We start from the raw sequence: 144,179 nt of genomic DNA, 5'->3' as shown, positions 1-144,179 counted from the left end.
AAACAGACAAACTCCTAAGCAGACAGGGATGGGTCCCCAGTGAAACCTGATCTTCAAGCCAAAGACAGCCTGAAGCCTGAAAACCAAGCTGCATCTGCTTCCAGATGCAGTTTGTGGCCCAAGTGAGAACTTCCTCGATGCCTCTTAAACAATTGAATGGTGCTTTTTCCAAGACCACCCATGGGCCAATCAGCACACACTCCCTCATTCTGAGCCCATAAAAACCCCAGACTGAGTCACACAGGCAGCTACCCACTTTCAGTTCCCCTCTCTGCTGAGAGCTTCACTTCACTCAATAAAATTATTCTCTGCCCTACTTAATCTCCTGTGTCCACATCCTTTATTCCTTTGGTACAAGAACCCAGAACTCACTGAGCTGCATGTGGCAGAAACAAATGAGCTTTGACCTGCCCCTGTTCACTGAGCTGTGGGCAGCAAAAATAAGAGAGAGAGCTGTAACATTTCCTGGGGACTGAGACCTTGGGACTCCCCAGGCAAAAGCTGTAACACCCCTTGGGGCCCCACAGTTGTTGACATCTCTAAGTTTTCAGGCACCACTGCATGCACCTCATCTAGATGCCAGCACACAAAGTGGAAGCTGCTTGTGGCACACCCAGTCCAGCTGCAGGCTAAATGTGCAGCTGTGGCAGGCACAAGATCTGTCCCAGCAGTGCAAGCTAAGTGCAGCCTGGCAGGCTGAGTTGTTGGAGCAAGCCTGGTAGGCCTGAGCAAGGTCCTGGGTAGAGGTCAGGGTGGCTGCAGAGATTTCCAGCTGTGGAAGCAGCACTGAAAGAATCCTGAAACACTGTAACTCTCCCTCCTGCTCATCCAGCAATAGGGGAGAAAAAGTCACTGGGAGCTATTTCTTCCAGCTCACTGAACTACAAAAGCTGCAACATTTTGGGGTCATTCATCAAGAATTGTCAGAAGGGTAAGTAAGTGCTGACCCAAGACTTGGATAGCATGACTGCAGAGAACATAATTGCTGAGGAGGACTTTGTCAATTCCCCATCACACTCACTTGTTGAGAATGTTGGCTTTTTTCCAATCCAGTTTATTTTCATGAAGGTCTAACCATAACATGGGATTGGAAGGAGGTCCTGGGGCAGTTGAGGGTCTCTGGCTGAGGCTGCACATTGGTCTTATCCAAAGGCCACTTGACTGACGCCAGTCCCCAACAGCCCATTAGGGTGTCAGCACTAGGACCTCCAGCATTTTCTGTCTCATTTACTTTTTTCTTTCGTGGCTGTCATGGCTCATATATGCCAAGGCCAGCTCTGTCATGGAGACCCTAACCCAGCGACACTAGAGGAATTAAAGACACACACACAGAAATATAGAGTGTAGAGTGGGAAATCAGGGGTCTCACAGCCTTCAGATCTGAGAGCCTTGAACAGAGATTTACCCACATATTTATTCACAGCAAGCCAGTCTTAAGATTTACTAAAAGTATTCCTTACGAGAAATAAAGGGATGGGCCCTGGCTAGTTATCTGCAGCATGAACATGTCCTTAAGGCACAGATCACTCATGCTATTGTTTGTGGTTTAAGAATGCCTTAAGTGGTTTTCCGCCCTGGGTGGGTCAGGTGTTCCTTGCCCTCATTCCGGTAAACCGACAACCTTCCAGCTGGACATCAAGGCCATCATGAGCATGTCAGAGTACTACAGAGATTTTGTTTATGGCCAGATTTTGGGGCCTATTCCCAACACACACACACACACACACACACACACACACACACACACACACATATATATGAGATGTTAAGGGTGTTGTTGCAAACCACAGAGATAATATAACTGGGTAGAAAGTGCACTTGGCTCAGTCATCAGGAGTGTAATTCAGAACAATGTGGTTTCTGTCTATTCTTAGAAGCAAGGAGGATATTATGATTGTGAGTCTTCATTCCCCTGTTGAAGAAGTTCATTAGCATAGGGCAAGAGGCTACTTCCCCCAAGCACCTTTCCTCCCTTGCATTTAGGTTTGTTGCCCACCCCCCACCATGAAAAGAGTCAACATACTCCCATGAATACAGGGAACTTTTCTAAGCAAGGGATTATTTTTTGCCTCTTGGAAGACATCTTATTAGGCCAGGTCCCCAGTTTCTGAGACTTCCTTTCTTTCTCTTGTTTGAGGAGAATCTGTTTCCATACTTTCACTTTACTCCAATGTATCTTCCAAATACTCCAATGTATTTTCCAAACTTCAGTTTGAAGCTCTAAAAGAATGCTAGATCTGAGGGACCCAGAGACAGTTGACAGCAAAGGGCTAGGCCACAGCACCGGTAAGCAAGAATCTCCCTGCTGACTAGACCTTTCTGCTTCATGGATGAATAACTTGCTTACATCCATGGCATGGATAAGGTCTAGGGAACCCAAAGCTTACTGATGGTGAAAGACCAGTGCATAGCATAGGTAAGTGCTATTATTTCTACTGAAAAGGCCTTTCTGTTTCATGGGTGGAGGTTGCACTCACATCCATGGATGGTACCTATAGTAGCCATTAGGACTTAGGAAGGAAAGGAGGAAAGAAAGAATGGGACACATTTCTTTCTTTCTCTAACATATCCTGGGTTTTAGCTGGAAGAGAGAAAGAAACTAAGGGATGCATTTCTTTTTCTCTTTCATGTAGGTAACAAATCCTCTTCAGCCTGCATTCCTTTTGAGTGTATCCTGAATCACTGGGCCTCCTTTGACTCTCAGACGCTGTAGAAAAAAAAGTGCCTCATATTTATTTGCACAGGGATTTGTCTGGATTATAAATTGCAGGTAGGACAAGCTTGGCCTCAGGAGGAAACCATTGATTTTGAAACTATACTGCAGCTGGAACTCTTCTGTAAATGCAAGGGCAAATTGTTTGAGGTCCTATATGTGCAGGCTTTCTTTGCCTTGTAGGATAATCTGGACCTCTGCCAATGTTGTAGTATGAATTCTGTCCTCCTAGTGGCCATCTCAGGAGAGGCTGCAAAGAGCACTCCCAAGGGACTAGGGAAGCAAACCCCAGAGTTGCCTCAAGTGGGGGAGTCAGCTCCCTCCAGTCTTGCTCCTCTTGGTGCACCCCATACTCTCTATTCAGATTTCCTCTCAAGCCTGTCCCACCCTAGAAATCCTCATTTTAAGCAGGTTGCAGCCTCAGTCTTGCCTCTATAAGAGATTCCTTGTGAATATGGCCCCACGAAGGTCCAGGTACCCTTTTTTCTACAGGACTTAATACAGGCTTCCCAGAATTTAATCCAAGTATTTGAACTATCCTGGAAGAATGTTATGTTAGTTTTGAATCAAACCCTATCACTGAGTAGAATGAGCCTTATCCAGTCAGAAGAATAGCAGAACCTTGGAGAACCCTAAATGGGACCTCAATGATAAAATGGGAGAATAGAGGAGGAAGTACTTTCAGCTGTGCATTTTGGAGGGCTTACAAAGTACTAGAACGAAGCCTCTCAATTACTCTGAGCTATTTATAATAGACCAAAAATCAGATGAGAATCACACTTCCTTCCTAGAAAGGCTAAGATAGGCCCTGGTGAAGCACACGTCTCTATCTCCTGATTCAGTCAAAGGACAACTAATGCTAAAGGATAAGTTTGTTACTCAGGCAGCCCCTGATATCAAGAAGAAGCTGCAGAAACAGCCCATGGTACCAGACAGTACTTTGGAGAACCTCCTGAAAGTGGCCACCTTGGTCTTTTACAATAGGGATCATGAGGAAGCCTGAGAGAGAGAGAAAGGAGACACAAGAAAAAGGCAGAGGCTGTAATGGCTGCTTTGCAGACTCTCAAACCCTAGAATACCCAAGATACACCTGTTAACTGTTAAAAATATGGCAAGCCAGAACACTTTAAGAAGGACTGCTCAGGCAGCATGAGGAAGCCACCTCTACCCTGTCCAATCTGCCATGGGGACCACCAGAGGATGGACTGTCCCTGGAGACACAGGTCACTAGGTCCAGAGCCAGTATCCCAAGTGGTCTAGCAGGACTGACAGGTCCTAGGGTTCCTCTCCTTAGCTTTGATGGTTCAGACCACCATTACAATCCAGGAGCCCTGGGTGATTCTGAAATTTAAAGGAGGAAAGTGGACCTCTTCCTGGACACTGGAGCAGCAATTTCTGTTCTCCTTTTCATTCGAGGCCTCCCCTGCTGTCTTACCATGACCATAAGAGACATCTCAGAAAAGCCTTTAACCCAGTATCTTCTCCAACTCCTTAGTTGTAGTTGAGGAGACCTCTTGTTTATCCATGCCTTTTTAATCTTGCCTGAAAGCCCAACTACTCTGTTGAACATGGATCTCTCAGCTCATATGGTGAACCACTATCCTTTTGACTCCAAGACAGACTCTGTCTCCCACTGGTGAAGACAGATATCAATCAAGAAGTTTGGGCCGGGCGCGGTGGCTCACGCCTGTAATCCCAGCACTTTGGGAGGCCGAGGCGGGTGGATCACGAGGTCAGGAGATCGAGACCATCCTGGCTAACAAGGTGAAACCCCGTCTCTACTAAAAATACAAAAAATTAGCCGGGCGCGGTGGCGGGCGCCTGTAGTCCCAGCTACTCGGGAGGCTGAGGCAGGAGAATGGCGTGAACCCAGGAAGCGGAGCTTGCAGTGAGCCGAGATTGCGCCATTGCAGTCCGCAGTCCGGCCTGGGCAACAGAGCGAGACTCCGTCTCAAAAAAAAAAAAAAAAAAAAAAAAAAAAAAAAAAAAAAAAAAGAAGTTTGGGCAACTCAAAGGAAAATTGGCTCAGCTACAACCACCATACTGCTCCAGATCCATCTTAGAGATCCCACCTTCTTCCCTTACCAGAGACAATATCCTCTAAAGATAGAAGTTAGAAAGGGCCTAGAAGCCATCTTTAAGATAACTTGAAAATCCAGGGCATCCTCAAACCCTGCAACAGCATTTGTAATATCGTGGTATTGGGAGTATAAAAACCCAATGGGTAATGGAGTCTAGTACAGAACTTCTGCCTCACTAATGAAGCTGTGGTTCCAATTCATCTGGTGGTTCCCAATTCTTATACCCTGCTAATTCAAATACCTGAGGAACTAAATGGTTCACAGTCCTGGACTTAAAGGATGCCTTTTTCTGCATATCACTGTACCCGAACTCCCAATATTTGTTTGTGTTCAAGGATCCTTCCAACCAGACCACCTGGCTAACCTGCATGGTGTTACTTCAGGGATTCCAAGACAGCCCCCACCTGTTTGGGCAGGCATTATTGAAAGATCTCTCTGAGTTTCTCTATCCTCAGGTTAAAGTTTTAAGATGTGTATATGACATTCTCCTCTGTGCCCCAACTGAGGAAATCTCCCCTGAGGAAGACAGTAAGGCTCTTCTTAATTTTCTGGCTAACAGATGATATAAGGTCTTAAAATCTAAGACTCGGCTCTGTCAGAATTCATTGAAGTGCCTATGTCTAGTCTTTACAGAGAGGACCAGGGTACTAGGTGAAGAAAGGATTAAGCCTATCTCCTCCTTTTGTCTCTCAAAACCCTCAAACAGCTGAGAGCATTCTTGGGCATTACAGGATTCTGCAGATTATGGATACCTGGGTACAGTGAGATAGCTTGTCCCTTATATCACCTAATAAAGAAAACTCAGGCAGCTAAGACTCACTTCCTAATTTGGAAATCAGAGGCTAAATGGGTCTTTGACTAATTGAAACAAGCCATGTTTGAGGCACCAACCCTTAGTCTTCCCATAGAGAAGACATTCAATGTTTAGGTGTCAGAAAGAAAGGGAATGGCCCTGGGAGTTCTAACCCAGGCTCAAGGCCCAGCTCAGCATCCTGTAGGCTATCTAAGCAAGGAGTCTGATTTGGTAGCTAATAGATGGCTGGCCTATCTCCAGGCAGTTGCAGCAGTAGCCTTGTTGGTAACAGATTACTAAATTAGCCATGAGGAATAACTTAACCGTTTATACCCCACATAAGGTAGTAGGACTGCCATCTTTTAAAGGGAGTCTCTGGCTAACGAATAACTACCTGCTCAAATATCAAGCTTTGCTATTGGAGAGATCTACAGTCCAGTGAAGAACTTGTCTCTCCCTAAACCCAGCCACCTTTCACCCAGAGAAAGCTGGAGAGCTTGAACATGATTGCAAACAGAGAGTAGTGCAAACCAGTGTGGCCAGAGAAGACCTAAAAGAAACCCACTTAGAGAACCCAGACTAGACTCCCTTTATGAATGGAAGTTCATTTGTATTAGTTTGGTGCAAAAGTAATTGTGTTTTTTGCCATACTTTCAAGAGAACAAGGGGTCCATAAAGCAGGGTTTCCAGTAATGCTCCTGAATGACACTACTAAAGGCATGCCTCTCTTCTTGAGCACAAGTGCTCAACTATCTGAGCTAACTGCCCTCATGAGGGCACTTGAATTAAGTAAAGGGGAAGCAGTTAACATTTATACTGATTCTAAGTATGCTTTCCTATTCCTCCATGTCCATGCCAATATCTGGAGAGTAACTTCCTCACAGCTAATGGGTCTCCCATTAAATACCTTCAGGAAATTAACAGACTATTATCCTTGGTTTTCCTTCCCCTGGAGGTGGCAGTAATGCATTGTAAGGGCCACCAAAAGGGGACAGATAAAATAGCTGAGGGAAATAAGTTAGCAAAACAAGCAGCTAAATAGGCTGTGATAGGATCCCAGATTTCTGATCCACGTGAGGCCCCTCTAATCTTGTAGTGCTCTGTAAAAGAAATAAAACCCCAATATTCTCCTGTGGAAATAGAATTGGCTGCCTCTCAGGGATACACCTTTCAACTCTCAGGATGGCTGCAATCAAAGGATGGCAAACTTCATCTAACAGCTTCCAGCCAATGGAAAGTTCTTAAAATCCTTCACCAAACTTCCACCTAGGTAATTATATAACCTATCAATTGGTTCAATGTTTGCTCTAAGGTAAAAATCCGCTAAATATGGTCAAACAGGTCATTAAATAATCCCCTCAAGTGACAGCTTCTCCTCCCTGGAACACAATGAATGGGAGGCTACTTGGGGGAAGACTATGAGATGAATTTCACCCATATGCCAAAGACAAGGGACGTCCATTACCTCCTACTATGGATAAATACCTTCACTAACTGGATAGAATCATTTCCATCTTGGGCAGAGGGAGCCTCTGAGAAGATAAAGCACTATTTAATGGGATAATTCCTTGCTTTGGACTCCCTAAGTACCTCCCAAGTAGTAATGGCCCCTCATTCAAGGTAGCTGTCACTCAGAGGGTCTCAAAAGCACTGGGCATACCATACCATCTTCATTGAACTTGGAGGCCACAATCCTCAGGAAAGGTAGAAAAGACAGGATATTATCAAAATGCACCTCAAAAAACTCTCAAAAGACTCATCTCCATAGATTACTCTTCTTTCCATAGCCTTATGACGTGATAGAAACACCCCTTCAAAGCTGGGTTTAAGCAAGCCCCTTTGAAATAATGGATTGATTGCCTTTTCTCACCAATGATTTATTGCTATACCAAGAAACCTCAGATTTGATTAAACATGTAACTTATTTGACCCATTTCCAACAAGAACTGGAGCAACTGTCAGAGGCCCAACCCTTTGAACTAGGACACCTCTATTCAAACCATGAAACTTAGTACTGGTAAAGGCAGTACTACTTTTTTTTGTTGTTTTTTTTTCTTCTTTTTTTTTTCTTTCTCCCTCTCTAGACTCAGATTGGGAGGGACATTACACCGTACATCTTTCTACTCCTTAGGCAGTGAAGATCACTAGAATAGATTCTTTGATTAATTATACTCAAGTAAAGTACTAGGAAACTAACGGAATTACCTCTGTTGACCCAGAGAAGCACCCAAATTACCGGTGTGAAAACATTGGAGACTTCAAGCTAAAAATGACAAAAGAGTCAATTATCAACCTTCCCTGGATATCCTATTTATAGTCTCATCTTTGCTTGCTGTTTTCACCTTTGTTCTGTTTCTCCCCATATGGAGACTTTGCAAAGGACCCCTTATTCTGGAATGTCCATGGGATTGTCTATTCCCTAAACAGCTATATCTTTCTTAAAGGTTAACTGCCTTCCCACATACAAGATTTAATTTATTTTACCAGGGTGAAACAACTCTGGCTACAACATTGTTTTCAGAATGATTAGTTTATTTTACTTCTTATTTCTCTTATCTTTGAAACTAGATTTTGTCCTTTTAACTCCTTTATATATAATAATCATATTTGGTCCAGGCATACATAACCTCTGTATTAGTCAACGTTCTTTAGTTGGACAGAACTAATAAGATAGATGTATATATAAAGGGGAGTTGATTAAGGAGCATTCACTCACACAATCACAAGCTGAAGTCCCAATAGGTAAACTGTAAGCTGAAGAGAAAGACAGCCAGTTTATACCAAAAACCTCCAAAGAAGGGAAGCCCACAGTACAGTCTTCAGTCTGTGGCTGAAGGCCTGGAAGCCCTGACAAACCACTGGTGTAAGTCCAAGAGTCCAAAAGCTGAAGAACTTAGAGTCCAATGTTTGAGGGCAGGAAGCATCCAGCACACAAGAAAAATGAATGGAAGACTGAGCAAGTCTGCTCTTTCCATTTTCTTCTCCCTGCTTTATTTTAGTAGGGATTGTTGGCAGCTGATTAGATGGTTCCTACCCAGATTGAGAGTGGGTCTGCCTCTCCCAGGCCACTGACTCAAATGTTAATTTATTTTGCCAACACCCTCACAGACACACCCAGAAACAATAATTTGCATCCTTCAGTCCAATCAAGTTGACTCTCAGTATTAGCAATCACAAGTCCACACATTGTCAACTTGAACCCATACACATCTCCTGAAATTATACATAATCTTCAAAAAAAGAAAATGATAAGGTAATAAATACACCTAATCTAAAACACTTATCCTTTACACTGTTGGAAGCACACTCATTCTTAACGTAAATGCTATTACATAAAGTTGACAACACACAAAATTGATAGACCGCTAGCAAGACTAATAAAGAAGAAAAGAGAGAAGAATCAAATACACACAATAAAAAATGATGAAATGGATATCACCACCGATCCCACAGAAATACAAAGTACCATCAGAGAATACTATAAACACCTCTATGCAAATAAACTAGAAAATCTAGAAGAAATAGATAAATTCCTCGACACATACATCCTCCCAATACTAAACCAGGAAGAAGTTGAATCTCTGAATAGACCAATAACAGGCTCTGAAATTGAGGCAATAATCAATAGCTTACCAACCAAAAAAAGTCCAGGACCAGACGGATTCACAGCCGAATTCTACCAGAGGTACAAAGAGGAGCTGGTACCAATCCTTCAGAAAAACTATTCCAATCAATAGAAAAAGAGGGAATCCTCCCTAACTCATTTTATGAGGCCAGCATCATCCTGACACCAAGCCTGGCAGAGACACAACCAAAAAAGAGAATTTTAGACCAATATCCTTGATGAACATTGATGCAAAAATCCTCAATAAAATACTGGCAAACCGAATCCAGCAGCACATCAAAAAGCTTATCCACCATGATCAAGTGGGCTTTATCCCTGGGATGCAAGGCTGGTTCAACATACACAAATCAATAAATGTAATCCAGCATATAAACAGAACCAAAGACAAAAACCACATGATTATCTCAATAGATGCAGAAAAGGCATTTGAAAAAAATTCAACAACCCTTCATGCTAAAAACTCTTAATAAATTAGGTATTGATGGGACGTATCTCAAAATAATAAGAGCTATTTATGACAAACCCACAGCCAATATCATACTGAATGGGCAAAAACTGGAAGCATTCCCTTTGAAAATGGGCACAAGACAGGGATGCCCTCTCTCACCACTCCTATTCAACATAGTGTTGGAAGTTCTGGCCAGGGCAATCAGGCAGGAGAAGGAAATAAAGGGTATTCAATTAGGAAAAGAGGAAGTGAAATTGTCCCTGTTTGCAGATGACATGATTGTATATCTAGAAAACCCCATCATCTCAGCCCAAAATCTCCTCAAGCTGATAAGCAACTTCAGCAAAGTCTCAGGATACAAAATCAATGTACAAAAATCACAGGCATTCTTATACACCAATGACAGACAAACAGAGAGCCAAATCATGAGTGAACTACCATTCACAATTGCTTCAAAGAGAATAAAATACCTAGGAATCCAACTTACAAGGGATGTGAAGGACCTGTTCAAGGAGAACTACAAACCACTGCTCAATGAAATAAAAGAGGATACAAACAAATGGAAGAACATTCCATGCTCATGGATAGGAAGAATCAATATCGTGAAAACGGCCATACTGCCCAAGGTCATTTATAGATTCAATGTCATCCCCATCAAGCTACCAATGACTTTCTTCACAGAATTGGAAAAAACTACTTTAAAGTTCATATGGAACCAAAAAAAGCCCGCATCACCAAGTCAATCCTAAGTCAAAAGAACAAAGCTGGAGGCCTCATGCTACCTGACTTCAAACTATACTACAAGGCTACAGAAACCAAAACAACATGGTACTGGTACCAAAACAGACATATAGACCAATGGAACAGAACAGAGCCCTCAGAAATAATGCCACATATCTACAACCATCTGATCTTTGACAAACCTGACAAAAACAAGCAATGGGGAAATTTAATAAATGGTGCTGGGAAAACTGGCTAGCCATAGGTAGAAAGCTGAAGCTGGATCCCTTCCTTACACCTTATACAAAAATTAATTCAAGATGGATTAAAGACTTAAATGTTAGACCTAAAACCATAAAAACCCTAGAAGAAAACCTAGGAAATACCATTCAGGACATAGGCATGGGTAAGGACTTCATGTCTAAAACACCAAAAGCAATGGCAACAAAAGCCAAAATGGACAAATGGGATCTAAGTAAACTAAAGAGCTTCTGCACAGCAAAAGAAACTACCATCAGAGTGAACAGGCAACCTACAGAATGGGAGAAAATTTTTGCAACCTACTCATCTGACAAAACATGCAAGTTTGTTACACGTTGTGCACATATGCCCTAAATCTTAAAGTATAATAATAAAAAAAAAATTAACAACACTTAAATGCTGATATGAAGTCAATAACTCGTGTGTCATGTGATAGAGAAAAAATAAAGGAAATAAAATGAAGATATTTTTAATACAAGTGTGTACATGCACAAACATGTTCTTAACAAAATAAGGAGAAAATACTAATGAATAATTACAGTTCTTCATTTCAGCAACTGGTCACATGGTCGTAGCTGGTATTGATGGCTACCTTCTTTTATTACCCATTCTGTATTCCCTTTGCTTCAGCAAGCACCTTAGCAGGTCATGGGTTTTTTTACCAGGTGGAGTAACCCAAACCTTCATTGCTGAATGGTCTTGGTCATTTGTAGTCCTACGTGGATTAGGTTGTTGTAGTTTCTCATTGACCTTAATCACAGGGCATGGTAATACTAAGGGACACCCTAATGAATCTTCTGTATTCCATACATATTTTTCCTTACCTCGGTTGCGGAGTAGTAGACTGATTTCATCTTGATAGTCCAGGTCAATCACCCCAGCCAACACTGTAATTCCCTTCTTTGTCTGTTCACTTGAGGTAGGAGAAGCCAAAAGTGGCCACGTGGTGGTCTTAACTTCCAGTTTAACAGAATTATGTTTTGCCTTCTAGTGGCAGCATTCCTCCCTCTGGAACTAAGAAGTCTAGGCCAACAGGATATAATGTCATGGGGACAGGAAGCAAAAATTTTGTAAGTTGGTCACTAGGGGTGATAGTGGTGCTACTTCCACTTCCACCCCTTAGTTTCTGGACCAGTGAATCCTGGCAGTGGGAGAAACAGTAACATATATTGGATGCTGATTCAGAGCATACATAGCCTTCTGGAGAACTTTGTCCTAGCCCTACAAAGTATTGTCACCTAGTTGGCATTGTAATTGTGACTTCAAAAGGCTATTCCACCATTCTATCAATGAAGCTTCTTCAGAATGATGGGAAACATGGTAAGACCAGTGAATTCCATGAGGGTGAGCACATTGCTACACTCCTATAGCCGTAAAATGAGTGCCTTGGTCAGAGGCAATGCTATGTGGTTTACTGTGATGGTGGATGAGGAATTCCATGAGTCCGTGGATGGTAGTCTTGGCAGAAGCATTGCATGCCAGATAGGCAAACTCATATCCGGAGTAAATGTCTATTCCAGTGAAGAAAAACCACTGCCCTTTCCATGATGGAAGAGGTCTGATATAATCAACCTACCATCAAGTAGTTGGTTGATCATCCCAAGGAATGGTGCCATATCAAGTGTTCAGTCTGGGTCTCTGCTACTTGCAGATTGGTCCCTCAGCAGTGGCTGTAGCCTGGTCAGCCTTGGTGAGTGGAAGTCCACGTTTCTGAGCCCATGCATAACCTCCATCCCTGCCACCATGTCCACTTTGTTCATGGGCCCATTGGACAATGACAGGGGTTGCTGTGGAAAGAGGCTGAGTGGTGTCTACAGAACGAGTCATTCTATCCACTTAATTATTAAAATCATGCTCTGCTGATGTCACCCTTTGGTGAGCACTCACATGAGATACAAATATCTTCACAGTTTTTGACCACTCAGAGAGGTCCATCCACATACCTCTTTCCCAAATCTTTTTGTCACCAATTTTGCAATCATGTTTCTTCCAAGTCCCTAACCATCTGGCCAAACAATTGGCTACAGTCCATGAATTAGTACATAATCACACATCTAGCAATATCTCCTTCCAAGCAAAGTTCACAGTGAGGTGCACTGATTGAAGTTCTGCCCACCGGGGAGATTTCCCTTTGCCACTGTCCTTCAGAGATGTCCGAGAAAAGGGCTGTAGTGCTGCAGTTGTCTGCTTTTGGGTGGTACCTGCATGTCAGGCAGAGCCATCTGTAAACCAGGCCCCAGTCTTCTCTTCCCTTGTCAACTGATCATAAGGAACTCCCCATGAGGTTATCGGTGCAGGCTGGGGGAGAGAAGGCAGGGTGGTAGGAGTGGAGACCATGGCATTGGAGCCACTTTGTCACATAAACTACTTGTGCCCAGGAACTGCTTGAGCCCTATCATGTATATACCACTTCTATTTGATTACGGAATACTGCTGTACATGCCCCTCTTTTGGGCTAGATGGGTCAGAAGACACCCAGTTAATGATAAAGAGTTCAGTTCAATTGGTGACTTGATGACCCATAGTCAAACATTCAGTTTCTACCAAAGCCCAGGCACAGGCAACAGCTCTCTCACAAAAGGAGAGTAGTTATCTCCAGAAGATGGCAGGTTCTTGCTCCAAAATCCTAGAGGCCTCTGCTGTGATTCATCTATGGGCCCTGCCAAAGGCTCCAAACATCAGCCCTATCTGCCAGTGCCACTTCAAGCACCATTGGATCTGCTGGGTCATATGGTCCAAGCGGAAGAGCAGTTTGCACAACAGCTTGGAACTATGGCAGAGCCTTCTCCTCTTGTGGACCCCACTCAAAACTGGCAGCATTTCAGGTCACTCAATAAGTGGGCTGGAGGAACACACCCAAATGTGGAATGTGTTGCCCCCAAAATCTAAGTAGGCACACTAGGCATTATACCTCTTTCTTGGTTGTAGGAAGGGACAAATGCAGCAACTTATCCTTCACCTTAGAAGAAATACCTCGACAGGCTTCACACCATTGGACCCCTAGAAATTTTATTGAGGTAGAAGGTCACCGTATTTTAGTCAGATTTATTTCCCATCCCCTGGCACATAAATGTCTCAGCAGTAAGTACAGTGTGTTAGCTACTTCTCACTCACTGGATCCAATCAGCATAATGTCATCAATGTAATGAATCAGTGGGATATCTTGTGGAAGGGAAAAGCAATCAAGATCCCTTTGAAAAAGATTATGACACAAAGCCAGATAATTGATATATCCCTGAGGTGGGACAGTGAAGGTATATTGCTGGCCTTGAAGGCTAAAGGCGAATTGCTTCTGGTGGGACATATGGACATGAATTTTTTTTTAAAAAAAAGATGTTTGCAAAATCAATGGCTGCATACCAGGTACCAGAAGATATTTTAATTTTTTCAAGGAATAAAACCACATCTGGTACAGTAGCTGCAATTGGAGTTGCCACTTGGTTAAGCTTATGATAATCCACTGTCATTCTCCAAGATTCATCTGTCTTCTGAACAGGCCAAATAGGATAGTTGAACAGGGTATAGTGAGACACGCCACCCCTGCCTTGATAGTGGCACTAATCTCTGCAATACTCCCAGGGCTGCAATATTGTTTTGATTTACTATTTTTCTAGATAGAGGCATCTTTAATGGCTTCCATTTGGCCTTTCCCACAATAGAGGCCCTCACCCTACCAGCCAGGGAGCCAATGTGGAGGTTCTTCCAGGTGCTAAGTAGGTCTTTGCCAATTATGCAGTCTGGGACTGGGGAAATGACCACAGGCAACCCACTGGACCCACTCTAAGTAAAACCTAAGCTAAAACTCCATTAATTACCTGACCTTCATAAGCCCCTACTTTAACTGGAGGACGACAATGATGTTTTGGGTCCCCTGGAATCAACATCAGCTTATAGCCAGTGTCCAGTTGTCCCCAAAAGGTCTAATCATTCACATTTCTCTAATGCATAGATACTCTGGCAAAAGACCAGTGGTGTCCTTGGGAAAGGATGGGAGAAGGATTAACAGCATAAATTGTTGGTAGTGTAGTGGGTTCCTTCCTCAAGGGGGCACAGCCTCTCTTTCATTCAAACGGGTTCTGGGTCTGTAAACTGGTTCAAGCCTGGAAAATGATTGAGGCACTGTGGTTCTCAATTTTTATAATTCAGTTTAGTTTTTTTCCACTTGATCAGGAAGTTTTCTTCTTCTACAAATTAAGTAAGGAAATATTAGTCTTTCTATTAATTCCACTTCTAGGAACACTGTGATATATTTGCCAATGCCAGAGCTTGACACAGTTCAGACTTTTCTGATTGCTGCTTTGCTTTTGCTGTCCTTTACAGTAACTACACCCACCTTGCCTTTGATGGTTGAAAGCTGCCACTTGACCCCTGCCACCTTGAGATCCAATTATTCCCATTGAATTTAAGTTTTCCAATTGAGTGACTACAGTTTCCACTGTAAGATCCAGCATATAGAGAAGAGCAATCACAGAGCTCTTCAAGAATGCTGCTGCTCCCCTCACAAATCTGTTTAATGAGGTATTGGTAAAGGGTATATCTTTATATCTTTTGGATCCTCCCAGTTGGATGAGTAGGTTTAAAGTGACTAATCCACTCTAGCATTCTCATCTCCCTAAGCCTTTGGATCCCTTCCTCTACATTAAACCAAGGGAGACCAGGCATTTCCAGCTCACTCATAGTGGGCCATCTTTTGATCCATGTTTAGCTAAAAAATGTTTTAGAACATTTTTTTCACTCCCTGAGTTGCAACATTAAATGAAGAATCCCTGCTTAGTGAACCCAAATCAATAAACTCAGCCTGATACAACTTTATGTTCCCTCTACCATCATCCCATACCTTTAATATTCATTCCCATGCCTGTTCTCCAGATTTCTGCTTATATAAATTAGAAAACTCAAGCAGTTATTTTGGAGAATAAGGCACCTCCTCGTGGGGTACACTCTGAACCTCACCTCTAGGGGCCTGCCAGGAATTGAGTCTAGTTATAGATCTAGAGGCAAAAGGGGTGTTGAGGGTGGGTCCAGAGGAGAATCAACATTGTCTTGCCTGGCAACTGCCTCAGAGCAGCCCATCACTGTTGCCTCATGCAGTGGATGTTTAATCTCCCCAGGCAAAGGTGGAAAGCTTATAAAAGTATGGGTGGGGAAGGGGATGTTGCCACCACTAGGGATAGAAAGACTGTTTTCTGTGGTTAAAAAAAAAAAAGGCTTATCAGAGTTTAAAAACTCAATGTCCCCAGCATCATCAGAGTCCTCCCACATATCCCCCCATTCCAAGTTGCAGGTCCCATTCTTTTCCAATCAATGCTCTCACTTTTACAGTATACACCTTGCCAGGCTAAGTGTGCACCTTTTATTGGAGGTCAGCCACTCACATGTTATGAGTTTGTGTCTGATTTTCCACAATTTCAGCCCTTTGTCTACAGGAAATAAAATACATATTCAGGGCAATCTTAGAAGATTTGAGACTCACTATGCACTTCTGGATCCAGGAGTTAGAATCCCTGAGCTCATCATTTTCTTTCAACACTTTGTCCAGCGAACTTAGGAACAACCAACCAACCTCATTATATTCCTTGGTTCTCCATGTATGGTTGAAGGTATTATGTATAGAGTCACTAAACTTCTTGCCTCTGAAGAGTAGTGAATCAGGAGTATCAAATGCATTTATTTTGCATATGTTCATGCCAAGGACTATCAGTGTTTTCCATAGTATTAGAAGTAAAGTCCTTAGCATTTTTGTGTCTAATCAGATTAATCAGCCAACTCCAGAAACCCCAAAACCAACTAAAGAAATCCATTGTTAAAATTCTATTACTCTAGAACCACTCCCAGTACCAAAATCTGTATTAATCAGTGTTCCTTATAGGAATAGAAATGACAGTATATATATATATATATATATATATATATATATATATATATATATATATATATACATATATATGAGTTTATTAAGGAGCATTGATTCACGCAATCACAATCTGAAGTCCCACAATAGGCCATCTACAAGCTGAGGGGAAAGGAAGACCGTGTGAATCCCAAAACCTCAAAAGTAGGGAAGCTTACATTACAGTGCAGTCTTCAGTCTTTGACTGAAGGCCCAAGAGCCCCTGACAAACCACTGGTGTAAGTCCAAGAGTCCAAAAGCTGAAGAACTTGGATTCTGATGTTTGAGGGCAGGAAACATCCAGTGTGTGAGAAAGATGAAGAATGGAAGACTCAGCAAGTCTGCTCTTTCTATCTTATTCTGCCTGCTTTATTCTATTCATACTGGCAGGTAATTAGATAGTGCCCATCCAAAATGAGGGTGGGACTATCTCTCCCAGTCCATTAACTCAAATGTTAATCTACTTTGGCAACACCCTCACAGACACACCTAGGAACTTTGCAAACACTAGGAATACTTTGCATCCTTCAATCCAATTAAGTTGACACTCAATATTAACCGTCACAACTTCCTTGTATAATTGTTTCTTCTCACTTAAAGACCATCAAACTGGAAATGGTCATGTAAATGGAACCTCAGATGATGGCTTCTTTTTACTGGGGACCATTAGATAGCCCTCTGAGAGAGATCTCACTCCCATTTTCCCAAAACTATGCCCCCTGTCTGCATGAACCACTTATAGCAGTCACCATTCCTATTTTAATGACAGTTTAGATGTAACTCTTCAGAGAGGAAATTGATGACAGGAGAAAGACAAATTCCTAGGTAGACAGGGACAGATCCCCAGTGAATCCCAACCTTCAAGCTAAAACTGTCTGAAGCCTGAAAACCAAGCTGCTGGTTCTGGATAAAGCCTATGACCCAGAGTGAGAACTTCCTTGATGTCTTTTAAATGGTGCTTTTTCTGTGAGCAGTCATGGATCAATCAGCACACACTCCACCATTCTGAGCCCATAAAAACCCTAGACTCACATATACTTGCTCTTGGGTCTCCTCTCCAATGACAGCTTTATTCTGTTACTCAATAAAATTCTTTTCCACCCTATTTACTCTCTGGTGTCCATGTACCTTATTCTTCTTGGTCGAAGGAAAAGAAACCAGAGCTCACAGAGCTGCAGGTGGCAGCAAAGAACAAGCTATAACATGCCACCATTCACCAAGCTGTGGGCAGCAGGAACAAATGAGCTATAACACCCTTGTTCAACGAGCTGCAGGTGGTGGGAACAAGAGAGATTTGTAACATTCCCTGGGGGATCAGATCTTGGGACTCCCTGAGCAAAAGCTGTAACACCCCTTGAGACTTCAAAGTTTCTGGCATTTCTGAATTTTAGAGTGCGACTCTGTCCCCTTCATCTACATGCCAGCACCCAACATGGAAGCTGCTGAGGTACACCTGCTCCAGCTGCGGGTTGAGCACAGAGCTGCAGCAGGCACAGGTTTCTGGCCAGTAGCATGAGCAAAGTGCAGCCTGCCAGGTTGAGTGGGTGGAGTGAGCCCTGCAGGACCATGTGAGGCCCCAGGCAGAGGACATGGTAGCTGCAGAGATTTCCAGCTGGTGAGGCAGCACAAGATAATTCTGTAACACTGTAACCCTACCTTCCACTCACTGAGCAACAGGGGAGAAAAAGCTGCTGAAAAGCATTTTCTCCCACTTGCCAAACTACAAAAGCCACAAAAACTTGAGGTCGGGAGTTTGAGAATAGCCTGTCCAAAAGGGCAAAGCCCTGTCTCTACTAAAAATGTAATAATTAGCAAGACATGGTTGCAGGTGCCTGTAATTCCAGCTACTTGGAAGGATGAAGCATTAGAATTGCTTGAAACTGGAAGGTGGTGGTTGCAGTGAGCTGAGATTATGCCACTGAACTCCAGCCTTGGTGACAGAGTGAGACTCTATCTCAAAAAGAAAAAAAAAGAAATGAGCTATCAATTCATGAAAAGATATGGAGGAATCTTAAAAGCTCTAGAATATTTTGATGACAGATGTTGACATAAGCAGGGAAAAGAAATGAAATTTCTTGTGTTTAACACAATCATGATTGTTCTTGCCATTAATACTGTTGGATAGTTTATTGGCAGGTTATTAAAAGTAAAAATGAAATTGTGGTAGGCTGTGGATGCAGGTAGAGGGACATTGTAATTACCTGAAAACTAAATGTTCATGGGGATAACTCAGTCCCAACAGTAGGTCCTGTCATTTGACAAATACCTATGCTGTACAATGTCATGAGTTTTCAGAATCATACATTGGAATAATCTATAAGTTTAAGCATAAATTAGAATTTTAGTTGTATAATTTTAATATGCCAAATTAGATATTATTGTATACAATTAGTTTAAACTTATGTTTTCTTAAAGATATCTTTGGTACTTCAGACTCTCCTTTGTTCCATCATTTTTTTTCCTTCCTAAAGTGAATTTCTCAGTAAGTACTTCTAAATAAACTCCTTAGAAGAAATTAAAAAAAAAAATCTCTGGATAATTTTAGGGGATAAGTTCTTACATTTTTATTTAACTGAATACAGTTTTATTTTACTGAATACAGTTTTATTTTATTTTTATTCTGAAATAACAAGTCATTCATTAAGTGTGCAATAGCATTATGTCTGAAAAAATAATGTACATACCTTAATTTAAAATAAGTCATTGCTAAAATATTGTAATGATCATCTGAGCCTTCCATAAATCATAATCTTAGACCTCATGAAAAACCCTCTGCTATTTTCAAACTTTTCTTCTGCAGCTCCTTCAAATCTCTCAGCCTTCATAGAGAGTTGCAGCAATTTAGAGCCTCACTCTGGGTTAAGGGAAACTTTAGTTTGAGGAAATATTATGGCTGGTTTGCTTTTCTATTCAGACCACTAAAACATTGTCCACATCAGCAGTAAAGCTCTTTTGCTTTCACATTTATGTGTTCACTTGTGTAGCACTTTTAATTTTCTTCAAGAAATTTTCCATTATATCCACAACTTTACTAACTCTTTGGTGCAAGAGGCCTAGTTTTCAGTGTATCTCAGCTTTTAACATGCCTTCCTCGATAAGCTTAATTATTTCTAGTTTTTTATTTTAAGTGAGAGATATACGTGCAATTCTTCCTTTCACACTTAGAGTGCAGCCTCTATAATGGCCTAATTTCAATATTGTTGTGCCTTAGGAAGTAGAGAGGCCTAATTGGCCTAATTTAGTGAGTGTGTTTCAGGGAGTAAGGAGGCCTGAGGAGGAGAGAGATAAGGTAGTGGTAGTCAGTGGAACACTCAGAAAACACACAGGCAACATTTAGCTAGTTTGCTGTGTTATTTGGGCATGGTTTGTAGAGCATCAGAAAAATTGCACTTGTAATATCAAAAGTCACTAATGATAAATCACCATATTAGATAGGATAATAATAAAACAAAGTTTGAAATATTGAGGGAACTACCAAAATGTGACAGAGGCATGAAGAGAACACATGCTGTTGGGAAAAATGGCACCAAGAGACTTGCTTGATGCAGGGTTGACACAAACCCTCAATTATTAAAAACAAAGAACAAACAAAAAAAACCCTCAAAAAAACAGTATCTTAGGCATGCAATAAACTGAAAGCACAATAAAATGAGGTGTGCCTATATACTCATATTAGAAGAAGATAAAAAATTAGTAACATGTAGAATTATTACTGTAGGCATTTACAATGAAGAAGTTAAAATGGACTTTGTATGAAAACTTAGTCTTAGATGTTTAGAAACTAGTAGTTTAATTGTTGCTTGTTTGTTTTTTGAGTTTTTAGTAGAAATTTTTCACATTTAATTAAAACAATAATTCAAATGTTCTTAAGTATGAAGAGTGAACTCCTTTAAAAAAGTTACTGTCTTGCAGCCGGGTGCGGTGGCTCACACCCATAATCCCAGCACTTTGGGAAGCCCAGGGAGGTGAATCATCTGAGGTCAGGAGTTTGAGACCAGCCTGGTCAACATGGTGAAACCCCGTCTCTACTAAAAATACAAAAATTAGCCTGGTGTGGTGGCACATGCCTGTAATCCCAGATACTAGGGAGGCTGAGGCAGGAGAATCCCTTGAACCTGGGAGGTGGAGGTTGCGGTGAGCCAAGATCATGCCACTGCACTCTAGTCTAGACAACAGAGTGAGACTCTGTCTCAAAATAAAAAAATAAATAAAATTACTGCCTTACTTTCTCCTTGTGTTATGTTTCACTTATGCAAGTTTTTATTTTAATCTTTAGCATTTTCTTATTAAATTGTATTAAATGTTTTAAATGTGTACTGCCCACTGATTTTTTTCTGATCTTTGGTATAAACTATATTTTATATCTTTTTATTTATCTAAAGTAGGGCCAATATAAAATCTGTAAAGTATAATTTATACTTTGCTTCCATAGTAATATTTATAATTTAGTTTGAAATTCTTTTCAAACCTTCATTAGTTAAGTTACTTAAAATAAATATATTATTACTTCAAGATACTTCAAAACATAAAAAAAAAACTAGCATTCTATTTTTCTGAATATTCCCCTGAATATTTTATCTCAGTGTTCAACAAGAATCTAAAATAAATCTTTCTCAATGTATGGTGATAAATATATATTAATATAACTTTTAACATTATTATTCACTAAAATTTGTTTTATCTTGTATAAAGTAATGTGCTTTATAGTTACTGGAAATGTTCTCTAGATTGGATCTCTGTATTTACAAGTATTGAGATGGATAGAAGGATTTTATTACATTTTGTTTTACAGTATCTTGATCTAAGAAGTATCTGGGAATAATGGAAATAGTAAGTGTCCTTTGTTAGGATCTTAATTGGTCCCAGATACTATGGTGAAAAATTTACTTATATTACATTATACATTCATAATATCACCTCCACAAATAAAATTTTATGCATCACATTTAAAATTCAAATTTATATAGATTACACAATTTTGGAAAAGTTAGATGGCTACTAAACAAAAGAGTATAGTAATTCAGGTGTTTCGCAAATGCAAAGCCAACTGTTTTCAGTTTTAAGTGATAGTATATTCATAATGCTATTAGTATGAGATAATTCAGAAAAGCAATTCAATATGCAGAAAACTATATTTATAAAGTTGATAGTAGTGTTCTTTATTTAAGTTTTAAAGCCTTCCACTGAGAGATTCTTAAAAAGATAAATATTGATATATTCTAACATATATACTGTTTTACTATCTTGAAATTATTTCATACTGGGCAGCTCATGCTCTTTTCTAATATTTCACTACAAATTCACCACGTGACTACCAGTTTTGTTTAAGTAAAAAAAATCCAGTGATGTGTAAACTTATTCTGGTTTACATTCACTTCAGGCAAAACTGTTTTGTTCTTGGTTGACTATCAAAAGAAAAATTATAAAGTACATATATCTATGTAAATAATATATTTGTGAAAATATAAAAATATTACATAAACATGTGGTTAATTTGGCACATTATGATTTTATTTATTGACATAATCACATTCAAAAATACATATAGTACCCTTAATTCACATAACAATAAACAGAAAGTCTCAACTCACTCATAAGTAAACTTTTGCATTAATCTGCTTAGGATAATAGTCTCCAGCTGCATCCATATTACTACAAAAGACATGATATGATTTGTATTTATGTCCCCACCCAAATCTCAGGTCCAGTTGTAATCCCCAATGTTAGAGGAGTGACCAGATTGAATCATGGGGTGGACTTTCCCCTTGCTGTTCTTGTGATAGTGAGTGAGTTCTCATGAGACCTGGTTGCTTGAAAGTGTGTAGCACTTCCCCCTCTTTGCTCTCTTCTTCCTTCTCTGGCTGTGTAAACTGTTACTGCTTCCCCTTCATCTTCTGCCATGATTGTAAGTGTCCTGAGGCCTTCCCAGCCATGCTTCCTGTACAGCCTGTGGAACTGTGAGTCAACTAAACCTGTTTTCTTTATAAATTACTCAGTCAGGTAGTTCTTTATAGCAATGTGAAAAAAAGACTAATGCAGGACATGATTTCATTACTTTTCATGACTGCATAGTATTCCATGATGTATATGTACCACATTTTCTATATTTAATCCATTGTTGATAAGCATTTAGGTTGACTTCTTGTCTTTGCTATTGTGACTAGTGCTCTGATGAACATACAGGTGCATGTGTTCTTTCAGTAGAATGATTAATTTTCTTGTGGATATACATCCAGTAATGGGATTGCAGGGTTGAATGGCAGTTCTAAGTTTTTTTAGATCAATCTCCAACTCCTTTTCACAGTGGTTGAAATAACTTACATTACTACCAGCAATGTACAAACATGCCCTTTTTTTCTGCAGCCTCACTAGCATCTGTTGTTTTTTACTTGTTACTAATAGCCATTCTGACTGGTATGAGATGGTATTTCATTGTGGTTTTGATTTGTATTTCTCTGATGATAAGCGATACTGAGAATTTTTTCATTTGTTTGTTGGTTGCTTGTATGTCTTCTTTTCAGAAGTGTCTGCTCATGTCCTTTACCCAATTTTTAATGGTGTCATTTGTGTTTTACTTGTTGAATTATTTAAGTTTTTATAGGTGCTAGACATTAGACTTTTACTGGACCCGTAACTTGTAAAAACATTCTTCCATTCTGTAGGTTATCTCTTTACTCTGTAGACAATTTCTTTTGCTATGGTTTTTGTTCTTTGGTTTAATGAGAGCCCATTTGTCCATTATTTTTAGTTGCAATTGCTTTTGAGGAGTTAGTTGTAAATTCTTTCCCAAGAAGGATGTCCAGAGGGTATTTGCTAATGCAGGAACAGAAAACTAAATACCTCATGTTCTCACTTATATGTGGGAGCTAAACATTGGGTACTCGTGGACGTATTTTTGGCAACAATAGACACTGGGCACTCGTAGATAGGGGAGGAAGGATGAGGAGCAAGGATTGAAAAACCATTGGGTATTATTCTCACTACTTCGGTAACAGGGTCATTTGCATCCTAGACCTCAGTATCACACAATATATCCATGAAGAACGCATGTACATGCACCCCCTGAATCTGAAGTAGAAGCTGAAAGTATAAGAATAATAAATAAACTTTTGATTTATATATAGTTAATTATTCAATTGTAGAAACTTTTATTTATGAAGATTAAATGAATTGTATAACGTTTCTAATTTAAAAGACTAGCTCATGTATTAAAACTGACATATTATGAGATTTTCAACTATTCACTTGCACACTCATGCTGAGTAAATTATGGATTGAAGATCATTATGTGATGGCTTCAGGTTTTGTTATCTTTAATTTTTCTACTGGTACATAATCTATTTTAACACTATCCAATTTAAATATAAATACTTTTCTTTTTAGTCCAATTATATGCAGATATTTTACCTGTAGACTTATGCTATATAAGTAATATTTTGTGCGCATTTTGGTTTGGATATTCTCAAAATCAAAATAGCCAAAACTGCATTCAAAACAACTTGGTTTCTCTTCCTAGTATACTATAATTCTTTCTGTTATATGAAACATAGAATTATTATTTGGATTTTTAACTTTTATTTTTATTAAATTAAGTAGTATTAACGTTTTAATCCTTAAATTCAAATAAGAAATTTTCTGTAGGAAAAAGCAGTCCCTAAAATGTCTTTATAATAGAAGATGTCAAAAATATAGAAATCTTCTAAGTTTGTTCATAATAATAACATTAAACATTATTGAAACCTTTAATGTTTGTATGTTATTAAGCATCTTATACATTTTAATTTTCTTTCCTGAATAAATTTTTTAAATTCAGGCCGCTAAAAATCCTGAGGTATTTGAGAAGGAAAGAAGAATTGTGACAGTATTTAAGACTATTGTTTATGTAAGTAGAAAAAAATGAAAAGAAGTAGAGATAAAAAATAAAAATAAATGGACAGAAAATAAAACAAAGTACAACACTAACTTTAGAAAAGGTAAATAAAGTAAAAATAAACTTATAGAAGTGAACATGCAGAATCACCAAAAAACTAACAACAGTTAAAAAGAAACAAAAATGTAAGGTTTAAAGGAAAGGAAACCCCAGAAAAAAAGTAAATATTATTGATATGAAATTATACTGAGTATACTAAAGCTAATTTGAAGGATGACTCACATGTATTAACATAGTTACTTAAAGACTTTTATATTTATGTTTTTCTTCATTTGCTTCTGACTTAGCATATAAGGCCTGATCTCTTCATTCTCTCTGATAAATCTAGAGAATAAGCTTAGATGAAAAAGTGAATAAATTTAGAACATTTCTGAGTTTTTGTTTTTTTGTTTGTTTGTTTTTTGCTACAGAGCCTTGCTGTATTGCACAGGCAGGAGTGCAGTGGTGTGATCTCAGCTCATTACAGCCTCTGCCTCCCAGGTTCAAGTGGATTCTCCTGCCTCAGTCTTCTAGGTAGCTGGGATTACAGGCATGCAGCGCCACACCTGGCTAATTTTGGTATCTTTTAGTAGAGATGGAGTTTCACCATGTTCGCTATGCTGTTCTTGAACTCCTGACCTTAGATGATCCACCCGCCTCAGCCTACCAAAGTGCTGGGATTACAGTTGTGAACCACCTTGCCTGGCCCGTTTCTGTTTTTAAATAACTAAATTATAATTAAAAGAACAAGACTCAGTTTAAACTCTTAAGGAGAAAGGGAAAGGGTAAGATTGCAGAAAACATGTTGGCTGTTATATTTCATGTTCTTCTTATCATATATAATAAATTCTCTAAAAACCCTCCTAAACCCTGGCCCAAGAAAGTGGGGGAGTGCAAGAGGTCATAAACCGTTGTTATATAATAATCTATTTCCAAAAAGCTTTATAAAAGATTGAATAGAAATCCCGCATCCAAAGTAGATAAGCCAACCATGCCCAGGGCTTACTTATACTGCCTATGTAGTTAAATGAGAAGATAAAATGTCTAGGAAGAACTAATTATTAAAATATGATACGAAATTATAGTCAAAATACCAAGTACATGGACATTTGTAAGCAAAAATGAGAAATTAATCTAAAAGGTAAAAGAATTTGAGAAAAAAGAAGTAAACATGTCAGGCATTAAGCTTAGGTAAAGAGTAACATCAAAAAAAAAGCTTCCTTGTTCTTGTTTAAGCAGAAAACACTTTTAGCATAGGTAACCAAGCTCCAACAGCTTATGTTGAGCACTGGACTGAGGTAGAAGGTTGTGAGAAAATTATTCCTGGCATGCAATTCTTCTCATTTCAGTGATTGGTATGGTTTGGTTCTGTGTTCCCACCTAAATCTCATCTTGGATTGTAATTCCCATAATCCTTATGTGTAGAGAGGGAGGTACCAGATGGGAGGTGATTAGATCTTGGGGGCATTTTTCCCCATGCTGTTCTTGTGATAGTGAGTGAGTTCTCACAAGATCTGATAGTTTTATAAGGCAATTTTTTCTGCTCTTGCTCTCTTCTCTCTCTTGCTGCCATGTGACAAAAGTCCTTGCTTCATCTTCATCTTCCACCAAAATTGTAAATGTCCTGAGGCTTTGCCAGCCATGCAGAACTATGAGTCAATAAAATCTCTTTCCTATATATGAGGTTGGTGAAAAAGTAATTGCGAAAACCATAATTACTGTTACACCAACCTAAAACATTACCCAGTCTTGGGTAGTATCTTTATAGCAATGTGAGAATAAACTAATAACAGTGATCCATGAAGCCCTTTTTAGAAGAAAATAATCATGACATTTTCAGGGCTGAAATTATAATTTCTCTATATTTTTTGGAGTACCTGACTTATATGTCTGTGCTAAGCCTACTCAATATTTCAGAAAAGAAAAAACAAGGTGATTCACATTTCAGGTATTAAAATATCATATGGCACTGTAGTAGGCAGAATTCTAAAATGGCCACAAGGTTTCTTCCCCCAGTTGCACATTTCTTTCATAATCCCAGATCCTGCATAGTAGAAGTGGCCCATCAAAATTACTGGATGGGATTACCATAGGTGCTTTATTTTATATAGCAAGATAAATTTTGAAGATGCAATTAAGATTTCTAATTAGCTGATTTGAGTAAATCAAAAGGGGCATGAACCTGGGTGGGACTAACCTAATCAGCTGAGCTCTTAAAAGATATTTAAAAAAACAGCAGATACTCTTCACAAGGGCCTTGAACAAACAAGCTACCATATTCTAAGAGGAGAAAGCCACATGGTAAAAACCTGAGTGTGGTTACTAGCAGCTGAGAGGGATCTTCAGCTGACAGATAGCAAGAAAATGGAGACTTTATTCAAACAACCTCACAGAAGTGAGTTTCTTCAGAAACCTGAATGAGCATAGAAACCAAATCTTCCCTATTCAAGCCTTCAGATAAGACTACATTTGGGCAGCCAACTTGATCTTGGCCCACTGAGACACCAAATTGTACCTGGACTTCTAAATGTACAGAAACTATGAGATAATAAATATTGTTTTAAGCTGCTATGTGGATAATCTTTAAAGCAGCAATCAATAATTAATGAGGCACATATCAAATATCTCACAAATATAACTGATTTAGTACTAAACAATATTTTTAAAATGTCATCATGGCCTCTCTTTTTAAAGAAATTCAATAGAAAATTTGGAAATTTAATTTATACATCTATTGTGCAGAGGCCATAAAATTGGTTTCTACAGTGATATGGTTTGGCTGTGTCTCAACCCAAATCTCAACCTAATTGTAACTCCCACAATTCCTACATGTTGTGGGAGAAACCCAGTAGGAGGTGTTTGAATTATGGGGGCAGGCCTCTTCTGCACTCTTCTCATGATAGCGAATGAATCTCATGAGATCTGCTGGTTTGAAAAAGGAGAGTTCTCCTGCACAAGCTCTCTTCTCTGGTCTGCTGCCATGTGAGATGTGCCTTTCATCTTCCATGATTGTGAGGCCTCCTGAATCATGTCTAACCGTAAATCCAATAAAACTCTTTCTTTTGTAAATTGCCCAGTTTTGGGTATGTCTTTCTCAGCAGTATGAAAATGGACTAGTACAGTCAATTGGTACCATTAGAGTGGGGCATTGCTGAAAAGATACCCAAAAATGTGGATGCAACTTTGAAACTGGGAAACAGGCAGAGGTTGGAACAGTTGGGAGGACTCAGAAAAGGATAGGAAAATGCAGGAAAGTTTGGAACTTCCTAGAGACTTGTTGAATGGCTTGGGGCAAAATGCTGACAGTGATATGAACAATAAGGTCCAGGCTGGGGTTGTCTCAGATGGAGATGAGGAACTTTTTGGGAACTGAAGCAAAGGTTACTCCTGTTATGTTTTAGCAAAGAGACTGGTGGCATTTTGCCCCTGTCATAGAGAATTGCAAAACTTTGAACTTGAGAGAAATGATTTAGGGTATGTGGTGAAAGGAATTTCTAAGCAGCAAAACATTCAAGAGTTGATTTGTGTGCTGTTAAAGGCACGCGGTTTTAGAAGGAAAACCGCTTAAAAGTTTGAAAAAATTGCAGCCTGACAATGTGATATAAAATAAAATCCTATTTTCTGAGGTGAATTTCAAGCCAGCTGCAGAAATTTGCATAAATAATGAGGAGCTAAATGTTAATTCCCAAGACAATGGGGACAGTGTCTCCAGGGTATGTCAGAGGTCTTCACAGCAGCCCCTCCCATGACAGCCCTGGAGGTTTAGGAGGAAAATGCAGACTTGAGGGCTGGGCCTAGGTTCCTTAGTTGTGTGCAGCCTAGGGATTTGGTGTCCTGCCTCTCAGCTGCTCCAGGTATGGCTGAAAGGGGCCAACATACCACTTGGGCCATGGCTTCAGAGGGTGCAAACCCCAAACCTTGGCAGTTTCCACATGGTGTTGAGCCTGCAAAAGCATGGAAGTGAAAAACTGGGGTTTGGGAACCTCCGCCTAGATTTCAGAAGATGTATGAAAACAGCCTGGCTGCCCGGGCAGAAGTTTGCTGCAGGGGCAGGGATCTCATGGAGAACCTCTGTTAGGGGATTGTGGAAGGAAAATCTAGGGTCAGAGCCCTCAAACAGAATTGTTTCTGGGACACCACCTTGTGGAGCCTTGAGAAGAGGGACACTGTCCTCCAGACACCAGAATGGTAGATCCACTGACAGCTTGCACTGTATGCTTGGAAAAGCTGCAGACACTGAACACCAGCCCATGAAAGCAGCCAGGAGGGAGGCTATAACCTGCAGACCCACAAGGGCAGAGCTGCCGAAGACAATGGGAACCCCACCTCTTGCATCAGTGTGACCCAGAGGCGAGACATGAAGTAAAAGGAGATCATTTTGGGGCTTAAGATTTGACTGCCCTGCTGGATTTTAAACTTGCATGGGGCCTGTAGGCCCTTTGTTTTGGCCAATTTCTCCCATTTGGAATTTCTGTATTTACCTGACGCACATATCCCCTTTATATCTAGGAAGTAACTAACTTGCTTTTGATTTTACAGGCTCATAGGTGGAAGGGACTTGCCTTGTCTCAGATGAGACGTTGGACTGTGGACTTTTGAGTTAATGCTGAAATGAGTTAAGTAAGACTTTGGGGGTCTGTTGGGAAGGCATGATTGGATTTGAAATATGAAAACATGAGGTTTGGGAGGAGCCAGGAGTGGAATGATATGGTTTGACTTTGTCCCCACCCAAGTCTCATCTTGAATTGTAACTCCCACAATTCCCATGTATTGTGGGAGGAACTCGGTGAGAAGTGATTAAATTATGGGGGTAGGTCTCTCTTGCACTGTTTTCATGATAGTGAATGAGTCTCATGAGATCTGAGGGTTTTAAAAAGGGGAGTTCTCTGCACAAGCTCTCTTCTCTTGTCTGCCAAATGAGAAGTGGCTTTCACCTTCTGCCATGATTGTGAGGTCTCCCCAGCCATGTGGAACTGTAAGTCCAATAAACCTCTTTCATAAATTTCCCAGCCTCAGGTGTGTCTTAATCAGCAGCATGAAAATAGACTAATACACACAGTATCAAAAAAATTCACAACTTTGTAAATGTTGTAGCATATTAGATGTAGATATGAAAATTAAAGATTCATCACAACAAAGTAAGCCAGGAGACAGTTTTGAAAATGATAAATGCTGTTCTTATTTGAGAAGTACATTTATTAAATTGAATATCAATGAGCCATAATTGCTAGATGCTTTCACATTTCAGCCTAGCAAAATAAAACTATGTAATTTTTTAAATGTTGAAAATGTCAATGTATGCAAATTTGAGAAATAATTGAAAATCATAGAGTGTTAGAAGGTAGGAAAGAAAGGAGATCAAATTCTACAATTAGATTTTTCTGATATAGTTATGAAATGTAAAACATACAAAAGTAGTAACAATTGCTCAATTGCCAATGTCACCATGTTATATAAAATAAATGAAGGTTCTATGTTAAGATGAATAACTTCAAACTTTATTATCTGTAAATAGAATTCAAAATTAATAAATGTGATTTTTTTAAGACATCATTGCCAATGCAAAAAATATAAAGTGCATTCTTTAGAAAATATTAGAGGTCTTTTGTAAACCTATTACCAGTATGGATATTCTTAGTGACAGATCAAGTTATGAGCTCTCTGTATTATAAATATCCAGAAATTAATAACTCATTAAATATAGATATTACACATACTTTCTTTTTTTTATCTCTGAATTAAATATTTTGTTAAATCTATTTTGACAACTACTATACTCCAGAGATAGTTAAAACATAGTTGATTACAGCTTGGTAGACTCAATTTTTTAAAATTATATTTTGGTTATTTCTTAATCGATGATTTAATCACAAGCGAAGAAAACAAAAGGAAAAAATGACATTCAATGAAAGAGAAGCCTTCTTCTTACACACTGCCCCTGCTCTCCTCTTTCCACAACCAGTTTTGGTTGCAGTTGCCCATTTCTTATATATTCTCACAGAGGTATTTTATGTATATTTAAGCAAGTGTGTGTATATACATATTCATACATATCTTGTGTCTGTGTGTTCTTATTAAAAGTAACTTCCACTTGCCCATTGCTAGCATTACTATTAAAAGAAAAAAACTTTGTAACTCTGAAAGTTTATTACTGTTGTTTAACTCAATTTTTATATAACATGTTTATATTTCAGACCGTTTTTAAATTTAATGGAGTATCTATTAACTTTTTGAAGTAGTTGATAAAAATCTAGCTACCTTTACAAATTCACTCCTTCTCTTGGCCTTAACTTATTTATGCTTGGTAACATTAGAAAATGTACCTAATTGTGTTTCTTATTCTACTAACTATTGAAACCTAGTAATTAAGAGTTGAAGCTCCTAAATGCAATTAAGCTCCTAAATGCAATTGAAGCTCCTAAATGCAATTAAAATATGAAACATTAATTAATGAAAGAAATAAAAATAAATGTTCAATGAGATAAATGTTAATGATGTGATCTCATTTAGCTCTTATACATAACCCTTTGTACAACTACAATAGAAAAGATTTTGAATATATCCAGCAAAGCTTATGATGCACATAGTCAGAAATTTCTTGCTGAAAAACTGACAAAAGCACATAAAAATCCTTTAAAGAATGCTTTTTGCAGCAATTAACCAAAAAGGCCTAAACCAGAATAAAATCCACTAGTAAAAGGAAAGATAAATTCTGCTAAATTTTTGCAGATGATACTTTACTACAATGACAATAATTGCAGTGAGATTCCAGTATTTACATTGATGAATTCCACAAAAATCTTTTGACCAAATAAAAATATTGCAAAAATATACATAAATAATGATACAATTTGTATAAAATTCAAAGTAGACAATGCATCCTATATATTTTTGGGAATATATACATATATTGTCTAAGTATAAAGTAATACTTTTATATATACATTTGCATACTTCACATAATGCTCAGTGTTCTTGTCTTTCCCATTTAACACTAGAAAAATCCACATGGGTATATAGATCTACCTGTTTTAGCAGCTCTATTATATTCCTGTGTTTTGGTGTAATATAATATATTAATGTACATACAATCTTTGTCTCTCCTCTTTTCTTAATCTGACTCACACTAACACAGTCATCACTAAAGCCGCATATTGATGGTAAACAGAACTACATGATTAAAGAAATTTGGGCTTTTGGATCAATATTTGAAAGCCATCTGTAAGGAAGATAAACCATTTTGAACTTTGTAAACAAATTCAGAGTATAATGCCACTTGTGGGAAGTTTAAACTAGGTCATTAATCTAATATACCACTTGTATATTGTATGTACACTTGTAATGATAGTATGAAGCTATGCATGGGAATGATAAACATCTAATTTAAGATAGTGGTGATCTCCAAATGTGAAGGAGCATGGAGAGATTCAGCAATATGACACTATATGTGAATTACACAGGACTGGACCACATTGTCTCTGTGTTACTTCTTAAATTATGTATGCATTTATTATATTCTTCATACTTTTTGTATGTTTGATAAATTTCCCTAATTTTTGGGCAGAAGTCAATTCTTTCCCTCATTTATCTCATTACATTAGGGGCACCCAAGTCAGAAAAAAAAGCAACATTTGGGACGATTTTCCATTTTTAAGTTAAATCTTCTAGTTTTTTCAGTGGTTAGCACAATAATTAGCATGTAGTATTAATTTAATATATTTATTTATATAGTTATTTTCATCATGTTTAGTCATGGAATAGTACTCATAATCATATATTTGTAATAACCTAGAAAATAATTGACTACCTTAGTAATTTATATAAATAAATTATTAATTTGTCGGGTTAAAAACAAATAATGTTTAAAAAGTGATTACCTATAACTTCCCATGATACAGGCAGTTTTGATATTAAAAGATGCTGTGGCAAATTCAATTATAAAATGTTATGTCTATTTTTAAGTAAGGAGTAAATATCAAGCCACATTTAGAGAAGAAGTGAAATAATGAAGAAAACAATAGCAAGAAATAAAAAGAGGAAAAAAGTTTTCCTACATGCCTTGAAATCTATAGACTGATTTGACAAAAATAATGGGACTCAGTAATTCTCACAGCAATAATCATTTCCAGCTTTTAATCTCATATTCATAAAAAAATCTCATTGGCTTGAAGGCTTGTTTAAATTAATTGTGTTATGTGCTCAGAAGCTGTGAAAATTAAGCAACACACATTATTGAAGAGTGATTTAAGAAGTAAGATTAGAATTGTTTAAGAAGCTTTTAATTCAAGAGAAGCAATTACACCAATACACAGAACATCAGCTATTTTTCTACATAAACTAACCAGGTCAAACAACTGAAAGAGAGTAAAATTCATTCACTGAGCAATTTAATCCGTTGCAAAGTTTATTAGTGTTTCATTTTGCTGGCATTGTTGGTTATGTGTTTTTATTCTTAAAACTTTGCACTCAAATTTTATACAGTTACTAGGAATTGAGGTCTAACTAGTTTGAAATAGTAAACCCATATATACTAGGAAGAAGCTTACAAATAAACTGTGAAAGGTTGGCATGACTATGTTTTACCATGTGGTACCTATGGATAGCCCACTCTTTACTAGGCAGATGTGATAGCATTGAAAGAGATTCAACCGTTTCTAACTGATATAATTTGTGGTACTAATAGTTGTTCTCCTACAAGCAGTACATGTGAAAACAGAAAAATATATCCAAACATATCATCATTACTATATGGAAAATATCTATATTAAAACCACTATTTTTAAGCTTCAAACCTACACTTAGCACCTCTTTTTTTTAGCTGATTTTTACTTTCCATTACATTATCTATAGTAAGTGGATACAAACATTTTCACACATGTTGTAGTAACTCTTCAGAGGTGGAGTGGACCCGCCACAACAGTGTTGACACTGATGTGCCACACAAGTACCAAGGACTGGCTTGACTTTTATCATGATTAGACAAATGGAGCTGGAGTGAGGCTTCACTCTAGTAAGGACTTGCATGGTTTGATTTCTCCACCAGTGGAAAGACAGGAAGCACCTGGCTGGCTTTCTTATTAGCTTGGCCGTTTATGGGGCAGAAGAGGCAGAGGCAATGGTGGGGCTTGAAAGTTATCTGCAGTCAAATATTAAAAATGGATTCAAATTCATTATTATATCTGAATATGTCAAAAATTGCTAAATAATGACCTTAACTATTTTTCTTTCTGGAAATATTGTCATGTGACATACTTCAGAGTTCCAGGCATTCAGGTATAGTGATGGAATAGATTTATGGCTCTTGCACTTTTAGTGTATCAATAAAATTTTATGAGGCCTCTTCTGCCTCACAACTGGCCAAGCTAATAAGAAAGCCAGCCGGGTGCTCCTTGTCTTGCCACTGGTAAAGAAGTCAAACCATGCATGTCCTTACTAGAGCAGAAGCCTCATTCCCGCTCCATTGTCTAAGGTGTACATTTTAAAATGTAACATGTATTATTCATTATATTTATTGATGTCTTGATTAACAGGAACACAGTCACATTTATCAAGTCTTATTACACGTTAAATCTGTAAGGATTCTACAAGTCATTCATTTCCCAACCAGAACAGCAACCTCAGACTTATTTGACTTCAAAAAAATTTATTTCTGCTTCAAATTATAAGCCTCCTCTGACATGGAATCTGATAGTTTTCATGATCTGCCTTACTCTGGTAGAATTTCTACTCTTAACTAAACCAAGGAGGGCATATGAGAGAAGCCATGAGCTCTAGTGCCACAGACTGCTTCATACCCAAGTGAAATCATTTTCATGAGAAAAAGCTTCAAATTCGTTGTATTCCTTTAATCAATTTACAGATTGCTACAATTTGTGTTTTTCACAATTTTGTCCAGTTTTGTAGTTGCTTTCATAATGTGGTTTTGCCAAATGCCTCAATCACTCATGTCATAATTTCCTTCTTATTTTGGTTTAATTCCATTTTTTCTTTTCTACTTTACATCTTCTATTTTATTTATTACACATTCCTCATTATCCATTCATATATTTGTATGTTGGTGTCTATTTTAATTTTAATCTTTATTTTTGAGTTAATTTTTAATTCCTTTTTTTCTGAGTGTACCTATCCATTTTAAAATTTTTCTTGTCACCTTTCTAATTTAAGCTTATTCTGACTTATTCTCTTATCGCTGCAATTATTTTCATAATTTTATTTTTAGTTGGTGATATAGTTTGTATGTTTGTCCCCTTAATCTCATGTTGAAATGTGATCTCCAATGTTGGAATTCAGGCCTGGTGGAAGGTATTTGAATCATGGAGGTGGATCCCTAATGAATGGCTTGGTGCCTTCCCCCCGAGGTAATAAGTGAGTTCTCATTTTGTTGGTTTACATGAGATTTGAATGTTAAAAAGAGCCTGACACCACCTCCTCTCTTTTTCTTGCTCCTAATCTCACTATGTGACACACTACTGTCCTTCACCTTATGCCATAATTGTAGGCTTCCTGAGGCCCTCACATTAAGCAGATGCCAACACTTTGCTTCTTGTACTGTCTGCAGAACCATGAGCCAAAAATTAATCTCTTTTCTTTATAAATTACTCAGTCTCAGGTACTACTTTATAGAAAGCAAAATGTACTAATACAAGTGGTTTTAATATAGTGAGTTAAATATTTCATCTGTTTGTTGGCATGTAGGTACAACAAGCTTTCATTAATTTTTCACTTTCTTTCTCTTCCTCCATACTATGATGTGTATCCTGCCTTTACCTTGTTGACCATGTCCTACTTCAATTAGATATTTCCAGTAACATCTATTAATTTTAGAGATTTTTCTGGTAGAATGTTTTGGCCAGCTAGTTTAGTAATTTTAGGGTGCAGTATGTACAAATACTCATAACTTTTTATACTTACTAGAACTAAAATATATTTCATTCAGCCCAAGTTGAAAATCAAAAACCCCTTTTGACTTTGACTATTTTTCTAAGGCCTGGCAAACTATTATCCCAAGTGAAGACTCACTAATTAAAGGAAGATTCATTAGAGATTTCTTTTTTTTCTTTTTTTTTTTTTGCTAAAACATTTTAATCAAATTGATTCATCCTGTCATTTCATCCCTAAATATTTCATTATCTTAAAACAAAATTAAAAATGTTTTCTTAAGTAACTACAGTGCATCATTATCACATTTAACAGAATTAACAATAATTCCTTAATATCCTCTAATATTCAGTCCATATGCAAATTTACCTACTTACTAAAATAATTTTTTGTGTTTTTACAGTTAATTTGATCCAGATCTAAAATAGACCCACTTACTATATTTGGTTTTGTTTGTTTGTTTGTTTTGTTTTTATTTTTTTATTATACTTTAAGTTTTAGGGTACATGTGCACAACGTGCAGGTTAGTTACATATGTATATATGTGCCATGTTGGTGTGCTGCACCCATTAACTCATCATTTAACATTAGGTATATCTCCTAATGCTCCCTCCCCACTCCCCCCACCCCACAACAGGCCCCGGTGTGTGATGTTCCCCTTCCTGTGTCCATGTGTTCTCATATAAGTCCCTGTTTAAAAGGAAGCAAGTGGATAATCAAGGAACATGAAATAATCCTGAAAACCACAGAATACAGACACACGACACAGAGATTTCTGTATTCTGTGGTTTTCAGGATTATCTCATGTTCCTTGATTATCCATTTGCTTCCTTTTAAACAGGGACTTATATTGATATTGGATTATTGAATATTTTATTGGATATTTGATATTAAATATATTATTATATGAATATGGATACATTTGGTGATCTCTTCCAGTTTATGGTTTATGAAAATACCTTATTACCTAGTTACTGTTGATCAGTTTGAATAGTGTTGCAATGAACATGCAAGTGTATGTATAATTTTGGTAGAATGATTTGTTTTCTTTTGGATATATACCCAGCAATGAGATTGCTTGGTTTAATGGTAATTCTAAGTTATTTGAGAAATCTTCAAACCGCTTTTCACAGTACCTGAACTAATTTATTTTCCTACCAACAGTGTATAAGCATTCCCTTTTCTCCACAGCCTCACCAGCATCTATTGTTTCGACTCTTTAATAATAACCATTCTGACTAGTGTGAGATGGTGTCTCATTGCGGTTTTGATTGGCATTTCTCTGATGATTAGTGATGTTGAGCATTTTTTTATTTCTTTGTTGGTCAGTTTTATGTCTTCTTTTCAGAAATGTCTGTTCATGCATTTTGCTCATTTTTTCATGGGATTGTTCATAGTTTTGCTTGTTAAGTTGTATTAGTTCCTTATAGATTCCTTATATTAAACCCTTGTTAGATGTATAGTTTGTGAATATTTTCTCCAATTCTGTAGGTTGTGTGTTTACTCTGTTGATAGTTTCTTTTGCTGTACAGAAGCTTCTTAGTTTAATTAGGTCCCACTTGCCAATTTTTGTTGCAGTTACTTTTGAGGATTTAGTCATAATTTTTTTGCCAAGACTGATGTTCAGAAAAGTGTTGGCTAGATTTTCGTCTAGGATTCTTATAGTCTGAGGTCTTACTTTAAATATTTAATTTATCTTAAGTTAATTTTTATATATGGTGAAAGTTGGGGGTCCAGTTTCATTTTTCTGTACATAACTAGCCAGCTATACTAGCACCAATTATTTAATAGGGAGTCCTTTCCTCATTGCTTATTTTTTCAACTTTATTAAAAACCTGATATCCATGGACTTATTTCTGTGATCTCTATTCTGTACCATTGGTCTATGTGTCTGTTTTCATACCAATACCAAGCTGTTTTGTTTACTGTAGCTTTATAGTATAGCTTGAAGTCAGGTAATGTGATTCCTCCAGCTTTGTTCTTTTTGCTTGGCTTTTTTTTTTTTTTTTTTTTTTTGGCTATTCAGGCTCTTTTTCTGTTCCATGTACATCTTAAAACAGTTCTGTAAAAAATGTCATTGGTACTTTGATAAGAAAAACACTTTATCTGTAGATTGTTTTTGTAATGTGGCTATTTTAGTGTTCTGATTCTTCCAATCCATGAGCTATAGAATGTTTTGTTTTGTTTTTCCATTAGTTTGTGTCATCTGTTTTACTTTAGCATGGTTTTGTAGTTCTCTTTATAGAGATGATTCACCTCTTTGGTTAAAGGTATCCCTAGTCAGAGTGTGTGTGTGTGTGTGTGTGTGTGTGTGTGTGTGTGTGTGCGCGTCTATTTTAAATGGGATTCGGTTCTTAATTTGGCTTTCAGCTTGAATGTTATCAGAGCATAGCAATGCTGTTGATTTTTGTATATTGTTTTTGTATTCTGAAACTTAACTGAAGTTATGTCTCAGTTCTAGAAGCCTTTTGGCAGGGTCTCTAGGGTTTTCCAGGTATGTAATTATATTGTCAGTGAAGAGAGATAAGTTGATTTCCTCTTTTCCTTTTTGAATGCTGTGTATTTCTTGCTCTTGCCTGATTGCACTGGCTAGCACGTCCAGTACTCTGTTAAATAAGAATGATGAGAGTGGGCATTTTGTCTTCTTCCAGTTCTTAAGTGGAATGCTTCCAGTTTTTGTCCATTCAGTATAATGTTGATTGTGGATTTGTCATAGATGGCTCTTATTATTTTGAGGTATGTTCCTTCAATGCCTATTATCTTGGATGTTTTTATTATGAATGAATGTTGAATTTCATTGAAAGCTTTTACTACATCTATTAAGATGATTTTATATATATATATATATATATATATACTACATCTATTAAGATGATTATATATATATGATATATATATTATCTATATATAAATATATATATATATTTAAATTCTATTTATGTAGTGAATCACAATTATTGATTTGCATATGTTGAACCAACCTTGAATCCCAGGTATAAAGCCTAGATGATTATGGTGAATTTACTTTTTGATGTGCTGTTGAATTTGTTTTGCTAGTATTTTGTTGAAAATTTTGCATCTACGTTCATTAATGATATTGGCCTATAGTCTCCTCTTTTTGTTGTGTTTGCCTGGTTTTCATATCTGAGTGTTTCTGGCTTTATAGAATGAGTTAGGAAGGAGTCCTTTCTCCAAATAGTTTCCCGATAAGTGATCCTAGCTCTTCTTTGCATTTCCTGTAGAATTTGGGTATGAATTTATCTGGCCTAGGGCTTTTTTGATTGGTAGATTTTTAGTTACTGATTCTTTTTGAATTTATTGAGACTTGCTTTATGGTCAAGAACGTGCTGAATCCTAGAGTATGTTCCATGTGCAGATGAGAAGAATATGTATTCAGTAGTTGCCGGGTGGAGTATTCTGTAAATTTCAATTAGGTCCAATTGGTCAGGTGTCAAGTTTAAGTTCAGAATTTCTGTTAGTTTTCTGACTCAATGACTTTTTTAATGTTGTCAGTGGGATGTTTTAGTTCTCCACTATTATTATGTGGCTGTATACATCTTTTCATAGGTCAAGAAAGATTTCATTGAGCTTCCTTGTAATTAATGATTTGAATTCTTTATCTGTCATTTCTGAATGTGTGTTTTATTTAGGGACCATGGCAGAATAGCTAGTGTGGTTCTTTGGTTGTGTCGCTACATCCAGATTTTTCATGGTGCCAGAATTCTCTCATTCTTCTCATCTGGAAATGCTGGTACTTCTAATTTTTACAATCATTTTCATGCAGGTAGAATTTTATTTTTCTTTATTTTCCTTGAATATTATTTTTTATTTCCCTCTTTTTTTCTCACCCTCCTGAGGGTGTATGGCTATAGAGAGTGCTTGATAGGGTCTTTTAGCTTTGCTTCTATAGTCCTATGCACTTCTTTGGCAGGTTTTATATTTGGCTATGAAGCTTGACCTATAAGCCAGTAAATGGCACTTACAGATAAGGGCTGGCTGTGGTCAACATGGCTATATACTTGATACTTGTTTACTGGCAGAAGCTCTTTGTTGTCTCAGGCAATGGGCTGATTCATGAAATTCACAGTGGCCTTAGCTACTTACTCAGCCCTGAGCAGGCAGGGGCCACAAAAGGCAGGGGAAGACCTGGCAGGCCCTGAGCAGGCCCATGCCCTAATGACAGGAACAAGCACAGTGCCAAGGGAGAATCCGGTGGGCAGCCACAAAGCACCCAGTCATATGCCTAGGCATGGCATGGAGCTGGGAAACATCCTCAGCTCCGTGTTCTCTGCAAGGGGCTGGGGGTCAGTCAAAACTCCTAATCCAGGAGAGCAGGTGTTTCAGATGCCTAGATAGCTGTCTAGGCATGAATTGGAGAGGATTCTTCTGCACATGAGAAATGGGGTGACTCAGGCTGCTAAACCAGGCAGGCAGGTGCTCTGAATACATGAACATCTGCCTGAATGTGTAGCAGATAGCCCTCTCAATCCCCTGTACCCAAATGTCTGCACTGGAGTGTCAGGCAGCTCAGACTCTGTACCACGTGGGTGCTTTGAATGCCTGATGATATGCCTGTGCATAAAGCAGAGAAGGCATCCCTGTACCAGGATCTCTGCACAGAAAGGGTGGGACAGGTCAGGTTGCTGATCCAGGTGAGAGGGTGCCCCAAACACCTGGAGATATGCCTGATCCTGTAGTGCAGAGGATCCCCCTGCACCAGGATGTCTGCATAGGAAAGGCAGGACAGCTCAGGCTTCAAATTTAGGCAAGCTGATGTTCCAAATGCCTGCAAATCCATCTGAGCTTGGAACAGAGAGAGGCTCACTGCAACATGATCTATGTCCTGGAAGGACAAGGCTCACGGTGCTGAACCTAGGTAAGCTGGTGCTCCAAATGCCTGCCTGGAGTTCTGCTTGGGTGTGGAGCAGAGAAGGCCCCTGTGCAGCACAATCTGTGACCATTAAGAGGAGGGCAGCTCTGATGGCTGGTCCCAGCAAGCAGATGCTCCAAATGCCTGTGTTTCTGCTTGGACGTGAAGCACAGTAGGACCTGCTGCACTACAATTTCAGAGGAACAGGCTGGGGCACCCAGAAATGGTATATGCAGATCAGTTCCAGGTTGCCAAGCTGGCCCTAGCTGTGTCTTACCACCCAGAAGAAACTGCCGCTGTAGCAACTCTCTTCCCACCCCAGGCTTGCAGTTGGGGAGAGCACAATTCCAGCACCTACTACTGAAGTTCCTTCCACAGTTCTGGCTTAGGAGGTTCCTATGTGACTTATCAGCAGGTGCCTTACACTCTGGCCTGGGAATAAAATGCCTCATGGCCATGCTGCCGGTTCACTAGAGAATGGCTACATTTTTATGTATGGATTAAAAGTATGTATTAAAAATGATACCCTGCTCTTGGTCCTAGGTCTGAGACTATGTCTGCAGATTTTCCTACTGTCTTTCCCTTACAAGATCTCCAAGCCTCTTCCCAGGTTAGCTTCAGGGCTTGGGAGAAACATAGTGCTCCCCATTGGCCTGAGTTGCTCAGTTCCTCTGTGAAAATGTAAGTCACCAAGGGAGACTCTCTGCCCTTCTCATATACTGAGGCTATCCTCACTTCTGCCACTCAGACACCATCATGGAGCCTGTTTGTTTGTGTTCTCCTCCCTGGAATATGGGATGTCCTTCACAATTCTGGAGGATTCCCATTTTCTGTCTTAAAGCTCACAGAGTTGATCTTTATATGCTATCTTGGTATTTTCAAGTGGCTGAGGCATGCTAAAAGCCTTTGCTATGTCATTTTGGAAAAATGTGTGCATGCTTATTTATAGATGATCTATATAATATCGAATTGACCTATAAACAAATGAGTACTAATAAATAACTATCTCAAATGTTTTCCAAGTTCATATATTTTAGTAATCTATGATTAATAAGCATAATTTTAAGCTTGATGGTAAATTAAAAGAAAAATGTCTTCAAAATTGAATGTGGACATTTTTGCCTAGGTGCATTGGTCAGATACTTTTATACTGTCAGGAAAATAATTTTTAAGATTATAAAACTCTTGCTTTTATGATTTCATTTTTGATAATTACTTAATTTGTCTGTGAGCTTATATATTTGGAGTTGAGCATTCAGATTATGAGGTTTAGAGAAGTAATCAAAGTGAGGCGTAAGGACAACACTTGAGTCTTGTTTCCTGGACCAGCTGTGACTTTTGGCCATACTAAGAGAAATTGGATTTTCCAGGCACTGTCTTCACAGCTGTCATTTGGCCGGGCTCTGCATTTGGTACATAGTACAATTTCTTACTATAAGAAAAGTAGGATGTGTTTCTTGTTAAAAAAAAAAAAAAGGTAATGTGTAATGTGACTTTTGTTCAACGAAAAGTAATTTTGTCCAGTTTAGAGGTTTTTAAGAGTTGTTTAAAATTGAAAAACTAAAGATAATAGATATAAACATTTTATAAAAGAAAGAGGGTAGAAAATATGTAAGAGGCCATAAAAGGTTTAGGGAAAACATACTTTGTGGTCCGATTTTTTTATAAGATTTTATTAAAACTACCTTTAGCATTAATAGCACATGGATGCAAAGGTTGGATTTGGTTTTCTTGTTTTAATAAGATTTTTGTGTATATTAATACAATATAGTAAAATATTTTTGTTTACCTTTGGAATGAACAGCAAAAATAATAATAGCAATGAAAGAGAAGGAGAGATATTCAGACTCATCATGGTGTCTTTGTTAGATCTTATGTTTGCTTGGGAAACTAAATCTCTTCTCTAACAAAAGGTAAAAGTTTTAGCTTTCTGAAATTTTTATCACTTTGGCTAAATAAATGAGTGATTTTGCAGTGATCTGTGATCCTATTTAGAACAAGTGTTTTCAACCTATAACATCTGACAATCTTCTCAAAATCAAAATCTCAAATTTTAAATTCAGTCTTTTTTACCTCAAACTAACCTTTTAGATATTAGGACTTTTAAAAGTTTAAGAGAGACACCTCATAAATATTTGGTATGTTAAAATCTTACAGCAAGTAGTGATAAATAAGAAACTGTGTTTAACTTTCTTTGGATTATATTCACATAAATTCATTATTAATATGTGTTCCAAAATTGTAGAAGAGTACTAAAACTCTGATATCAGTAAGAATTAAGATTATTAAGTTAAATTGTTTTATGACAGAAATAATCATTCACAGAGAATTATTGTTTTATTTGGTTCTCCTCAAAAAGCAGTTTATAAACACCTACGGTTCAAAATTTGCTGTTTCTTTAAGAAAATTATGAAAAAGACTGACAAGTACTCTTGAATACAGGATACTAATAACTTTGAAAATCATGCCATTGGAATAAGTAGCACACAATTCAAGACACTGGTTATTTTACCAAGGCTTTGACTGGAATGGCAAACATTTTACATATGAGCAGACTGCTATGAGGAATTAAAATTGACTTTATAGAACTGATAAAAAAAACCCTTGAAATATTGGCCTGGTATCTTGTCTATGTGGTTCCTTTACAAGGTTCCTGACCTGTGGTAAGTAAATAATGCAACTTTCCAACGGGTCCACAAACCTCAACTTGTTTTGGGACCTTTGAAAAATAGAAACCCACCCAATTCAAACAGGTATTGCAAGCACAATCTGATGGCAAACTTTTGCTTGGCTTCTTTTTTTTTTATTATACTTTAAGTTTTAGGGTACATGTGCACATTGTGCAGGTTAGTTACATATGTATACATGTGCCATGCTGGTGCACTGCACCCACTAACTCGTCATCTAGCATTAGGTATATCTCCCAATGCTATCCCTCCCCCCTCCCCCCACCCCACAACAGTCCCCAGAGTGTGATATTCCCCTTCCTGTGTCCATTTGTTCTCATTGTTCAATTCCCACCTATGAGTGAGAATATGCGGTGTTTGGTTTTTTGTTCTTGCGATAGTTTACTGAGAATGATGACTTTCAGTTTCATCCATGTCCCCACAAAGGACATGAACTCATCATTTTTTATGGCTGCATAGTATTCCATGGTGTATATGTGCCACAATTTCTTAATCCAGTCTATCATTGTTGGACATTTGGGTTGGTTCCAAGTCTCTACTATTGTGAATAATGCCGCAATAAACATACGTGTGCATGTGTCTTTATAGCAGCATGATTTATAGTCCTTTGGGTATATACCCAGTAATGGGATGGCTGGGTCAAATGGTATTTCCAGTTCTAGATCCCTGAGGAATCGCCACACTGACTTCCACAATGGTTGAACTAGTTTACAGTCCCATCAACAGTGTAAAAGTGTTCCTATTTCTCCACATCCTCTCCAGCAGCTGTTGTTTCCTGACTTTTTAATGATTGCCATTCTAACTGGTGTGAGATGGTATCTCATTGTGGTTTTGATTTGCATTTCTCTGATGGCCAGTGATGATGAGCATTTTTTCATGTGTTTTTTGGCTGCATAAATGTCTTCTTTTGAGAAGTGTCTGTTCATGTCCTTCACCCACTTTTTGATGGGGTTGTTTGTTTTTTTCTTGTAAATTTGTTTGAGTTCATTGTAGCTTCTGGATATTAGCCCTTTGTCAGATGAGTAGGTTGTGAAAATTTTCTCCCATTCTGTAGGTTGCCTGTTCACTCTGATGGTAGTTTCTTTTGCTGTGCAGAAGCTCTTTAGTTTAATTAGATCCCATTTGTCAATTTTGGCTTTTGTTGCCATTGCTTTTGGTGTTTTAGACATGAAGTCCTTGCCCGTGACTATGTCCTGAATGGTAATGCCTAGGGTTTCTTCTAGGGTTTTTATGGTTTTAGATCTAACGTTTAAGTCTTTAATCCATCTTGAATTGATTTTTGTATAATGTGTAAGGAAGGGATCCAGTTTCAGCTTTCTACATATGGCTAGCCAGTTTTCCCAGCACCATTTATTAAATAGGGAATCCTTTCCCCATTGCTTGTTTTTCTCAGGTTTGTCAAAGATCAGATAGTTGTAGATATGCGGCGTTATTTCTGAGGGCTCTGTTCTGTTCCATTGATCTATATCTCTGTTTTGGTACCAGTACCATGCTGTTTTGGTTACTGTAGCCTTGTAGTATAGTTTGAAGTCAGGTAGTGTGATGCCTCCTGCTTTGTTCTTTTGGCTTAGGATTGACTTGGCGATGCGTGCTCTTTTTTGGTTCCATATGAACTTTAAAGTAGTTTTTTCCAATTCTGTGAAGAAAGTCATTGGTAGCCTGATGGGGATGGCATTGAATCTGTAAATTACCTTGGGCAGTTGGCCATTTTCACGATATTGATTCTTCCTACCCATGAGCATGGAATGTTCTTCCATTTGTTTGTATCCTCTTTTCTTTCCTTGAGCAGTGGTTTGTAGTTCTCCTTGAAGAGGTCCTTCACATCCCTTGTAAGTTGGATTCCTAGGTATTTTATTCTCTTTGAAGCAATTGTGAATGGGAGTTCACTCATGATTTGGCTCTCTGTTTGTCTGTTATTGGTGTATAAGAATGCTTGTGATTTTTGTACATTGATTTTGTATCCTGAGACTTTGCTGAAGTTGCTTATCAGCTTAAGGAGATTTTGGGCTGAGACAGTGGGGTTTTCTAGATATACAATCATGTCGTCTGCAAACAGGGACAATTTGACTTCCTCTTTTCCTAATTGAATACCCTTTATTTCCTTCTCCTGCCTGATTGCCCTGGCCAGAACTTCCAACACTATGTTGAATAGGAGTGGTGAGAGAGGGCATCCCTGTCTTGTGCCAGTTTTCAAAGGGAATGCTTCCAGTTTTTGCCCATTCAGTATGATATCGGCTGTGGGTTTGTCATAGATAGCCCTTATTATTTTGAAATACGTCCCATCAATACCTGATTTATTGAGAGTTCTTAGCATGAAGGGTTGTTGAAATTTGTCAAAGGCTTTTTCTGCATCTATTGAGATAATCACGTGGTTTTTGTCTTTGGCTCTGTTTATATGCTGGATTACATTTATTGATTTGCGTGTATTGAACCAACCTTGCATCCCAGGGATGAAGCCCACTTGATCATGGTGGATAAGCTTTTTGATGTGCTGCTGGATTCGTTTTGCCAGTATTTTATTGAGGATTTTTGCATCGATGTTCATCAAGGATATTGATCTAAAATTCTCTTTTTTTGTTGTGTCTCTGCCTGGCTTTGGTATCAGAATGTTGCTGGCCTCATAAAATGAGTTAGGGAGGATTCTCTCTTTTTCTATTGATTGGAATAGTTTCAGAAGGAATGGTACCAGTTCTTCCTTGTACCTCTGGTAGAATTCGGCTGTGAATCCATCTGGTCCTGGACTCTTTTTGGTTGGTAAGCTATGGATTTTTGCCACAATTTCAGCTCCTGTTATTGGTCTATTCAGAGATTCAACTTCTTCCTGGTTTAGTCTTGGGAGAGTGTATGTGTCCAGGAATTTATCCATTTCTTCTCGATTTTCTAGTTTATTTGCGTAGAGGTGTTTGTAGTATTCTCTGATGGTAGTTTGTATTTCTGTGGGATCAGTGGTGATATCCCCTTTATCATTTTTTATTGCGTCTATTTGATTCTTCTCTCTTTTTTTCTTTATTAGTCTTGCTAGCGGTCTATCAATTTCGTTGATCCTTTCAAAAAACCAGCTCCTGGATTCATTAATTTTTTGAAGGGTTTTTTGTGTCTCTATTTCCTTCAGTTCTGCTCTGATTTTAGTTATTTCTTGCCTTATGCTAGCTTTTGAATGTGTTTGCTCTTGCTTTTCTAGTTCTTTTAATTGTGATGTCAGGGTGTCAATTTTGGATCTTTCCTGCTTTCTCTTGTGGGCATTTAGTGCTATAAATTTCCCTCTAGACACTGCTTTGAATGCATCCCAGAGATTCTGGTATGTTGTGTCTTTGTTCTCATTGGTTTCAAAGAACATCTTTATTTCTGCCTTCATTTCGTTATGTACCCAGTAGTCATTCAGGAGCAGGTTGTTCAGTTTCCATGTAGTTGAGCGGTTTTAAGTGAGATTCTTAATCCTGAGTTCTAGTTTGATTGCACTGTGGTCTGAGAGATAGTTTGTTATAATTTCTGTTCTTTTACATTTGCTGAGGAGAGCTTTACTTCCCAGTATGTGGTCAATTTTGGAATAGGTGTGGTGTGGTGCTGAAAAAAATGTATTTTCTGTTGATTTGGGGTGGAGAGTTCTGTAGATGTCTATTAGGTCTGCTTGGTGCAGAGCTGAGTTCAATTCCTGGGTATCCTTGTTGACTTTCTGTCTCCTTGATCTGTCTAATGTTGACAGTGGGGTGTTAAAGTCTCCCATTATTAATATGTGGGAGTCTAAGTCTCTTTGTAGGTCACTCAGGACTTGCTTTATGAATCTGGGTGCTCCTGTATTGGGTGCATATATATTTAGGATAGTTACCTCTTCTTGTTGAATTGATCCCTTTACCATTATGTAATGGCCTTCTTTGTCTCTTTTGATCTTTGTTGGTTTAAAGTCTGTTTTATCAGAGACTAGGATTGCAACCCCTGCCTTTTTTTGTTTTCCATTTGCTTGGTAGATCTTCCTCCATCCTTTTATTTTGAGCCTATGTGTGTCTCTGCACGTGAGATGGGTTTCCTGAATACAGCACACTGATGGGTCTTGACTCTTTATCCGATTTGCCAGTCTGTGTCTTTTAATTGGAGCATTTAGTCCATTTACATTTAAAGTTAATATTGTTATGTGTGAATTTGATCCTGTCATGATGATGTTAGCTGGTTATTTTGCTCGTTAGTTGGTGCAGTTTATTCCTAGTCTCGATGGTCTTTACATTTTGGCATGATTTTGCAGCTGCTGGTACCAGTTGTTCCTTTCCATGTTTAGTGCTTCCTTCAGGAGGTCTTGTAAGGCAGGCCTGGTGGTGACAAAATCTCTCAGCATTTGCTTGTCTGTAAAGGATTTTATTTCTCCTTCACTTATGAAGCTTAGTTTGGCTGGATATGAAATTCTGGGTTGAAAATTCTTTTCTTTAAGAATGTTGAATATTTGCCCCCACTCTCTTCTGGCTTGTAGGGTTTCTGCCGAGAGATCCACTGTTAGTCTGATGGGCTTCCCTTTGTGGGTAACCCGACCTTTCTCTCTGGCTGCCCTTAACATTTTTTCCTTCATTTCAACTTCGGTGAATCTGACAATTATGTGTCTTGGAGTTGCTCTTCTCGAGGAGTATCTTTGTGGCGTTCTCTGTATTTCCTGAATCTGAACGTTGGCCTGCCTTGCTAGATTGGGGAAGTTCTCCTGGATAATATCCTGCAGCGTGTTTTCCAACTTGGTTCCATTCTCCCCATCACTTTCAGGTACACCAGTCAGACGTAGATTTGGTCTTTTCACATAGTCCCATATTTCTTGGAGGCTTTGCTCATTTCTTTTTATTCATTTTTCTCTAAACTTCCCTTCTCGTTTCATTTCATTCATTTCATCTTCCATTGCTGATACCCTTTCTTCCAGTTGATTGCATCGGCTCCTGAGGCTTCTGCATTCTTCACGTAGTTCTCAAGCCTTGGTTTTCAGCTCCATCAGCTCCTTTAAGCACTGCTCTGTATTGGTTATTCTAGTTATACATTCTTCTAAATTTTTTTCAAAGTTTTCAACTTCTTTGCCTTTGGTTTGAATGTCCTCCCGTAGCTCAGAGTAATTTGATCGTCTGAAGCCTTCTTCTCTCAGCTCGTCAAAGTCATTCTCCATCCTGCTTTGTTCCCTTGCTGTTGAGGAACTGCGTTCCTTTGGAGGAGGAGAGGCACTCTGCTTTTTAGAGTTTCCAGTTTTTCTGTTCTGTTTTTTCCCCATCTTTGTGGTTTTATCTACTTTTGGTCTTTGATGATGGTGATGTACAGATGGGTTTTTGGTGTGGATGTCCTTTCTGTTTGTTAGTTTTCCTTCTAACAGACAGGACCCTCAGCTGCAGGTCTGTTGGAATACACTGCCGTGTGAGGTGTCAGTGTGCCCCTGCTGGGGGATGCCTCCCAGTTAGGCTGCTCGGGGGTCAGGGGTCAGGGACCCACTTGAGGAGGCAGTCTGCCTGTTCTCAGATCTCCAGCTGCGTGCTGGGAGAACCACTGCTCTCTTCAAAGCTGTCAGACAGGGACATTTAAGTCTTCAGAGGTTACTGCTGTCTTTTTGTTTGTCTGTGCCCTGCCCCCAGAGGTGGAGCCTACAGAGGCAGGCAGGCCTCCTTGAGCTGTGGTGGGCTCCACCCAGTTCGAGATTCCCGGCTGCTTTTTTTACCTAATCAAGCCTGGGCAATGGCGGGCGCCCCTCCCCCAGCCTCACTGCTGCCTTGCAGTTTGATCTCAGACTGCTGTGCTAGCAATCAGCGAGACTCCGTGGGCATAGGACCCTCTGAGCCAGGTGCGGGATATAATCTCGTGGTGCGCCGTTTTTTAAGCCAGTCAGAAAAGCGCAGTATTCAGGTGGGAGTGACCCGATTTTCCAGGTGCTGTCCGTCACCCCTTTCTTTGACTCAGAAAGGGAATTCCCTGACCACTTGTGCTTCCCAAGTGAGGCAATCCCTCGCCCTGCTTCGGCTGGCGCACGGTGCACACACCCACTGACCTGCGCCCACTGTCTGGCACTCCCTAGGGAGATGAACCCAGTACCTCAGATGGAAATGCAGAAATCACCCGTCTTCTGCGTTGCTCACGCTGGGAGCTGTAGACTGGAGCTGTTCCTATTCGGCCATCTTGGCTCCTCCCCCTTGCTTGGCTTCTTATCCTTGAGGATTTTAAAAGTCTAATATTAGTCTCCCTATAAAAAAGTTATAGTAAAGATAATTTAAAGAGAAACTGCATAGACAACTACTATTCTTTCTGAACTTTATGCAAATAATCAGGTTACTTCTTTTGTAGAACTCATTTTGCTAATACATTGGTCCTATTATGGTTGTATTATTTTCATACAATTTAAATTGTATTTTGAATTTTTTCTGAGCTACAAGTCCAAAAACTAACATTTTCAACTTTTTTATTCCATTTTTCTGACTTGAAAGCACTAGAAATAGAAACTATGCTTTTTGTAAAGCCCTGCAAACTGAAGTTACACAAATTAAATAAACTTCGGAAGAAATCACAGCAACTTCTACATAAACAGTCTTCATGTCTGCTGATGTATGGTCTAGTCAGAATGTTCATGTGTACTCCTAATACTAATTGTAATACAGAAAAATCTATCAGATTGCCACTGCAATCCGAAGATGCTTCAGAGACTCCAGAAAAGCTAGTTTATAGACCACTACAGACTTTAACCTTTGTTTTACTTCTGTTTCCATAGAAATGACTTTTATTAATGATCTGTTTGCCTATATCATTTATGGAGGTCTACCCCGTTGGAAGTGTCATCTCTTGAAATGAGATACAGCTGTTTAACTGAACTGATCTATTCTTTGGGCTAAGAGACTGGCTCAAAAAGATATGGGGTGAAATCTTTAAATTTATTCTTTCACCTATTCCAACTTGTTTTTTCACTCCTTTGTCTGTCTCTATCTTACAACATTTAGCCTTCTCCAAATCTATTAACTTGGTTTTTAATATGTGAAACTTTTTATAGTTTCAGAGTGGGTTTCTTAAAATATAAAAATATTTTACCCCAATATATATTTTTTTGACATATTTTGAGATGGCTCTTAGAGAGGCAACAAACAGGAGTAGCCTGACAAAGCTACCTTTCATGGGAGAAATTTTCATCTATAGAGAATGTGCACTGATGTAGCCAGGGCTTCCCTCACCTAGATCTAGGAAAGATTAAAGGAGATGAAAGAAACATATATTATATATTATTTCTGAAGGTTGCCACCTGTGAGATTTCATTTATATAACAAGACCCCTTTTGCTAGCCAGGCCTAATACCCCCTGTCTGCCATTACCTGTTTTGCTGCCATAACATATTATGCCATAATCCAAGTCCCTAATTATTTTTGTTATCCCAAGATGGTATATAAGGTTCTGCACCTTACTGAGGGTTAAGTAATCTCACGTTGAGGTTACCTGTGTACATGTTAATAAATTTTATATTGTTTTTCTTTAATTAATTTGCCTTGTGTGAATTGATTTTTCAACAAACCTTTAGAGAACAAAGAGGTGTTTTTTTTTCTTTTTTTTGACTCCTACAGTTTCTATGTGTCTTTTAGTAGAATACAAAAAAAAGTAAACAAATATTCATTTTTTATAAATATATTTTACTTCACTGTTCTTTACATAGCAGTTAGTTGCATTTTAAAAGAAATTGTGAGTATTGCTATTTATTTAATAATACAGTTAACAGAGCTAAGGAGGAAATTAGAGCAATAATAAATGTGTTATCAGTGAAATAATTGCTCCATTGTGGCTTCCTCATTAAAGACCATAAGTCAATGAGCTGTGAAAAAAAAAAAAAAAAAAAAAAAAAAGAATCACTATGCATTCTTTTTTGTTTTCAGTTACCTGAAGCACCTTTTTTAAAAAAACACTTTCTATGTACCTTTTCTTTTTTCTTTGTTTTTAGTGAGTCTTTTATATGCCATATAATTATGTCTTCTTTGTGAGTCAAAATAAAAATCTTTTTTTTTAAACAGGTGAGTTAAGCTCATTCTAACTTATTATTATGAATCATAAGTTTTTTTCTCAACTCTGTAATAATATGTTATCATTTTAAAACTTTTATTTGCTACATTTAATTTTCTAAAAATGTGTATTTTTTCTTTATTTGTGTATTTGCTTGTTGTATTTAGAAAGTTTTGTATTTCTTCAAGTTCTTTACTTTTTACTTATGTTTTAATGTCTTTAAATGTTTAATGACTTACTTTATCAGTTTATTGTGATATCCTATAATACACATTTGCTTATATAAAAATAAACTTTTCCATTTTCTTTTTTCTATTGCCAAAATATATTTATTTTAAAATGCTTACCAGCTTTTTAAGTCATTACTTAGTTGAATAATACTTATCCTGTAACAGATTCTTCAAGAAAGCCAAAGGGGAAAGACTTTCCTAAGTCTGAAATGTGCTGAAAACATTTTTTTCTCAAAGATTAATATTTAAAAGACAGATGAGGTACATGTAACATCTGTGGTTCACATTTTCTTTCATTTATTCATACTCTTTTAATACTGCCTCATTGCTACCTCCGTTTGCCTCCTGGTTTTAAAAAGTCTCATGCGTGTCGGCTACTTTTGCTTTTGTAAGTTATTTTATTTTCTTTGTTCCCTGGATGTCATCATACATTTTTTCTATTTGAAATGTAATATTTTTACTATAATATGATTTGAAGTTAATTTTTCTTGGTTAATTTTTTCAGGTATCTAGTAACCACTTTCAAATCAACAGAATTATGTGATTGTTGCTGTTGTTTCTATTTCTGGAAAGTTTCTTGGAATATACTCACATAGTTTCACTCTGTGCCTCCACCCAAATCTCATCTGCAATTGTAATGCCCACGTGTCAGGGGAGGGACCTGGTGGAAGGTCATTGAATCATAGGGACAGTTTTATCCCATGCGGTTTCTCCATAGTGAGTGTGTTCTCATGAGATATGACAGTTTAAAAGTGTGTGGCAGTTCCCCCATCTTGCTCTCTCTCCCGTCACCAGGTAAGATATGTCTTGCTTCCCTTTGCCTTCCACCATTATTTTAAGTTTCTTGAGGTCTCCGTAGCCATGCAGAATTTCAAGTCAATCAAACCTCTTTTCTCAGGTAGTTCTTTAGAGCAGTGTGAAAATGGACTAATTATATATATATATATATAAATATATTCCGTAACCATGCAGAATTTCAAGTCAATCAAACCTCTTTTCTCAGGTAGTTCTTTAGAGCAGTGTGAAAATGGACTAATTATATATATATATATATTTATATATACATATATGTATATATATATATATATACACACACACACATACTGTAATTTGTTTATATTTTTGCATTTAAAAAATCTTTATCTTTAGTAACTGATAATTTAGACACTTTTGCGTCTTTGCCAATTTTCCATTTATACTAAACCTAACCACTTAAAAAAATTTTGGGGGGGGTCCTTTTTCTTCTCTTGGTTGCTTTTCTGCATTTTAATGTCCCTTATTTAATTTTATATGAATCTATTCCTTTTGGGGACTTATACAATTTACTATGATTTCTAACTTTATGTTTTCTTTTACTTTTCTGATGTCAATAAATTATCTTCAATACTCATTTTTGTCTACTTTTTATTTTTAGTTTTTGAATTTCGAATTCAACATGTTTTTACATCCTCGAAAATTGATTATGTATAACTGTTCTGTTGACTTACATTTTCTTCTTCTTTAGGGTTGTTTTTAGTGAATACTTTTTCTCCCTTTATATGTTTGGGATGTTATTTCCTGATGTTCTGCAATTGCTGTGTAAGGACTTTACTTTTTTCTTACTGATTTTTATAATGATAGAATTTTTCAAAAATTATTAGTTTAATGGTGCCCTCTTGTGTCAGAAGCACAAAGCCCAATTACTTTAACACATATATTGTTTAAGTTTGTTTGGGGGATATGGGAGGTTTTGTGAGAATGCCCAATTTATGGCTTTCTTTTGTCTCTCAATATCTTATTTTTTTTTCTTCCACAATTGCTAAATGGTGTTTTTTTTGTTTTATTTTTGTCTATTTTTCCCGCACACATAATTTATGTGTTTCAACAACTAACCTTTAAATCATAAAACTCTTTACAATTGAGCTGACTTCTTTAAATAGCACTTGTAGCTTTAAAGTGTGCTTTTTCAAGTGGCTAATTTGAAATCTCTGTCCTGTCGACCATACTCTAATTTGCCTAGACAGTTTTCCCGTGTTTTTGGGTTTAGAGTGAATTTAATCTTCTCGGTGGTTATTAAATATCCTGCTCAGATTCCTTTAGTAGTCTACTCTTCTACAGATTTTCTGTCTACATTTGCTTTTCATGAATTCCTGAAGCTGTGCTGCTGTGGAGTGGTAGCCCAAGATGCTGCAAACAGTAATTTGTTGGTATTTCAGTTTTACTCACTGTTATTTTGTAGTTTAATATGCTCTGTCTTTCAGTTATGCCAAGTGTACACCTTAATATTGAAACTCTTTTTCCTATCTTGTTCTTTCCTATTAAGTGGCAAAAATATTGGGAGACATGTTTTGTTATGCATCCAACTTTGTCCTTCCATACATATCTTATAATCTTTTAAGAGTGACACTTCAAAAAGGAATTAGCCTTAAAAAAAATTTGTCCCTAGAGCAAAAAATAAGATTAGAAAATCAAACAATGTGGCCTTAGGAAAGTTATTCATCATTTTAGTGCACCGGTGTCCTCATCTATAAAATGTAAATAATAATAGTGCCTAACTCATAGGGATTATTACAAAAACTACATAAAATAACAAGTCTTTATAATATTACCAAATACATTTGTTGGTAACACATTAAATTTTATCTTCTCATAATCTTTAGTATTATGTTAATTTTTACTTCAGTGAAAAGAACTGCAGTTATTAAAATTAATTAATATTATGATACATGTATATATATATACATTAAAATAGTATGCCATCAAATAATATTGAAATACATCAAACTAGGATTTTTTAACATAGGTTTTTAAAAATTAATATAATACTATGTCTTTTAATTTACAATTGAAAGTGCATAAAATTCATTACACTACTTGCATCTTTAAGAAAATACATTAGAAATGTTCAAAAAATATATGTGTATATATATATAAAGGCAAAGCTCAATGAATTTTTTTGGCAAAATATTCCTATTTATTTTATTTTTTGAAAATAAATAAAAGTGTTTAAATTGCAATAAGTTCACAAAATATTCTTTTGAAACAACAGCTTCAAATATCATATTCTAAAAGAAAATTATGAATAGCTCTGTTTTTACAGTGGTTTCTTCTTAGATATTTGGTTTTATTCATGTGTTTTATTCACTGATTTGTTTCCATGCTTTAGGTATTCAAATTTCGATCAGTATATATAGTTAAACATTAAAAGTAAATAAATAAACAACTGACTTTGACTCCCATTCACCTTCCATTTGCTATTTTTAAGAAATCAAAGTCTATTTTTACTATCTTAAATAAAAATATATATTTTTACATATTTATATATCATACTGTAAAATATTCATAAATATATAAGATTTTATAAGATACAGATAATAGATTTATATGTGTATAGTTCCTGCTTAATAAATAACAGAAATAACATTTGAAAAACATAAATATTCAGTGACAGATTATATTCATAACATGAATGAAATTAATCTCTGCTAAAGATTTTAGTGTACCAAATGTTAACATATTAGTTTGACAAAATTAAGTTGAATAAATAATGTGAACTTTCTTCTTTTTTCAATCGAATAAATTTTTTAGACACTACTTTGTAGATAACTATTTATTTACTTTAGATTCTATTAAAAGAATTTATTATGAATGTCTGTTATAATTGCAAGTTTAAAATTGTATATATTTATGGTAGAAAATGGTATATGTATACATATGTTTTAAGTATATATTGTAAAATGACTACCACGGTTAGCTAATAAACATGTCTGTCACCTCACATATTTATGTTTGTGTGTGTTAAGAACATTTAAGATCTGCTCTTTAACTATTTTCAACTATACAATACAGTATTATCAATTATAGCCATCATGCTTAACAATAGATCTCAAGAATTTATTCACCCTATCTAACTGAAACTTGTATGCTTTGGCTAACAACTTCTCATCCCCCTTTCTTTCCAAGGCCCTGGTGCCCACAATTATATTGTCAGCCTCTGTAAGCTTCACTATTTTATATTTCGCAAATGAGATTGTGCAATAATTTTCTTTCTGTGTCTGACCCATTTCACTTATCATAATGCTCTCCAGGTTAATCCATATTGTCACAAATGGCAAGATTTAATTCTTTTTTTAAGGCTAAATATAATTTGATTGTGTATATACACCAAATTTTTAAACCATTCATCTGTTGATGAACACTTAGATTTGTCTCAAATCTTAACTTTTGTGAATAATGGTACAAAAAGCATGAGAGTGCCAATATCTTTCTAACATATAGATTTCAGTTTTTTAATCTATACCCAGAGGTAAGATTGCTGAATCATAAGGTCGATCAATTTTTAATTTTTTGAGGAGACTTACACTGTTTTCCTTAAAGGCTATACTAATTACATTCCAACCCATCATGTACCAGGGTTGCTTTTTCTCCACAACTTCACGATTTGTTCTTTTATATTTTATACATATTTTAAAGTACACAGAATTCAATTTCAAAATTGTAATAACATATACCACAAGACTGAATAAAATCAACAGGAAACACGATTTGTATAAAACATATTTTCTGAATGTGCAATAAAACAAAAGTCTCTTCAATTGTGAAATTAGTCCCTGCATCATTTTTGTTGTGCTTCACTGATAAAGGAATAATTTCCAAAATTATGTATTTTGCCAAAACCATTGTAATATTTTTATATAAATTAACAAAAACCACAGAGCTATGCACATAACAATCTTAATATTGTACTTCTGAGCCCATCTCAGAGATGACTAACAGTGAAAGAAACAACAATTCTTACAATCTTAACCATATTATTCTACTTACTTTATAAAAACGGTCTAATGATTACAACTTACAAACTTTCACTCAATTGACAACTTGCTAATAAATGGTAAAACTGCAACCAGTACACATAATATTTTTATTATAAAACTGTCAGACTGTAAACAATATTCTATACACATTTTTGAGCAAAAATCCAATTCAAGTTTTATTTTGTTTTCTGAAAATGACCTTAGTTTTCTTCCTTCTAATCAAATGCATAAGTATAAATTACTTTTGTAAAGAAATATAGATATGCAAACCTAATATTGGAAAAATGTCAACCTTAATAGTTTTGTTCATTGTTTTAATATGTATTTGTAAAGCATTATTTGTTGCGTATGTTTTTAGATAATGTAAATTGATATTTACTTTGGAAATTCTTTTAAAGCATGCATGATAACATAAGTAATTTCACTAGTGGTTTATTTATAAATGCATTATGTATATATGTATAAATGTGGACTATCTCCTGATTCATTAAAGAGAGAGCTGATGTTCTATATTTTTGCTCAAACTATCTTTTAGCAGGGAACTTGTAATACATAATGCATTTTAAAATTTCAGAAGGAGTATGAATATTAAAAAGTACTCATTCCACTGAGGAAATAATGACCTTGAATTTGATGGCTGGTTATTACAATTTTGTTCTGTTTATGGTATCATATAATTTTATAGATTTTGAAATATGCACTGTAAGCATTACTCTATACTATTTGAATTATTTCTTATAAATGTCCTGTTAACTTCATATAAATTCAAATGTATTCTCAGTTATAATTTTTTTCTTGTAAAGTAAGACCAGTCAACTCACTTTTCCCATAGACGTTAAGAGGAAAAAGAAATTAATTTCCTAAACAACAAGACATAATTTTCTTTGTGATATAGAGTTAGCCATAATTATTTTTTCTATTTATATTATCTAAACATTAACAAAATACTATTTTTCTTTGATATACAATAAGCTAACAAAATTGCAATTAAATTTCCCTTTGAGTAGGAGTTGTTCAATAAAAATTAGTTATTAATTTGGGGTTTTTAAACATGCCATATAATGTATGAAATAATGTATAGAACCATTAGCTGATGGGCTTATAAGAAACCTTCCAATATAGCTGTCTTCTAGGGGAAAGTGATTATTTCAGATTGCTCCTAAAGAAATGGAACTCAATTGTTCACTTAACATCAGTCAAGTTAAGAGAAGCTCATTCTTTCCTAAGGAAGATTACACCCAATAAAAGACACTCGTTCTCTGGAGAGCTGTTCTCTGTGTTTAAACATTTTAAAATTTCCATTCATTCGTTTATCCTGAATCATTTGGCACCATGACTTTTTTTATGGAGCTACGTGGTAAATAGCTGAAGAGAGCCCTCAACACTGTTTTATTTCCAAAGTAAGCTTGCCCAGCAACTTATATTTTTTCATAATGATGGTGATGTTTTCATTGTTCTTATGAGGAATATTACTAAATCAATGTCCCTATTAACGTTTGGAATTAATAACCCAAAGCAAATGATGCTGGAATTTGATGTCCTATGTAGTTCTGCAGCTTAAAATTGCTTCTTTTTTTTTTTTTTTTAAAAAAAAGCCAAACTACCTTTTTAAGTATAAAACAGTCAATATTTAACATTTTAATTTTCATTTGGTTATTTATATTTTCAAATTATATACAATTCTTCCTTATGTGCTTTATAGAATTGGTTCTTTCAGCTTCAATGTATAATTTGATTCTATAGAGAATATAAACCATAAACAAGATTCATACCTAAAAATTTCAACATATTCATTTGAACAAAGAGAATCCAAAGGTAAACAATGATAATTACAATATATATTTTACCAAAGCAGCAAATAAAATACCATGAAAATGCTGAGAAAATAACAACTAATCTGGTATTATTTACACTATCAGCCTTGAAAATTCACACTAATATGGCAATCTTCTTCATGTAGTGATAATTTGCACACCTGGTTCATTGTGTTACTCAACATCTATATTTTTAAAAATTATTCAGAGTGACTTCAGTGTCCATATGGATGACTCTTCCTTAATCCTGTTTTTACACTTATTTAATAATTCATTTCTCATGACTGATTTCACCTCATCTCTAACAGCAAAAGAAAAGTCATAGCTTTTTATTAGCATTGTCTGATATTGCTTAATCTCTCAATAAAATACAAACTCATTTCTCTGCAAATATAAACTCATATTTTACTTGTTCAATTATCCCCATTACAACTATTATTCAATTAATAAATAAGTTAATATTCTTCTTAACTTTACCTGCAATTTGTTTTGCAGTGTTCTTATTTATTCTAGGTATCTTTTGTTGTTGAGTAAAGTATACAATTTTTAAATGTAGCCTCATAAATAGAAAAAAATTTGAAACCTAAATAATTAAAAATTTTGGTAGATGTGAAGATGAAATACTGAAGCTTCAGAGGTTATTGTCTTCAATTCTCTCTCATTACCATTATAGAAAGAGATTTTCTAATGCAATAATAACAAATAAAAGTTATTTTATTCAACTGAGTATCTTGTTAATATACAAGATGACGATCATGCTAAAATGGATAAGGACAAAGTTGGAAATATTTAAAATGTAAAAATTACCTATTTCATTATTCTTGTTTTCTTACTCAAAATGCTTAACCAAAAATGAGACTTTAATTTTCATCACTATTCTGATAAATTTTAAGTTATAAATTTGGCCACAACAGTCAAACTGTCTTTCAAAAGTATAGGAACCAAGTTGCTAGTATATTATTGTTCCCAAAGAACACCACTGTATTAGAAACTAGAGTCAAATGTGCTTTACTTCTTAGTTCTAAGTTTACTTTCAAATATTATATATATATATATAATTATATATATGAACACTGTCAAGAGATATGATTCCAGCATATTACCTTCTATATCTTCCTGGAAATAGTGGTGGTAGTGTGAAAAGAAATCAATGTTGTGTAGAGATTTGGAAGCAGACACAGTTTAGCTGAGGGGTCCTTTGACTCTTCACAATTATGTCCACTACATTTTACCCAAATTTCTATAAGTTGTTTTTAATTTTGCATACCCAAATATTTATTTATTATTTTCTGCCCTATATCTTGGAAATCTTTTTTAATCCTTGCAAATATTATTTTTTCCTAAAATTTGCTTTGCTATTAATACAGCTATAACAGCCTTCCTTTGTATAATGTTAACATTGTATATAACTTTTTCTATCTATGCATTTAAAGGTTTGCTTTTTTATGGATTTCCAAGTTTTCTTTTATTGTTTTTTTGTTTTGTTTTGTTGTATTTATTTGTAGGCAGGATATAAGTAGGTGCTGCTTTTTAAATACAATCTCACAAGCCCTATTTTTATTTGCAATATTTAAACAAAGTACATAGAAACAGATTTTATTGAAACAGATTTCAGTATATCATTCTGCTATTTTCTTTTCCTCTTTTTCTGTGTTGTTTTGTAGTAATTGAGCATTATTTTACTAAAGACAGTTTTCTGGACTTGAAAGGTCAATGTCTGGATTATTTTTATTTTTTGCATTTGGATGCCTAGTTGTTTCAGCATCATTTGTTGAAAATACTATATTACTTCCATTATATTACCTTTGCTTCTTTTTCAAAGATCAGCTAACTGTATTTATGTGGGTCAATTTCTTGGCTCTCTATTCTGTTCCATTAATCTATATGTGTATTATTTTGCCTGTATTACACAGTCCTCCTTAGTGTAGCTCTATAGGGAGTATTAACATCAAGAGTGTTAGCCCTCAAATTTTTTCTTCTCCTTCAGTATCGTGTTAGCTATTTTGCATCTTTCCCTCTGCAACATACACTTTAGAATCAGTTTGTCAATGTCCACAAAAAAAACTGGAATTTTAATTGGGATTGCATTGAAACAATAGGTCAAATTGGGAAGAATTGACAGACATCTTGACAATATTGAGTCTTTGTTGGGTTGATCAGACCTAACACCAGGCTGTGGGGGCTGGTGGAGTCAAAGGAATGAGACGACAAGAGTGCATAAAGTGGGACCAGGGGGCCAACGCTAGCATGGAGGCTGCAAAGTCCCCTGACTCTGGAAGCCCAAACTATTTATTAGTGATCAAACAAAGAATCAGGTGGTGAGGATGTGAAGGTTGAAAGAAAGCAGTGTATCAAGTGCATGATCTACAGCTGTGATGGTTTAGCATTTTCTCTGAAGCATATGGAACATGTTCTGCTACTTGAGGTAATGGGAAACATGTTCTAGTTTAAGATACAATTGATCTATGAACCTGGGAGTGCTAGGAGCAAGGAGCCAGCAAGTCTAGACACATTCCAGAGGCCACAGGGGGTTTTATGCCCTGAGCCCTGGATTCCATCCAAGCCATGAGGCTTTTTATGCCCTGGGCTTAGATTGTGGTGTGGCGGGGCACCCTTCCACCCTTTTGCACAGAGCTTGGTGTTCCAAAGGCCACAAGGGGTTTTAGACCCTGGACCCCAGACATGTTCCAAGACTCTTTTACATTATGTCAGACATGCAAGCCCTACCTCAGCATTTTTCCCAACACTCAGCTTTTCCCCAACAAGTCTTCCTATTTATAAACATAAAATGTATTTCCACTTGTATAGTTATTTGATTTTATTAATCAGTTTTATATTTTTTCATATAGATCTTGTATACCATTTTTACATTTATACCTAAGTATTTCATTATTTAGGATGTTAATATAAATGTTTTATTAGTTTATTTTTAAATTATTTTTTAAATTTCAAACTGCACTTGTTTGTTTCTTATATTTACAAAGAAACTTTTTACAGAAAGCTATGAATTTTTTGTACTGACTTTGTATGCTAAATCCTTGCTATAATCACTTATTAGTTCCTAGAGTATTTTGTCAATTCTTTCAAACTTTCTAAAGGGATGATCATGTCATCTGTGAATTAAAAAATATATTTATTCCTTCCCAATCTGTGCTCCTTTTACTTCCCTTTCTCATCTTATTTCATTAGCTTGAACTTACAGTATGAGATTGAAGAAGTGGTAAGAGGGGATAGTCTTGCCTTAACTTAATGAGAAATCTTCTACTTTCTCATCATTAAGTATGAAGTTACTTATAATATTGTTTTGTACATACACTTTATTAAGTTGTGGACATTTTCCCATATTTCTAGTTTACTGAGAGATTTTTTTTAACATGAATGGTTGTTAAATTTTGTTAAAAGCTTTTTTGCATATATTGACATGATCATGTGATTTTTTTTAGCTTATTGATATAGTAAATTACATCAATGAATTTTCAAATGTTCAAATTGCTTTGCCTAAATGAGATAAATCCCTCTTGGTTGTTGTGTGTAATTCTTATACACTATTGAATTTGTCTTCATAGTATTTTTTTGAGGATTTTTGCATCTATGTTCATGAGAGACATTGGTTATAGTTTAGTTTTTTTGAAATTTCCTTGTCTTATTTTGTTATCAAAGTAATGCTGGTCTCATAGAATGAGTCAGAAAGTCTGCTTCTGTCCTCTGAAAGAAATTGTAAAAACAATTGGAGTAACTTCTTTCTTAAATGTTTCGTAGAATTCTTCAGGGAATCCATCTGGGCCTCATGCTTCCCATTCAGAAAGATTATTAGTTATTTTTTCAGTTTCTTCAATTAAATTGTCTATTTCTTCTTGTGTGAGTTTGGTAGATTGTGTCTTTCAAGGAATTAGTCCAGTTCCTACATGTTATCAAGTTTGTGACCATGAAGTTTTCTGTAGTATTCCTTTATTCTCCTTTTATTGTCCATGGGATCTGAAGTGATGTTTACTTTTATGATTTCTGAAAGTAATTTGTCTCTTCTCTTTTTTTATTTAGATAACAAGATAAGAGTTTTATCAATTTTATTGGTATTATCAAAGCATCTGCTTTTGGTTTTGTTGATATTCTCTATTGATTTCCTGTTCTCAATGTCAATAATTTCTCCTATGATATTTATTATTTATTTTCTTTTGCTTACTTTTGATTTAGTTTGCACTTCTTTTCTGGTTCGGACAGGTGGAAACTTATATTATTGGTTTTAGATTTTTGTTTTTTTCTAATATATGCATTCAATTATAAAATGTTCCTTCTAAGCCCTACTGTTACTGTACCTTACAATTTTTATGTTGTTTTGTCTTGTATTTTTATTTTTCTTTAACTTGATATATTTTAAAATGTTTCTTGCTATTTCTTCTTTAGTCTGTGTGTTATTTAGAAGTGTGTTGTTGAATGTCTACATATTTGGAGATTTTAAAATTTATCATTCTGTCATTTATTTCTTGTTTAAATCCAATGTTTTCTGAGATTAAATATTGTGTAATTTTTATTATTTTAAAATTTTAAGTGTGTTTTATGGCCCAGAATATGATCTATCTTAGTGAAACGTTCCACATGAGCTTGATAAGAATGTGTATTCTGCTGTTGTTGGGTAAAGTACAAGCCTACCTCATCAATATTTCTCATATCATTCCAGACGACTGTGATAAAGTGAGTATCACCATAAAATGAGTCAAACAAATTTTTGGTTTTTCAGTATACATAATAGTTATGTTTGTACTATATTGTAGCCTATATGCACAATAGTATTATTTTGAAAAAGGACATATTTTAATTTAAAAATATTTTGTTTTTAAAAAATGCTGACAATAATCTAAGCCTTCAGTGAGTCTTAATCTTTTTGCTGATGAAGGGTCTTGCATAAATGTTGACTGATGACTAGTCAGGGTTGTGGTTGCTGAAGTTTGGGGTCATTGTGGAAATTTAAAACAATAAGATAACAATAAATTTTGCCACAATGACGGACTCGTTCGTGAAGGATTTCTGTGTTGCGGGAAATGCTGTTTGATAGCATTTTACTAACAGAACTTGGATTCAGTCCTCTGAAACCTTATCATTGCTTTACAAACTAAGTTTATGAAATATTCCAAAATTTTTATTGTCATTTCAACCATGTTCACAGTAACTCCATGAAGACTAAATGCCATCCCAAGAAACCACTTTCTTTGCTCATCATCATAAGCCACTCCCTATTCATTTAAGTTTGATAGTGTGATTAGAGCAATTCAGTTACATCCTCAAGCTCCACTTCTCATTCTAGCCCTCTTGCAATTTCCACCACTTTGCAATTACCTCTTCCACTCAAATCTTATATCCCTCAAAGTCATTGACTTTGGGGGTTGAAACTGACTTTTTTCAATCTCATGCTAACATTGACATTTTGACGTACTCCCATAAATCATAAATGGTCTTCATTACATCTAGAATGGTGATTCTTTTTCACAAAGTTGTTAATTTACATTGCCTAAATTTATCAGAAGAATGACTATGGTTGGTATAGCCTTACAAAATATACTGCTTAAATAATAAGACTTGAAATTAGAAATTATTTTTTGATCCATAGATTGTAGAATAGATGTTGTACTGGCAGACATAAAACCAACATTAATCTCCTTGTAAATCTCCATCAGAGATCTTGGGTGACTAGTGTCACTGAACAATAATATTTTATAATAATTGTTTTTTTCTGAGCAGTTGGTCCAAGAATGGGCTTGAAATAGTCAGTAATCTATGCTGTGCATAGAAACGCTGTCATCCAGACTTTGGCAGTTCCATTTATAGAATATAGGCAGATTAGATTTAGCATAATTCTTAAGGTCCTAAGATTTTCGAAATAGCAAATGAGCATTGGCTTCAGTGTAAAGTCACCAGCTGCCTTATTCCCTAACAAGAAAGTCCAACTCTGAAGTTTTAAAGCCAGACATTAACTTTTTCTCTCTAGCTGTAAAAATCCTCAATGCCATTTTCTCCTGTATAAAACTATTTTATCTACACTGAAAATCTGTTCTTTAGTGTAGTCATTTCATCAATTATCTTAGCTTGATTTTTCTGGATCACCTGCTGAAGCTTCTATATTAGCATTTTCTGCATCACCTTGTACTTTTATTTTATGAGGCAGCTTGCTTTCTTAAATCTTAGGAAACAACCTCTGCTTTCAAACTTTTCTTCTGCAGCTTTATTGCCTCTCCTACCCTTCATAGAACTGAAGACAGAGCCTTGCTCTGGATTGGGCTTTAGTATATGTGAATGATGTGGCTGGTTTCATCTATCCAGGCCACTACAACTTTCTTCATATTAGCAATCAAGCTGTTTTGCTTTCTTATCATGGGTGTGTTCATTAGAGTGTCATTTTAATTTCCTTCAAAAACTTTATTTTGCCTTCACAACTTGGCTAATGTTTTCCTGCAAAAATACTAGCTTTGGCCTACTTGGCTTTTGACATGCCAAGCCTAACCATTTCTAGCTTTCGATTTAAGGTGAGAGAAGTATGACTCTTCCTTTCACTTGAACACTTAGAGCCCATTGCAAGGTTATTAATTGGCCTAATTTCAGTATTGTTGTGTCTTCAGGAATAGGGAGGCACAAGAAGAGGGAGAGAGATGAAGAAAAATCTGGTCAATGGAGCATTCTGAACACTAATAACATTTATTTTGCCTTATACAGGTCTACTTCATGGTACTCCCAAATAATTACAAGGGTTATTAAGGTCTCCAATTACAATAGTGAATTCATCTGTTTCTCCTTGCAGATCTGTAAGTTTTTGCCTCATGTTGTTTGATGCTGTATTACGCATACATGTCAAGTATTGCTGTGTGTTCTTGTAGCCTTGTCGCCTTTATTGTTAGTTAATGCCCTTTATCCCTAAAAATGTTTCTTGAAGTCTGCTCTGTCTGAAATTGATATAGCTACTCCCACTTTCTTTGGATTAGTGTTAGCATTATATGTTTTTCTTCCATTGATTTATAATCTTTCTCTAATATAAAACTGTTTTATCTACACTGAAAATCTGTTCTTTAGTGTAATCATTTTCATCAATTATCTTATCTTGATCTTCTAGATTACTTGCTGCAGCTTCTATATTAGCACTTGCTGCATCACCTTGCACTTTTATTTATGGAGGTAGCTTCCTTTCTTAAATCTCATGAACTAGCCTCTATATTTTTATTTAAAGTATGTTTCTTGTCAACAGCATATAACTGGGTCTTGAGTTTTGGTCTGCTGTGACAATTACTGTCTTTTAATTGATGCATTTATACCATTGCTATTCAAAGTGATTATTAGTATATTCTGGTTAATATCTACTATATTTATTATTGCTTTTTATTTTTTTCCTTTGTCTCTTTGTCATCTACCCTTTTTCTTTTGTGGTTTTAATTGAGCACTTTGTATATTTTTTTTCTCTTTCCTTGTCATATAAGTTATATTTCTTTTTATGTATTTTTTAGTGATTGCCTGAGAGTTTGAATATACCTTGAAAACCGGTAAAAGCCCACTTTCAAATAACACTATACCACTACATGGGTAGTATGAGTATATTCTGATAACAAAATAATTCTAATTCCTCCCTCTCATCTTTTATGCCATTACTGTCATTCATTTTACTTATATATAAGGATATATAACATATGTTTATATTTTTTATATATGATACATACATAAGTATATATAATTGAATACATATTGCTATTTTTATTTTGAATAAACCATTATATGTTAGATCAAGGATAAAAGGTTTTTATTTGTTATTCACTTATTCTTTATTTGATGCTCTTCTTTTTTCAATGTAGATTCAATGTCCCACATTAATAGATCCTGTCTAAAGAAATTCTTTTAACCTTTTTTGCAAGGCAAATTTGTCAATAAGTGACTTCAGTTTTTATTTTGTTTAAAAAAGTATTTAGTTCATTTTCTGTTTTCAAGGGTAATTTTTTAGGACACATAATTCTAGGTTAGATGTTTGCTCTCTCACTACTTTTAAATACTTCAGTCTACAGCCTTGGTTACCAGATAGTGCAACTGACTCTGAGGGAAGTTAAATATAATTTTCATTTTTATTTTATAAAAGGTATTTTTTCTCCCTCTAGTTTCATTCAGGATTTTTTCTCTTATCTTTGATTTTCTGTCATTTGAAAATGATATGTCTATATATATATATATTTTGTGTTTATCTTGCTTGATATTCTCTGAACTTCTTGGATTTGTGCTTTGGCGTCTGAAACAAATTGGAAGAAATTACCTGTCACATGTTTTCAAATATTTCTTCTGTTTTTTTCTCTCTTTTTTTTCCTCTAGTATTTCAATTGCACATATATTAAATGTTTTGTAGTTATTCCAAAGCCCTTAGATATTCTCTCTTTTTTTTTCAATCTTCACTCTCTTTGGTTTACAGTTTTGAAAGTTTCTATTCTAAGCTCAGAGATTCTTTTCTGAGCCACACCATAAGTATAAATAAGGCCATTAAAGGCATTATTTATTAATATTTCTGTTACAAAATTTTTTATCTGTAACATTTCTTTTTGGTTCTTTTTTTTAGTATATCCACTTCTTTACTGATTTTCCACATGTATTCTTTCATGCGGTCTACTTTATCCATTTGACCCCTAAGCATATTATTCAGAAATATTTAGAAATATTTTCAATTCCAGGTCTGATAATTCCAGCATTCCTACCTTGTTTGGTTTTGCTGCTTGCTCTGCCTTTTCAAATTGTTCTTACCTTCTAGTATGCCTTGTTTTGTTTTGTTTTGTTTTGTTTTGCATGGCTGAGCATGATGTAGCAGCTAAAATAAACTGCTGTAAATAGGCTTTTAATAACATGACAGTAAAGTATGGAAGGGAGCAGAAAGCCTTCTGTAATCCTATGATCTTCTGATTACATCTCAGTCATTTAGTGGGCCTAAACGTCTGTACTAGAAAATTCACAAGTGTTTCTTATTTTTTCCTTTTATCCTGAGGTGGGGATTGATAGCTAGAGTGGGGTAGAGTTCAGTATTTTCCTTCCTCCACAGGAAAGGCTAGAGCCAACTGGAATTGGGTATTTCCCTTCTCCCAGGTTAGTCTGGCTTTTATAATATCCCGCCAAGATAGGTTCTGGTCAAATAGTCTTTCCTAAGACAGACTTTCCTAGTAAGAACAGAGTGTTCTGGCGTATCTTAAAATGCTTGCTTTTCTCCTCTCCTTGCCGGAAGCGTAAAGAGATCCCCCCACCCCAATACATACCATGATAAGCTGGTCAAGTTCCTGGAGGTAAAACTCACAAAACTGTGGGGCCCCTTGGGGTATATAACTCTACGGCTTGTCCTAAGTGAGCCTCCAAAAATTTGTCAATTGCAGTTTAAGTTTTCCCATCCCAGTGCTGATTTCCTTGGTGATTTCCATTTTTTAGTCTCTGCCCCAGTAAGCCATGATTTCCTATGTTTTTCTGTCTGACTCTCCAGTCTTGGTTGCAGCCATTCTTCCTGTATCCATATCTCTCTTAAAGATCCCAGAAGAGTTGTTGATACTTCAGTCTGTTCATATATTTACTTGTTTTAGTATGGATGGTGACTTGGGTGCTCCTTACATGCAGAGCCAGAAACCCTAATGACTACCATTACTTTTTATAAACTTTCACTTTTTAAAAAATTTCCTTATTAGCCTGAGCACTATAGTGTAATAGGATAAAGCCACAAGTCTAAGGATCTCTTCTTTATTTAAAAAAAAAAATATATATATATATATATTTCATTTGCGGTCTGTTTTATCTTTACTGGTTTTATTTTATAAAGTTTGTTAAACATTTTATTGTCAAACTATAATAGTATCAAATTTTCTGGAAGAGCTATGTGCACTGCAGATGAAAGCATATTCTATATTCTCAGGAAGTAAGGGTTTTGGGGCTTGAGTATCCTTTGCTTTATTTCAAGGTGGCAGTCTCCACTTTTTTATTGTTTGGACTTGTATAATAAACCTTTGTCATTTTCTATTATCATTGCTTATTTAATTTTATTTATCACTTTGCTTTATAGATTTTTCTATCTACAGGACATATCTAGAATTTGTATATCAGAGTTCAGTTAACAAAGTAAAACCGCTAGGACTGATATGAAACAAAGTATTTATTATAGAAATTAGATCTTATGGATTTATGAGATCCAGTGACAATATCTATAGAAAGCTCTTTTATCTTTTTATTATGGTGAGCCTGAAGTCACTGAAGGTCAAGAGTAGCAGTAATTACAAAGAGAAACTATACAGAAAGTAAGAGAGTGTGTGAACCAATTAGATCCAACAAAGAAAACTAGAACTAATGAGGTCAGAGTAGAACTCAGTTATGATTCTCATGAACTCTAATTGTAGCAACACGACCAACTTACATCACAGCCTTTTGCCCTTTGTCATGAAGTTGTACATATAAATGGTTCAAAATCAGAGAAGAAGAATGGAGACATTAAAAGGTCTCTAGAGAAGTTCAGACTCAGCTTCTGCCTTATGCCAACAAAGTAAGTCAGATTCTGGTACTCCACATCAATCTTCAGAGCTTAGGACTAGGGCTCAACTTCCCCTTTCAAAGATAATGAAAATTTCTCTGATAGTAAATCATAATATTTGTAGCTACATGGACATGTACTTTCAGTTTAGCTAAGTATATAAAAAGAAAAAGAAAATAATTAAGTATTTATTTGACTAGATATACATACACACACATTGTGCTGCATGGCAGACATACTGATGTATAAATTATTTTGGCCATTTTAATATATAAAAATCCAAAAATATATTAATGTTATATATATTTAAAATGAAACCGGCTGAGAATCTTAAAAGTCTAGAATCTATTAAAACCAATTTTACATTACTCACATTTATTAACGGAAGCCTAGGATGGAGAGAAAACAGCTATAATCAATATATAAGGCATAATTTAATAATAATGTAAATATTGTTTTTCAGAAAATTATTTACATAAATGTTGACTACAAAGTTAGCACAGATTAAAGTATGTAAATTTGAATCCGTGTGTTTTAAATTAGATAATACCTATCATACAATATATATGGGATGTGAAAAACAAAATATATTATTTTTAATATTTCAATGATTTTGATAGAATTATCAGTATTCCTTTTTATATATTAGTATACTGAATCTCAGAGAGGTTAAGTGTCTTGACCAAGTTTACAGAATAATTGGATGCGCCATGATGCAAATTCAAGACATCTTGGATTCAAAACCATGCCCTTTCCTCTATGCTTCCATGATTAGGTATAAAATAGATGAAGAAATATCATACATAATATTTACCATTTGTTTTGGAAGCTTAACATAATAAATTTTCAGTAAGTAAATGTATCAATAAATTATAAGGAATAGATACATGAAGTAACTCAGGAAATTGAAAATTGAAAAATATTATGAATAATTGTACATAAGCATAGGGATTCTTTTTTCTTCTTTTTTTCTTTTTGGTTTTACTTTAAGTTATGGGATACATGTGCAGAATGTGCAGGTTTGTTACACTGATATACATGTGTCATGGTGGTTTGCTGCAACTATCAACCCATAAGCCTCTAATGAATTAGGTATTTGTCCTAATGCTCTCCTTGCCTTTGGCCTCCACCCACCGACAGGCCAGGTGTGTGATGTTTCCCTCCATGTGTCCATGTGTTCTCATTGTCAACTCCCACTTATTAGTGAGAACATGTGATATTTGCTTTTCTCTTCCTGTGTCAGTTTGCTAAGAATGGTGGTTTCCAGCTTCATCTATGTCCCTGCAAAGGACACAAACTCATTATTTTTTATGGCTCCATAGTATTCCATGGTGTGTATGTGCCACATTTTCTTTATCCAGTCTATCATTGATGGACATTTGGGTTGGTTTGAAGTCTTTGCTATTGTAAATAGTGCTGCAGTAAACATATGTGTGCATATATCTTTATAGTAGAATGCTTTATAAACCTTTGGGTATATATCCAGTAATAGGATTGCTGGGTCAAATGGTATTTCTGGTTCTAAATCCTTGAGGAATCACTACACTGTCTTCCACAATGGTTGAACTAATTTACCTTCCCACCAACAGTGTAAAAACGTTTCTATTTCTCCACAGCCTTGCCACCATATGTTTCCTCCTACTTCATAATAATCACCATTCTAACTGGCATGAGATCATGAGCTTTTTTCATATGTTTGTTGGCCACATAAATGTCCTCTTTTAAGATGTGTCTGTTCACATCCTTAGCCCACTTTTTGATGGGTTGTTTTTTTTCTTGTAAATTTGTTTAAGTTCCTTGTAGATTCTGGATATTGCATCTTTGTCAGATGGGTAGACTGCAAACATTTTCTCCCATTCTGTAGGTTGCCTGTTAACTCTAATGATAGTTCTTTTTTTTTTTTTTTTTTTTTTTTTTTGCTGTGTGGAAGCTCTTTAGTTTAATGAGATTCCATTTGTCAATTTTGGCTTTTGCTGCAATTGCTTTTGGTGTTTTAGTCATGAAGTCTTTGCCCATGCCTATCTCCTGAATGGTATAGCCTAGGTTTTCTTTTAGGGTTTTTATGGTTTTGAGCTTTACATTTAAGTCTGTAATCCATCTTGAGTTAATTTCTCTATAAGGTATAAAGAAGGGTTCCAGTTTCTGTTTTCTGCATATGGCTAACTAGTTTTCCCAGTAGCATTTATTAGATAGCAAATCCTTTCCCCATTACTTTTTTTTGTCAGGTTTGTCAAAGATCAGATGGTTGTAGATGTGTGGTATTATTTCTAATGTCTCTGTTCTGTTCCACTGGTCTATATATATATTGTGGTACCATTACCATGCTGTTGTAGTTACTATAGCCTTGTAGTATATTTTGAAGTCAGTTAGTGTGACGCTTCCAGCTTTGTTCTTTTTGTTTAGGATTTTCTTGCCTATATGGGATATTTTTTGGCTTCATATAATTTTTTTTTTCTTGAGATGGAGTCTCACTCTGTCACCAGGCTGGAGTGCAGTGGCATGATCTCGGCTCACTGCAACCTCCACCTCCCAGGTTCAAGCGATTCTCCTGCCTCAGCCTCCTGAGTAGCTGGGATTACAGGTGTGCTCCACCATGCCTGGTTAATTTTTTTATTTTTATTTTTAGTAGAGACAGGGTTTCACAGTGTTAGTCAGGCTGGTCTTGAACTCCTGACCTTAGGTGATCCACCTGCCTTGGCCTCCCAAAGTGCCAGGATTACAGGCGTGAGCCACTGAGCCTGGCAAAAATTTAAAGTAGTTTTTTTGTTTTTTTGTTTTTCTTATTCTGCAAAGAAAGTCAATGGTAGCTTCATGGGAATAGCATTGAATCTACAAGTTACTTTGGGTAGTAGGGCCATTTTCATGATACTGATTCTTTCTATCCATGAGCATGGAACTTTTTTTTCCATTTATTTGTGTCCTTATTTCCTTGAGCAGTGCTTTGTAGTTCTCCTTGAAGAGGTCCTTCACATCCCTTGTTAGCTGTATTCCTAGGTATTTTATTGTCTTTGTAGCAAATGCAAATGAAAATTCACTCATGATTTGGCTCTCTGCTTGTCTTTTGCTGGCATATAGGAATGCTTGTGATTTTTGCACATTGATTTTGTATCCTGAGACTTTGCTGAAGTTGCTTATCAGCTTAAGGAGTTTTTGGGCTGAGACCATGGGATTTCCTGAATATACAATCATGTCATCTGCAAACAGAGACAATTTGACATCCTCTCTTCCTATTTTAATACCCTTTATTTCTTTCTTTTGCCTGATTGCCCTGGCCAGAAATTCCAATACTATGTTGAATAAGAGTGGTGAGAGAGGGCATCCTTGTCTTGTGCCAGTTTTCAAAGGGAATACTTCCAGCTTTTGCCCATTCCGTATGATATTAGCTATGGGTTTGTCATAAGTAGCTTTTATTATTTTGAGATATGTTCCATGAATACCTAATTTATTGAGAGTTTTTAATGTGAAGGGATGTGGAATTTTATCAAAGGCCTTTTCTGCATCTATTGAGATAATCATGTGGTTTTTGTCATTGTTTCTGTTTATGTGATGGATTATGTTTATTGATTTGTGTATGTTGATCCAGCCTTGCATCCCAGGGATGAAGTCGACTTGATCATGGTGGATAAGCTTTTTGATGTGCTGCTGGATTCAATTTGCCAATATTTTATTGAGGATGTTTACATAGATGTTCAACAGGGATATTGGCCTGAAATTGTCTTTTTTTGTTGTGTCTCTGCCAGGTTTGGGAATCAGGATGATGCTGACCCCCAAAAAAGAGTTTGAGAGGAGTCCCTCTTTTTTTATTGTTTGGTATAGTTTCAGAAGGAATGGTACCAGCTCCTCTTTGTACCTCTGGTAGAATTCAGCTATGAATCTATCTGATCCTGCACTTCTTTTTGTTGGTAGGCTATTACTGCCTCAATTTCAGAACTTCTTATTGGTCTATTCAGGAATTCAACTTCTTCATGGTTTAGTCTTGGGAAGGTGTCTGTGTCCAGGAATTTTTCCTATCTTCTAGATTTTCTAGTTTATTTACGTAGAGGTGTTCATAGTATTCTCTAATGGTAGTTTGTATTTCTGTGGGAACAGTGGTGATATTCTCTTTATCATTTTTTATTGTGTCTATTTGATTCTTCTCTCTTTTCTTCTTTATTAGTCTAGCTAGCAATATATCTATTTTGTTAAGTTTTTCAAAAAAACAGCTCTTGGATTCATTGCTTTTTTGAAGGGTTTTTCATGTGTCTATCTTCCTCAGTTCTTCTCTGATCTTAGTTATTTCTTGTCTTCTGCTAGCTTTTGAATTTGTTTACTCTTACTTCTCTAGTTCTTTTAATTGTGACGTTGGGGTGTCAATTTCAGATCTTTCCCACTTTCTGATGTGGGCATTTAGTGCTATAAATTTCCCTCTTAAACTAGTTAAGCTGTGTCCCAGAGATTCTGGTACGTTGCCTCTTTGTTCTCATTGGTTTCAAAGAACTTTGTTATTTCTGCCTTAATTTTTGTTATTTACCCAGTAGTCTTTCAGGAGCAGGTTGTTCAATGTCTATGTGTTTGTGCAGTTTTGAGTGAATTTCTTAATCCTGCATTCTAATTTGATTGCACTGTGGTCTGAGAGACTGTTTGTTATGATTTCCATTTTATTATTTTTTTTGCATTTGCTGAGGAGTGTTTTACTTCCAATTATGTGGTTGATTTTAGAATAAGTGCCATGTGGCACTGAGAAGACTTAATTTGGGATGTAGAGCTCTGCAGATGTCTATTAGGTCCACTTGATCCAGAGGTGAGTTCAAATCCTGAATATCCTTGTTAATTTTCTGTCTTGTTGACTTGTCTAATACTGACAGGGGTTTTAAAGTCTCCCACTATTATTTTATGGGAGTCTATGTCTCTTTGTAGGTCTCTGATAACTTGTTTTATGAATCTGGGTTCTGCCTCAGCCTCCTGAGTAGCTGGGATTACAGGTGTGTGCCACTATGCCTTCCCTGTCTGTTTTGATCTATGTTGGTTTAAAGTCTGTTTTATCAGAGACTAGGATTGCAACCCCTGCTTTTATTTTCTTTCCATTTTCTTGGTAAATATTCCCCCATTCCTTTATTTTGAGCCTATGTGTGTCCTTGCAAGTGAGATGGGCCTCTTCAATACAGCACAACGTTTGTTCTTGACTCTTTATCCAATTACCAGTCTGTGTCTTTTAATTGGGGTATTTAGCCCATTTACATTGAGTTTAACATTGTTATGTGTGAATTTGATTCTGTCATCATGATGCTAGCTGGTTATTTTGCACATTAGTTGATGAAGTTTCTTCATAGTGTCATTGATCTTTATATTTTGGTGTGTTTTTGCAGTTGCTGGTACCAGTTTTTCCTTTCCATAATTAGTGCCTCCTTCAGGAGCTCTTGTAAGGCTGCCCTGATGGAGACAAGATCCCTCAGCAGTTGCTTGTCTGTAAAAAAATTTTATTTCTCCTTTGCTTATGAAGTTTACTTTGGCTACACATGAAATTCTGGGTTGAAAATTATTTTATTTAAGAATGCTGAATATCGGCCCCACTCTCTTCTGGTTTGTAGGGTTTCTGCAGAGAGATCCACTGTTAGTCTGATGGGCTTCCCTTTGAGGTGACCTGACCTTTCTCTCTGGCTGCCTTTAACATTTTTTCCTTCATTTCAACCTTGGATAATCTGATGATTTTGTGTCTTGGGGTTGATCTTCTCGAGGAGCATCTTTTTGGTATTCTCTGTATTTCCTGAATTGAATGTTGGCCTGTCTTGCTAGGTTGGGGAAGTTCTCCTGATAATATCCGGAAGTGTGTTTTCCAACTTGGTTCCATTCTCCCCGTCACTTTCAGGTACATCAATCAATTGTAGGTATGGTCTTTTCATATAGTCTCATACTTCTTGGAGGCGTTGTTCAATCCTTTTCATTCTTTTATCTCTAATCTTGTCTCACGCCTTCTTTAAGCAAGTGTGATCTTCAAACTCTGATATCCTTTCTTCCACTTGCTTGATTCGGCTCCTGATACTTGTGTATGCTTCACGAAGTTATCATGCTGTGTTTTTCAGCTCCATCAGGTCATATATGTTCCTCTCTAAACTGGTTATTCTAGTTAGCAATTTCTGTAACATTTTATCAAGGTTCTTAGCTCCCTTGCATTGGGTTAAAACATGCTCCTTTAGCTCAGAGGAGTTTGTCATTTCTGACCTTCTGAAGCCTACTTCTGTCAATTCATCAATCTCATTCTCCATTCAGTTTTGTGCTCTGGCTGGAGAGGAGTTGAAATGATTTGGAGGAGAAGAGGCATTCAGGTTTTTTGAATTTTCAGCATTTTTTCACTTTTTTTTTTTTTTTAATCTTCGTGGATTTATCTACCTTTGATCTTTGAGGCTTATGACCTTTGGATGGGGTTTTTGTGTGGGGTCTTTGTTGTTGATGTTGTTGTTGTTGTTTCTGTTTGTTATTTTTTCTTCTAAAAGTCAAGCCCCTCTTCTGCAGGTCTGCTGCAAGTTGCTGGAGGTTCACTCCAGACCCTGTTTTCCTGGATATCACCAGCGGAGGCTGCAGAACAGCAAAGATTACTGCCTGTTCCTTCCTCTGGAAGCTTCATCCCAGGGGGCACTGGGCTGATGCCAGCCAGAGCTCTCCTGTTTGAGGTGTCTGTTGACCCCTGTTGGGAAATCTCTCTCAGTCAGGAGACACGGGGGTCAGGGAAACACTTGAGGAGGCTGTCTGTGCCTTAGCAGAGCTGGTGTGCTGTACTGGGAGAATCCCTCTTGTCAGGATCAGCTGCCCTCTTCAGAGCTGACATTCAGGAAAAATTAAGTCCACTGAAGCTTGACCTACAGCTGCCCCTTCCCCGAAGTGCTCTGTCTCAGGAAGATGAGGGTTTTATCTGTAAGGCCCTGACTGGGGCTGCTGCATTTCCTTCAGAGATGCTGTGCCCAGTGAGGAGGAATTTAGAGAAGCAGTCTGGCCACAGGTGCTTTGTTCTGCTGTGGTGAATTCCGCCCAGTCCAAATGTCTCAGTCTCCTTAGCACTGTCAGGGGAAAACTGCTTGCTACAACCTCAGTAATGCTGGATGCCCCTCCCCCACTGAGCCCTATCATCCCAGTCTGGAGACTGCTGTGCTGGCAGTGAGAATTTCAAGCCAGTGGTTTTCAGCTTGCTGGGCTCCATGGGAGTGAAACCCACTGAGTGAGACCACTTGGTTCCCTGGTTTCAGCCCCCTTTCCAGGGGAGTGAATGGTTCTGTCTTACTGGGGTTTCAGACACCACTGGGGTATGAAAAAAACTCCTTCAGTTAACTCAGTGCCTGCCTAAACAGCTGCCCAGTTTTGTGCTTGAAACCCAGGACCCTGGTGGTGTAAGCTCACAAGGGAATCTCCTGATCTGTGGATTGCGAAAGCCATGAGAAAAATATAGTACTCTGGCTTGGTAGCACAGTCTCTCATGGCTTCCCTTGGGTGGAGGAAGGAGGTCCCCTGGCTTCTTGCACTTCCTGGGTGTAGCAATGCCCCACTCTGCTTCTGCTCACTCTCCTTGGGTTGCACCCACTGACTAACTAGTCCCAGTGAGATGAACTGGAAATCTCAGTTGAAAATGCAGAAATCACCCACCTTCTGCATTGGGAGCTGCAGACTGGAGCTGTTTCTATTTGACCATCTTGGCCCCTCCCTCCCATAGGGATTCTTATTTCAGGCACTGAAGATCATATATTTATATTGATGAAATAATGTTGCTTTGTCTAAGGTAATGATATTTGATTTCCAAAAATCCAGAAAACTCAACAGCCACCAAATAACAGGGATTCATTATGATATATGGAACATTTTATCACAACTTTTAGAAAGACAGAAAATATGAGTAAAATTGAAGAAAAATACTGCATTAAAGAGAGATACAGTAAATTTAAAATTTTAAGAAAGGTAATACTTAAAATCTTTTTTCAATCAAACTTTTCTTAGTATAGTTTGAAGTTGGGTAATGTGATGCCTCCTGTTTTGTTCATTTTGCTTAGTCTTAGCTATTTGGGCTCTCCTTTGGTTTTATATGAGTTTCAGAATAACGCTTCTAATTCTGTGAGGAATGACATTGGTAGTTTGATAGAAATAGCATTGAATCTGTAAATTGAGTTGAGCACTATGGCCATTTTTATGATATTGATTCTTCCAATCCATAAGCATAAAATATTTTTCCATTTATTTGTGTCATCTTTGATTTCCTTCAGCAGTGTTTTGCAGTTCTCCTTGTAGAGACTGTCCACCTCCTTCATTAGCTATATTCATAGATATTTGATTTTCTTTGTGGCTATTGTAAGTGGAATGTGTTCTTGATTTTACTCTCAGCCTGTATCTTGTTGAGTGTATAAAATGCTGCTGATTTTTGTACATTGATTTTATATCCTAAAATTTTACTAAACTAGTTTATCAGTTTTAGAAGCCTTTTGAAAGATTAAGATATTCTAGGTATAGGGTCTTACTGTCAGTGAACAGAGATAGTTTGACTTATTTTCTTATTTGGATACCTTTTATTTATTTCTTTTGCCTGATTGTTTTTGCTAGGTCTTCTAGTGCTATGTTGAATAGGAGTGGTAAGAGTGAGCTTCCTTGTTTCTTTCCAGTTCTTAAGGCAAATGGTTTCTAGCTTTTGCCCATTCAGTATGATATTGGCTGTGGGTTTGACATAGATGGCTTTATTATTTGAGGTATGTTTTTTGATGCCTAATCTGTTGAGAGGTTTTTATGAAGATGTTGGATTTTACTGAAAGCTTTTACTGCATCTATTGAGATGATCATATGGCTTTCACTTTTGATTCTGTTTATGTGGTGAATTACATTTATTGCTTCACATCCCAGGAATAAAGCCACAGTAAGCAAAACACCTTGGGACTGGTTCCAAAACAGACACATAGACAAATAGAACAAAATGGAGAACCCAGAAACAAAGTTGCACATCTACAGCTATCTGATCTTTGACAAGGCTGATAAAAACAAGAAATGGGGAATGGATTCTCTATTTGATAAATTGTGATGGGATAATCGATTAACCATATGCAGAAGATTGAAGTTGGACACCTGATTTTTACCATGTACAAAAATTAACTCAAAGTGAATCAAAGATTTAAATATAAGTCATCAGACTATAAAAATCCTAGAACACAATCTAAGAAATATTCTTCTCAACATCAGTCATGGCAAATAATTTTTGGCTATGTCTCCAAAAGCAATTTCAATAAAAATAAAAATAGACAAATAGGACCTAATTAAACTACAGAGCTTCTGCTCAGGGAAAGGGAAAACAAAAAACAACAAAAACCAAAAATCTATCAACAGAGCAACCGATGACTACAGAATGGAAGAAGATATTCACAAATTATGCATCTGACAAAGGCAACAAATTAAGCAAAAAACAACCCTATTTAAAATAGGCAAAGGATATGAATAGACACTTCTCAAAAGAAGACATACAAGTGGCCAAAAAACATGAAAAAATGCTCAGTGTCACTAATCATCAGAGAAATGCAAATTAAAACCACAATAAGATACCATGTCACACACCAGAATGGCTGTTATTAAAAAGTCAAAAAACATCAGTTGCTGGCAAGGCTGCAGAGAAAAGGGAATGCTCATACGCTGTTAGTGGGAATGTAAATTAGTCTAGCAGTTGTGGAAAGCAGTCTGGAGATTCCTCAAAGAACTTAAAACAGAGCTACCATTTTACTCAACAGATCTCTTATTGGGTAAATACCCCCTTCAAAAAAGTAAATTATTCTATCAAAAAGACTTATGCACTTGTGTGTTAATTGCTGTGCCATTCGCAATAACAGAGACATGGAATCAACCCAGGTGATCATCAGTGGCAGAGTGGATAAAGAAAATGTGGCATATATACATCATGGAGTACTACACAGCCATAAAAAGAATGAAATCATGTCCTTTGCAGCAACATGGATTGAGCTGGAGACCATAATCTTAAACAAATTAATGCAGAAACAGAAATTTAAATGCCACATGTCCTTATTTAGAAGTGGCAGCTAAACATTGATCACACATGGACATAAATGTGGGAACAACAGACACTTGGAATAACAAAGAGCGGAGGGTGAATGGGTTAAAAAACTACCTATTGGGTACTATGATTACTACCTGGATCATGGGATTGTGTAGACTCCAAACCTCAGCATAATGCTATATTCCAATGTAACAAATCTTCACATGTCCCCCCATATGTGAAATAAGCAGTGAAATCATAAAAAGAAAGAAAGATCTGTGCACAGACAGAATAGGTCATTTTCTAAGCTAACAGATTCAAATAATAAAAATTAATAACAACATACAAAAGGCAATAAATATTTTTGCTGAGATTGTATATTTTATAATTTCTACTGTGAAAGGCCTCACCTTACACAAACAAAAACTATTTTAATTATTCTTTAATCTCTCACTTTTATTGAGGTTCATAACTTGCTGAGGATATTGTATTAATGCATAAATGAGTTTTATGGACAAAGTCACTATCTTGAGAGTTTATGAATTAAGTTGCTGGTATGTTATGGTTGCAGAAGCTGGAAAGTAATTTATTAGAAAACTGTGTTAAATGTATTCCTCCTTGGATTATTTTTATATAGAGACATGCCAAATCCTCTTTCAAATACAAAATATATTGGAGAATGGTGCCAAGAAATACAAAGTCAGAGTATTCCCTTCTATTCCTTCCTGGAAATAAGTGGTGTGTCGGGATTTAGAACCAGATACAGTGTTTTCAAGTGGTAGTTTGACCCTTCACAATTAGTGAAATAATTATACCAAACTTCTCTGTCTTTCTCTGTAGATAGGGATGTTAATAAATATATCATGATAATTATTTCAGTCTAACTTAGTAATATTTAATAGTAAATAATACATTCCTAGAACCTTATTTTTCCTGAATTATAATTAAAGAAATGCTCACTATTACTGATTGAAGCAAATTATGGGGAAAGGTTTTACTTAAACTGAAGTTGGATTTTGTTTTTCTTTAATTTGCATAATTGTATTCCCAGCCCTGACAAGTGTCCTTATTAGGAAGATCAGTTCCAAAATCTGCTTTTGGAATTGCCAAATACTGGTTTTCCCTAAGAGTATTTTTCCCTGGAGATTTACATATGGCTACAACTCATCACTGAAATAGCAGATTTAATGCAATCTCTATAGAGGTGGTAGACAAAACTAGTTGTCCCTGGAGTTTTGTTTCATTTTTCGTATGGGTAGTTAATTAGAACTCATCAGTTGGATGGAGTCAGCTGTTGGTGGTAAAAGGCCTTTGCATGAGGTCAGCATTCTTGGTATACATCATGTTCCCAGGATTCTTGGAGTGCAGTTAGTTCTTAGCCCTTGGTATGCATGTTCCTTATTGTTTTCTCTGGGTCTGTATATATGTCTATCCTAGGGAAGCTAGGTAATCCTTAAACCTTGTTATGATAACCTGTAAATATTTATTGCAGTGTGGCAGTAGAGTGCATTCTTTCTTATGAGGCATCCTCTTCCCTTTGTCTAGCCTGCCATTTTAGGAAAAGCCATTTCTGCTGGAAATGTGCCCAAGATGCATATCTATGAATATTTATGGAATAATGTCCCATCAGTTAACTGCATGTGTTCTACAATTTCTCTTCCTGTTAATTTTCCCCTAACTAATCCTATGTCATATCTGAACAATGTGAAAATAATTTTGTGTTTCTGTGTTCGGCTTGAATTAGAGAGGCTTTACCTCAGTATCTTAGCTAAAGTGATCCCAGACACTCTCATATGTTTATTTTTATCGATATAAATAACTACAATTGAAAATATCTGATGTAGCTGTTTTTATGTTTATAGTGACACAATTCTTGTCTCTTTTGCTTGCTTCCATATCTGGACGACCTTGAACTGTTCCCAGAACACACTAAACCTTGAGCAAAGATCATCCAGATTTTGTATTAACAAAAGAATACATGAGATAAACATGGAAAAGTGCTCTGAAAACCCCAAAGCTCTAAACAATTATCTTGGCATCCCTAAAAAATGACTATTAATATATTTAATATCATGATTTATATCATTAGTTCCTGAGACTATGGATTTAATACCATACTAATCAGAACACTATAATGATGCAATATAAAATGAGCTTTTTTTTCTTAGTCCAATACATTAACAGATACAGTTAGTTATCCTCCAACACCATTTTTCCCTTTGAGATTTAGAACCTCTTGAGTTTTAGCTGGATACAGGGCTGCTTTGCTAAAGACAATTATTTTGTGGCATACTTGGAGATATTTGAGGCTATGTGACCACATGTTTGCCAATGCAATATTAAAGAAAGCTATGCATACTTTTATTTTTTAACTTTAACAAAACTGGGAGCACCCTCATTTTCTTCTTTCACTTTGAAACATGGATTTGGGTGTAGATTTAATGACGATAAATGGGGTAGCTATCTTGTATTTAGATATGAATTATAAAGTCATGTGCTGAGAATGATAGAGTAATAAGATAAAACAAAATTAAGCTTCTAACATTGTAAAGATTCTCTTTCAGAATTGAAATTCTTTTATTCAAATCAGAAAATCAAAGAGGAATAAACATCGATATTTTTAGTCATTTTGTTACAGGTTACACCTATGTTTTAACTAAATGTATATGCACTCATATCACTTTAGCCACCAAAAATGTAGTTATGTCCTATACAAGTGATGTTCAACAAAAATTAATGCAGTGGAAAAAAAGTTTTGTATCTGCATTGTCCAGAATAATATCCACTAGCTTCAAATGACTATACAGCATTTGAAATGTGGCTAGTGCAATTGAAAAAATAAATTTTTATTTTATTTTATTTTACTAACTTAAATCTAAATTTAACTACTTATATATGAATAGTTGATACCATATTGAATAGCTTAGTTCTAAACCTTGCCCTTCTTAAGAAATATGTGCCTTAATAACCTCAATTTCAGAAATGCTATTATTCAGACAACAATTTTAATGTTTCCTGTACCCTTTAAAAATATTAATATCATGAAAGAAACAATATAAGAAGGGAAATTATTTCAAAATTATAAATTATTGATAAACTTTTGATTGGCTCTTGAATTAAAAAACAAAATTGTTATAAGGAATATTAAAAATCACACATTCTTTAAATAATTGGAGAAACTTGAATAGAAAGTCTATATTTGATATTAACATTTTATCACTATTATTTTTTAATTTCTAATTCTTATGGGTACATAGTAAGTGCAAGTAAATTTTTTTTTAAGACAGTCTTACTCTGTTGCCCAGGCTGGAGTGCAGTGGCATGATCTCAACTCATTGCAACCTCCACCTCCTGGGTTCAAGTGATTATCATACCTCAGGCTCCTGAGTAGCTGAGATTACAAGCGCACGCCCGGATAATTTTTTGTATTTTTAGTAAAGACGGGATTTCGCCATGTTGGCCAGGCTGCTCTTGACTCCTGGCCTCAAGTGATCTGCCAGCCTTAGCCTCCCAAAATGCTGGGATTACAGGCCTGAGCCACCAAGCCAGGCCAGGTGTATGTATTTAAAGGACGTATGAGATATATTGACACAAGGATACAATGATTAATAAGCACATCAGGGTAAATGCTGTGTCCATTACCTCAAGCATTTATCATTTCTTTCTTAAAAATATTCCAATTTCACCCTTTTAGTTATTTTTAAATGTACAATCAATTATTATTGACTGTAAGTTACTTCATCATGCTATAAAATACTGGATCTTATTCATTCTACCTGACTATATTTTTGTATCCATTAACTTCCTCATTTCCCCTTACCCTCCCCAATGCTCTTCTCAGTCTCTGGTAACCATCATTCTACTCTCTATTTCCATTAGTTCAATTGTTTTAATGTTTAACTCCCACACATGAGTGAGAATATGCAAACTTTGTCTTTTGGCACCTGGTTTATTTCATTTAATATAATATCAACCATTTCTATCCATATTGTTTCAAATGACAGGATCTCATTTCTTATGGCTGAATAGTACTCCATTGCAAATATATATCACATTTTAATTATCCATTCATCTGTTGATAGACGCTTAGGTTGCTTCTAAATATTGGCTATTGTGAATAGTGCTGCAATAAACATTGGAATGCAAATATCTCTTTGATATACTGATTTCCTTTCTTTGGGGTAGATAGCTAGCAGTGGGCTTGCAGCTCTCTTTGTAATTTTTTTGAGAATAGGGTCTCACTCCATTACCCAGGCTGGAGTGCAGTGGTGCAATCACAGCTCACTGAAGCCTTGACCTCTTGTCTCACCCTCCCAAATAGCTGGGACTAAAGGTGTCTGCCACAATTCTTGACTAATTTTTTTTTTTTTTTTTCAGACGGAGTCTTGCTCTGTCACCTGGGCTGGAGTTCAGTAGCGCGATCTGGGCTCACTGCAAGCTCTGCCTCCTGGATTCACACCATTCTCCTGCCTCAGCCTCCCAAGTAGCTGGGACTACAGGTGCCTACCGCCACGCCTGGCTAATTTTTTGTATTTTTTTTTAATAGAGACAGGGTTTCACCGTGTTAGCCAGGATGATCTTGATCTCCTGACCTCGTGATCTGCTGGCCGACTAATTTTTTGTATTTTTTGTAGAGATAAAGTCTCCCCATGTTGCCCAGGCTGGTCTCCTACTCCTGGACTCTAATGATCCACGTGCCACTGCCTCTCAAAGTTCTGGGGTTAAAGGCAAGAGCCACCACACTTGACCTATTGGACATTTTTTGAAAAGCCTCCAAACTGTTCTTCATAATGGTTGTGCTAATTTACATCTCCTTTAACAGTGTATGAGGGTTCCCTTTTGCTCACATCATCATTTGCATTTATTACTGCCTGTCTTTTGGATAAAAGCCATTTTAACTGGGGTGAGATGATATCTCATTGTAGTTTTGGTTTGCATTTATTTAATGATCAATGATGTTGATCACCATTCAATATAACTGTTTGTCATTTTTATGTCTTCTCTTGAGAAATGTCTGTTTAGATATTTTGCCTATGTAATTGAATTCTTATATTTTTTGAGTTATTTGAGCTCTTTATATATTCTGGTTATTAATCTCTTGTTGGATAGTTGGCAAATATTTCTCATTCTGTGGGTTGTCTCTTTGTTTTTTGTTTGTTTGTTTATTTGTTTTGCTGTGCAGAAGCTTTTAAACCTGATGTGATCCCATTTGTCCATTTTTGCTTTGCTTGCCTGTGCTTCTGAGGTATTACTCAAGAAACTTAAGTTCAGATCAATGTCTTAGGGAGCTTCCCCAAGTTTTCTTCTACTAGTTTCATGTTTTGAGGTCTTAGATTTAAGCCTTTAATTCATTTTGATTGATCTTTGTGTATTTAAACTTTTACCAAACATTTAGCAGTAAAGCCTTCAGGTCCTTGGCTTGTCTTTGCTGGATGACTTTTAATCATGGGTTTGATATCATTACTTGTTATTGGTCTATTTAGGTTTTGGATTTCTTCATGATTCAATATTTCTAGGTTGTACGTGTCTAAGAATGTATCCATTTCTTCTAGGTTTTCCAATTTATTGGTATATAGCTATTTATAGTATTCTCCAGCAATCCTTTGAATTTTAACAGTATCAGTTGTTATGTCTCCTTTTCCATCTCTAATTTTATTTGAATATTTTCTTTTTCCTTTTTTATTTTTTGAGACGGAGTCTCACTGTGTCACCCAGGCTGGAGTGCAGTGGGGTGATTTTATTTTAAACTGATGACAACACTGATTGGAAAAACAAACAAATAAACTAACAGACAAACAAAGATAAGAATAAAAACTCTACATTTTAAGTACATTTCTCTACTTTTTAACTTTTTATTTCTATTTATATCATATTATACTATCTGTCTGGAAAAAATATTGCGGTTATTATTTTTGATAGGTTCATCATTTACTTTTTTCTACTCAAGATATGAACAATTTACATGCCACAATTGTAGTGTAATAACATACTGTTTTTCTGTGTATTTACTATTACCAGAGAGTTTTGTACCTTCAAATGTTTTCTTATTTCTTCTTAGTATCTTTTCTTTTAGAATGAAGAACTTCCTTTATCATTTTCTGTAGGATAGGTCTGGTGTTAATAAAATTCCTCAGGTTTTGTTTTTCTGGAAACATCTTCATTTCTTCATGTTTGAAGGATATTTTCACTGGATAGACTATTCTGGGGTAAAAGTATTTTTTTTTTCTATCAGCACTTTAAACATGTGATGTCACTGTCTCCTAGCCTGCAAGGTTTCCACTAAGTCTTCTGCCTGAAGAATTGGAGCTGCATTGTATGTTATCTGTTCCTTTTCTGTTGCTGCTATTAGGATCCTGTCTTTATTATTGATATTCTGGAGTTTGATTATCAAATCCCTTGAGATAGTCCTTTTTTAATAAAATCTGCTTGGTGTTCTATAACTTTCTTATACTTGAATGTTGATATCTTTCTCCAGGTTTGGAAAACACTGTGCTATTATCCTTTTGGATAAACTTTCTACTCCAAGTTCTCTCTCTAGCTCCTCTTTAAGGCCAATATCTCTTAAATTTGCCCTTAGGGGCTGTTTCCTCAATCTTGTGAGTATGCTTAATTAGTTTTTGCACATTTTCTTTTGTCTTCTCTGACTGTATTTTCAAGTAGCGTGTCATCAATCTCATAATTATTTCTTCTGCTTGATCAATTCTGTGGTTGATTCGGATGCATTCTTCATGTCATTTAAATTTTTTTATCTCAGCATTTTTGCTCAATTGTTTTAACTTATTGCAATCGCTTTGTTAAATATGATAAGATTCTGAATTCTTTCTCTGTGTTATATTGAATTTTGTTGAGTTACCTCACAGCAACTATTTTAAATTCTCTGTCTAAAGAGATGATTTTCCTGTCCCTCCAGGATTGGTAGCTGGTGCCTTATATAATTTGTTTAGTGAGGTCATGTTTTCCTAGATGGTAATGATGCTTCCTAGGTAGTACTGATGTTTATCAATGTCTGGGCATTGAAGAGTTCAGTATTTATTGTAGCCTTCACAGTCTAGGCTTGTTTTTATTGGTCCTTCTTGGGAAGTCTTTCCAGTTATTCAAAGAGAATTGAGTGTTGTGATCTAAGTCTTTGGTCATTGTACCCATATGTACATTAGGGTGCACCCAAAGCCCATGATTGCTGTGACTTTATAAGATTTGTAAGTTTATAACTTTATAAGATGGTGATCTAGGGTAAGACTCAAAATAATTCCCTAGATTACCAGGCAAAGACTCCTGCTTTCTTCCCTTACTCCCCTCCAAACAAATGGAGTCTCTCTCTCTGTGCTGAGCAGCCTGGTTGTGGGAAGGGTTAAAACAATCAGTCTTCACTGTGGCCACCACCACTGGGACTGTGCTGGTTCATATGCAAAGCCAAGACCGTACTGCAACTTGCCCAATACCTGCAGTATCACTGCCTGGCTACTACCAATGTTCACTCAAGGCCCAAGGACTCTTCACTAAGCAGGTTGCAAATCATACTAGGCTTTTGTCCTTCCCTTAAGGGCAGTGAACTCTCCCTCTCAGCCCAGGGTGAGTTCAGAAATGCTGCCCAGGAGCCAGGGTCTGGAATCAGGAATCTTAGTAATCTACATGGTGCTCTATTCTACTGTGTCTGAGTCAGCACCCAAGCTGCAAAACAAAGACCTCGCTCTTTCCTCTCCTTTCTTCAAGCAGACAGAAGCTCTCGCCAAGGCCAACACAGCTAAGAATGAGCTGGGTATGACCTGAAGCCAGAACAGCCCTGGGTCCTACCCGATGCTGGTGGCTAATACTGTCTGGGTAACACAAATATTATTCATGGCCTGAGGGCCCCTTAGTTAGTAGGTGATGAATCTTGCAAGGACGTGGTTCTTCCCTTTAAAGCAGCAAGTTCCCTTCTGACCCAGAGTGTGTCCAGCAATATTGTCCAGGAGCTAAGGCCTTGCATGTAGTGCTCAGGACATTGCTGGTAGTCTATCCTACTGTGGCTGAGCTTGTATCTAAGTTGCAAAGTCCTCTTTACTCTTCCCTCTCTTATCCTCCAGCAGAAGGAAGGAGTCTGTCCTGGAGCTGTGAGCTACACTGCCTTGGGTTGGGGGAGGGGTGACACAAACACTTTTTTGGCTGCCCCACTGGTATCTCATAGGTAATATATACCCCAAATCTACTGGCTCTGAATCCAGCACAGCACCCGGACTTCCCTAGAAATTGTAGTCCTCACAGCCACCATTCAAATTCATTTAGGACCCCAGAATACTTTAGCCTGTGGTGGTGGGGCTAGCTAGAACTCAGGTTTCAACCACTAGGATGGAAACTTTCCCTCCTGCTAGGGCTGGTCTAAATGTTGTCCCTATGGGCTCTGGCTGAATTCTGTTCTGCATTTCATTCTGCGGTGACAGGGCAACATTAAGCACTAGTTCCAATGCAAAATCCCACCATTACTGAGATTTCTACCCATCAAGCACACAGATTCTGTCTCTGAGTCACTCGTTTTTGCTGGGAGATGGGAGAGCTGTCTTATCTGCAATTCAAGACTGTCCTTTCTACGCTCTTCAGTTTCTCTTTCCTTGATATGACGTTAAAACCAGATACTGTGATTGCTCACCTGATTTTAGGCTCTTATGAAGGTGCTTCCTTGTATGGATGGCTATTCAATGTGGTGTTCAGGGGGTCACAGGGAGAAGGTGGGTCATTTTGTTCTGCCCTTTAAGGCTCTATTAAATTTCTTAAGTGTGATAATCTGATTGAGATTAGGTAGAAGCACATACTTTTTCTTAGTATATAAAAAAAATGTAAGGCCAATAGTCAAAGGACTGACATTTTTAATGTGCTCGGAGAAGACAAACTATATGTAGAGTTTTATGTGTAACAAAAGATAGTATTCTTCAGACACAAAGATAATTATTTTCTACCCTAGGATCTGGAGAGAAGGAGTAGCTTCTCTCCAATCCTTAGAAGAAATCCACAGTTAATTGTTGACATTTCTTTCAAATTTTTCATAGATTTGAAAAACCTATGGAAAGAGAGAAAACAACTGGCCCAAAATCTAAGGATAGAAAGTATCTCCAGGGAGAAAGGAGATTTGCACCCATGATCATCTGAAGGTAGATACAGGTAAAAAGTGATACTAGTAAAAAAAAATTCATTTAAGACCGGTAACAAATTGGAAAAGGCTGTGTTTGGGCTTATAAGACAGTGGGAAAATCCTTGAAGGTCCAGAAAGAGGGGAGTCTGCACTCCCCCCTTATAGGCCCATTGCCATGGACTCAGCAGGTAGACAGAGAAGAGTTCTCAAAAAGTGAACACAGCTGCAGTGTGGGCAATGAACTCTGTATTAGTTCTGTTCAACAGAAATTTCTGCAGTGAAGAAATTTTTTTCTCTCTCCATTATGGAATAAAAGCCTTAATTGGTGACAAAATGGAACACTGCTGACCTTAAGATATTGATGAATACTTATTACAGTTGGGAGAAGGGAAGAAGAGGGAGAGTGAGCACAATTCAGGAAGGAATTGTGAGTTTAAGTGCTGACCCCAAGTAGGACAGGCAGGGGAGAGACAGGAAAAGGAAGTCTCCACTGTCTAGACTATAGAAGTGGTGATACCATGGGAAGGATAACTTTATTACAACCACAAAGATTCAAACCAAGCCACATACAGGGGCCCCATTAAGCCCCTCAGCCAAAGTAATGAATTTCAAATAACAAGTGCTAAGAGAGGGACAGGAGAGCAATAAGAACTTGCAAAGGTACACATTCTGAGACACAACACAAAGATAAACATAAATATATTTCATAAATATGTTTTTTAAATCATGCTCTGGTAAACCACCTTTCACCCTAGACACAAGCTGTTTCTACAGGATGTGAAAGCCAAGGAGCACTAAAAATAGGTATAGACTTAACAGCAAATCACAAACTAATTCACATGCTAAGTTGATTAGTACAAATGTCTGTATAAAAATCCTAGCAGAAGGAAAGGTGTGACCATTTTCAGTCATAAAAAATGTGTACCTCAGATGCTACTGCCTACATAAATTGCACACATTGCAATGGATGATTTCCTGATGATCAGCAATGTTAACAGACCATTAATATCAGAAAAGAGCACATATACTAAATATAAAATAAGACATACAACAAAGAAGATATATTTTGAAGGTTTTAATTTTTGTGGTCTAGAAAATAGTAATGTCTTTGGGAGTAAAAATGAATAATCCAGTCATTGATACAAATTTAAGGGAGGAAAATACCTTATTTCCATATGTTGAAATTGAGGCTGGATACCTATGTGTGAGTGGCTTTTAAAGAGATGGGAATAAAAGACTAAGTTTAGATGACAAGGCTTTTGTGTGTAAAACTATGAATTCTGAAAGTCTAGGTATTTGATTTGGTTTCATCCTATTTCATTCTTTTTCAATCTTAGCACATCAAAACTGCAGATGTTTTAATTTACACAAATATAACCTCCAAAAATTGCCCTGAGTTTGGAAAAAATCTGAGAGTTTTTTTTATTAATTCCATATGCTTTGGGTTGCATACACTATGTGCCTCTTTCAACTTGTGGGTGATGAAATGCATCATACAAAGTTCTTCCCTGCTGGGGGAAGGAGAGAGGGGGTTGGGCTTCCTTCACTGCTGTCTTTCAGAGGTATCTCTAAGGAAGTGGTAATGCAACTGCAGTCTTTTGTGAGAGGCAGGGCTTGTAGGCATATTTCAGTGGGTCCACTTATTAAAGAAGCCTACATTTTTCTCCATATATTCTAAGAAACACCTGTTTCATCATAGGTCTGAGCAGACAGACAGAAGCCAGCACAACTGCAGGAGAAATGAAATGAGGTTCTAAGCCACCTTACAGCTTATATTGGCCCCACCAGTCTTTTTGTTCATTGGTTACGTGAGTCAAATTTATATCCCTAAATCCGGAATATGCTGCCTCCAGAATCCAAAGAAGCCTGAGAAGCATGGTGATTCCTTCTTAGTGGTGGAAAGAATGAGGTACAACCATTTGTCTTTTACACTTTTGGGCCTATCTGTGTAACCTCAGATTACCAGGACTGCTAACATTCTCATGATGTGATAGATTCCTGAAACTTGATAGGAATTATTTTCTAATTTTGCACAGCATTTGCATTACCAAGACCTCTAAATTATAGTCATTTTTAAAATTATCTGATCTGATTAACACGAAAACAGAGATATCATACAAAAAAGTGATGTTCCACAGAGTTCCCAAATGACATTTTGTTTTATAATATACTGTAACAGAAGCCAGTGGCAAGTTAATATAGCACTGAAATGAGATATAAATATTCATGGCTGTTCACAGTGTCCATTGTGAACTGTTTTTAATTTATTTCCTTGATAGAGGTCGTTAATAATGAATTTTTCAGGGTAATAAATGCATTATGTGTACTTGAGGCTGTAGTTACATGCTTTAGCAAAGAGAGCACATCTGGTACAGCAGCTGCAATTTGGGAACAAATGAATTGTATTTGTGATAATCTACTGTCATACCCAATGATCTCTCAGGTTTTTCATAAAAAACAGACTGGTGAGTTAAGTGTGATATAATAGTATCTCACCATCCCTGTATCCTTTAGGTTGTTAAGAATGGTACAAATCTTTGCTATTCTCCTCGGAAAACAAGAACAATTTTGATTTTCTGCCTTCGTTATGGAGAAGGAGGCACCTTCAAAGCCATTTTCTTGCCATTTCTACAGGAGATATTTCGAAGCTATAGATAAAGGAGGCACTGTGGCAAATATGTTCATTTGTGTGTGTGTGTGTGTTTGTAGTGAAACGTTCAAATTCCTACTTGATTTCCTGTTGTATATGTTACTTACCTATTTTCTTTGTGGTTACAACAGGAATTATATTTAGCATACTGAAGTTAATACACTCATTTAAATTTTTCAAATTTAATTCCAATACTTCCTTTAGTTGCTGATGTCATAAAATTACGTCTTCATACATTGTGTGTCCAAAAATATAAACTAATGATTATTTTAAAGACATTAGTTTCTTAATTTACATAAAAGACAAAATGTGGTGTTACAACAAACCATAGCTACAATAATACTAGCTCTCAGATTGTTTTAAACATGTATTAGTCTCTCAAATTATATAGAAAACAGAAAGTAGAGTTACAAACTATTGTTTCAATAATACTAATCTTTATAATAGCCTGTGTATTTACTTACCTATATTCAAATCTTTATTTATTCACAAAGATTCAAATTACTTTCTGGTGCTATTTATTTTACCATGCATGACTCCCTGGAACATTTATTGAAAGACAGGACTACTGGTAGCATGCTTCCTCTGTTTTCGATTATTCAGAATGTCTTAATCTCTACCTCACTTTTGAGAGAAAGTTTTGTTGAAGATAAGATTTTTGGTTAACAGATTTGTTTAGACCTTTTTTATATGTTAGCTCCCTGCCTTCTGGTCTCTTAAGTTTCTGATCAGAAATCTGTTCATCTTATTGAGGGTCACTTTGATGTAATGATTTGCTTCTCTCTTGCTGCTTTCAAAATTCCCTTTGTTTTTTGAAAGTTTGCTTATAATGTGTCTGGGTGTGGTTTCCTTTGAAGTCATCCTACCTGCGGTTCTTTAAGATTCTTCAGTGTTTATATTCCTGTCTTTTATGAAATTTGGAAGTTTTCAGCCATTAATTATTCAAATTTTTTCTTTGTCCTTGTCTCTGTGTCTTCTCCTTCCAAGAATTCCAGAGTGTGTATTTTGGACCACTCGATTGTGTTCCACAACTTTGTTTAATTTTCTTCAATTTTTTTTCTTCTGCTCATCAGATTAATTATTTCTATTGTTTTATCTTTAAGAATGCTGATTTTTTTTTCTTCTGATTCTTAAATCTGCCATTGAATCCCTTTAGTGATTTCTTAAAATTGTATTTGTACCTTTTATCTTTACAGTTTCTTTTTAATTTTATTGATGTTTATTTTTTGATTGAACAATATTTTCTTAACTTTCTTTAATTATTTGAACATCTTTAAATAGTTATTTTAAATCTTTGTTTAGTAGATCTGCCATCAGGTGTTTTAAAGGGACAGACTTGTTGGTTTATTATTTTTTTTGTTGAATGGGTCATACTTTCCTGCTTATTTGTATGCCTTGTAATTTTGTTGTTGTTGAAAACTATACTTTAATCTAATAATGTGGTAACTTTGGAAATCTAATTCTCCCCATTTCTCAGGATTTGCTATACTCTCTTTGCCCCTGCTGGTGCATGTTGAATGTTTTGTGGCTCTTTCAAAGTTTTGACCTTTTTTAATCATAGAAGATATCAAACTTTCCTGGCTGTATTACATCTTGAAACAGCTCTAGTTTTTAATCTGTTGACCAAGAAAATAAAACAAGTGCCTTTTAAGGTAAATATGTGTTGTTTTGCAAGGTAGAGGTGTCCATATTTTTCTTAGGCAAGGTACTAGCACTATCTTTATCGGGGAGAAATTGACTGATTCAATGGGGTAAAATGATTCAAAGGAATATGTTTGAGTTAATATTTTCATCTGCATTGATCCAGTTATACCGTCTCCAATCTTAGGCTTTCATCTTTTTAACAGGGGCTTGATCAGACATACATGATGGCCTAATTGAGAATAAAACAACACCTTTATAACTGCTTGTCTTATAATTTCTTTCTTTGCCTTCTCCTCATCTATTTCTGCTTTCTGGTGCAGGATACTGGAGTCTCTCTGTATGTGGCCAGAGATATCTTCTGGCTTTCAAACTTAACTTTTAATGGATGACTAATTTTCCTAAGTGTTTCTCTTTCCTGCAAAGCATGGATTTCCCAAGATTTAAGTGTCATATAATTATTATATCTCACTATTTCTCAAGTACATAATATATTTTATACTCAAGATAATTCTCTTGCACTGATAAACTATTGCAGGTCACCATTAATGAAAATTTTAACAAACATATTACTGTTGCATGCTCCACCTATCACAACTCATGAGGACCACATTGCCAGTGAGGCATTGGGTAAACAAGCTACAAAATCACATGTAAAAGTCCACTTTCTAACTACTTTATCCTGACTAAACTTTGGACCAGAAATCATAGGTCTGGTTTCTCTTGAAGCAGCCTCTGGGGTGAAAATTGATATTCAAATAATTGTAAAAGTTAAAGACCAAAAACTTTCAGGAAGTATAGTAAGTGAAGTCAAGCAGAGCAAGAGCTTGAACTACAAGGCAGTTGCCTAAAAGTTCTCAGTTCACCTGATGAGAAAATATGGAGATGGGTTAGAGTTTTAGCCACGTCTGTAATTGGGATGAAGAGCCAGGCTATTTACATGCCCATCAAGAAATCACTGAACTCTTTCACACGGAGACATAAACTTAGGTGAAGTAGCCTCTTCAATCCAGTAAATTTCCCAGCAAGGAACTCCGCTAACAGCTGTCAATATTGCCAATATCGCACCAGCATCTGGGCAAATGAGTGCCTCAGCCCTGGAGGCATGGGATCTGGGTACCTCACCTTGTATTTACTAAACAGTGTGTAGTTGTTCTTACTTTTTATTGTTGCAGAATTTCTTGATAATTATGATGAAAAGTAAAGATTTATTAAGACAGGAAACACAAGGGTTTTGGGGGACATTTAATCTAACACATGTATCATTCAAATATTTGCAAAAAAGTGATGAAATTTGATGGTGAATATATGATAATTGAAAGGATAATTGATCTTGTAGGGTTTAATTGCAAGGTCAGATATAGTATAGAGGTTTGTGTTTTATTATATTATTTCCCTATGATGTTTTTACGTCAGTAATTTATATAACATAAGTCAGCATAGAGTACACACACACACACAGACACAAACACTTTTAATGATTTATCTAACAATTAGCATCAGTCACAACTTGTTACAATTAACTATTTGCCCTTCTTAAACTGCATTATCCATTGTTTTAGTCACTCCCTGGAAAATATAATTCTTTAAGCCCTAGCATTCACTTTTCTCCTGTTCACCTGGATAAATTCAACTATTGACCTTTATTTTGCATGCAATTAAGCATTTGAACACTATTGAGTAAAGTAAAATGAGAAAAGATTGGTTTTACTTACATCTTATTATCATAAACTTAAATACTAATTATTATTGCCATGGAATTCTCATATTTAGCTCTTTTTCCTCTCAGGAATAATTTTTTTCATCTGATCTTTCTTCAGATATCTCTAATCTATTAAGAAAATAGAAGCTATCAGGTATTACACCCAATATTTCTACCACTAAGTATATCACATCTGCTTCTTCACTTTTCTTAAAGTATGAGCATCTGCCTGTTTTGAGATCCACCAACTAAATTAGCATTCCAGTATGAGAGTACCAAGCCCTAATGGAAAATAAAGGGGAGCTGAATGTGACTTTTTACAGTATACCTTTTATGGGATATTTCTTTCAACTAGTGGATGTCTTAATGCCTAGTTGCCCATGACCAGGACATCCCTCACATGAAAAGTTTATTTATCCTGGCAGACACTTTTGCCTGACTCGTGTCCAGTTTATGCCTGCCTGACTATTTCTCTGGAGCTAAGAGTCTGACCTTGTGTTTTCCCCAGCATCCTGGGGAAAAACTGGCCTGGAGCAACCCCTAGTATTTTGATAGAAGGTACAAATTTAATACATTATCACATTTTCTTTTTAAACTTACAGATCCTGGGCAGGGAAGTTGCAATGAGTGGGGAAGACAGCTCTCCATTCTCAAGTAATGCAAGGCAGAAATGAAGAATCAGGCAGCAAGAGAGGGAACATGGCAACTTGCAGTATATATAAAAAAATAGGGTGTGGTCACTTCAAGTTCAAGGACAAATGGGTGAATGATCCCTTTAAAGGAAGCACAGGAAAGGGAGGAGCTCAGTCTACTAGGTGGAAATGCCTCTAAGTCCTTATCTCTGGCCATTTTCTCGAGCTCTTTGGATGTGGTATAGAACTGAAAACTGTCAAAGGTGACTGAGCCCTGCTTCTAGTATGAGAAAGTTAAATCTATATTCAAAATGGATGCCAAGACACATAAAATTATACAAATTTACTACACTGACTTCCCGTAACAGGGCATTTCTTGAATATTTGCTTTCAATTCCAACACTTTTCATCTGTTCAAATATATTTTCCCTTGTGATACTGCCTTTCTGTTCTATATTATTAACTTTAACTTTCCTATTAGATCCTTTCTACTAGAATAAAAATTCTTTATAGATTTTTACTGTCATTAGTAATGAATGAGGATAGAGAGAGTGGGCAGAGAGGAAAAGAAATAAAAATATCACTTTAATTTCATAGGACTTTTTTTTTTAATTTTACCAGTTTTTTTCTTTCTTTACCTGCTCCTTACACTTCAACCAGCCTGATCTAGTTTCCGCCTCCATGCCTGCAATAAAATTGTTCTTGCTAAGGTTAACAACTACTTTCACATTAGCAAAATTGGTATCTCTCTCTTTACTTCTTTAAAGTCTTGGCAGCATTTATGAAAGTTGAGTGTGTGTATATATATATATATATATATATGTATTTGAAACAATCTATTATCATTCTTTGAAAATTGTAAATTAGTATTTAAGTAGATAGTTCAAGTACAAACTATTTAGTTTGAAGCATTGTATAGTTGGTTGCATGCTTTGTTAGTAAAGAGTTGTTGAGATTCAATCATGGAAAGGATTAGGTTAAGAAACGAAGAGGTAAACATAGTGGAGGCAAATCTGTGTTTTTTACTATCTTAATATTCTAGACAAAATGAAGTATCTTAGACATATTAACGGAAATGGTATGGCCCACGGATGTATCTTTACTATGTGAGGTCTCTGGGAAGGAATGATCTTGTAGGCTGACTACATAATAACCTGAAAAGTTGCTGATTATATGAATAATTGACAGCCATGTTTAGTTTTTCTAAGTATCCTTTGATTCTCATGTGGTAAGAACAAAATCAAGAATTTTGTACACTACCCAAATTAGTGCCACAAAGCACTTTACCTGAAAAACAATTGATATTACATGGGGCTGGGCTTGATGAAGGCTAGGATGTATATTTTAGATTGGGAGACAGATGGAGGACATATTCAAGAATTAATGCCCTACTAAAAGAAAAAACAAGCTGGGGACTTGGTATTCAAAAATAATTACTATGACCTGAATATCTGTAAGACCTCCAAAAATTTAAGATATTAAGCAAAATAATGGTGATTTTTAAGTATTTTTGCTTTTCCTATCCTTAAGAAGTTATAGTGTTAACGTTATACTAGTCTTAAATGTTAATCAACATTTAATCAACTTATCAACATTTATTTGTCTCTTCATTACAAGGGTTATTTTTTAAAAGATGATTTGCTTTTTTCTTTAATCTTCTTAATGCCTATATGAAAGTTCTTATTCAGTATTGTGATATTTGTCTCATAAATTTTGCCTTTTCCATTTTGTTATCAGTAATACTTAAACTTTGTTAATAGTGGTATTTTTGGTGTAGCAGCTTTTTTTTAAATGTAATGTTTTCTACATGCCCAGTCATTTACTTTCCATTTCACCGTTTATTTGTTTGTGTTGTTTTACAAGCAACTTTGCTCACAGAGGTACCAGTAATAAACATATACTTCAATATGTTTTATAATATTGGGACTTTTTAATGTCTTTAAAAAATCTAAACGAAGGTGTTTTTTGCATGTTTGTGTTGGTGTGGGAGCTGGATTCTGGATAAATAATGAACCTTCCAAGTTTTAAAATGTTCACTATTTCTAATCCATAAATGACTCTTCAATTACAATTTTTTATAAGATATGGTAATATATTTTATTACTCAATTCATTATTCAATTAGATCCAGTTTTACTACTGTAAATTTAATTAACTTCGTTAAATTACAGACTTTTCTTATGTGTTTAACTCAGAGGAACACTTCTAATCTGAACTTTATTTGGCAGTTATTATGCAAAATAGCTTATGATAGCATTTTGTAAATTGTATCTACATTCAGTACTGTTCCATTGATAATGCTCAGATATGAAGATTGATTAAAATTCTCAGAGACATTTTTGGTTGTGTTGCTACTATGTATTTATATCTTATATTTAAACATACATATATGTATTGAGTGAAAAACTGTCATATACCTTAGCCATGTATCAGTCAGCATTTTATCAGAGAAATGGAAGCAACATAAATTATAAAATAAGTGATTCACTGATGTAGATATTGACATAAAATAAGTTTTTTATTGTAAAGTTTAGACCTTATGCAACTGCAGAAGCTAATGCAGAAATATATGTAAGGCTGTTCTATTAGCAAATGGTAGTAGACCAATGTCTGTTTCATTGACAGTAATATTTAAGCTTTGTTTATAGTGGAATTTTTTCTATAGTGAGCAGCAGTCAGGAAGGAAAGCTAAACATGAAGTGGGGTAGAGCTAGGATGAAGTAGACTATATACTTGAAATTAATAAGCTGTCTGACTTCAGTCAGGAACTGGGATGAAGTGTCATTTATTTGCTTATTGATTTTACTTTGGGTTTACTTGTCTTTCAAGTCTATTATTTTGAAATTATATAATCTTAAACCTTGTTATCCAATATGAAAATAAAGCATACTTTATTAAATTGTAAGTAAATCACATGTAGATTTTGTTTTTGGAGTACTTCAGGCAAGAGTAAACATGAAAATAAAACAAATTAAAATTGATATACTTGTTATCTTAAATTAGGTAATATTGCTTTTTTTGAAAAAATAAAGTGCACCAGTTAAAATGAAAGATGGGTGGGTAACACTCAAAATAATCAATAGTGAAAATTGTTTCTTAATTTGCCTAATTTAATGGTAGCTATAGAACATAGTAAAGTATAATTGCAGTTATTTTACAAAGAGTTGAAAGAAAAATATGACCCATTTCAAAAAACAAATTAGTGAAAATAAAGTAAAAACACAGCATGACACTTATCTTCTTAGCTTGACTAATTTTTTCATCTATAATGAAATCTTTGACCTCACTTTCCAACTGTTTATTTTCTCTTTTAATTTTAGTGAGAAAGTAAAATAAGAACTTTATACAACACATTGCTAAACTGGAAACCAGTAACATTTATTGACTAGATTATAATTAAGATATTATAGAGAGTATCACTTGAAGATACATTGTTATGATCAGTTTCTCTTTTGAATCATACCATAGAGACTTAGAAATTATATTGGCACTAATTTTTCTTTTATAATTTTCACTTACAAATGAGATGCTTAGAGTCTGATAAAAGTTGCAGAAAATTGCTACCATTAGATTACTAGAGAGATGTGAGACATAAGATATTAGAACATATGCTGCAATACAGAGGCTCACAAACAGGAGACAGTAACTGACAGGAATAACTAACAGGAGACAATAATGGCAATATATGACAACAATGAACAGCATACTTGACTTTTAAGCATTTATTTGACAAGAATGTACTGAGTTCTTACTGTGAACCATGCTATGTGAAAGACATCATTTATGTTTTCAAAGAAACTTTGTTCTAGAATAAAATTTAAAAGGTAAACAATTATAAAACTGATTAATAAATACTATGAAACATTAAACAACCTATGCTTTTAATGTAAATAATGGGACCAAATAACGATATTTTGTGTGCATTTGTAACAAAGACTAGAAGTTTGTTAGGAGGTGTGGCTTCTAAACTGTGACATGAATAACGTGTAATTAAATGAAAGCACAAACTGATCATATTAGTTTTAAAACTTTTTTGTGCTTAACACCTTTTCTTTGCTACATGGCTGCTCTTAGAATGAAGAAAAAAACACGTTTACTTAGACTACAAAGTACTTCAAATTTGGTTATTTATTTACATCCCCAGTCAAATCACATCTGATATTACTTCTCCCTTTCTTCTCTGCTTTCTTTGATTAAATATCCCCAGTTTTCTGTTGTTTCCTTTGTGCCTATTTTCTTCCTATAAATGTTCAGTTCTTCGGTTATAGTTGTCTATGCTCAGCTCTATGTTCTTCGAGTCAGAACTCTGAAACATTTCTTGGTTCCCTTGTTACTTTACTTCCTCTTAGGGAAAGCTATTAGAAAGTGTCAAATTCCTTCAGTATTATATATCGTTGAAGTTCAGTATGCAGGTTGTTCAGACCATTAAATACATGAGTATATAATACAAGTATTGTTTCAAATTTAAGCTGTTATTGCAGACTTGCTTTTCAATTGGTTGTCCATACCATCAAATACTTGAAATAAACATTCGTTGTGATTTTTAATAAATCTTGATTTATTTTCTAAGTTATCTATATCAGAAAAAGGATGAAATGAAATTTGAAGTGTGATAATGAATGTTAAGAAGTTTAATTAAGTATTTCAAATTTAAGCTGTTATGGCAGACTTGGTCCTTAATTGGAATAAATCAGTATAGATGCTGCATTAAGGAATGCTTTTACTCAATTTTTTGAAGAGAAAATATTTAAAGGGTGCTTTTATCTAGAAAACATAACAGTGTACTCTTGCTAAAGTATCTTTATCAATATTGATTCTCTTGTTCAGTGCCTCAACTTAATCATATCAACATTGAGAAATTCAGGCTCTCACAAGATGTCATGCTGATACACTATATTAATGAAATTCCTTTGTTAAAACATGCAGGCACCCTGTATTCCTTGCAAATAAACAGATTTAATAAAGAATGGTAGATTATTATGATTAATATGCATGGGCAATCCAGTGTTGTGGAATATGTGTTAAAAGAGCACTGAAAGTGAAGAAAGAAGTGCCACCCTTGATGGCTCATGTGTATGCAGGTAAAGCATGAAAACTTTCACAGACAGCCATTGAGACATCTCCATCCCATTTTCATATGTAAGAACCTCCCCGTCTAGTCTTTACTAGATGAAAAGCAGACAGTATTTTATTGGTGTTATAGTCTCAAGTGAAAGTGGTCCTAAAGGGCACTGGAAAAGTAAAACCCTCTCAGTGGGTAGACTTGAAAGATCCAGTTTGTCTAAGTTTGGTATCTGTTCAGACTTATAGGCACTGACCAGGAACCATAAGGAAGCACATTTGGTATATGGGTGACAGGGAATTTTTGAAAAGCAGTAAGCAAAATAGCCGCACAGAAAGGGCCCAGAGTAAGAGAAAGTTTCACCCAGTACAAATATTACAGAAAAAGTCTTCCTACTCTGAAGATGAGGAAGGCCCATTCACTGGATACCAATTGAACACCTTTCTTAGCCACCATAGAGTTTTCGAATTGGAATTGTAAGCGGTGTCCACAGAGTTACAGATGTCTAGTATCAAAAATGAAAGGAAAATAAACATACACACACACAAAAAAAAAAACTTTATCAAAGATGCTGAGTACTTAATTTGTGAATAAATACAACCACATTTGAGCCCCTGATATCATATCTCCGGGGAACTGGCTAACTCCTAAAGACATTTTGTCTACATTAGAACCCATGCATAGTGGAGTTCATTCATTCATTCTGGAGGTGGTTACCCCAGGATGCTGTTGAGGAGTTTCTATCACTCAATGCCCTAAAATTGATCTATTTTCTTACCATTCCTAAGGCTGATTTCAGACCCTCCTGCCAATTTGAAATATATGCAATATTTAGTGAACAAATATTAATTCCTATTGTCTGCAACCTAATGGTGCTAACATTATACAATTTAAAGAAGAGAACACATTTCAGATATATTAAGAAGAAAATATAAACAATATTTAAAGATTGATTACATGCCACAATAGAACATAAAAAGATTAATGTTCAAGATTTACTTGGCCACTAAATGAAGGATCATTAAACACCCTGACTTCAGAAATAATGAAAGTAAAGTACAGGGAGAAAACGGGGACATAATAAATAATTATATAGCTACTTCTCTTAATAATGATAACAATAAAATGTCAAAAATAATTCACATTGATATAGCATTATGTGCCAGGCACTTAGTGCTTAACATATATTGTCAACTCCCACAAAATTCCTGTATAATAGTAGTAATTTTTCACCTCTTTTACACATAAAGAAATTGTGATATTTAGATTTAAAAAAATAACATATATAAACTTACACAACTAGTAATTGATAGAGCAGGGATACAAACCCAGTATGATATTACAGTCCACTCTGATATTCTGATGAGTCCAGCTTTAACATCTAAGATTTTGGTAGCTACTTTATATTCATTATGAAGCTGTTTTATGGATCTGAAACTCAATAAATAGTTCAGAGTAGATATATATTTTGTAAGTTTGTCAAAATATGAATGATGATTGAGTGAAGGAATAAACCATATAGTTAAGAGTTTGAGCTTTAGGGTAAAACTATCTGACTTCAAATAGTGCTAAATACTGGTTCTTCTTTACTAAATCTGAAGGCACAGGTTAAACAAAATATTCCATATTCGTTGTCTGCTGAACAAGTAAGTAACTCTTTTTAGTAAATATTTTTCTTCAAGTATACTGCAAAAACTCAACATAGATAACTCTTTTTATAACAGAAAGCAAAAAACAGAGAGAGAAAAAATATTTTTATTGTATATATTCTGAAATCAATGAAAAGCAGAAGCAGATATTCACATTAGCATTTGAACAATGGTCAACGTGTGTATCTCTTTTTTCATTTCATACATTTTCATATATATGTATATATGAAATACATATATATTTAGAAATAAATACATATATATACATATATATAGATGGATAGAAGAGAGAAAGAAAGAGAGAGAGATTAACTTGCAGTTGTGAGAAATAATATGGAGAGATTCTATGTATCTTTAACCAGTTTTTCCAGTGGTAACATCTTATAAAACTATAGTACAACATCACAACCTGATAGTGAGGTTGATATGGTCAAATACGGAAAATTTTCATTATCATAAGAATCTCTCATCTTGCCCTTTAAACTACACCCTCTTCTCTCTCACCCACACCACCTTCTAAATCTTTGGTAATCACTATTCTGTAATTCATATCCATAATTTTGCTATTTCAAGAATGGTATATAATTGGAATTATATAGTATATAAACTTTTAGCATTTTTTTTTCCATGGGCATGATTATCTGGAGATAGTTATTGTGCATGTCAATTTTTTTTTTTTTTTGCAGAGTAGTATTTCATGTTATGGATACAATACGGTTTGATCAATCATTCACCTGTTGAAGGACAAACTGGTTGCTTCTAGTTTTGGGCTACTTCAAATAAAGCTGCTACAAAAACGCATGTACAGGTTTTTCTGTGAACTTACATCTTAATTTCTATAGGATAAAGACCCAAGAGTGCAGTAGCTACGCTGTATGGTAATTTCATGGTTTTTGTTGGTTTATATGTTTATTTTTAAGAAACTGCTCAACTTCTTTCCAGAGTGGCTGCACCATTTTACATTCCCATCAGCAATGTCTGAATAATCCAGTTTCTCTGCATTCTTGCTAGCATTTGGTGGTGTCACTATTTTTTATTTTAGCAATTCTAACAGGTTTTAAATTTGGATGTTCCTTATAGCTAACAATTCTGAATACCTTTCATGTACTTATTTGCCATCTACGGATGTACCAAGCATCTTTGGTAAAATGTTTCCTCATGTCTTTTGCTCATTTCCTAATTGTCCTAATTAGTTTTTTTTACTACTGTTTTTTGAGAGTTTTTAAAAATATTTTCCAGATATTTGTCCATTACCAGGTAAGTAACTTGCAATATTTTACTCCAATCTGTAGCTTGTCTTTTCATTATCATGTCAGGGACTTTCAGAGAGAAAAAGTTAGAATGTTAGATTCTTATTGTTATCCTACAGATCTTGAGTCTCTGTTATTATTTATTTCAGTCTAGTTTAAATCTGTTGTTAAGATTAGGTAATTTATATTGTCTTATTTTCCTGTTCATGGATCCTTTCCTCTATCTTCTCCATTCTGCTCTGGATCCCATTCAAAAAGGTTTCTATTTTGTTTATTGCTTTACTCAGTACCAATATTCTTCTTTTAGTTCTTCTTTGTAGCTTCAATTTCTTTGATGTGATTTTCCATTTTATTATTGGGGCTTTTCATTTGTTTCAAGCACGTTATAAAGTGTTTCTTGGAGCTTTCTTATTATAGCTGTCTTAAAATTTCGGTTATATAAAACCAAAATCGGTCATCTTTTGTTGGCACCTATTGATTTTTTCAGTTTGAGGTTTTCTTATTTCTTTATATAAATGATTTTTGATTGAAAATTGACATTTCATATTTTGTTATAAGATTTTATTTTATTTAAGCCTTTACAAACGGGCTTTTTTCTAACACTGTTAACAGCAAGAGAAAGGGGAACTCTACCTTAATACCATCAAACAGATGTAGATTTTTCACTCAGCTTTTATCAGCACCCCGGTGAGGAGGTCCTTGTTGCCACATTGCAGGAGTGGGAGTTTTTAGTCCCCACACGGATTTCTTCCTTTTTCCTTTTTTTTTTTTTTTTTTTTTGACAGAGTCTCGCTCTATTGCCCAGGGTGGAGTGCAGTGATGCGATCGCAGCTCACTGCAAGCTCCGCCTCCTAAGTTCACGCCATTCTCTTGTCTCAGCCTCCCGAGTAGCTGGGACTACAGGCGCCCGCCACCAAACCCGGCTATTTTTTTTTGTTTTTTGTTTGTTTGTTTGTTTGTTTGTTTGTTTAGTAAAGACGGGGTTTCACCATGTTAGCCAGGATGGTCACGATCTCCTGACCTCGTGATCCATCCTCCTTGGCCTCCTAAAGTGCTGGGATTACAGGCGTGAGCCACCGCGCCTGGCCCCCACATGGATTTCTTTGGCACTGCAGTTGAGAGTGGCCTCATTTCTGATGCGCAATTGTGAAAATCTTGACTCTCCACTAAGCAACCTCTTACACTACCCGAGAAGTGAGGGGTAGGAGCACACCTTACTGCCAGTGAAGGTGGGACCCCAGGTTCCTTTTGTGGTCTCCACTGATTTCCAGAAAGGAAGCACTATATTACCTGCAGTCAGGGTGGAAAATTCTGGCACCCTGATAGTCTTCTTTGATAGTAACAGCAGAGTATTGGGCCACCTCTCTACAGCATTGCCAGGGTAGAGATCTAGATCACCATTCAGTCTTTGATTGTTTCATTGGGTCTGACACCCAGTTTTCCATGCAGTATTGGACTAGACTAAAACAATTATCGTACAAAAGTTTACTGTCTTTTCCTGATTGCTTTCTTTGTCCTGGTAGGGCTTTTATTATCTGTGTCCATTGGCTATTCTGATTCACCAGCTGCTTCAACTACACGTTGTAGAAAAATGAAGCAAAAAGAAAACCCAGGAAACTCAGCGCCATAATGATTCCTCAGGTCCTGATTTCCTTAACTGGTCTGCATTTTTCTTTCCACTTTTCAGAGGCTTCTTACGTTTGTTTTACATGTAATGTACAATAATTTTAATTGAACTTAGTAGAAGGAATAGAATATGTGCATCTATTTCATTTTGTCAGAAGCAGAAATTGACAATGGTTGTTTGGAAATGTGACAAAGAGGGTGATCTAAACTTTCATGAGTTGATTAATTAATGGAAGAAGAAACATAATATGCAATATGAAGGGGACTTAAATTGGAAAACCCTGAAATAGAATTGAGATAACTTTTCCTGGGTGTGTCATTTAAAAGATATATTGTTTTAAAGTGAATCTTGGCCTTTTTTAAACTTTGCTTCCCTTGATTATATCATTTTATGACTGCTAATTTCAGCCGAGAAGAACTAATTTTTAAAAAATTATCTAAATCTTGAGAAATATATCTTTAAAAGCATTCAATGCATTTCAGCTTCAATTGCAATTATCTTATTGTCAAATAATAAAGTGATTATGTTTTCCCCTTTCTAGGAACAACTTACATCAGATAAGTGTATTTATTTTTAGATTAATAACAGATAAACGTTATAGAAGGTAATTTATGAACATGACTATGGTCTTGTCTCCAGAATATTGAAAACACTCATATATTTCTTTGTCATAGTATTTGCATATTTCTGGTATATTGGGGCAAATACCTCAAGAAAAATGTTAAGAATGCCAGATATAAACCTTGAGTGAAAACACACATTTTTCTCTCCTGCCTCTGTTGATAATATCCTTAAATGTTAGCATTGATTGTATATTGTACCTAGAACAGAGTTCAAATTAGTAGTAACAGAATACAGTAGTATGTCTATAAAATATTTATGAGGTTTTGTCTTTGACTTTTACTTGTGACATCTTACAGGTGGTCATCTTGTCAACTGTTTTCATAAAGATAAGATTTTCTAAAAGGTGAAGATTTATATTAGTATTTTCCTTCTATTTTTCTTCTTGTAGATAAAGAAGGCCATGCTTATATGGAGGTCCTTAGCATCAGTAGTATAAGATACAACAGGGACACCAATAATAGAAGAAGGGAATTCTCTAAGGAGAGCTCTCCTTAGGAAGTCCTGAGGGGTTTGCAAATGAGCAAAATTAAGTCATCTTACAACTCATCAACAAAGATAATGATATAAATATATAAATAATAACTAAAATAAATTAAAAACCAAATAGGCCTCATAGATGAGAAGTTTGTGGTTTTAATAACCTATTTTAATTCTAAAAAATTATTCAAAAAAGAAACTTTTTGCTGGGCATGGTGGGTCACACTTATAATCCCAGCACTTTGAGAGGCAGAAGCAGGGGGATTGGTTGAGCCCAGAAGTCTGAGACTCTGAGACCAGCTTGGGCAACATAGGGAGACTCTTGTGTCCTCAGCTAATAGGAAGGCTGAGGTGGGAGAAGTGCCTGAGCCATGGAGGTTGACACTATAGTGAGCCTTGATCACACAACTATACTCCAGTCTCGGTGACAGAGTGAAAACTTGTCTCAAAAGAAAAGAAAAAAAGAAAAATTTTTAAAATTTTAAAAGAAAAAAATACACAACTTTCAGAAGAATAATTTTAAGCACCACAATAAAAAGTAACACTAAAGCTTCTGAATTAACCACACACAATTTTTGTAATAAACTTTACAAACCAGAACTGAATTCTGTCAGATTCAAATGTTATGTTAATAACCAGCAGATGTTTCTCTGCTCCATGCAACAAGAACAGTAATTTATATTCTGTATTTTGGGGCCATGAATTAACTGCCAGCAGAGCAAGCTTTATAAATACTAGAAAAATGTACTATCCAGCAAAGAAAAAATGACCTACTTTCAATGAAACCCATTCATAAGAATTTTTTTTCTAAATTGTGCTTTATTACATTTAGGATGTATTTATAGTATATTGATTACAATTATTCAATTGATTCTTACTTGATAGAACCTGAGTACTACTAATGCTGATACAAAGTAAATACAGATAAGTAGAGCAGCAAAAAAAAAAAAAATGGGCAAATAAGAATAGAGACAGTTTGACATTTTAAATTTTTGTTTATGGTCACAGTATGAAACTTAAAAGCTTAACTGAACCATTTAAAATATTTTTTTCTAAAAGGAGAACATCTAAGTAGAAATTTCCATTTTCTGTAGGAAAAAAATTGTTTAGCCAAGATTTAAAAAGCACTGATCCCAATAAAGATAACTCATGGATTCTTTAAATCTATTTATCTCTGAATACCAGACGAATGATTTCAGACTGCATAATGAAATGTAATACTGAAATTTTTGAATTCACCACACAGACAATTTTTATCATAAACTTTACAAACCATGCTAAACTCATGTGACTAAAATGGAGTAATGGGAAACGCATCTCTCTTCCGCTCTAAAAGCAGTAAACAAAATCACAGACAAAGTATGTCAGCCATTTTCAAGATGTAGGCAATAAGGCAATGATCCCTGAGATATGGAAAACAAAACAACCAAATCCTACAATTAACTCATTTTATCTGCTAGAGAAAATTTCCAAGCAGTGATGCAGGAGGGAGAAAGGGGAGCCCAGATTTTTTCCTGAAATGAGCAAATAAAATTGACAGTCTGAAGTCTAAGAGGAAGCTGCATTTCACAGGGGGAAAATATAAAACAGAAAACAGGAGAGAGATGGGAGGGAGAAAAATAAAGAGAGAATAAAAAAGAGGAGGAGAAAATAGGAAAAGAGACAATGAGCCATCCAAAAGATCTGTGGGGAACAATGCACAAAAGAAAATAAATAATTGTTTTTCCCACAAGTAAGCATGAAAGCCCTTATAATTCTTAGGGGTATTGCACAAAGTGTTTAGAATAGGAGCTGAAAATTTAGCCCTAAAATAAATGTTGCTCTGGCCCTACATAATAAAACTCATGAAAAAGACTTCAACACAAGGAAACTTGCTTGCAAGTAATTTCACTGTGGCATAGATCAAAGTTCAAAATGTTTGTAGAATGCAAAAATATCCAGCACACAACAAAGTAAAATTTTCAATATCTGGCATCAAATGAAAAATTACCTGTCAAGCAACAAAGCGCATAAATATGGCATATACTGAGGTGAAAACAAGAAATGATAGTAGACAACACTAATTATCAGCATATATATATGTGTATATATATTATATATATAAAATGACAATATGTTTTATAAGTTAGAGGAGGATTATACATGTTAAATAAAAACTTCAAATATATAGAGACCCAAAATGAATTTCTGTATATAAAATTTACAGTGTTCACGATGAAAAATGTGCTCATATCATCAACAGCTTATTAAACATTGTCAAAGAACAGATATGTGATCTTGAAGTCACAGAATAGAAATTATCTCAAATGAAAGGAAAGAAGAGATCTAAAAGCATTTTAAAGTGACAGCTATAGAACAACATCAAGAGGGCTTGCATATATGTTATTTGTAGTCACACAAAATAGGGGGAACATAAGAAATATTTGAAGAAAGAAAATAATTTGGTGAAAATATGTGCCTTCAGATAGTAAAGGTCAGCCATCCCAAACACATAAAACCTGAAAAAAAAAACTATGCCAGGCACATTATAAACAAATTACATACATCAGTGATAAAGAAAAAAAAATCCTAAAAGCAGAGATGGGACAAAAAAAAAAAAAAGAGACACATTACCCACAGAAAAATAAAGTTAAACTGGAAAATTTCTTGCCTAAAAAAATCGTGAGACAGGAAACAGTACAGCAGTATATTTAGAATAATGAAAGGGTGGGTTAGTGGGTGGAGATGATCAAATTAGAGTTTTATACCCATCACAAGCATCTTTTAAAAATACAATTGAAATAAACATATTTTTTCAGTTATACACAAGATGAATGGATTAACCACTGGAAGACCTGCACTACTACAAATGTTAAAGAAAGTCCTTCCAAGAAAGAAAAAAGGCAACTTAATGGAAACTTGTGTCTACCAAATGGAAAGAAGAGCAATGGGAATCCTAACTACGTGAGTAAATATAACATTTAAAAATTATTTCAATTATTTTGAAAGTTTCCTATTAAAAGCAAAAATAAGGCCAGGCACAGTGGCTCATGCCTGTAATCCCAGCACTTTGGGAGGCTGAGGCAGGCGGATCAGCTGAGGCCAGGAGTTCGAGACTGGCCTGACCAACATGGAGAAACCCTGTCTCTATTAAAAATACAAAATTAGCTGGGCATGGTGGTGCATGCCTGTAATCCCAGCTACTCCGGAGACTGAGGCAGGAGAATTGCTTGAACCTGGGAGGTGGAGGTTGCGGTGAGCCGAGATCGCGCCATTGCACTCCAGCCTGGGCAACAAGAGCGAAACTCCGTCTCAAAAAAAAAAAAAAAAAAGCAAAAATAACAGTAAACTATTTGGTGGCTTATAAAATAAAATATAAGACTTAACTTGTATGACAACAATAAAGACAGGCCAGGTAAATAAAAAGGAAATATACTGTTGTAAGCTTTACAATACACAAACAGAAGGCATCGCAATATTGCTGAATTTAAGATCAGAAAAATTAATTTTTTTCAAAAAGTTTAAGAATTATATATTTTGATAGTCTTTTCTTGGTAAGCTGCATATAACTCATTAAATTATCATATAATTTTAGGATGGTTTAAAATATTTTGTTAAAATTCTAATGCATATATTTAAATATAAAATGCACAAAAATTATATTTAGTAACTCATTTATTCAGTATTTGTGATGACTAGTTTTATGTGTCAATTTAGATATAGCATCTTAAATACTAATCTAGGTATTGTTGTGGGGGTACTTCATAGATGTGGTTATATCTACGATCAATTGACTCCAATTAAAGATTATATAGATAATGTAAGCAAGCCTTATTCAATCAGTGGAAAGGCCTCAAGAGCAAAACTGAGGCTTCCCTAAGGAAGAAGAAATTCTACCCTAAGACTGCAGCAGCCTCTATTAGAGAGTTTACCACCTGCCAGCTTGTCCCACTGATTTAACACTTGCCAACCCCCACAATAGTCAATTATTTCAAATATATCTTATTATAAGTAATATTATAAGTAATATAAGATATATTTATAATATACCATATACCATGATGTATTTACACATATATTTGATAAATATAGTATAATGTAAAAACACAAACTTCATGTCTTAATAATTTTTTTCCAAATCTCCAGTTTTGTCCATAGCTAGATCAGCCTTTGTGACTGAAAGTCCATGTCGCTTAGTCCATAAAAACCTCCATTTCTGCCACTATAACCACTGTGTTCATGATCTCATTGGGCAATAAAAGAAGTGGCTGGGGAAAGAGGATGACCGGTATTGACTAAATGGGTAATTCTATCCACTTGATTATTAAAATATTCCTCTGTTGAGGTCACCTTTTGGTGGGCATTCACATAGGACAAAATTGTCTTCCCATTTTTGCCCATTCAGAGAGTTCTAATTTGCTTATTTGTTCCCATATTACTTTGGCATGAATTTTCTGATTGTATTCCTTCCTAAACTCTAGTTATCCAGCCAAACCATGGGTTACAGCCTATGAATAATATATAATCACACATCTGGCCATTTCTCCTTCCAAGCAAAGTGCACAACAGGTACACCTGTTGAACTTATGCCCACCAGGAGGATTTCTCTTCACCATGATCCTTTAGGGCCTGTCCCACAAAATTGATGTAGTGCTGCAGCTGTTCACTTTCAGGTGGTGTCTGCATATCCTACAGAACCATTTGTAAACCAAGCCCCATTATTCTCTTCATCTGTCAACTGATTGTAGGATAATCCTTGTTAAGGCCATAGGTTCAGACTGGGAGAGAAGGCAATGCAGCAAGAGTGGAAACCATGAATATTTGGGCCCTTTGTTCATGTAACTAACTTGTGCCTTCAGGGCTTGCTCTAGCCTGATCATATATATATATCACTTCTACTTGATAATGGCGTATTTATGCATATGTCCCCAACATGTATGGTTTTGTGGGTCAGATAACACTAAATTTTGATAGGCAGCTCAGATCACACATTGACTTGGTGTCTATGTATTCAATTTCTACTAAGGTCCAGTAGCAGACCAAGAGCTAACTCTCAAAAGGAGAGTCTTATTTACGGATGACGGCATGAGAAACTTGCTCCAAAATTCTAAAGTCCTCAGCAGTGATTTACTTACAGGGGCCTGCCGAAGGCTTCTTACAGCATGCTTATCTGCCACTGAACTTTAAGAAACATTGGATCTTTTGAATCATATGCCCTAGGTGGCAGAGCAGTTTGCACAGAAGCCTTGACATGTTACAGAGCCTTCTCTTACTCTGGGCCCCACTCAAAACTGGCAACTTTTGGGGTCATGTGAAAAATAGGCTAGAGTAACACACCCAAATGAAAAATATGTTGCCTCCACAAGCCATATAAGCTTACCAGGCACTGTGCTTCTTTGTTGGTTGTAGGAGGAGTGGGATGCAACAACTTATCCTTCACCCAAAAAGGCATATCTTGTCATGCCCCACGTCTCTGGAGCCCTAGAAATGTCACTGAGGTTGAAAGTCTCTGAATTTTAATTGGCTTTATTTCCCACCCTCTGACATGCAAATGTCTTACAAATAAGTCTAGAGTGTTTGCCACTTCTTGCTCAGTAGACTCTAGCAGTATAATGTTATCAGTGTAATGGACCATTGTACTGTCTTGTGGAAGAGAAAGGTAATCTCTGCAAACCAAATTATGACAGAGTTGAAGAGTTGATATAACCACTGAAGTAGGACAGTGAAGGTCTATTTCTGACCTTAATGGCTAAAAGCAAATTGCTTGTAAACAAGTATGAAGCCTTATAAACAAGTATGAAGAAAAAGGCATTTGCCAGATCAATAGCTGCATACCAGCTATCAGAGGATGCGCTAATTTGCTCAAGCAATGAAAACAGATCTGGTAGAGCAGCTACAAGTGGAGTCACCACTTAGTTAAACTTATGGTAATTTACTGTCTTTCTCTCTACAGGCCAAATAGGAGAGTAGATTGGGGATGTAGCGAGAATCACCCCGTTTACATCTTGGAAGTTTTTAATGGTGACACTAATCTCTGCAATCCTTCAAGGAATGCTGTATTTTTTTTATTTACTATATTCCTGAGTAGAGGCACTTCTAATTATTTCCATTTAGTCTTTATGAATAGACTATGATACTAGTCAATATAAAGTAGAAAGCAATCCAAGGCAAGTACAACACAAATGCTGCTGAGACAATTTAAGCACATAATTGCCAAAAATATTTTGCTATTTATTGAGCTTACTCATAAGAATGTGCCTTACTAGGCACTCTAAGAACATTATTTTAGCAAGGAATGGTGTTGCCTATCCTGTGTTATCAACTTGGAGGGTAATATAATTCCTTGGATTGATGAAGGTATTAAGAGAGTGTATGTTAATAAAGAAACAACTGTCAAAAGGTTTCTGCTAAATATATTATTATAAACTAATTTAATATGGAAAAGGATATGAAAATTTGAATTTTAAGCATCAAGAGAACAATTCATTTATATACTGAAAGCAGTAACCCCCAAACAGTCGAATGTTATTTAAAAATAATTTTAATCTAATGGTATTAGTGTCTAATATTTATAAGCCTAGAAATTAGATTAACTGACAATACCCAACAAATGGTATAGTTATAGTATTATTGACGTTAGTTTTCTAATTCACATAAAAAGCTATCAAATATAGGCAATTTTCCCATTTGGTTATGCATAAAATTTCTATACATAAAAGTTAAAATGAAGTTGACAATTTTATTATTCAGACCATGCTGATATTTCTTAGAATAACAATTATCAATACCCACCTAGCAATTTTTAGTCTATGTGTCATCTATACATACACAATCATATTCAGTTCTCACTCCTGAGAGGCAATTTTAGTTAGTTTTATAGATGAGGCACTTTGAGTGGCTGTGCAAATAACTATTCAATGGATTCCCTTGGAATTCAAAATATGTTGGCACTTTACATACATAAACTTATTTAATTCTTTCAACATTCAGATATTATATGTAATTCTTTCAACATTTAGATATTATAAATGCACATTTTGTAGAAGAAAAAATACAAAGTAAAAAAATTACAAAATTACATTTATCTACAAATCATGGAGTTAATATTAAATCCAGTTCCAATGACTCTGCTTATTTTCAGTCATGCTAAGATAATTAAGCAAAACAAAACTGCATTCACCCCAAGATTACGTGCAGTAGGTCAATGCTAGAAAAATGGTCCCTAGTCTAAAAAAATGTTCATAACTTATACATTTTAGGACCAGTGGGGGAATTATAGAAGCACTCCAGTGAAATGACATCTTAATTTAACACGGAAGAGGTGAAAACTATAACTTACAAAACAGATCTTTTCATTTGAGTTCAGTTGTTCATGGCAAGATCAGAGCTAACGTGAGACTGCTTTTAGGAGAAAAGAATGTAATAAATGGGAAAAAATGGTCATTTGCTTAATTTCTATTCATTACATATCAGGTATTAATTTCTCATTTTCAAAATAATTACTTCATTTTAGATGCTTTACATCCAATGAATGAATGAACAAACAAATGAATGAACAAACCATACATAAGTAAATAATTTTTAAAAACCAAATAGGGTAGAAGAGGAATCATGAGCTGACATTCAATGTATTGTACAAGGTACATAATTGTTTCAACCAATTTGAGTGTGACTTATAATACTTTATACATTTTAAAGAAAAAATATTTTTATATTCTGGTCACAGTATATGATCATTTTGGGAAAAATAAGTGTGAAAGCACTTTAAAAATACTACTGGATTAAATTTTGTAAAAGTTCACAAAAGGAGCACTGTGTGACATGGAAATTATATCTGCTCAAGGACTTAGAGTGCAAAAGCAACTTGGCTAATGCTGAAAGGAATGATGCTCTGGGGAAAAAAAGAATTCTAATAAAAATGGAAATGATGACCTACTGCATTCCTACGCTTCTTCAGGCTACTGATCATCCTGCCATTGTATGCACCATCACTTTGCCATTTATCATTGTAGGGTACACTGAAGAACACTTTTGCAGCTGACTAACAACTCTTGATATTGAGAAAGTTATCAGAATTATTTGCAAATCTCCTCTCAGATTTGCAAAGGATGCTGGCATTTCTCCATGAGGCAGGTATACAAGCAACATTTTGTGAAATTGTTTGTCTGACAAAATTGTGTGAAATTTTCCAGAATTAAAACAGCATGTAAAATTTAACTTCTATAACTTTCTTTAAAATAAAGGAAAACTGAATGTGATTAGAACAGTTATAATTGATTATTGGTGAATAATAATGGCTTTTGTTTGCAATCTCTTAAAAACTAATGTGAGCAATGAATTGTATCAATTAGGGAAAACAAAATGTAATTAGAAAATTACACAGTAACACTTCAGACCCTTTGTTTTCAGAAGTACAAATATAAGTGAGATTTTAAAATTCTGTCTCATTATTTTTTTCAACATAAAAAAATTTGAGGCTGGACGCAGTGGTTCATGCCTATAATCCAAGCACTTTGGGAGGCTGATACCAGTGGATCACCTGAGGCCAGGAGTTCAAGACCAGTCTGGCCTACATGGCGAAATCCTGTCTCTACCGAAAATACCAAAGAAAAAAAACAAAATTAGCCGGACATGGTGGCAGGTGCCTGTAATCCCAGCTACTCAGGAGGCTGAGGCAGGAGCATTGCTTGAACCTAGGAGGCGGAGGCTGCAGTGAGCTGAGATTGTGCCATTGCACTCCAGCCTGGGCAACAACAAGAGGAAAACTCCATCTCAAAAAATAATTGAGTATAAGTTGCTTAAACTTTTATATTTGGAATTAATTTGGATAAGGATAAGTTGCATATCAATTATTTTGTGCGACCATATAATCCTTTATTGTTTCTTTTAAAAAAAGTGATGTGGTATAAGCACAATTTTGTGACATGATTACATTTAAAAAAAAATTTGTCAATATTTTTGACACGTTTGCCTGGTTCATGTCTGATCTTATATAAGCTGATTTGTTAGTGACATACAGTGAGGAATTTAAGAGGACTCCACAGGGCTCTTCACTGGCCCCTAAATTTCTGTCAATCAATATTAATGTGATATTTCTAGAAACAGAGGACAAAGCAAATTTATAACAATCTTGTTTGGATAATGCTTTAAAATAACTTTTCTCAATGTCTGGAGATGTTTCGAAGTATACTGAAAGTTCCATGGTAGTTGAGAAGTTATAGAATGGATATCAGGTAAGGAAAAGGGGAAGAAGGGTTTGATGGGAGAGTTAAATGGTGGGGAAGTACAAGAAAGAGAAAAAATATGTAGAGTATATTCAACTGTGTGTGTGTGTGTGTGTGTGTGTGTGTGTGTGTGTGTGTGTGTAGATATATACAGTTGAATGTACAGTATATATCAGTTGACCCTTGAATAACTTGGGGTTTCAGGGCACTGACTTCCCTATACACTCAAAACTTTGTGTGTAACTTTTGACTCCCTAATAACATATAATTAAAATTTTCATAGAAAGATTACTAATTGAAAGACTTAAGAGTCTATATATCTTCCTCTGAGCTTCCATTTATTTTTGGGTTTTTTTTTCCCCTAGAGGTGTTTTAATTCCTTGGATAACCTAGTATATTTTGGAGTATGGTAATTAATCCCTTTGATTCAATGACTCAGGAAGGTTCTAAATTTGCATTTTATTATTGATATTAACTAGTCAAATCTATCATTGGAAAAAAGGTAAATTGTGCCAGAAGTTTAAAATTAACAAAATATAATTTGAAGTATACATTTTGTCGCCAAAGCTAAAATAGTTCTCATTGTTTTATTGTGAACATCATCTTTCTTTACTTAAAATGACACGTGCCACAATAAATAGTAAAGACTTGGAACCAAACCAAATGTCCAACAATGATAGACTGGATTAAGAAAATGTGGCACATATACACCATGGAATACTATGCAGCCATTAAAAAGGATGAGTTCATGTCCTTTGTAGGGACATGAGTGAAGCTGGAAACCATCACTCTTAACAAACTATCACAAGGACAAAAAACCAAACACCCCATGTTCTCACTCATAGGTGGGAATTGAACAATGAGAACACTTGGACACAGGAAGGGGAACATCACACACCGGGGCCTGTTGTGGGGTGGGGGGAGTGAGGAGGGATAGCATTAGGAGATATACCTAATGTAAATGACAAGTTAATGGGTGCAGCACACCAACATGGCACATGTATGCATATGTAACAAACCTGCACGTTGTGCACATGTACCCTAGAACTTAAAGTATAATAAAAAATATATATATAATAACAAAAATAAATAAATAAAATGACACGTGAAAAAACAGTGAAGGACAATATCAGACACTTTTTCTGTTGGTGAATTTACAGGTGTTATTTGAAATATGAACATCAGGTAAGTTTGTGTTTAAATATCACATTGCAATGTTTTCATTTTCTGTCTTTCATGGGTCCTCAATAATTTGATTTTGAATAGAACAATTACTTGCTTAAAAACAAATACTCAGAACATAGAAGTGTCCATTTATAGAATAATGAAATCACTAGGCAGAAGGGATGGAATGTGTTCTAAAGTCTGTGTATGTGACATGTTTTAGGAGTGTGAGAAAAAAAGTTGAATGTGGTGATGGGGAAAACACTGAAGTTCAAAAGAAGCGAAGACAAGAAGCTACTCATGGCAGCAGCTTTTCCCATAAATCAAGAAATGCTACAGATTATAAATGAGATGAGACTATCAAGAAGAGACCTAATAGGAGTGTGAAGACCAAAAATTTAAAAGACGTGGTTATATACTTTGAGTAAACTCTATATATAGGACAATGTTATTGTTTGGTTCTGTGTTCCTCACTCAAATCTCACCTCAAATTATAATCCCCATGTGTCAAGGGCAGGACCAGGTGGAAGTAACTGGATCATGGGGGAAGTTTTCCTCATGCTTTTCTCATAGTAAGTGAGTTCTCATAAGATCTGATTTTTTTATAAGCATATGGCATTTCCCCTCCTAGCATTTTGCCTCCTGCTGCCTTGCAAAGACGGCAGTTGCTTCCCCTTTGCCTTCCGCCATGACTGTAAGTTCCCTGAGTCCTCTCCAGCCATGTGGAACTGTGGGTTAATTAAATCTCTTTCCTTATAAATTACCCAGTCTTGGGCAGTTCTTTATAGCAGTGTGAAACTGGACTAAAATAGAAAATTGGTACCAGGAGAGTGAGGCACTGCTGTAAAGACATCACTATAAAGGCACCTGAAAATGGAAGCAACTTTGGAACTAGCTAATGGGCAGAGGTTGGAACCATTTGCAGGGTTCAGAAGAAGACATGAAGATGTGGGAAAGTTTGGAAATTCCTGGAGACTTGTTGAATGCTTTGACGAAAATGCTGATACTGATATGGACAATAAATTTCAGGCTGAGATGCTCTCAGATACAAATAAAGAACTTGTTGGGAACTGGAATAAAGGTGACTATTTGCTATATATGCTTTAGCAAAGAGACTGGTGGCATTTTGCCTCTGTCCTAGAGATCTGTGGAGCTTTGAACATGAGAAAGATGATTTAGAATATCTGGTGGAAGAAATTTATATGCAGCAAAGTGTTCAAGAAGTGACTCGGGTGCTCTTAAAACCATTCAGTTGTATGCATTCACAAAGATATGGTTTGGAATTGGAACTTATGTTTAAAAGGGAAGCAGAGAATAAGAGTTCAGAAAATTTGCAGCCTGATGATGCAATAGAAAAGAAAAATCTCATTTTCTGGGGAGAAATTCAAGCCTGCTGCAGAAATTTGCGTAAGTAACAAGGAGACAAATGTTAGTCACCAAGACAATGGAGAATATGGCCTCAGTCAATGTCGGATGTCTTCACTGCAAGCCCTCCAATCACAGGCCTGAAGGATTGGAGAGAAAAAATAATTTTGTGGGCAAGGCCCAGGGACTTGCTGCTTTGTGCAGTCTCTGAACTTGGTGCCCTGCATCCCAGCTGTGTCTAATAGTGGCCAACATACAGCTCAGGCCATTGCTTTAGAGGGTGAAAGCCCCAAGCCATGGTGTCTTACATGTGGTTTTGGGCCTGCAGATGCACAGATGTCAAGAATTGAGGTTTGAGAACCTCCACCTAGATTTCAGAGGATGTATGGAAACTCTTGGATGTCCAGGCAGAAGAGTACTACAGGGGCAGAGCTCTCCATGGAGAACATCTGCTAGGGCAGTGCAGAGTCCCCACTGGGGCGCTGACTAGTGGAGCTGTGAGAAGAAGGCCACCAACCTCCAGACCCCAGAATGGTAGATCCACCAACATCTTGCATCGTACACCTAGAAAAGTCACAGACGCTCAACAACACCTCATGAAAGTAGCCAGGAGAGGCGCTGTATCCTGCAAAGCCACAGAGGCAGAGCTGCCCAAGGCTGTGGTATCCCACCTCCTACATCAGTGTGATTGGATGTGAGACATGTAGTCAAATGAGGTCATTTTGGAACTTTTAAGACTTAATGACTGCTTTATTGTATTTTGGACTTGCATGAGGCTTGTAGCCCCTTTGTTTTAGCCAGTTTATCTCATTTGGAATGGGACTATTTATCCAAAGCCTGTACCCCATTGTATCTAGGAAGTAACTGACTTGCTTTGGATTTTACAAGCTCATAGGCAGAAGGGACTTCCCTTGTCTCAGATGAGACTTTGGACTGTGGCCTTTTGAGTTAATGTTAAAATGAGTTAAGACTTTGAGGAACTGTTGGGGAGGCATGATTAGTTTTGAAATGTAAAAAGACATGAGATTTGGGAGGGGCCAAGGACAGAATAATACGGTTTGGCTCTGTGTCCCCTTCCAAATTTCACCTTTAATTGTAATCGCCATAACCCCCACATGTCAATGGTGGAAACAGGTAGAGGTAATTGGATCGTGGAGGCAGTTTCTTCTATGCTGTTATTCATGATAGCGAATGAGTTTTCATGAGATCTGATGGTTTTATAAGCATCTGGCATTTCTTCTGCTTGCACTTCTCATTCCTGCCACCTTGTGAAGAAGGTGCTTTTCTTCCCATTTGCGTTCAACCATTATTATAAGTTTCCAGAGGCAAACCCAGCCACACAGAAGTGTGAGTCAATTAAACCTCTTTTTTAATAAATTACCACTCTCAAACAGTTCTTTATGGCAGTATGAAGACAGACTAACACAGAAAGATATAGCTGTTTTGGAAACATCAGAAGTACAGTTGTAGCAATAAATAAAATATGAATAGATTAACTTTCGTACACCTATTTGTGTTGAAAGCACCAGGAGTCATAGCCAACAATCACTTTAATATTTCTCCAGCTAATTCTTCTGATTTATTTTTATGTTTGGTTAGCCAGTGACTTCCCCACTAGCTAAAAAATATTTTTAAAAGTATGTATGTGTTAATATATCTTGACTACTTTTTAATTTTCCAATTAAAAAATAAATCACACTTTAATCTCTGTGTCTTGATTTTTCTCATTTAAGAAGAGCTCATTGACTTAGGGGCTACATACTATATGACAAGTTACATAAATCACAATTTTCTTAAATATTTCCCTATTGATGGTTACTCAGTTTTATTTTTTTTATTTTTGCCATTAGTAACAGTGAAGAAATTAATGATCTTGCATTTAAATTTTAAGTACAGGTGATTGGCTTCTTTTTACAACATTAAAGAGTTGTAATTGACATACAATAAACTGTAATTATATAGTAGGCAGCTTGCTAAGTATTGACATATGTATTTACACATCAAAACATTACCACTATTAAGATAGTCAAACATCCATTATCTCTAAAAGTTTTCACATGTTACTCTGTAATTATTCCTGTCTGACCCTCCCACTGTCCAAAGGTAATCAATAACCTGCTTTCTGTCCCTAAAACTCAGTTTGCTATTTCTAGAATTTTCTATAACCAGGATAAATTTTTTAAAGATCTTATTTTTTTCACTCAATAGTTATTTTGGGTGCATACATATTTTTTAGGATATCAATAGTTTGTTTTTATTGCTAAGGTATTATTTTATTTATGAATATCCCACAATTTATTTATTTATCCAAATGTTGATGGACATTTGGTTGTTTTGAGTTTGAAACTATTATAAATAAAGCTGCTATAATCATTGGTTTTCTATTCTTTGTATAACATATATTGTTGTGGTTGAGGGGTGCAGATATCTAGAAATGAAATAGCTCGATTGATGGTAAGTATATATTTAATATTTTAAGGTTCTGTTAAACTGTTTTCCAAAGTATTTGCGTTATTTTTCATTCCCACTAACAGTGCCTGAGGATTCCAGTTTTTCTACGTGCTTACAAACACTCGATGTGGTCAGTGTTTTTAAGTTTAGCCTCTCTGATAGGAGAGTGGCTTTAATTTGCATTTCACTCTTAACTATTGATGTCAAGCAGATTTCTGTGTGCCGATTTGCCATCTGTATGTCTTTGGAGAAGTGTCTGTTAACTATTTTACCATTTAATAAAAACTATGTTGCTTTCTTATTACTAAGATTTGGCAGTTATTTATATATTCTGGATCCAAGATCTTTATGAGATATATGATATACAAATATGTTCTCCAAGGCTATGATTTGCCTTTTATTTACGTAATAGTGCCTTGTGAATATCAGAAGTCACTTTTGATGAAGTCTAGTTTACCAATTTTGTACACTCTGAGAATTTCAATGTTTTGCTTTCATTTTGCTTCAATCCTAGATTCTAATTTCTATGTAATTTTCTTTTTTACTCATGAATGAAAGTGTGTTTTTTATGTCATTTAGAAGAGTTTTATTCAGTTCCTTTATATACTTCTATTTATTTTCCATATACTTGGGAATTTTCCAGAGATATTTCTGTTACTTTTTTCTAGTTTCTAATATCGTTTCTAATTTCATCACACTGTGATCAGAAAACACGTTTTATGATTTGAATCCTTTTATGTGTATTGATATTTATTTTATGGTTTGTATTATGGTAAATATTCTGTGCACGCATGGAAATAATTTATAGTCTGTTGTTGTTGTATGGTATCTTCTATAAAGTCAATTAGGACAAGTTGCTTGATAGTGTTTTTCAAGTCTTCTTGATTCCTGTTTACTTGTTCTATGTATAATTGAGAGAAGGTGATATGCTTTGGATTTGTGTTCCTGACCAAATCTCATGTCAAATTGGAGGAGGGGCCTGGTGGGAGGTGATTAGATCATGTGTGTGAATTTCCTCCTTGTTGTTCTCATGACAGTGAGTGAGTTCTCAATGAGATCTGATGGTTTAAAAGTGTGTGGCCTTCCCCCTTCTCCTTCTCTCTCCTGCTTTGCCATGATAAGATGTGCTTTCTTCCCCTTCTGCCATTATTATAAGTTTCCTGATGCCTCTCAGTCATGCTTCCTGTTAAGCCTGTGGAACTGAATCAATTAAGCCTCTTTTCTTTATAAATTACCCAGTCTCATGTAGCTCATTATAGCAGTGTGAGAATGGACTAATACAGAAAATTACCAGGAAAGTGGGGAATTGCTATCAAGATATCTGAAATGTGGAAGTGACTTTGGAACTGGCTAATGGGCAGAGATTGGAACAGTTTGGAGGGCTCAGAAGAAAACATAAAGATAAAGGAAAGTTTGTCACTTCCTAGAGACTTGTTGAATGGCTTTGGCCAAAATGTTGATAGTGATATGGACAATGAAGTCCTGGCTGAGGTGGTCTCAGATGGAGATGAGAAACTTACAGGAAATTGGAATAAAGGTGACTGTTGCTATGCTTTAGCAAAGATACTGGTGGCAGTTTGCCCTGCTCTGGAGATCTATGGAACTTTGAACTTGAGAAAGATGATTTAAGGCATCTGGCAGAAGAAATTTCTGAGCAGCAAGGCATTCAAGAGGTGAACTGGCTGTTCTGAGCATGTACACATACTCGTACGTTTGAACAAAGAGATAATCAGAAACTGGAACTTATATTTAAAAGGAAAGCAAAGCATAAAAGTTTGGAATATTTATAGCCCGGCTATATGGTAGAAAAGAAAAACCCATTTTTCTGAGGAAAAACTTAAGCCTGCTGCAGAAATTTTCATAAGTAAAGAGGAGGTAAATGTTAATAGACAAGACAATGGGGAAAATGTCTGCAGGGCATGTGAGAGACCTTCATGGCAGCACCTCTCATCACAGGCCAGGAGGTCTAGGAAGAAAAATGGTTTTGTGGGCCAGGTTCAGGGCCCCCACTACTCTGTGCAGCCTTTGGACATGGTGTCCTTCATTCCAGTCACTGCAGTTCCATCTGGGACTAAAAGGGTTCACGGTACAGCTCAGGCCATTGCTTCAAAGGGTACAGTCCCTAAGCCTTTGTAGCTTCCATGTGGTGTTGGAACTGCAAGTGTGCAGAAGGCAAGAGTTGAGGTTTGGGAGCCCCTGCCTGGATTTTAGAGGATGGAAATGCCTGGGTGTCCAGGCAGAAGTGTGCTGCAGGGGCAGAAGTCTCATGGAGAACCTCTACTGTGGAAGTACAGAAGGGAAATGTGCGGTTGTAGCACCCACACAAAGTCTCCATTGAAGCACTGCCTAGTGGAGCTGTGAGAAGAGGGCCATTATTCTTCAGACACCAGAATGATAGATTCACTTACAGCTTGCACTGGCACCTAGAAAAGCCACAGACACTCAACACCAGCTTATGAAAACAGCTGGGGGAGGAGAGCTGTACCCTGCAGAACCACAGGGGTGGAGCTGCCCAAGGCCTTGGTAGCACACCCCTTGCATCAGCCTGCCGTGGATGTGAGACATGGAGTAAAATGAGATTATTTTGGAGCTTTAAGATTTAATGACTGACCTGCTGTGTTGTGGCCTGGCATGAGGCCTGTGGCTTTGTTTGGCCAATTTCTCCTAACTGGAATGAGAACATTTACCCAATGCCTGTACACCCATTGTATCTTGAAAGTAATTACCTTTTTCCCCCTGCTTTTTTTCAGTGTCATAGGCAGAAAGGACTTTCCTTGTCTCAGATAAGACTTTGCACTCAGACTTTTGGGTTAATGCTGAAATGAGTTGAGACTTGGGGACTGCTGAGAAGTGGTCATTGTGTTTTGCAATGTGAGAAGGACATGAGATTTGGGAGGGGCCAATATAGAGAACATAGTCCATGAAAATATAGTCCATAAAAATTTCCTTAATCTCACTAGAGAGGTTGACATACAAATTCAAGAAATACAGAGAAGACTGGTGATATGATTTGGATTTGTTTCCCCACCCAAATCTCATGTTTAATTGAAGGAGGGGCGTGGTGGGAGGGGATTAGATCACAAGTGAGGATTTCTTCCTTGCTGTCCTTATGAGAGCAAGTGAATTCTCACAAGATCTGATGGTTTCAAAGTGTGTAGCACTTCCCTTTTCACTCTTTCTCTCCTGCTCTGCCATGGTAAGACCAGTTTCCTTCCACTTCCCCTTCTGCCATTATTGCATGTTTTGCATGTTTCCTGAGGCCTCCCAGTTGACCTGTGAGTCAATTAAATGTCTTTTCTTTGTAAGTTACCCAGTCTCAGGTAGTTCTTTATAGCAGTGTGAAAATGCTAATACGAAGGGTATTGAAATCTCTAACTCCAACTTTTACAGATTTACTGTTTCTCCTCATAGTTTTGTAGAGTTTTGCTTCATTTATTTTGAAGATTTGTTATTATGGGCATAAACATTTATGATGATTGCATCCTCTTAATGAGTTGACCCTTTTATAATTATGCAATGAACTTCTGTATTCCTAGTGATATTTCTCTCTAAAATCTACTGTATCTCATATTAATCTAGCAATTTCCAATTTTAGTTAACTTTATCATTGTAAATCTTTAACCAAGATTTTACTTCAAATTTATTTGTGTTTTTATATTTAAAGAGTGTTTTAATAGGCAACATATAGTTTGGATATTGCCAGTTGGGATTTTTGACTATGTACACTTTGTATATTATTCCTATTATGATTAAATCTATTTAATTTTAATTTTACTCATATGTGCTTTTTACAAATTTATTCTCTCCTTTTATGAGTCAATTGAATATGTTGTTAGTATTTTTAAACGTTTTCACAGTCTTATTTGTTATAATCCATGTTATATTAATTGTTAGTTTACAGTTGGAAAATATGCATCTTTAACTTTTCTCAGTCTAAAGTAAGTGATACTGTACCTTATAATTCTATGCTTTCATGCTTCCTCTCCCATGTGTGTAATAAATCCCACGCTATATAGTGACTATTTTTTAACTGATTAATTATATGTTAAACAGATTTGAATAATTGATAAAAAGCATATAAAGGTTTCTATGTACTTACTGTTTCCAATATTCTTTCTTTCTTTGTTCAGATTTATATTTCCATTTGTATCATTTTTCTTCTAAAAAATTTCTTAAAATATTTCTTGTACAGTAGGTCTGTTGGAATCAAAGTACAGGTGGTTTTGATGGAAACAATTGGAAATGATCCCTAGAGCTTGTATTGTTAATTTTAAAAACACATGCATTATTTTAATATTTCATTGTAACTATGTAACATACATAGATTAAAAGAAAACAATACATAGATGCAGAGATTGGTAAATTTTCACAAAGTAAACATTCCTGAGTAATTATCACACAGATCAAGAAAAAGAACATTTAAAGTAATTCAGAGGGCTCCCCATGTGTCTTAAATCATCAAATTCCACAAGTGTAACAATATCTAGACATCTAACATCATAGTTTAGTTATGCATATTTTAAAAACATTATAAATGTAGACTCATACAGTTAATGCACATCTGTGTTTGGTTATGTTTGTGAGATTTGTGTATGATTTCCGCTGAGGAGATTGACTCATATTTATTTTACCATTGTATCATGTTCATTTTCATTAATGTCTATTATTCAAGGATATAATTATGGCAAAGTTGATTTATCTGTAAACTATAGATAAGCATTTGGATGCTTACAGTTTTTCTGATATACAATAGTGCTAACATAAACTTTAGTTTTTATGTTGTTCAATTAACATAGTAACATGCTTTTAGTTTAGCACGTACCAAGGAGGGAAATTCCGGGGCCGTGTGTGCTTGTATGGCTAATTTTTATAGATACTGTATTGGCACTTCCTCAATCTAGTTGATCCAATTTACTCTTTCAAAAGTAAGTGTTCTAATTTCTGCAAATCTTCAAGAAGACTTACCATTGTATATTTATTTTTCTGTTAGCCAGTCTAATAAATGCATGCTAATATCTCAATGTTTTTTAGCTTGCATGAAATAAGAAATTGGATATCTTCTCCTTGTGAAGTGTCTGTTCAAGTATTCTGCTCATTCATTACTTATTTCATTATTAGTTTGTACATTATTTAGTATTTAAATTTTTTCAAATATTGTTATTACAAATATGATTAACTCATTATTTGGTTTTCATTTAGTCAAGTGTGGTTTGGTAAGTGGAAACTCATAATGCGTATGTACTAATGGTCATAATTTTTCTCTTTATTTAGTGTATCTTGGATACTTCCAAAGGACTACGTATGTATGCCAAGTTTTAGGGCTGTTTTTCAGGTTTACATCTAGAAACTTAAGTTTTTATTATTTATACTTCAATATTTAATCAATCAGAACTTTTGTGCAAAATGAAAGAATATCTATTATTTTATATATTAATATACAAATGACCATTTATTAAAAATAGAATCCCACACAATTTATTAAAAAATTAGCAATATCACACTGCAATGAGTTTTGCCATGTGATAAATCAGTTAGTAATTAATGAATGTATCTGTTGTTGGAATGTGATATCTACCATTGGACAATCCGTTGACAAACAGCACTTTGTAGTAATTATAACGTTATAATATGAATGTATGTATGTAGCTCAAATTTTACATACACCTGAGAGTAGAATGTTGGCTTTTTTGTTTGACACATATATCCTTCTAAGTATTGTCATATGGCAGAAACTTATATAAATTAACATATATAATTTAGTCTGTTGTCTAGACTGAATTTTTTAAGGGTTTTTTTTTCTTACTTTTCAGACTTATTTTTCTCTCTTCTTGCATCTATAAACATTGTTATTTGACTCATACAGTTAATGCACATCTGCTTTTGGTTATGTTTATGAGATGTGTGTGATTTCTGCTGAGGAGACTCACTCATACTTATTGTACCGTTATATCATATTCACTTTCATTGATGTATATTATTCAAAAATATGATTATGGCTAAGTTTATTTATATGTAAACTGTAGATAAGGATTTGGGTGCTTCCAGTTTTTCTGATATACAGTAGTGCTACCATAAACTTTTTCATTGTCTATATATTATATATATATAATTGTAGAGTCTAAATGGTAGTTTCTTCTTTTAGAGAGTGTTAACCTTTTTGTTTGTTAAGTAGCTAGACCCTTATTGCTTTATAAAAATCAGAAATAGAAATACGTCATTTGGATTATAGTTTGAAAAATACTCTCTTAATTCAGGTTTACATACATACATCATCTTTATGTTATCTTATGTATAAAATTGTATATTTAAAATGATATCCTCTTTTCTGGGCTCCGTTAGCAATTATTTTTCTGTCTGCATTGTCTTCTCATTCCCACAAGCTTGATAATACATTCAGTCTAGTTTCACTGGTTTTGCCTTAGCTTCTAACCTTCTTGTCTTCACAATTTAGCAGATTTATTCAGGAGAAAGCGATCATGGATTTAGCACCTATGCAATGATAATTCTTTTTTTACTGTGACACTACAATATAACCAAAAGTTTTGTCAGTTTGACTGTCCTTCAGTAGCGACCCTGTGGCAAAGGGTGAAGAACACAATTTTTAATCTCATGTGTTTTCTGAGATTTGAGAAATTCCCATGAAAATAAATGGCTGAAAAAAATTTAGAATACTTCTTTTTGATTCTCCCCTATGCAAACTCTTTGCCCTTCTACTTCTCACTGCTTCAATAGTTCTCTTATTTCTCTGAAAATAGGATAGATAAACATGTTATGCAACTTTCTTGTTGTTCTCAGCAGTAATATTAGAATACTACAAGCTATTATAGCCTAACACATTTTTTATTGCTGACAGATTTACTCACTGATGATAGCATTTGAAGTATATATATATATACTTATATATATATATAAAAGTTATATTTTCTCTAGCGCGATTTAATATTGTCAGTTTTACTGCATCACCATTAGCACAGGTGTTATTTTGTTTCTTCAATTTTTGCCAGTGACATGGTTGAGAATAAATATCATGTAGCCAGAATCTGTTTATATAATATTGGAATCAATTAATTCAAAACTTTATAATTGAGACTGGTTCTTAGCCAAGATTCATATGAGAATTTTCTAAAATAGCTCTAAATACACATATATTAGTCTAAAATAAAAGCCTAAGTTTAGTTTCCATAACATGTTTTTGATATCTCTAAGTAAATTTTACAAATTTACAGAGGAGAGATAAAAATAATTATTTCGGACACGTCATTTGCTTAGAGGTTTTGAGAAACTAGGTACAATTATAATTAATACCAACCTGACTTCAGAATATTGATGAGTCAAATATTATTTTCAAACACATTGGGTCAACAATGACTTTTAAAAATACTTCTTACCTCTGCATCAATTTTCTTAAACATATGTGTAAAACCTAAATAAGTAGGACTTTTCTTTCTAAATTTGTATTCATCTGTAGTTTCATTTCTACTGTAATAAAAATATAATTTTTTGTTCTTGGAGTTTAATCTAATGCGTAGCATTTCTGAATTATTGGAGTAGAATTTGGTTGGCACTGAGATATGCTTGGGAGCAATTGCGTACTCATAGTTTATGAAAATTTTCAGTTGACCAAAATGATAAATGTTCTGAAAATTATAATATCCCTGAGTCTTAAAACATTTTTGCTTCTTAGAATTTGAACACTGATATAGGCAATTTTTTCTGATCTTTCTTTGAGTTCTTTTAAAACTGTTTTCTGCTCAACGTGACTTTGCTTCAGGTTTAGGAATGATGTTTCTGTGTCATGCAGAGAGATTTTTACACCTTCTTATTAAGACTGACAAGTTACCAGAAAAGTTATGGCACCCAAACAAAAATATCACTCTGTTTACTTTAGAGAGAGCTTTTTCTTTGATCTTTTTGGATGATGCACCAGAATTTATTTCTGTTCAACATCTGAGAATTTGCTCATTTGATCTTATTTCTTTGGAAATCTTTTTTTTAAGGATATTTCATTGATTCATTTCCATTGCTGCCATCATAAATACACCATGACTTTCAGAAAGTTCCCATTCACTTTCAACCTTTCTGAAGAAATTTCTGTAACAAAAAACTTTATGAAATCCTAAGTATTAAGTTATGATATATCCTATTTTTACATTTTAAAAATCTTGAATATTATTTTATGTATTATATATTTTCAATCCTTTTGTCTAATCACATAGATTTTATTCAGACTGAGTTATTTAACTGTTATGTAAAATATTATATAATACCACTAAAATTACTCATTATTAAGATTAATTAATTTTGTTATTTTTTAATTAAAGAAGGTACAATCTTGCTCTTGTGTGGCCTAATTTAAAATATGGCACTGTCTCACAGACAATGCAATTTACATTAAAGTAGTACTATATGCTTTCCTTAAATGATTTTGAAAAATAGCTATCTCAACTCTATATATTCTTTCATAGATAAATATGCACTAATTCAGGATATAAATATAGTTTACCATAGAGGGCGCTAGATAAATATACTTCAGTGCTTTTAAGTTTTAAAGAATATAATCCACAAAAGCTTTGATTTTTCAACTAAATATATATTTATTAATGTAGAATATATAGGTACGTAAACCTGACCATTATTACTGTAAGAAAGTAGGCATGTGAATTCATTTTGCAAACAATTATTAAGCATTCATTATATTCTGGTGCCTTGTTATGTATTAAAATTCAACATTTATAAAAATAATATTAGCTACAATCAATGGGTTACTAACTAGAGGAGAATAAAAGTAAATTAACACATAAATATACTGTACTCTCAAAACTAGGTACATTCAAGTTACAAATGTGCACTTGATTCTACAGGACACACACTTAAAAACAAAAGCAGTAATTAAGATTTGTTTTTTACTCATTAGGTGATTTTCTATAGCATAAAGATATTTCAGTTAATTATCTGATGTACCTTCTTGAAATCTATACCATGAAATAAATTTTCATCTCAAGAATTTAAGGAATAAGAAACATAACTTTTGGCCGGGTGCAGTAGCTCACACCTGTAATCCCAGCACTTTGGGAGGGCAAGGCGGGCGGATCACCTGAGTTTAGGAGTTCGAGACCAGCCTGGCCAACGTGGCAAAACCCCATCTCTACTAAAAGTATAAAAATTCGCCGGGCATGGTAGTGGTGCCTGTAATCCCAGCCACTCAGGAGGCTGAGTGAGGCAGGAGAATTGCCTGAACTCGGGAGGTGGAGGTTGCAGTGAGCCAAGAGAGCACCACTGCACTCCAGCAAGATCTGTCAAAAATTGTGACAATAAATATATCATTTAAATAGTGTGTGTGTTTGTGTGTGTGTGTGTGTTTTTCCATCAAAATGCTGGAACAGTGAAACACTATTTTCATGCGTTTCTTAGTCCTTGGTTGTCATCCAAACTTACTTGGGAAAGAAAATTTTGTGGCATTTAAAAGTATACTTGTTTTATCTGCCTGGATTTGAACTTCAGCACCATAAATTACAAACTATGTAATCCTAATCAAGGAACTTTTTCACTTTAATCCTCAGTTTCATCATCTAGGAAACTAATGCTGATACCCACTCCTGCATTGATTGTGAGGATTAAACAAAGTTAAATAATATTCATTTAACCAAGAGTTTGAACACATAGTTAGTACTCAATAAATGTTATCTATCATCATATTGTCATTGGATTGTGGCAATTGAATATATAGCCACTTAAAGAAACAAACTTGCATAACTTCCAACATTTTAAAAGGTGAAAATTAATGAAAATATTGTGTATACTTTATGATGAAACAAAGTAGTTGGACATACTTATCTATATATTATTTCCGTCTAAGAGGTTACTATTACTGTTAATTAAAATGTACAAGCATGCACAATAAAGTTGCTTTTAAAGAGACCGTGAAAAAAATGGGTTGGAAATTATGTATTTCCAATAAAATTTATAGACATTTCAGCCAGTAACAAACTACAGAAATGAGATTCTCCCAGAGAGAGGGGTCTGGTGCCCTGAGCAGTTTCCACCCTGGCCTTCCACTGCAGATGTTGGAAAAAGATTTTCCTACTGAATAAAACACACCCAAAGCTCAGGAAAAGCACTTTCAGGAATCTTGGTGGTATAAGAGAAACAAAACAAAACATTACCCTCACTGCTTGGGTTTCCTACTGAATAAAACACACCCAAAGCCCAGGAAAAACACTTTCAGAATCTTGGTGGAATAATACAAAACAAACAAACAAACAAACAAACAAACAAACAAAAAATACTACCTTCACTGCTCTTACTGAAAACCCAGCCTAGAGCAGATACAACTTTTTTTTTCCTTCAAAATAAAGCTTTTTTAATTTTTTTGCTTTATGTCTAGTGTTAAAACCATTGACTTCTCTAGCAATTGAACCAACAAAGCACATTTTTACCACGAAAGAAGGCCTATTTTGATAAGCTTTCTGAATTATGCCATTTCTGAGGTTTTTTGACACTTTAAAAAAAGCTACAAGTTATTCAGTAGCATTTGTACAAAGAACAATATCTATTTTTGTTTTGAATAGTCCTGTTCCTGTTTTCTATTTGACTTCTTGGAGCAGTACACCTTATGATGGATTGCAAGAAAGTGCAGCACTCTGGGTATGTTTTCTATGTCCTTTTATTTGTTTTTAAGAATGACCCCAAACTGAGCCATGATAGAGCTGTGAGCGTGGAGGGCCCCCGATGGCATAAACTCAAAAAGCTATTGGCCATGGAAATCACCAGCCTACTTCAGCCTAAGTTGAATTAAAGAAATCCATATGTCATACTTTGGAAACATCTAGGACTCTCCCTTGGATCTGTAAGAAGCCCTTCCCCAAGAGAGAGCACAGCAAACTCTCTACCTGCCGTCAGTCAGTCAAGAATTTACACCTGCAGCCATTTGGCCTGTTAAGGAACAAACTTCCATGGACTTTTGCAAAGTTCTGCCTTTTCCATGAGCCGATAGAATTTCTAACAACCATATCATCTACAACGCTGACCTGTGTGAACTCAGGGAAGAGTTTCTGTATGCAAATGAGTGGAACGAGCAGTACTTACGAATATGAATGAGAATGTGGATTCCGTTAGAGAATGCACTGGACACATGGATCAACTGGAAATTTCATTTCTCTAAGAAAGGCACCCTACCAGCAGCACACAGACTGTCCCAGTTCCAGACTGTCTCCATTCTTTTTACCTGTGAAGATTCCTCCATATTGGAACTGTTTTATTGTGTCTTTTCTTTTGCATTGTAACTAGTCAAATCCTAAGTGACTGGCACTTTGAGGTAGCAATTATATCACTGAGTAATATACACCAATAAAGCAAGAATTGTACATTGTAATTAAGATCAACTGGTTTTCTTATTACTGATTTTGACAAATCTCACATCTAATGATATATATTCTTTGGAAGGTGTATTTATTGCTGGACCAGAGACCAAAATGGGAATTTTCCTTTTGGTCCTGTTTTGTAACTAGTTCCTTTTTTGAAGACAATGTCATGTTTTATATCTTTTGTTATGGGTCTGAGAATCACAATGGTAGCTGTTGTGGCAAAATGTAATCTTAAACACAATAACAATTTTAACTTAATTTTCCAAATAAAACCAGAAATGTCAAAAAAAAAAGTAATTTCAGCCAGAGGGAAAGAAATGTAGGAAGGAAAAGAGCCAAGAACTAGTAATTTCAGATATTTATATTTGATTTTAGAAATAGAAGTTTTAGTGCCTCCAACCGCCTGTCTGCAAAGAAAAAGTTCCATACATTAAAAGCATAGGTACAAAAAAGTAACTGTAGAAGAGAAAATCTCCATTGTAGAATTTTATACTTTTCTGTAATGTTTTTTATAATATTTTGAAGTTCATCTTTCTACAATAATAAATTGGCAATAAGATACAGGCTTTATTAAATTAAAACCAGTTTCAACAAATTGAAATTTTTTTTAAGCGTCATTCTAAATTAAGTAAATTAGTAACACCTCAAGTGTTTGCTTCATTGCTTGCTCATTTGTTTAGCACATTCCTAAATTTTGAATGAGTGTGTATGTTTCTAATTCAGCTTACTGATTCATGGATTTACACTGCCTCAATCTGAACAGATTTCAACCATAGGTGAATAGTTTCTATTTACTCAATAATAATTTATTTTATACATATGAGCAAAAATCAGCCATTCAATATATATTTTCTGTAATTTGTTTTACAAAAGTATTTGATATATATTCTTCACATATAATTAAAATATATGGATTATTCATATTCAATAAAACAGAGAATTCACATCAGATAATTGTAAATTTTACTTTGCGTTTTAGTTCATGTGTTTATTTATTCAAGGGATAGAGTGCCATTCAATTTCTAAAATTCAAATACAATTTTAACACTGAGAAAAATGGCCAAAAAATATGCTTTATAGCTAGATTCAATTTCAGTTTGTATGTAAAGAGAAAGAAGTTGTAGACTATATATACTACATATTTAGTGAAACTGGGAAAATTGATGTCGCCTTTGTCAATGTAAACAAACTAAAATACATTCCTTAATAATAAATGCCTTGTCAATATATGCAATTCCACTCTTGGCATTTTTAAAATATAAGTTTATCCTACTAACATGTTGAGTCTTTTGAACATCCATTTAGCTTCAAAAACCTGAGTACCATTTCATCATAGATACTTTTCCCCACTACCTCCAGCAGTCAGTAAAATATTAAACAACATTTCCTTGCATAATCAGTGAGTATGTAAAAAAATATATCTGCATTATTTCTATGTTAGCTGGACGTCTGCAGTGACACCAATAATAAAAACATTGTAAACATTCACAAAGATATAGTTAAAATTACAAAGATATACTTGAGATTTTTCTAGTTAAGATAATATAAACATGCATAAAGGCTCAACACCAAGTAATTTCAAGAGTAAGAACACATCACAAATACTTAGTAGGTCATATATATATATATATGTATACATACGTACATATATACGTATATATGTGTGTGTATATATGTGTGTGTGTGTGTGTGTGTGTGTGTGTGTGTGTGTGTATATATATATATCCACTTGGTCATATCATTGAGGAATTGGGAGCTGAAAGCATGCATTAGTGGTTTAGAAAAGTATAATAATAGGACAGATGACGATTCAGAGAGTAACTGTAGATTCATTTTCCCAATATCATAGCAGCAAAGCAATGAGAGTAAATAACAGATCCACAGTTATTTTAAAACTGTATTTACTGATTTTCTCTATAAGTTACTAAATTAACTGCTGATAAATTGGAGTATGTTTTTCCCTCACAATATCTCAGACTTAAACAAACATTAGATGACATTAATAAGGATGATAATCTAAAACAAGTAGAATTTTCTGACACTTGCAGTCACAATCTGTAATTTATAAGGATTCAAAAGTCCCTCTTACACATTCAATACTTTAGGGTGAACTCACATGCTACAAAACAAAAAAGCAAAAAGAAAATAAATTACATTCAGAATTACAGAACCATACAACAAATATGTCTGTCTACAGAAGGGCACTTATCCAGCATTTCTGAAAACAAAAGTATTCCTAGAAGCCCAGAACAATAAATAGGATTTGTAGACATTAGTAAGTTTGAGCGAGTGATTGATCGTAGTGACCTTTATTCTATCATCTGTCACCTGCATTTTCTGAGTCATGACTGAAGCCTGTGGATTCTCATCAAAACTCGACCAGCATCCATTTATAAGCACATCCAGGAAAAGCGTGGAGCATGTCTTGAAATACATTCATGTCATAGATAGGAAACTAAGAAACTTCAGTCTATATAAACTATTTTCATCTCTTATGATACTTAAAGGTAATCACTTTGAAAAAAAAATGCGACATTTAAGTAAGTAGTTATATGAAAGAGATTTATTTTCTAGCTTTAGATTCTGGTATATACAGTAGTCTGATTATAAGCTCTTCTCATTGAAATGATGAAGAGGAAGATGAAAAATGTCTTGACAGTTACTTTCCAGAAAACTTTTATATTTAATTGGAAATGTAGATTAGTTGATATCTAAATTTATTTTTAATATCAAAAGCCTGTTATATTAAATGTGATAGCTGCAATGTCGGAATATTTATCATGTATTTTAAAATATACCTTAAACACACACACAAAAAAAAACAAAAACTGAGGGCATAATGATTTATATCTTTTTCACTCTAAGAGCAAATCTTACTTTGGGAGGCCATGGTGGGAGGATCACTTGAAGCCAGGGGTTCAAGACCAGCAAGGACAACTAAGGAAGACCCTATCTCAAGAAAAGAAAGAAAGAAAGAGAAGAAAGAAAGAGAGAGAAAGAAAGAAGGAAAGAAAAAGGAAAGAAAGAAAGAAAGAAAGAAAGAAAGAAAGAAAGAAAGAAAGAAAGAAAGAAAAGAAAGAAAGAAAGAAAGAGAAAGAAAAGAAAGAGAAGGAAAGGAAGCAAATGAAGGAAAGGAAGGAAATGAAGGAAAGGAAGGAAAGGAAGGAAAAAGGGATAAGCATGGTGGCATGTGCCTATAGTTCCAGCTGAGAGAACTGAGCTTGAGGGTTGGGAGGCTGAGGTTGGAGGATTGCTTGAGCCCAGGAGTTCAAGACCACTGTGATCTATGATTGCCCACTCACTTCACTTCAATGTGGGCAACAGAGCAAAATATTATTTATAAAATAAAAATGAAAATAATTGTTTAAAAAGAGCACATTTTAAGCATAAAACAGAATTTTTGAAAACAGAGAAAAAAATCATATAACCACTAGCTTCCAAAGTATGGTAATTATTTTATTGTATTTTGTCTTTATAATCACTGAATACATAAATTGTATATAATGAAAATATTACTTTAATAATACATATGAGTATTATCACATATTCTTAATAGGTATAATTACTAGAATCTATATACTACTCTATGCGAAAAATAAAACAACACAAATTTGGGTCTTTTATAAGCATTTTTTTAATTATCAAAAATACCCTCGTGAATGTCTTAGTGTCTTTTAAGCATTTCAAGTTTTTTTTCCACAATTTATTTTCAACAGAATAATTAGGAGAAAAGTTTCTCATATTTGTACTGCTATTAATAATACAGTAAAGTTTATATTCTATAAAAGTTCAGATAGTACATATTTCAGACTTTGTGGTCCACACAGTCTATGACAAAAAAGTAGGCATAATGATATGGTTTGGCTGTGTACCCATCCAAATCTCATCTTGAATTCCCTCCTGTTGTGGGAGGAACCCAGTGGGCAGTAATTAAATCATGGGGGCAAGTTTTTCTCAAGCTCTTCTCATGAATAAGTCTCACAAGATATGATGGTTTTATAAAGAGGAATTCCCCTCCACGAGTTCTCTCTCTTTGCCTGCCACCATCTACATAAGATGTGATGTGCTCCTCCTTGCCTTCCACCATGACTGTGAGGCCTCCCCAGCCATGTGGAACTGTAAGTCCATTAAACCTCTTTCTTTTGTAAATTGCCCAGTCTCGGGTATGTCTTCATTAGCATAATACAATAAATTGGTACCAGTAGAGTGAGGTGCTGCTGAAAAGATACCTGAAAAGACAGAAGTGACTTTGGAATTGGGTAACAGAGAGAGGTCAGAACAGTTTGGAGGGCTCAGAAGAAGGCAGGAAAATGTGGGACAGTTTGGAACTCTCTAGATATTTGTTGAATGGCTTTGACCAAAATGCTGATAATGATATGGACAATGAAATCCAGGCAGAGATGGTCTCAGATAGAGATGAGGAACCTGTTGGGACTGGAGCAAAAATGACTCCTGTTATGTTTTAGCAAAGAGACTGGCAGCATTTTGCCACTGCCCTAGAGATCTGTGAAACTTTGAACAGATGATTTAGGGTATCTGGCAGAAGAAATTCTAAGAGATGATTTAGGTTATCTGGCAGATGAAATTTCTAAGCAGCAAAGCATTCAAGATGTGAGTTGGGTGTTGTTAAAGGCATTCAGTTTTATAAGGGAAACAGAACATAACAATTTGGAAAATTTGCAGAATTATGTATATTTGCACAAATTACCTATATATTTATATATTATATAATATATATAAATTTGCAGAATTGTATATATTCTCATACAAATTATCTATATATTTTATAGAATACAAAATTTGCAGCCTGACCATGCAATAGAAAAGAAAATCCCATTTTCTGAGGATAAATTCAAGCCAGCTGCAGAAATTTGCAAAAGTAATGAGGAACCAAATGCTAATCATCAAGACAATGGGGAAAATGTCTCTAGGGCATGCCAGAGACTTTTGTGGCAGCCCCTCTAATCAAAGGCCCAGAGGTTTAGGAGGAAAAAATGGTTTCATGGGCTGGGTCCAGGGTCCCTCTGTTGTGTGCAGTCTAGGGACTTGGTGCCCCACATCCCAGCTGCTCCAGTGTGACTAAAAGTGATCAAGGTACAGCTCAAGCTGTTGCTTCAGAGGGTGCAAGCCCCAGGCCTTGGCAGTTTCTATGTGGTGTTGAGCCTGTGGGTACACAGTAGTCAAAAATTGTTGTTCAGGAACCTCACCTAGATTTCAGAAGATGTATGGAAAGGCCTGGATGCCCAGGCAGAAGTTTGCTGCAGGGGCAAGACAAGGCCCTCATGGAGAACCTCTGCTAGGTCAGTGAGAAAGGGAAATGTGGCGTTGGAGCCCCCACACAGAGTCCCTGCTGGGGCACTGCCTAGTGGAGCTGTGAGAAGAGGGCCACCATTCTCCAGAGCCCAGCATGGTAGATCCACTGACAGCTTACACCATGCTTCTTGAAAAGCTGCAGACAGGAGGGGGGCTGTCCCTGCAAAGCCACAGAGATGGAGCTGCCCAAGACCATGAGAACCCACCTCTTGCATCAACATGACCTGGATATGAGACATGGAGTTAAACGAGATCATTTCTGAACATTGAGCTTTGACTACCCCACTGGATTTTGGACTTGCATGAGCCTGTAGCCTCTCTATTTTGGCCATTGTCTCCCATTTGAAATGGCTGTATTTGCCTGTACTCCCTGTACCCCCATTGTATCTAGGAAGTAACTTACTTGCTTTTGATTTTACAGGCTCATAGGTGGAAGGAATTTGACTTGTCTTAGATGAGACTTTGGACTGTTGACTTTTTAGTTAATACAGAAATAAGACTTTGGGGGACTGTTGGGAAGGCATGATGGGTTTTGAAATGTGAGAACAAGGGATTTGGAAGGGGCCAGAGGTGGAATGATATGGTTTGGCTGTGTCCCCACCCAAATCTCATATTGAATTCTCATATGTTGTGGGAGGGACCTGGTGGGAGGTAATTTAATCATGAGGACAAGTCTTTCCTATGCTGTACTCGTGATAGTAAATAAGTCCCAGGAGTTCTGATGGTTTTATAAAGAGGAGTTCCCCTGCACATGCTCTCTCTCTTTGCCCACCACCATTCATGTAAGATGTGGCTTGCCCCTCTTTGCTTTGCACCATGACTGTTAGTCTTCCCCAGCCATGTGGAACTGTAAATCAAGTTAAACCTCTTTCTTTTGTAAATTGTCCAGTCTCAGGTATATCTTTATTAGCAGCATGATAACAGACTAATACACATGGACAAAACCTAAATGAGAAAATGTATTTTTGTTTCAATAAAACATTATTTACAAAATCAGTGGTGGTTTGAATTTGTCCTGTGAGCAGTAGTTTGCCCATCCCAGGACTAAATAATCAAGATATTAATATATAATCCAAGCATAAAATACTAATTGACAGTTTTATTATTCAAATTGCAAAATTTCATTAGAGTGAAAGTAAAACTCTGAAGTTATCTCACATGTATAGTAATTTTCCAGAGATCAAAATAATCCTTAATATGTTTCATTCCATCTACTTTATTTAGGGCCACAGGGCCCATTAACAGTAATTATAGTTTATATTTGTGAAAGCAACAGAATGATTTATCTGCTTTTTAGTATTCCATTTTGTTTTACAAATTAAAATTATTCTCACATACCAATGTCTTTACTAGCAGAAAAGACAATTTGTTTCTTATCTTATCAAGAAGTATGTCTTTTTCCTTGTATAAATATATCTGTTTACACTTTTCATTGAAAATTTGCACTTCTTGGAGGACTAATACTTAGAACATAAATGTAATTTAGAAAATTATTATACTTTTAAAATATTTGTTGAATAAAATAATAAATATCAATCCAAGTTTATATTGAAAACTGTTGTTTAACATCTATCATTATTTTCCAAATAGTTTTGAGGCAGGGGCCAGGACTTGACTCCAGAGACAGGGCTGGGACTCTGGATCAGGTGAAGGACTGGCAAAAAGAGGACCAGGGCTTAAGCAGCTTTCCATCAGACACACCCACCATCATGCCATGTCAAGTTACTGCTGCTGTAGTGACACTCAGAAGTTATTGCCTTTTCCATGGCAATGACCCAATGACTCAAATGTTACTACCCTTTCCCTACAGATTCAACGTAAGTACATGTGTCCTTATGTTGCCTAGAAATTTCTGCATAAACCACCTCTTTATCTATGTGCAATTAAAAGTGGGTATAAATATGACTGCAAAACTTCCCTGAGCTGCTACTCTCTGCCTACATCATATTCCTGTTCTGCAGAAGTAGTCACAAAGCTGTAACACTGTCTCTTCAATAAAGCTGTTTTCTTCTACCATTGGCTTGCCCTTGAATTCTTTCCTGGGCAAAGCCAAGAACCCAGTGTGCTAAGCTCCACTTTGAGGCTTACTTCCCCTGCATCAATTTATCAAAGGAACTCTACTTTTCACAACTTCAAAAGAACACTCTATGATTAAGAAATACATGGGAAAATATAATCTTTAGAAAATCTCCAAATCATGTAATTGTATTTAAAAGTACGTTATGTTAGAAACTATATTTAATAGTAAAGATCTTGGCCTATAATGCTTACATTAAAATACATATGATAACACTGTATTTTGAGAAAATAGGTATAATAACATAATTGCTAATTTTGATTTTATGACTACTACACTTTGGCAAAAGTATTTTTCTACTTCTAGCATTGCTGTACATTTAAACACTACATTTTGTTACATAAAATTCTTTTCAATATTTGCTATAACTTAAGTTTGAAAACAAATTCACAAGTGGATATTCTACTTATAACAATGGTAAAAGGCAGTGATAATTTCATTTTTCTAGTTAATATCAATAGAAAGATACAGCCAAGATGCAATCAGTTTGAAATTCTCTACTTTCTGGACAGTTCATTTTGCTATACTATCAAAAGATCAGATAAACTGATTTCATTATCATGATCAAGATATTTAATTTCCTAATAGGTGCTTAAATTCACTGAAAGGCTTATATTCAGGAAGAGAAACTGGACATCATAGGAAGCCACAACCTACAAACAACGAACTTTTACTGCAGAAGGAACAATTAGCATTCACTCTATGACATTAAGCTCACTCTGTAAAAATTGAAATGCTCCTGGTATAATTAATGCTATTTATTCTAGGGAGCATATGGTTCCTAGTATTTGTAGTACTATTAGATAAATCTGCTTTTATTTGTCTGTTATTTACCATTACCCCATGCAACACCTTTTGTGGCAATGGACAGATGTACTTATGTTGAAATTCAGGACACCTGTCACAAGGACAAATGTTAGCTTGTCAAAAACTTAGGCAGACTTCAGGTCTAAACATTCTGAAGTCTAATAGCTATTCCTTGATTTCTTTCAACAAAAACATCCTTGAAAACTTGCTGATATAAAAACAAATAATTTTTTTTCACAGCAATAACAAAAAGAATCTGAATCTGCTACACTATGAGAATAATTGCCACGTAATATAATGCTCATAGAATAGGCAAAACAGTAAAGATACTGCATCTAGTATCAGAAGGAAGGAAATACATGCTAAACAATTTCGGAGGAAGAAGACACACCTCACATCATTCTTCTCACCCTAGGCTTGGAAGTGCAAAGCCTACATTTACTTGATTTGGGACACTCATTTTTTGAGAATAGATTGCTAATCCACCAGAAAATACAAATTGTAATCTCTACCATGTTACTGAAGAAAAGAAAATGTATAATTGTACATTTTCCAACAAGAAATGGAGACTAAAATTCCCTGGGAGCTGTACATACTGAATCAAAGTTGTGCTCTCTGTACTTGGTCTATAGAAAGTAATTACTAGTAGCCTTTGATTCTTCAGGGCATTCATTTTCTTCATAAATTTTGATAAACAAGTAATGGGGCAGGAAATGCTACCACATTGTCCAAGTTTATCACTATCATAGATTAACCCCTGCTGGATTTCTACCATAGGCTACATACAGAAATCTGGGATCCAGCTTTAGATAAGAGAAGTCTCCCAGAAAAGGCATGCTCAGAAGCAGATTGAGGACAACGTAAATCACTGGATAAATTTATTCTAGTTCACATATAAATAAGGATAAAGAGAAAATTGTAAGCCAGAGAGCATTTTTGTGTCATCAAGCATTTTAAAAATTGGAAAATGAGACTAATTTTAAGACTTGTAAAGAAAGCTTTTCTCTAATTTTCTCAGAATCAGAAGCCAAGGTAAGGAATAGGAAGTTCTGTTTTCTGCTCTCTGTACAGTAGTAGTCTATGGTGTTTCTATAAATAAGAAAGATTCATTATAATGTAGGACAGATTAAAAAGACAAAATAAAAGCCTGAGAAGAAATGAGAACAAACAAGAATAATAAAAGCCAGCAAATTCTGTAAAATTTTAGTAGGAAGACTGAAATTCTACATTAAAAGTCAACAGAAAGCAAATTTGACACAAAAGAATGTGCAATCTGTATTTTTAAAGTCAAACCGAAGATGGATATTGATACAATAGAAAATGACAAAGTAATCAGAATTATGAGTGATAATAATTGATATGTATATACAAAGTAGAAGTGTAATTCTCAGTTATGAGGCATTAATGAATAATAATCTTAAAGAAATAGTAGGAAAGTAATAATCAAAATTTTAATTAGAGAAAAATAAATACCTGAGCTGAAAGGCAAACAACATGCCAAGGAAAATTTTTGAATACAAGTTACCAAAAATCAATATTAAAAAATTTTAATCTTGTCTAGTGTAGTGGCTCATGCTTGTAATCCCAGTGATTCTGGAAGCTGAGGTGGCAGGAGGATTACCTGAGCCCGGGAGTTCAAGGCTTCAGTGAGCCATAACCACGACACTGCACTCCAGCCAGGTAACAGAATGAGATCTTGGTTCTAAAAGAAAACAAAAACAACAAAAAACATGGAAAGGAAAAAATAATCTAAATTTCTTTTCTCCATATCTTAAAGGATTCAGCTAAATTATTTCTAAAATATAAATATTAAAGCAAGATAAAAAGTTCATAAAATAAAATTTCATTTTTCATTGGTAATATTGTAAACTACTAAAATACAATGATAACATATATTCAGTCCTTCAGGATCCTGTGAAGAAGGAAATAATTAACTGTACTCAGTTTCTATCAAAGATATTTTACACGATAGGGAGTAGATTTAGGGGAAGCACAGAGGAAATAATCTTGTAGTAAATAAGAGTAGGAGATGTTACTACTCACAGTTTTGAAAGGACAATATGAATGATGAGAGAGTGATTATTTGATTGGATATATATCCAATCAATAATATATACATATATACACAATAAAATAAAGCTGTACACCTCTGATATATATATATATATATATATATATATATATATATATATATATATATATATCAGAGTTAGAGCAATTTTGTAGTTTTGTGGATAAATTGGGCCACCTGAAAGAAGCTGTGCCTCTTGATCAAATTACAAAAGACACAGCAAATAGGCCAGGGCTTCCAGGAAGTATAAAGGGAAAATGATACCTCAAACTCACCATCCCCTTAATATCTACCCTACTCTAGATTTTGGCAGCACCTATTGATACTTTGTAGAGTGTTTCTGCAAATTCATTTACAAAGTAACACATATTTGGTTTGAGTTTCACAGGAGAGAAACAGATTCGGACTGTGGAACAAGGTGCTCTAATACTTGGGTCATATGATACAGCAGATCTGATTGTGGATGAAGTGTCTATGGTAAATAGAAATGTTTTAGGAAGACCACCACTAGTGAACTATAATGTATATACCCTAAGTAGTTTGTAGCAAATATAAGCCATTGAATATAGAGTGTGTTCTTTGGAAAAATATCCTTTGTTAACTTGGCAGATGGTAGAAATAGAGTGCTTTAGCATAAACCTTCAGGTTACTATGTAACTGGTCTATCTCAGTTAGACTCTAGAGATCTGAGCCATAAAGCCATAAATTTGAGTGCATTAGCAGCAGTCTATTGTCAAATGAAAATGTGCATGTGAGCATATAAGGTAACAGGTGTTGGAAAGGCATGTAAGTTGCCTAAGGAAGTAGATCAGATGTTTGTGGAACACATTTCCACATTGCCTTCTCACCTTAAACCCACAATGCCCCATGGAGTATTTCCTACAGTCGCTTAACTGAGGAAGAAAAATGAATGAGATCTAATTTAGGATAATGCTAATAAACATACTAGTGCCACTTGAAAGTGAACAACTGCAAAAGTGAAAATCCTCCAAGTGGGTAAACTTAACTCTTCACCTCCAGTTGCTGACTTCATCTGAAGAGAGAGGTAAGCATGAATTGACATGAACACATGGAACATAGCTGATAATTTGCTGAAAGGTCAAAACCTTAGGAGGAAAAAGAATGGACATTGGATAATAAGGAGGTCTGGAAAGAGCTACGTGAAGAGACCTCTCAATTTGACAAATATTTGAGAAGGTTTGTTTCCCAAAAGAGTGTACATCAAAAGTTAAGCACAGAAAAATAAGGCTCTCAGTAATCAGGTAATCAAGGTAAGTTATCTGGGTTCCAGTAAGCTTTTCCTCCAGTAGCTCTTGTCCTTGTTCTATGGACTCACTACAGAGTGTTGATCACAGCAGCGAGAAGGTTGTATATAAATTCAACAATAATAATTTCTATTTAATGAGGCTGATCTGGTCATAGCCAACAGCAGAAACTATCAGTGGTTCCTCCTACAGCATAGATGCACAAGGGAAATTGCAAGCCACTTGAAAACATGTTGATTACATCGAACCAATTCTACTGTGACATTTTTATCCTCATTAGAAGATGGACACCTTTCTTTTCTGTTATAATTAATTTTTAGCAGCCTCGTTAAGATGTAATTAAGATACCATATAATTTACCTATTTAAAGTACACAATTGAATGTTCTTAGTATATTCACACATGATTATGTAGACATGATCACATCTAATTTTAGAATATTTTTGTCAATACCAAAAATATCCTAATTGCATCTATTAGCAATCACTCTAAACTTCACCCACATGTCCCCTCTTCCCAGTAACCACTAGCTTGCATTTTGTTCTTATAATGTTGTCTATTTTGGACAATTTATATATTTGAACTCTTATGTAGTTTCTTGTGGCTGGATATTTCACAACATATTTCAAGTTCTATCTTTGTTGTAGCATGTAATAATATATTATTCATTTTTTGTTGATTGATATTCTATTGCATTGATATAAAATATTTATCCATTCATGACTTGATAGATATTTGGATCATTTCCACTTTTTGATACTAACAAAAATGTCAATATGTATATTCATGTATAAATTTTTGTTTGTATAAAGTTTCTTCAATTCTCTTGGTTATATCCCTAGGAGTAAAATTGGTGGGTTACATTTTAAGTCTATGTTTAACATTTTGATAATGTGTCAAGTTGTTTTGCAAAGTAGTTGTGTTATTTTCTATTCCCACCAGCAATGTTTGATGGTTTTAATTTCTGGACATCCTTACCAATACTTGTTATTATCTATCTTATTTTTTTAATTAAAGCCTTAAAGAAAATGTGAAATGTGACTTCACTGTGATTTTGATTTGCCTTTTCCTAATGATTAATAACATTAAATATCCTTTCATGTGCTGCTTATTGGCTACTTGTGTATCTTATTTGAAATAAAATATCTATTTAAATTTTTATATTAAAACATTGGGTTAAAGGGTTTTTTTATATTGTTGATATACTTCTCTTATTATATACATATAAGGTTGGACACAGTGGCTCATGCCTGAATTCACAGCACTTTTGGAGGCCAAAGTGGGAGTGTGCCTTGAGGCCAGGAGTTCAAGACCAGCAATGGCGTTAGCGAGATGGTGTCTCAAAAAAAAAAATGATGATTGATAGATGATAGATAGATGATAGATAGATAGATTATAGACATGTAATTTGAAAATATTTTCTCCCAATCTGTGCTTTTTTTCATTTTCTTGTTATTATATTTTTATGCACAAAAGTTTCTAATTTTAAAAACAGCCACATTATTGACTTTTCCTCCCTCCTTTAGTTGCTGTGCTCTAGATGTGAACAGATCAACAATGAATTCTGAAATTTAATCAGTAATAAAAAATCCCTGCCAACCAGAAAAAGCTGAGGACCAGATGGACTCACAGATGAACCATACCAGATATACAAAGAAGGGCTGGTACCAATCCTACTGAAACTATTTCAAAAAAATTAAGAAGGAGGGACTCCTGTCTAACTTATTATAAGAAACAAGATCCCACTTGATACCATAATCTGGCAAGAACACAGCAAAAAAAGAAAACCACAGGCCAATATGATAGATACAGAAATCCATAACAAAATACTAGCAAACTGAATACAGTGCCACATAAAAACTTTAAAAATTATTAAAATGGCCTGATTGCCCAAAGAAATCTAGAGTTTTGATACTATTCCCATCAAATTGCCATCATTTTTTTACACAACTAGAAAAAAAATTCTAAAATTCCAACCAAAAAAGATCCCAAATATCCCAAATATCCAAAACAATTCTAAGAAACAAAACAAAACAAACAACAACAACAAAAAGCACAAAGCCTGAGGCATCACATTACCCAACTTCAAACTAAACTACAAGGCTACAGTAACAAAAACAGTATGATACTGGTACAAAAACAGACACATAGGCCAATATAAGAGGATAGAGAACCTAGAAAATAAAGCTGTACACCTACAACAAACTGATCTTCAACAAAGTCAGCAAAAATAAGCAATGGGGGAAGGAATGCACTATTAAATAAATAATTCTGGGAAAACTGGTTATCCATATGCAGAAGAATAAAACTGGACCCCTGCTTCTCACCATATACAAAAATTAACTCAAGATGTATTAAAAACCTAAATGTAAGACCTCAAACTATAAAAAATCTTAGAAGAAAACCTAGAAAATACTATTCTGGACATCAACCTAGACAAAGAATTTATGACTAAGTCCTCAAAAGCAATTTGCAACAAAAACAAAAAATTGATAAATGGTAC

The 144,179-nt window shown here is 35.5% G+C and overlaps 1 long non-coding RNA gene across 7 annotated transcripts, besides 1 other annotated feature; it reads left to right on the top strand.

The window, feature by feature from the left end:
* Positions 350-479: an enhancer, noted in NCBI's record as "active region_21593". NCBI's record gives its function as "activates an Ori minimal core promoter by ATAC-STARR-seq in GM12878 lymphoblastoid cells {active_cell/tissue: GM12878}" and the evidence as "EXISTENCE:reporter gene assay evidence [ECO:0000049][PMID:35858748]".
* Positions 51,793-118,295, top strand: LOC105377253 (uncharacterized). 7 transcript variants are annotated; one of them, NR_188409.1, is made up of 5 exons: positions 51,793-51,877; positions 87,202-87,313; positions 88,984-89,193; positions 107,396-107,540; positions 112,589-112,837. It is a non-coding gene; the product is annotated as an uncharacterized LOC105377253 (long non-coding RNA). The 7 variants fall into 7 exon arrangements; NR_188407.1 differs by lacking the exons at positions 87,202-87,313; positions 88,984-89,193 and adding an exon at positions 115,188-118,295 and having other exon boundaries at positions 112,589-112,709; NR_188410.1 differs by lacking the exons at positions 51,793-51,877; positions 87,202-87,313 and adding an exon at positions 115,188-118,295 and having other exon boundaries at positions 88,877-89,193; positions 112,589-112,709.
* Positions 118,296-144,179: the final 25,884 nt, after the last annotated feature.

This window comes from Homo sapiens, chromosome 4 (assembly GCF_000001405.40).
Source record: "Homo sapiens chromosome 4, GRCh38.p14 Primary Assembly".
Taxonomy (NCBI): domain Eukaryota; kingdom Metazoa; phylum Chordata; class Mammalia; order Primates; family Hominidae; genus Homo; species Homo sapiens.
Note: the sequence above shows the minus strand (reverse complement) of the source record. Positions and strands in the feature narration are given on the sequence as shown.